The 128,595-nt window shown below is 48.0% G+C and overlaps 1 protein-coding gene and 1 pseudogene across 2 annotated transcripts in view; one reads left to right on the top strand and one right to left on the bottom strand.

Annotated features, from left to right (window-relative positions):
• The first annotated feature begins 7,725 nt into the window (after positions 1–7,725).
• LOC309543525 lies at positions 7,726–70,622 on the top strand (annotated as a pseudogene). Its single transcript has 2 exons — positions 7,726–8,560; positions 69,630–70,622. The product of its transcript is annotated as an uncharacterized misc_RNA (transcript).
• Positions 70,623–87,381: 16,759 nt separating this feature from the next.
• Positions 87,382–128,595, bottom strand: part of LOC309543524 (uncharacterized protein) — a 186,352-nt gene continuing 145,138 nt past the window's right edge. Inside the window, exons 3-4 of the mRNA XM_082275998.1 lie at positions 89,484–89,503; positions 87,382–89,208 (exon numbers count right to left, since the gene is read on the bottom strand). Of these exons, the coding sequence (XP_082132124.1) occupies positions 87,455–89,208; positions 89,484–89,503 (1,774 nt within the window). The 3' untranslated portion in view covers positions 87,382–87,454. The remainder of the gene's footprint in view (positions 89,209–89,483; positions 89,504–128,595) is intronic.

The following is a 128,595-nucleotide window of genomic DNA, read 5'->3' as shown; positions in this document are numbered from 1 at the left end:
GCACCGGAAGTGACGTACGGACGTATGGAATGCGGAAGTGAGTCCCGCAATTGATATACACCGCTAAGACCGGCAGTTTTAAATGTGAGTTATTATAAATTTTAAATAAATTGTGATTTTTGAGAAATACTACACTACAGTATATGGGCCCCTTATTTTGAGATCCGAGGGAGTATCCGCAGGCATCCCACTCGATCCAGATAAAGGTGAAGCACTCCAGTATCTCCCCAATATTTGTACCCTAAGAGGGAAAGGAGGAGGAGACACCAGATCCTATTTATATTTAGAGGCGCATTACTTGAAAGCTTGAGGTGAGCATTTAGCACCCCCATAGATGTGGAGCACCTAAGAGCACCCCATATTTCACATGGTGTAAAGGCGGAAGTTTGATTGAGACACCTGGAAGAGGAAGATCATTGTTTTCATTTTGCTTTTTCCTGATGCTTTGGGACACTTGAGCACATTTTTTTTTCAATATACTGTATTTTGGCACTTTAATTATGTTGTACACATACATATATATATATATATATAAATCATTTTTGATATTTTTTATACATATCTGCACTGAACACTTCATAAGCACTATTTTTGTAAATGAATATGAACACATTATCACCATAAGCACCTTATCCAATGTATATTCATTTATTTTTTTCACAATCACTGTAGTCATTTTATATCCTATTTATTTATTGATTGTCTAGTTGAATTTTTATTGATATATTGGTATGTTGATATGTATTTTGAAGACACAACAAGTATTTATTTTAATGAACACTTTGGCACAACACAATTTATTCATAATTTGCCACTATTATAGTTGATTTATTCAGAGAGTTTATCATACACATAGTTATCCCTGAAGCGCGATACTCCCCCCCCCCCCCCATCTTTCTTTGTCTTGTCTGTGAGGTTAACAGTAAATTAGTATCAGCAGCACTAAGGGTATTTCCACCTCCATCTCTCCAGACAGCGTGAGGTTCACACTCATACACTGACAAATTATTGCGCTCGCTCTGACGGTCACAACCATACCTCACGTGTGGTGCAATCATCATATACACGTGCATGCGGGGCTTGCGTATGCATCCGCATGTGCGCATAAGCACAGGGGAAAGGGCACTTTAAATTTAAACTATTTTACACTGTTTAATTTCTTTTTGTATTACCTTTATTGCTATCACAAGGGATTAAAACCATCCCTTGTGACTGCATGGGCCATGACAGGCCCTCCTTACGGACAGACCTGGGGTCTGTTAGACCCCCCAAATCTCCCCCAAATTACTCCCTAGCATAAGGAACAAACTATTCAGAGCAAGGGAATACAATAAGACACGTGGCCACTCAATAAAACTAGAGGGAAGGCGGTTTAACCTTAAAGTGCGTAAGGGGTTCTTCACTGTAAGAGCGGTAAGGATGTGGAATTCTCTTTCACAAGTAGTCGTATCAGCAGGGAGCATTGATAGTTTCAAAAAACTATTAGATGGGCACCTTAGAGACCACAACATACAGGGGTATACAATGTACAACGTACAGGGGTATACAATGTACAACATACAGGGGTATACAATGTACAACATACAGGGGGTATACGATGCACAACATACAGGGGTATACAATGTACAACTGTTACGAACCTCAGCGTAAAAAGGGTTAAAACCGTTTAGGAGATCTTCCCCTTCCAGAGCTACAGGCACAGCTACTTGCAGGACACCAAACTCCCAAACTGGATACAAAATAGCACTCCAACCTGGAACCTCACGAATAGCTGCTAGCAGAAGAACAGGAAAAGCATACATCAGCTTACACTCCTAGCAATCAGTCTCCAACAGCATACAGTGAATCCCCCCAAGAACGAGACAAAGCTCCGAGTTGAGGGTAAAACAGGAACAACATTTATTGGAAGAACACAGCACACTTTTATACAGAATTTGGAACATCCTGCCCCCAACAACCGCTTTCCCATTGGTCAATTGCACAGTACCTGCAGTTCCCAATAAGGTCCTCTCTAGCCATGCAAATGAGGAATTGAAAATGAGTCAGCAGTGATTGGTCAGATAGCTTGACCAGAAGGACTGCCATGCAAATGAGGACTTGAAAATGAGTCAACAGGGATTGGTCAGATACAGAACAATGGTTCCCTAACGAGCCCTCAATACACATTACTCTATACATCCCTTAGCAGACAACAGGTGAGGTCATTAGCACACCTGACAATAGGTGAATGGAGAGCCACCTCAGACAGCCCGTCTCCTCAGAACTTCCTGGAATGACCATATTAGGAGTTGACTTCCTGTACCTTACAGTTTACAGGAATAAGGTTTAGCTTCCAGGATAGAGGCAAGACTCCATTAGCCACATGGTTAAAGAAACACAAAAAGACACAAAAATGCATAACTCCCAGTCTACTGAACAGAACCCCCAAATTCAACCCATCCCCAGATAGCCTGGATCTGAGCGCTCAACATATCCAAACAGCGCTCAGATGCCACAAACAGTCAAATTGCCATGGGGTTTACGTTTAGCATGGGCTGATGAGAGGGTCCATAGTCACCTTGCAGGAGGCGAGCAACCAGGCTTCTCCAATGCCCAGTGGCGAGATTGGTCTTGTCACATTTGTCCCCTTTTCCAAACAGACTAACAGGGTATCTGACCTTCTGCTGGTCAGTGCCCTTGTTAGTCCAGCAGCCCACCCACAAAACAGAAACAGCAGTACAGCCCACCCAAAATAACTGGTTGCTACACCTGGGTAGAAGAGAAATTTGTCCATGTCCAGGTGTCTCACCTTGGCTGTGTGGGGGACTGGTAGACTGCCTTGGTGGGTTGCTGAGTGGGCAGAGACCAGCGGTACTCTGCCCTGTTGCAAGCGCTACCACGGAAGTAGCCTGGTTGGAGCCTGGTTGTTGGAGGGGGAGACCGACTGTCTCCCCTTTAGATAACCCACCATGCTGCTGTGGGGGAAGATCGACTGTCTCCCCTTTGGCTAAACAGCCCTGTTGCTGTGGGATGGAGACTGGGCTCCCAATTCCCAATGAAATATTCTGCCGCTGTGGGGTGGAGACTGGGCTCCCAATTCCCAATAAAATACTCTGCCGCTGTGGAATGGAGACTGGGCTCCCAATTCCCAATGAATCCATCTGCTGCTGGGGGACAGGACCAACTGTGTCTGCCCCCTGTAACTCAGCCTGCTGCTGGGGAATGGAGACTGGGCTCCCAATTCCCTGCACTTCACTCGGCTGCTGTGGGATGGAAACGGGGCTCCCAATTCCCAACAAATCAAACTGTCCATGGGGAGAGGGGGTAACAAGCTCCTCTCCCAAATATACTTCCAGCCTTTGCGGAGGGAGACCGACTGTCTCTCCTCCCAACACAGAGTTCTGCTGCTGGGGAAAGGAGACTGGGCTCTCTATTCCCTGTAGGATACTCTGCCGCTGGGGAATGTAGACTAGGCTCCCAATTCCCTGCTGTATCTCCCGCTGGGGAATGGAGACTGGGCTCCCAATTCCCGGCACATCACACTGCCGCTGGGGAATTGAGACTGGGCTCCCAATTCCCAAAAAATCACGCTGCCGCTGGGGAGGGAGGACACTGCTCTCCTCTCCCTGTACTTCACACTGCCTTCCCGGCATATAACTCTGCTGCGGGGGGGGGCAGGAACAACTACCTCTGCCCCCTGTAACTCAGCCTGCCGCTGGGGAGGGAGGACACTGCTCTCCTCTCCCTGCACTTTACACTGCCACTGGGGAATGGAGACTGAGCTCCCAATTCCCTGCAGGACCGGTGGAGAGACCTCGGTCCCATCTCCACTGGCCACCTGGGGTTCTTCCCAGTAAGGACCAGGTCTTGCTCAATTTCGTGAGCGTCGTCCCAGTCATACCTGCTCTCCCTCCACTCCAAGAGATCACTGAACCGGGCTTGTGTGGGGCTCCCAAATTCCAGCTCTGAAAAAGACTCCCATAACAAGCCAGGGCCATCAAACTCCTCTCCCTCTGGCTTGTCATGCTCGGCTGTCCAGGGCAGGTACTGTGCAACATACCACCACAGCGCCTGGTAGGCATCCTCCAGCCACATCTCCTGCCATACCCGGAGCTCCAATTCTTTTACCCATTCCTCCCGGGGCTGCTCCCCCAGGAAGGGCATCCGCAGGGCTACTCGCTTCTGCAACCGCTGGTCTTCCTTGGGGAGTCTCTCACCCTGCTGGTACTCCAAAATGCCCAGTGCCTGGTACCAGATGCCTTTACGGACTGCATCTCGGTCATCCATGGCACCCTCATCGAACTCCACTGCTGGTTCCATGCTGGTGCTGTCAGGGTCGCTGTACTGGGACATGCGTTGCCCTCAATTGTAAAATCCAGAGCAATGGTGTCTCCTGTAGCTGTCCTTCTGGCTGTAGGAACAATCCCGCCGCTTGCCACCAATTGTTACGAACCTCAGCGTAAAAAGGGTTAAAACCGTTTAGGAGATCTTCCCCTTCCAGAGCTACAGGCACAGCTACTTGCAGGACACCAAACTCCCAAACTGGATACAAAATAGCACTCCAACCTAGAACCTCATGAATAGCTGCTAGCAGACGAACAGGAAAAGCATACATCAGCTTACACTCCTAGCAATCAGTCTCCAACAGCATACAGTGAATCCCCCCAAGAACGAGACAAAGCTCCGAGTTGAGGGTAAAACAGGAACAACATCAACCTTTATTGGAAGAACACAGCACACTTTTATACAGAATTTGGAACATCCTTCCCCCAACAACCGCTTTCCCATTGGTCATTTGCACAGTACCTGCAGTTCCCAATATGGTCCTCTCTAACCATGCAAATGAGGAATTGAAAATGAGTCAGCAGTGATTGGTCAGATAGCTTGACCAGAAGGACTGCCATGCAAATGAGGACTTGAAAATGAGTCAACAGGGATTGGTCAGATACAGAACAATGGTTCCCTAACGAGCCCTCAATACACATTACTCTGAGTGTCAATACATCCCTTAGCAGACAACAGGTGAGGTCATTAGCACACCTGACAATAGGTGAATGGAGAGCCACCTCAGACAGCCCGTCTCCTCAGAACTTCCTGGAATGACCATATTAGGAGTGCACTTCCTGTACCTTACAATTTACAGGAATAAGGTTTAGCTTCCAGGATAGAGGCAAGACTCCATTAGCCACATGGTTAAAGAAACACAAAAAGACACAAAAATGCATAACTCCCAGTCTACTGAACAAAACCCCCACATTCAACCCATCCCCAGATAGCCTGGATCGGAGCGCTCAACATATCCAAACAGCGCTCAGATGCCACAAACAGTCAAATTGCCATGGGGTTTACGTTTAGCATGGGCTGATGAGAGGGTCCATAGTCACCTTGCAGGAGGCGAGCAACCAGGCTTCTCCAATGCCCAGTGGCGAGATTGGTCTCGTCACAACAACATACAGGGGTATACAATGTACAACATACAGGGGTATACAATGTACAACATACAGGGGTATACAATGTACAACATACAGGGGTATACAATGTACGGTTAAAAGCAAACACACACATCATAGGTTGAACTGGATGGACTGATGTCTTTTTTCAACCTCACTAACTATGTAACTATGTATCTCTCCTCTGGCCTCCAATGCAGTCGATCAGACACAGATTGGTCTGCTTGGCTGGCTGTGGCCAAGTAAACAGAGAGGCGGAACCAGAAGTCGCCTCCGGTTCCCAGAGTCACGGAGAGGGAGGAACAACATCAGTTCCTCTCTGTTCTGTGCAGCCATCTCCACCAGTCAGAGCACTCCTGGGCTGGGAGAGGCGGGGAGAGGGGGCGGTGGGAGGGGCCACATTCCGCCGCCCACAGAATAGCTCCAATAACTTCTGCATTAAAGGCAACTGCCGGCTAAAAATGTTATTACTGGAATGTCCTGTAGCTGCAAGTGGTAGAGAAGAGGAAGAAGTGGTAGCAAATAAGGAGGGTAAAGGTGGTGTAAATTTTAGGGTTTACCACCCAAAGTCATATTTGCCACAAATATGGTATTTCATCACCCACTTTGAAAAAAAAAAAAACAATACTTTTTACTTTCTGCTATAAAACATCTAATAAAAAAACGTAAAAAAAAAAAATCGAATTTCTTCATCAATTTCTCCCAATTTGTATTCTGCTCCATGTTTTTTATAAAGAAAATCCCAATAAGTGTATATTGATTGGTTTGCACAAAAGTTATCGCGTCTACAAACTATGGGATCAATTTATGGACTTTTTTTCGTTATTTTTTTTTTAGTAATGGCGGCGATCAGCGTTTTTTTAGCGGCACTGCGACGTTCCGGCGGACAAATTGGACACGAAGTCACACTTTTTGGGGACCAGTGACACCAATACAGTGATCAGTGCTAAAAATATGCACTGTCGCTGTACCAATGACACTGGCAGGGAAGGAGCTAACATGGGGGAGATCAAAGGGTTAAATGTGTTCCCCGAGAGTGCTTTCTTACTGTGGGGGAGGGGTTTAACTGAAGAAAGACAGAGATCCGTGTTTCTGCTTAGCAGAAACCCAAGATCTCTGTCTTCCTTACTAGCAGACCGCCGTTCTGCCTCTCTCGGAACAATCGTTGGGTTTCCGGCAGACCTGAAGTGCCCGCCCCGAAGCCAGTGGCGGCCCCTCCATTGGGGGCGCAGGGGATCCGCCCCCAATATCCATGCATCCGGCCCCCTAATCTGCATGCAGGGCGACGGACGCATGGATTCCAATGTTTTTTTTTTTTTTTTGAAGCATGTGATTAGAGCCAAAGGCTCTAATAGGCTTCAAAAAAAGGGTGGGCTTGGGGTGCAGAGCACTGCGCCCTGAGCCCCCCCAGTTGTGTGACAATAGTGAATGAATATTCACAATTGTCACACGGATTCTCCTCCTGGCCAATCAGGAAGCGGGTCCTAAAACTCATTTCCCGATTGGCCGAAGGGAGGAGACAGGCGGAAGCTGCCGCTGCTGCTGCCTGCCCTCCACATGTCCAGGGTGAGTGAGCCGGCGACTGGGGGGGTGGTATGGTGTGTGGCTGTTGTGGTCCGGGGGGGGGGTTATGGTGTGGTTCCATCTGCGCCCCCCCGGCCCATAGAGCACCAGCCGCCACTGCCTAGAGCATAAGAAAAAAAATTTCGTACAAGTACGTGATTTCGAGCTTAAGGGCCGCCCTGACGCAGTTTATGTCCGTGGGGCAGTCCTGAAGCGGGTAAAACGATAAGCAGCCATACCTAAACACCAACATGCCAATATTCATAAGACTAAACCACGTGTTTCTGATTAGTTTTCCTGCCCTGTGCTAGAAATTCAGCACGGTGCCTTGAATGATACCAAAGAATGAATTTCTCTTGCAGAAGATTGCAATAGGCAGCTAATGGGAATGAAATGATGTTCTCTTAGAAGATAGAATACAAACATGCATAGTACATTGTTTTCTATCTATAAAATAATAAAAGTTAAAACGTAAGAATCAACTTTACTTTGGTCATATATTTTATATAATTCTGGATTTTTTTCTCTCTGTACAGGTGGATTGGGTGATTGTTGGTCTTCATAAGCACAACTGAGTCACATTGGAGACGAGTCCTATGGGTGTTCTGAGAGACTGAAAGGCTTTATTACAGATCACCAGAGGATCCACACTGGGCACAAGTCCTATCCGTGTTCTTCATGTCATAAATGTTGTGAATACTCTTCAGTATAGATCCAGACTAAGGGGACAACGGGAGAGCAGTAATTCCTGGAAGTAATAGTGAAGTCAAACCCATACATACCCAAGAGACGTGTCACAGGACAGGAGATACGTCTCATCTTGAATGTAACAAAGGTTTTACAATGGAGGTAGAGCTTCTCAGACACCAGAAGGTTCTCACTGGAGATAGGCCGTATCAGTGCTCTGAATGTGATAAAGCTTTTAAGCTGAAGTCAGAGATGATCAGACACCAGAGGGTTCACACCGGAGAGAAGCCATATCAGTGCTCTGAATGTTATAAAGCATTTAGATTGAAGACACAGCTTAACGTACATGGGAGGGTTCACACTGGAGTGAATCCATATGAGTGTTCTGAATGTGATAAAACTTTTAGGCTGAAGTCAGGTCTTATCATACATGAGAGGGTTCACACTGGAGAGAAGCCATATGAGTGTTCTGAATGTGATAAAGCTTTTAGCGTGAAGACAGAGCTTACCATACACCAGAGGATTCACACTGGAGAGTTATTTCCATGCTCTGGATGTGGCAAAGCCTTTCAACAGAAGGCAGTTCTTCTCAAACACCAGAGGACTCACAGTGGAGAGAAGCCATATCGGTGTTCTGAATGTGGCAAAGCTTTTACACTGAAAGACAGACTTTCCAGACACAACAAAATCCACACCGGAGAGAAGCGGTATCCATGTTCTGAATGTAACAAAGCTTTTCAAAGGAAGGGAGATCTCATCATACACCAGAGGATTCACACTGGAGAGAAACCATATCAGTGTCCCGAATGTGATAAAACTTTTACAGTGAAGTCTGCTCTGACCACACACAAGAGGGTTCACACCGGAGAAAAGCCCTTTCGGTGTCCTGAATGTGAATTAACTTTTACAACGACTTCACATCTTCGCACACACCAGCTGAGACACACTGGAGAGAAGCCATATCCGTGTTCTGAGTGTCATAAAGCTTTCACACGGAAGTCACGGCTTATCATACACCAGAGGATTCACACTGGGGAGCAGAAACTCTGGGAGAAAGGAGACTGTTAAAAGTGATAGCAACTAATTAACGATGAAAGGGGTTTGTGGTGACCCAGTAGTTGTACGCCCAATTTCATGCCACAACCTAATGGAAAAGTGAAACTATGAAATGCTACTTTAAGAGATAAAGTAATTACAGTCTGTGAGCAAACCAGAAATGAAATGGATGGATGTACTGAGTTTAGTTCTTATGTCCATCAGGCAAACACCTAGAAAACCTTTGAATAGTTGACCTTTTGAGATACTTTTTGGACAAGCACCAATGACTCAACTATGTTTCCTCGTGATTCTCTTCTTTCTCTTGTTTATGGCTGGATATGTAATATTGTTGTGTCCTACACTAATTGACCTTAATTTCCAGATCCTGGGCTAATACATTAATAACTCTGCCTCAGTACCAGAGACTGGGTAGTAGTTGAGTGACATGGTGCCAAGTCTCCGCACCCAAGATCTCTCTAGGTTCTGCTGACTATTGCTACATTATTTGAGCTTGAGGGTTCAGGGTAAACCCATCTAGTCCATATCTCGTCCTATCTTAAGAAGGTTCCCTATCTCTTCTGTGACAAAAGCACTCCAGTCAGTTCTGAGATTGGAACACCTGCCAAGAACGAGTCACTGTTCAATGAGAAAGAGACTCCCTAATGCCCCGTACACACGTTCCGATAGTCGTACGACTAAAGTTTCGTAATTGTTGCATGTTACTAAAATCGAAAGCAACTCTGCATACAAACCATCCGACTTTCTTCATATGATTCACTGACCAAGTGTATTTTTCATAGCTACGTAACGGAAGTGATGTATATACGTCTGACCCCTGCGGATTATTTTACTGTTTCCGATTATGCGTGGTATTTGTCGATCGACTTTTAGGGTACGAATACTGTACTGACGAAAGATTATCGTTCGAGAAGATGTTTTCCTGTTTGTCCCTTCGGATTTTGTTGGACCAACTGTCCTGATCGGCTGTCGAAAGCTGTGTACTAACGATCAGATTATCGTGAGATCAGGTCGAAAGCAGGTTTTGTCGTACGATAATCGGAGCGTGTGTACGGGGCATAAGTTGGGTTAGGCCTTCAAAAGAGGGCTGCTTACAGTTTTCTGCTGTCTTATGTGCTGCTTTGACAATGTCATCTAGGCTCAGCTGGCCACTCCCACAAGTCTATACCTTCCCAGCTATTGTTCAGGCTCCATGGAGTTAAAACGCTTTGGTGTAAATCGTACCGTGCAACTGCAAAAGATCTGAACTTAGAGGCCCTGTCATCACGAACTTAAATACTTTGCAGAATTTTTCAGTGCTTGCATCATTTGCCTTTCCACGAATGACTTATTTGACTGGCAATTTTGACTTTCTAGCAAACTTTACTACTCCCGAAAGTGTCAATTCTATAGCACAGCCCCCTCCCATTCTCTCCAGTGCAGGTTGATGATTGTGGTATTTTTTGTACAAGTAAATGTTTCTTGTAAAATATTTATTTTCTCTTTAGTGTATATATGTGTTATGGGATGCAGTAGACAGAGGAGGTTCCAGGGGACAGTAATTCTCTGACACGTAATATCATTATTAACAGCACTGAAATTGGAGAATGTCAAAAATGTTTAACCACTTGCCGACCGCTGCAAGTACATATACTGCGGCGGTCAGCCCCGTGCAGGCAAAGTGACGTATGGGTACGTCACTCACCTGCGAGCCAATAGGGGGCAAGCGCGCGCTGCCGGAGGCACGCTCCTGCCCACGCTCGTTCCCTGACATCCCCGCGCGAGTGACCGGCGGCTCAGATGTCCGCCGGTCACTCGCGATCTCCCGCTGGAGAGGGAGAAAGGCAGGCCGCTGATGTAAACACAACCAACTGTCATTCTCCCTGGCGTAACTGCAGAGATCATACGATCCTGCTATGTAGGATGGTATGTCTCTGTGGTTACATCACTAGCCACACCCCTTTACAGTTAGAATCACGCCCCTGGGGACACTCTTAACCCCTTGCGCTCTAATAAAGTTAACCCCTTCCCTGCCAGTGTCATCTTTACAGTAACAGTGCATATGTATAGCACTGATTACTGTAGAAATGTCACTGGTAACCCCAAAAGTGTCAAAAATGTCAGTCAAGGGTCCGATCTGTCCGCCGCAATGTCGAAGTCCTGCAAAAAAAATCGCAGATCGCCGCCATTACCAGTTAAAAAAAAAATAAATAAAAATTACATAAATCTTTCCCGTAGTTAGTAATAACTTTTGCGCAAACCAATCAAAATACGCTTATTGCGATTTTTTTTTTTTTTCACCAAAAATATGTAGCAGAAAACAAATTGGCCTAAAATGTTAAAATTTTTTGATTTTTACATTTTTTTTGTGGGAAATTTCATATAAAAAAAATGTGAAAAATATTATTTTTTCAAAATTGTCGCTCCTTTTTTTGTTTATAGCGCATGATCAAAAAATCGCACAGGTGATCAAATACCACCAAAAGAAATCTCTGTTTGTGGGAAAAAACGTTTTTTCATTTGGGTACAACATCGCACGACCGCGCAATTGTCCGTTAAAGTCACACAGTGCCGAATCGCAAAATAGGCCCTGGTCATTGAGCAGCCGAATCCTCTGGGGCTTAAGTGGTTAAGAAGTCCTTATAACACATTCCTAACACTTAAAAAAAAAAAGTCCTTTTTAAATATAGAGTAAAAAAAAAGGGTAGAAAATAAATCTGACCATGTGTCGCTTTATGTTTTTAGACGACAACTTATGTATACCTTGATATAAAAAAATGATATGCTTTCTAAAGATAAAATTACAATATTAAGTGCTTATATGCTAATTTTAGGTTATTTTTGCTTAGGTTTGTTTACTAGAATGACTTTGTAGGAAGAAGTTATTGGAACAGATTGTTGTTCCCCAGGTCCTTGGAAAGTCTTGTTGTGGAGAGACTGTTAGGCTCCATGTTCTACACCGAGGTATTTACGAGTCTGGGTTGCTGTATGAGGTGTTCTGTAATAAGACTGCATTTCTCTAGCAAATAATAATGTGCTGCTTGTGCAAATTCTTAAATAAAAATGTATTTTCTAGTTAAGTAGTTATGTTTTGGGAGGTTCTACATGTCCACTGTCCAATATTGGAGCTTATAGGCCTCCCATTTTGACCAAGAGGTCAGGTTCTTGATATATTTGGCTTGTCTCTGAAGCAGAGGCGGCTCTAGGCTTTGTGAGGCCTTAGGCAAAATTTAGACACGAGGCCCCACTCATCCCCTTTGCAGGGGTTAAGGAAGAACCCCGAGGCCGAACATCTTATTACTTCTGTTGCTTGTGTGGGCGAGATGTGTACTGTGGCAATCACATGGGATGAATAGGAGAGGGATGGGACTGGGAACCATGGGGTAGGGGAGAAGGAGGGGTAAAAAGGGGAGAGTGGGTAAATGATGAGGGATGGGTAGAGGAGAACTGGAGGATCCTTGTTTGCATAGTAATAAAAAAAGGAGAAGGATTTGTGCTCGCATGAGGGAAAGAAAGGGGGGGGTAGCCAGAAAGAAAGAAAGAGGGGAGGGAGAAAGAGAAGGAGAAAGAAGGGAGGAAGAAAGAAAAAAGAAAGAAAGGAAGGGGGAGGGAGAAAGAAAGAGGGGAGGGAGAAAGAAAGAAAGAGGGGAGAAAGAAAGAAAGAGGGGAGAAAGAAAGAAGGGAGGGAGAAAGAGAAGGAGAAAGAAAGAAGGGAGGGAGAAAGAAGAAAGAAAGGAAGGGGGAGGGAGAAAGAAAGAGGGGAGGGAGAAAGAAAGAAAGAGGGGAGAAAGAAAGAAATAGGGGAGAAAGAAAGAAAGAGGGGAGAAAGAAAGAAAGAGGGGAGAAAGAAAGAAAGAGGGGAGAAAGAAAGAAAGAAAGAGGGGAGGGAGAAAGAGAAAAAGAAAGAAAGAAGGGAGGGAGAAAGAAAAAGAAAGAAGGGAGGGAGAAAGAGAAAGAAATAAGGGAGGGAGACAGAGAAAGAAGGGAGGGAGAAAGAAAGAAAGAAGGGAGGGAGGGAGAGAGAAAGTAAGAAAGATCTCGGGACTGTGCTTATGGCAGGGAGATCCCTGCTGCCAGCCTCAGAGGTGGCTCTTTAACTAGGCAAATTAGGCGGTCGTGAGGCCCCTGTGACCGTGAGGCCTTAGGCGAACGCCAAATTTGCCTAATTAAAGAGCCGCCTCTGCTCTAAAGATCTCTGTGACAGACTGCCTGTCACCCCGACTGGGTGCCTCTGCCAAAACGTTGCCTCTTACCCTCCAAGCCCCTCCAGCAGCCTGATGGCTAATACCAGCCCTGTACCCCAAGTATCATACACAGACAAGATGTTGAGGTAAAAACCAAAGGAATGATTATTTAAGAAAACTCAGACACATACTTTATACCCCCAGGAGGGCATTCCCCTTTTGGGGATATTAGCATAGATAAGATGTACAACCAGTAAAAACCAGCATTCAGAAAGAGCCAAGGCTGTCCAAATCTCATTAACAAGCTTCCTTTTCACATCCATCTTCTGAGTTTCTTTTCAGTAGTTTTTATTGAAGATTTTCAGGTATACAACAAATACGAACAAATCCTCACCACATCAGTGAGTTGAGCATACAATGAGTAGTCATACATACAGTCAAGCTTCAAGCCATATCTAACAGGGATACATGTGACAATCAATAATGAATACATAAGATATACAGGGCTAAGAAACAGCGCCGTGCAGGTCAGAGGGCGGCATCACCAGTCCCGGCACCCCTAAGGGAACACACTGTGCCCCCCTCACCCGGCACCATCTAGAAGCTCCAGCCTGGGAGCCACCGTATTCAGCATGTCAACTAATGCCCCGTACACACGCACCGATTGTTGGCCGACCGATCGGCCGTCTTTTGTCCAGTGTTGTTGTGTTGGTTGAAATGTGCTCTAGACTTGCACTGGACTTTTGTTGGCCGACAGAAACCAACTTCAGAAGTGATGTCATGTGCTGGTTTACTTTCCGTGTATTTTTTCCCCTCTGAGCATGCCCAGTCTTGCTCATCACATTTTTGTCTGCCGACATCTGTACTGACTGAGGAACAATCGGCCGTTCTGTTGACGGCCAAAAAACATTTTATAGCATGCACACCAGATTTGGTGTGCTTGCCATCATCCTACATGAATATTGTGACATAACCACACCATGCGATCATCCACATACATGAACTCCAAAAAACAAGGGAAAGAGATTGGTTACTGACCCAAACCACTGGATCCACAACCCACCAAAGCAGTTATAGAGGTGGGAATGCAGTACACAGATATATATATATATATATATATATATATATATATATATATATATATATATATATATATATATATATATAGAGATTCATTGTATTGTATTATATCAGCATTTACAATTATTATGTTCTGATCAAAGCCAATTGTGTGGCCACACCCACAAGGGAGTTATTCCCTCCCCTGATCCTAAGGGTCATGTGGAGGTTTTTTCCACTATATATACCAAGGGTTCAGTCATGGCCCTTAGGCTCTGAGGAAGAGGCACAGCCTCGAAACGCATTAGCCTTTTACTTTCATGAGATATTGGACTCTTACATCATGGAAGTTGCTCAATGGAGTTGATATGCTGGTTTACATCGCATTTTTGTGAGTAGCCATTTTTAAAAATATTTTAGAAATAAAAAGCCTACTGAGGATAATGCGCTAGGCTGGTGCGCCCTTCTTTTTGCTTTTGTCTACAGTGCTTTGTCGACCACCCCGGTCGTAGAGGGCAGCAAGGCTTAGCCATTAGTGGAAGCCAAGTGAGAGTCCCGAGATAGAGGCAGTCTAAGAACCTGATTCTGAGCGCAGGAGCAAGGTGCCAAGCATCACAAATATGTTGACATTGGCCTTGCTCATCTGTACTCGCGCCCTGAAATTCCGAAGGCACCTTCTCTGCCATATGTGAGTGAGATGGCTTTCAAATATGTCCACAATGTCAAAGATCTGTTACATCTCATGCTCTACTGAGTGAGCTAGCCGGTCCGTGACAGTAAAAGTATCCTGAAAATAGTTTGACGTCACCGGTCTTCCATAATCAGTGGGTAGAAGGCTAGCCCATAGGCCCCTCCAAAAGCCCCCGTCTTGGTAGGGTCTGTCCCATTTCTGCCCCCTAAAAGGTATACAAACACGTGTTAGTCGGGCAGCGTGAACCCACATAGTCGGTCCACATAATCTCTATTCTTGGCCACAGGGAAGAGTTATCATTGGTAGGTTTGGGGCAGAGGTTGTGGACCCTTCATCTGGCTGCCAGTGCTTCAGCTGGAAGATCTATATTGTCCTGGGGCTCAGTCTGCTGCTGGGGAGAGGGGGCCGACACCCTGGAGCCCTGAAGACACAGAAGGCGCTAGGAAGAGGCCAGCGATGCTCTGCCCTGTTGTCAGCACTTCAGCTGGGGACCCCACATCCTCAGCTCTTTCTGATTGTTGGGGAGAGAGGACGACTTTCTCTGTTCCCAGAGTATGGAACTGCTGATGGGGAGATGAGCCAGCTGCTCCATCTCCCATTCCCTCATGCCGCTGCTGGGACGACATTTCTCTGGTACTGTCTCCTAGGTGCATGGATCCTTGCTGGGGAGGCAAGATAGTTTCCTCTGCTCCTGAGCCATCGTACTGCCGGTCGGTGGATAAGTAATTTGCTTCATCTCCCAGATCCCCGTCCTGATGCTGGACAGACGCATTCCTCCATCCAAGCTTATCCTGTGCAGAAATAGGTTTGTCAAGGTGAGTCAACCCTTGCTGCATCCGCCATAGGAGCTTCACTTCCATAGCTGTGGGGGAGGTGGGCAAAGCACCCTGTTACTCTGCCCCATTGCTGACACTTCAGCCAGGATTTCAGAGCTGTCGGCTGGTACTTCCCCATACTTCCAGGCATAAGGTGCTCTGAACAGCTTCTGAGCAGACAGGCCCGGCCTTAGGTGTTCAGGCGCCCTGTGCGAGCAAATCCTGTGGCGCCCCCCCCCCCCTGCGCGCGCGCGCATTTTCTAGCACCTTTTTTGCACTTTATTTGACTTTTCTTTTTTATGATCACAAATAACTTAGCCCCCCTTACATCAGAGACCCCCCACACAAAGCCCCCCTTAATTTAGAGGCCACCTACATCAGAGAGCCCCCCACACACACAGAGCCCCCCTCACATCAGAGCCCCCCCACACAAAGCCCCCCTCACTTCAGAGACCCCTCCACACAAAGCCCCCCTCACATCAGAGACCCCCCCCCCCACACACACACACACATCAGAGACCCCCCACACACAAAGCCCCCCTACACACACAAAACCCCCCTCACATCAGAGACCCCACACACAGAGCCCCCCTCACATCAGAGACCCCACACACAGAGCCCCCTCACATCAGAGACCCCACACACAAAGCTCCCCTACACACACAAAGCCCCCCTCACATCAGAGACCCCCCACACAAAGCCCCCCTTACATCACAGACCCCCCCACATCAGAGAGCCCCCCCCACACAGAGCCCCCCACATCAGAGAGCCCCCTTACATCACAGACCCCCACACAAAGCCCCCTTACATCAGAGCCCCCCCCCACACACACAGAGCCCCCCACATCAGAGAGCCCCCCTTACATCACAGACCCCCACACAAAGCCCCCTTACATCAGAGCCCCCCCCCACACAGAGACCCCCACACAAAGCCTCCTTACATCAGACCCCCCCCCCAATGGAGCCCCCCCTTACATCACAGACCCCCCCCACACATCAGACCCCCCCATGGAGCCCCCCACTTTAGAGAACCCCCCTTACATCACAGACCCCCCCTCACACAGAGCTCCCTACAAAAAGCCCCCCCTTACATTTTTTAAAGGCGAGAGTCCTCACTTACCTTCCGCTCTTTGCAGCTTTTTTTTTCTTTAAACTTCCCGCCCACACATCCCCGGGAGTGTGGGCGGGGCGGGAGGAGAAGGGGCGGGGCGAGGAGGAGCTGACGATCTCTCCTCTGGCGTCAGTGCAGGGAGCGGGAGGTAAGCGGCGGACGCGGCCTGTGTTAACCCTGTCCAGGCCGCGGTCGCCGCTCACCTCCCGCTATGCGGCCTGAATCACCTGATCTTCTGCGAGCCGTGATGGCCGCACGGCGCCCTTGTTGCCCATGGCGCCCTGTGCGGCCGCACGGCTCGCACACCCCAAAGGCCGGCCCTGTGAGCAGATATCTTACTCATAAAACCTGGATATATGCAACTTAAATGGTTTAGAAGAAAATGTTACCAAAAGCTGTCAGACACAATGCAATATTACTATTGTGACCTGTAATGCACCATACACTATTCAAAATGACCTCCAGCCGGCCCCTGGTGTGAATGTCTCTGAACAAACAATCAGAAACCGACTTCATGAGGGAGGCCTGAGGGCCCCGACGTCCTCTAGTGGGCCCTGTGCAGAATTGGCAGTTTCGTCACTGGCACCCTGTGCTTTTCACAGATGAGAGCAGGGTCACCCAGAGCCCACGTGACAGATGTGAAAGAGTCTGGAGAAGCCATGGACAGTGCTATACAGGCTTTAACATCATTAAGCATGACTGGTTTGGTGGTGGATCAGTGATGGTCCAGGAAGGAATATCCATTGTCTACAGGCTAGACAATGGCACCCTGACTGCCATTAGGTATTGGGATGAAATCCTTGGACCCATTGTCAGACCCTACGCTGGTGCAGGGGGTCCTGGGTTCCTCCTGGTGCACAACAATGCCCGGCCTCATGTGGTGAGAGTATGCAGCCAGTTCCTGGAGGATGAAGGAATGGATACCATTGATTGGCCCCCACACTCACCTGACCTAAATCCAATAGAACTCCTCTGGGACATTCTGTTTCGGTTCATCCAACGCCGACAGGTTGCACCTCAGTCTTTTCAGGAGCTAAGGGATGCCCTGGCTCAGATCTGGGAGGAAATACCCCAGGACACCATCCGTCATCTCATTAGGAACATGCCCCGATGTTGTCAGGCATGCATACAGCACATGGGGGGGGGGGGCATACAAACTACTGAGGACCATTCTGAGGTCCTGCAATGACATTTCACCAAAATGGACTCGCCTGCTGCATCATTTTTTCACTTTGATTTTCGGGGTGTCTTTGAATTCAGCCCTCTGTAGGACGATAATTTTCATTTCCATCAAACGATGTGACATCCTTTCCTTCCTAACACCTTACCCAGTCCATACCAGTATAGATCCTAACACATTACCCAGTCCATACCAGTATAGATCCTAACACATTACCCAGTCCATACCAGTATAGATCCTAACACATTACCCAGTCCATACCAGTATATATCCTAACACATTACCCAGTCCATACCAGTATAGATCCTAACACATTACCCAGTCCATACCAGTATAGATCCTAACATATTCCCCAGTCCATACCAGTATAGATCCTAACACATTACCCAGTCCATACCAGCATAGATCCTAACACATTACCCAGTCCATACCAGTATAGATCCTAACACATTACCCAGTCCATACCAGTATATATCCTAACACATTACCCAGTCCATACCAGCATAGATCCTAACACATTACCCAGTCCATACCAGTATAGATCCTAACATATTCCCCAGGCCATACCAGTATAGATCCTAACACATTACCCAGAGTCTATACCAGTATAGATCCTAACACATTACCCAGAGTCTATACCAGTATAGATCCTAACCCATTACCCAGTCTATACCAGTATAGATCCTAACGCATTACCCAGTCCATACCAGTATAGATCTGAACACATTACCCAGTCCATACCAGAATAGATCCTGACGCATTACCCAGTCCACACCAGTATAGATCCTAACACATTACCCAGTCCATACCAGTATAGATCCTAACACAATACCCAGTCCATACCAGTAAAGATCTGAACACATTACCCAGTCCATACCAGTATAGATCCTAACACATTACCCAGAGTCCATACCAGTATAGATCCTAACACATTACCCAGTCCATACCAGTATAGATCTTAACACATTACCCAGTCCATACCAGTATAGATCTTAACACATTACCCAGTCCACACCAGTATAGATCTTAACACATTACCCAGTCCATACCAGTATAGATCTTAACACATTACCCAGTCCATACCAGAATAGATCCTGACGCATTACCCAGTCCACACCAGTATAGATCCTAACACATTACCCAGTCCATACCAGTATAGATCCTAACACATTACCCAGTCCATACCAGTATAGATCCTAACACATTACCCAGTCCATACCAGTATAGATCCTAACACATTACCCAGTCCATACCAGTATAGATCTAACACATTACCCAGTCCATACCAGTATAGATCCTAACACATTACCCAGTCCATCCCAGTATAGATCCTAACACATTACCCAGTCCATACCAGTATAGATCCTAACACATTACCCAGTCCATCCCAGTATAGATCCTAACACATTACCCAGTCCATCCCAGTATAGATCCTAACACATTACCCAGTCCATACCAGTATAGATCTTAACACATTACCCAGTCCATACCAGTATAGATCCTAACACATTACCCAGTCCATACCAGTATAGATCTTAACACATTACCCAGTCCATACCAGTATAGATCCTAACACATTATCCAGTCCATACCAGTATAGATCCTAACACATTACCCAGTCCATACCGGAATAGATCCTAACACATTACCCAGTCCATACCAGTATAGATCCTAACACATTACCCAGTCCATACCAGTATAGATCCTAACACATTACCCAGTCCATACCAGTATAGATCCTAACACATTACCCAGTCCATACCAGTATAGAGCCTAACACATTACCCAGTCCATACCAGTATAGATCCTAACACATTACCCAGTCCATACCAGTATAGATCTTAACACATTACCCAGTCCATACCAGTATAGATCCTAACACATTATCCAGTCCATACCAGTATAGATCCTAACACATTACCCAGTCCATACCAGTATAGATCCTAACACATTACCCAGTCCATACCAGTATAGATCCTAACACATTACCCAGTCCATCAGTGGCGGTTCTACATTAAATTGCTCCCTGGGCAAGACTCCCTCCCGGCGCCCCCCCCCCCCCAAAAAAAAAAAAAATAACATGACAACATGACAATAAATGCAGAGTGCCACAGCATTGCCCCCAATAAATACAGAGAGCCACAGCAATGCCCCCAATAAATGCAGAGTGCCACAGCATTGCCCCCAATAAATGCAGAGTGCCACAGCAATGCCCCCAATAAATGCAGAGTGCCACAGCATTGCCCCCAATAAATGCAGAGTGCCACAGCATTGCCCCCAATAAATACAGAGAGCCACAGAAATGCCCCCAATAAATGCCGAGTGCCACAGCAATGCCCCCAATAAATGCAGAGAGCCACAGCAATGCCCCCAATAAATGCAGAGTGCCACAGCAATGCCCCCAATAAATGCAGAGTGCCACAGCATTGCCCCCAATAAATGCAGAGTGCCACAGCAATGCCCCCAATAAATGCAGAGTGCCACAGCAATGCCCCCAATAAATGCAGAGTGCCACAGCATTGCCCCCAATAAATGCAGAGTGCCACAGCAATGCCCCCAATAAATGCAGAGTGCCACAGCAATGCCCCCAATAAATGCAGAGTGCCACAGCAATGCCCCCAATAAATGCAGAGTGCCACAGCATTGCCCCAATAAATGCAGAGTGCCACAGCAATGCCCCCAATTAATGCAGAGTGCCACAGCATTGCCCCCTTTTAATGTAGAGATGCCAGTGTGCCACCTTTCGAAGCAGAGTGCAAGCATTCCCCCCATGAGACCTGTCTGTGCACTTACCTCACTTCTCTTCAGTTCAGTCCCCGGATTCCCCGCGTCTCCTCAGTCCTCCCGCGGCGCCTCCTCCTCTGCCAATGGCGTGGGGTTTGGCTTTCGGCTATTCAGGAAGCGGGAGGACCCACTCCCTGATTGGCCAGGAGGAGGATTAGTGTGACAATAGCAAATTTTCATTCGCTATTATCACACAATGGGCGGGCTCGGGGGGGAGCAATGCTCTGCGCCTCGGCTTGGCTGTCACAGTGAAATTATTCAAAGTTCCTTGGGCGGCCCGGTACCATTTGATCCATGGACCGGTACCGGTCCACGGCCTGGGGGTTGGGGAACACTGTCATGCCGCCCCCCACGTGTCATGAAAAGATGCCGCTGCCCCGTTCGCCCATGCCTAAAACCAATCAAGCACAATGATCCCATGGTCATGTGACCAGGTATTGGTAGATTTGGCAGTGTGGGCGGTGCCAAGTCCTGCTGGAAAATGAAATCAGCATCTCCATAAAGCTGGTCAGCAGAGGGAAGCATGAAGTGCTCTAGAATTTCCTGCTAGAGGGGTGCACTGACTTTGGTGGACCGACACCAGCAGATGACTCCCCAAATCATCACTGACTGTGGAAATTTTTGCATTTCATTTGGAAATGAAGGTCCCGGAGTCTGGAGGAGGAGCGGAGAGGCACAGAATCCAAGTTACATGAGGTCCAGTGTGAAGTTTCCACAGTCAGTGATGATTTGGGGAGCCGTGTCATCTGCTGGTGTTGGTCCACTGTGTTTTATTAAGTCCAAAGTCAGCGCATCAATCACATAAATGCTGCATTGGGATAAATTACAGGAAAATACTTAATTTTTTTATTTATTTATTTTTTTTCTATGTATTCCCAATAAGAACCAAGGAAATAAAAATATTTCCAAATTTCCTACCAAATTAAATGAAATTAAATTAAAATAATTACTATTACAATTATATTATTTAAATATGAATAAATGAATTAAATAAAAAAAAAATATATATATATATATATACCATATATACTTGCGTATAAGCCGAGGCCCCTACTTTTACCACAAAAAAGATGGGAAAAATGATTGACTCGAGTATAAGCCTAGGGTGAGAATGCAGGGTGGCAGGCATGGTACAGGAGAATGCAGGGTGGCTGGCATGGTACAGGAGAATGCAGTGTGGCTGGCATGGTACAGGAGAATGCAGTGTGGCTGGCATGGTACAGGAGAATGCAGGGTGGCTGGCATGGTACAGGAGAATGCAGGGTGGCTGGCATGGTACAGGAGAATGCAGTGTGGCTAGCATGGTACAGGAGAATTCAGGGTGGCTGGCATGGTACAGGAGAATGCAGTGTGGCGGGCATGGTACAGGAGAATGCAGTATGGCTGGCATGGTACAGGAGAATGCAGTGGGCTGGCATGGTACAGGAGAATGCAGTTTGGCGGGCATGGTACAGGAGAATGCAGTTTGGCGGGCATGGTACAGGAGAATGCCGTATGGCTGGCATGGTACAGGAGAATGCAGGGTGGTGGGCATGGTAGAGGAGAATGCAGTGTGGCTGGCATGGTACAGGAGAATGCAGGGTGGCTGGCATGGTACAGGAGAATGCAGGGTGGCAGGCATGGTACAGGAGAATGCAGTGTGGCTGGCATGGTACAGGAGAATTCTGGGTGGCTGGCATGGTACAGGAGAATGCAGTGTGGCAGGCATGGTACAGGAGAATGCAGGGTGGCAGGCATGGTACAGGAGAATGCAGGGTGGCAGGCATGGTACAGGAGAATGCAGTGTGGCTGGCATGGTACAGGAGAATTCTGGGTGGCTGGCATGGTACAGGAGAATTCAGGGTGGTTGGAATGGTACAGGAGAATGCAGTGTGGCTGGCATGGTACAGGAGAATGCAGTGTGGCTGGCATGGTACAGGAGAATTCAGGGTGGCTGGCATGGTACAGGAGAATGCAGGGTGGCAGGCATGGTACAGGAGAATGCAGGGTGGCAGGCATGGTACAGGAGAATGCAGTGTGGCTGGCATGGTACAGGAGAATTCTGGGTGGCTGGCATGGTACAGGAGAATTCAGGGTGGTTGGAATGGTACAGGAGAATGCAGTGTGGCTGGCATGGTACAGGAGAATTCAGGGTGGCTGGCATGGTACAGGAGAATGCAGGGTGGCAGGCATGGTACAGGAGAATGCAGTGTGGCTGGCATGGTACAGGAGAATGCAGTGTGGCTGGCATGGTACAGGAGAATTCAGGGTGGCAATCATGGTACAAGAGGATGCGGGGTTGCGGGCATACTAGTGCGGCTGTGTTTCACTTACCTGTTCCAGAGGCGCCTTCATTTAAAAAATGGCGGCGCCCGGCGCCGACACGTCATTGCGCACGCGCCGCCGCTGCTCGGGAAAGCTGGTATACGTTCGGCTATTCCCGGCCTGTCCCGTGCGTGGGCGGCGCATGCGCAATAGAGACATGGGTTTGGAGACATGCTTGGCCAGTCCATCACCTTTACCCTCAGCTTCTTTAGCAAGGCAGTGGTCATCTTGGAGGTGTTTGGGGTCGTTATGTTGGAATATTGCCCTGCCCCCCAGTCTCTGAAGGGAGGGGATCATGCTCTGCTTCAGTATGTCACAGTACATGTTGGCATTCATGGTTCCCTCAATGATCTGTAGCTCCCCAGTGCTGGCAGCACTCATGCTGCCCCAGACCATGACACTCCCACCACCATGCCTGACTGTAGGAAGACACACTTGTCTTTGTACTCCTCACCTGGTTGCCCCCACACACGCTTGTCTTTTTAAAAAAATTATAAAGTGGAATAAATAACCACTACCTGGGCAAATTGGATGAGTATTAGAGCCGGTTCACACTGGGGCGACCTGTCAGGCGACCTGGTTGCCTGACAGGTCGCCGTAGGTCGCCTGCCATAGAGAAGCTGTGGACCCGTTCTAATAGGAGCGACACAGGTCTATCCGACTTAGAAAAAGGGTCCGGAGCTTCTTTGGGGCGACCCGGAGCGACCTGCATTGACTTCCACTATGTGAAGTCCGTGCCGGCCGCTCCGAGGTCGCGGTGCGAGCTGCGCGCCGTGACTTTACAGGTCGCCCTGGCAAAGTCGGTTCGCCCCAGTGTGAACGGGGTCTTACCAGGCTACAAATACAGCTGCTGGTTATAAAGACAAATGTCCAGAAATATACAATTCCAAAAGAAACCGATTGCCAACTGGTCCAATCGCTCCCTTGGCAAACCGCGCTTAAATCGAAAGTGAATAAAGTGCCATCAAATAACTATAAATGAACTATTATGTTGATGAATTCCTAAACTCATGAAAAATTCACACAAATGTGCATCTGAAGTGAATTACATGAACTGAGCAAATGAATAATACAATATATAAATAAATAATGAATAAAGTGCGATATAATGTGTTAAATAGACGAATAAATAAATAAATAAATAAATAAATGTTGTCCTTGGACCACCAACAGTTCCAGATTAATGCAAATAAATGTGCACTATGTAGAGCATATATTGTCCTTATTGTGCATGTGGTTCACACGTGAAGATTGTTGATCGCTCTTCAGAGGGACTTCCACAAATAATGTGATCAAATCCACCACCAATAGCAATACTCACTTACCAGAGGTAAGTCCAGGGATTTTTTTCAGCGGGAACGCGGGGGAACGCAGTTCCGGCACCTCTGGCCCTGAATGTATGCAATGGCAAGGAGTGCTGGGTTGTGCTACACTGTCTATTGATGCTGGCTGCTAAGGAACCTATTGTTGCTGGAGGGGATCTATTCCTGCAGGAGGATTTATTGCTGCTGGGAATATCTAATGTGGCTGCTGGGGGATCTATTGTCTCTGGAAGAGATCTGGTTCGGCAGGGGGGTCTATTGTTGCTGGGGGGGGTCTAATGTTGCTGAGGGGTCAGTTGTTGCTGGGATGGATCTACTGTTTAGGCAGCAGTCTATTGATGCTGGCTGCTGGGAGATCTGTTGTTGCTGCTGAGGGCCCATTGTTTCTGGCTGGATCTATTGTTGCTGGGGGATATATTGTTGTTGGCTGCATGGGATCTATTTTACTGCTTTTTTGTTATTGTTAACAAATTCCATACAAATTACTTAGTACCACAAATGTTACTTTGTTCTGTATTTTCTAAAAGGGATGGTACTGGGAGGTGGGTAGTGGGTGGAACCAAGGAACGGTTAACGGAGGTAGTTAGGGGCAGAGACAAGGGGTAAGTCCAAAAGAGGGAGTTCCTGCACCTATTTTCTGAGAAAAAAAGCCCTAGGTAAGTCTATGACTCACAAATTGAGATATGTCTCCATCATAGATGTACATCAGAGGGGATTTCCACTCTAGGGAGGAGGGTCTCATAGATCTCCATCACATTGCCTCACATCCAGGGAAAATAGAAGAGAAAAGCTTCCATAGTGTAATACCAATTTATTTATTGAATAATAAAGGATTAAAAACAACTTACAATTATAAAACAATTAAAGCTCTTCAGGATACGAGGGGACGCCGATTGCGGTGAAAAACCAAAACATTGCCATAAAAATGCTTTGGGATTCCGGGAGTTTAGGGATAGAAAGACTCGGGATGAAAGGGATTAATGATAGATTGTATCATTTACATTGCATCTCATTACATAGATGTAAAGTTACACTTTAGGTTGCAATGTTTCTAGGATCAAAGATCAGAAAAGTTTTCTTCACAAATGAAGTGAACCCAAAAAAAGAGATCTGTCCGCTCATCTGAGAGAGCCGTAATCGGAGGAATTTCAGTCCCTCGGGAGAATTTGTAGGAATATGGCCTCATACTCAGAACTTTGTCAGTTCAGATCTCTTGCAGTTGTCCTGTGTGATCAGTCTATGGACAGGAGTAATAGTTGGACAAAGAAAGAAGATAATAGACATCCAATGTTCATCTGATGAAATCCCTGAGACTTTCAGGAGAACGGGATGAAACACAAGTGGGCAGCTGGGTTTAGGTGACACCGACTGTGGAACAAATCCCATAAAACAGTAACAGCGTGCTGATGGAAGGCCTGAGTCAGCTTAGGAAGTTACTTTCTTACTGAACAGACACTTCTCCCTGGTTGGTGTTCCAACCACAGAGGCATTGATGATGGGAGGGGAGGTGGAACATGGAAAGGAGGCATTGATGATGGGAGGGGAGGTGGAACATGGAAAGGAGGCATTGATGATGGGAGGGGAGGTGGAACATGGAAAGGAAGGCTTGATGATGGGAGAGGAGTTGGAACATGGAAAGGAGGCATTGGTGATGGGAGGGGAGGTGGAACATGGAAAGGAGGCATTGATGATGGGATGGGAGGTGGAACATGGAAAGGAGGCATTGGTGATGGGAGGGGAGGTGGAACATGGAAAGGAGGCATTGATGATGGGAGGGGAGGTGGAACATGGAAAGGAGGCATTGATGATGGGAGGGGAGGTGGAACATGGAAAGGAAGCATTGATGATGGGAGGGGAGGTGGAACATGGAAAGGAGGTATTGATGATGGGAGGGGAGGTGGAACATGGAAAGGAGGCATTGATGATGGGAGGGGAGGTGGAACATGGAAAGGAGGCATTGATGATGGGAGGGGAGGTGGAACATGGAAAGGAGGCATTGATGATGGGAGGGGAGATGGAACATGGAAAGGAAGGCTTGATGATGGGAGAGGAGTTGGAACATGGAAAGGAGGCATTGGTGATGGGAGGGGAGGTGGAACATGGAAAGGAGGCATTGATGATGGGAGGGGAGGTGGAACATGGAAAGGAGGCATTGATGATGGGAGGGGAGGTGGAACATGGAAAGGAGGCATTGATGACGGGAGGGGAGGTGGAAAATGGAAAGGAGGCATTGATGATGGGAGGGGAGGTGGAACATGGAAAGGAGGCATTGATGATGGGAGGGGAGGTGGAACATGGAAAGGAGGCATTGATGATGGGAGGGGAGGTGGAACATGGAAAGGAGGCATTGATGACGGGAGGGGAGGTGGAACATGGAAAGGAGGCATTGATGATGGGAGGGGAGGTGGAACATGGAAAGGAAGGCTTGATGATGGGAGAGGAGTTGGAACATGGAAAGGAGGCATTGGTGATGGGAGGGGAGGTGGAACATGGAAAGGAGGCATTGATGATGGGATGGGAGGTGGAACATGGAAAGGAGGCATTGGTGATGGGAGGGGAGGTGGAACATGGAAAGGAGGCATTGATGATGGGAGGGGAGGTGGAACATGGAAAGGAGGCATTGATGATGGGAGGGGAGGTGGAACATGGAAAGGAAGCATTGATGATGGGAGGGGAGGTGGAACATGGAAAGGAGGTATTGATGATGGGAGGGGAGGTGGAACATGGAAAGGAGGCATTGATGATGGGAGGGGAGGTGGAACATGGAAAGGAGGCATTGATGATGGGAGGGGAGGTGGAACATGGAAAGGAGGCATTGATGATGGGAGGGGAGATGGAACATGGAAAGGAAGGCTTGATGATGGGAGAGGAGTTGGAACATGGAAAGGAGGCATTGGTGATGGGAGGGGAGGTGGAACATGGAAAGGAGGCATTGATGATGGGAGGGGAGGTGGAACATGGAAAGGAGGCATTGATGATGGGAGGGGAGGTGGAACATGGAAAGGAGGCATTGATGACGGGAGGGGAGGTGGAAAATGGAAAGGAGGCATTGATGATGGGAGGGGAGGTGGAACATGGAAAGGAGGCATTGATGATGGGAGGGGAGGTGGAACATGGAAAGGAGGCATTGATGATGGGAGGGGAGGTGGAACATGGAAAGGAGGCATTGATGACGGGAGGGGAGGTGGAACATGGAAAGGAGGCATTGATGATGGGAGGGGAGGTGGAACATGGAAAGGAAGGCTTGATGATGGGAGAGGAGTTGGAACATGGAAAGGAGGCATTGGTGATGGGAGGGGAGGTGGAACATGGAAAGGAGGCATTGATGATGGGATGGGAGGTGGAACATGGAAAGGAGGCATTGGTGATGGGAGGGGAGGTGGAACATGGAAAGGAGGCATTGATGATGGGAGGGGAGGTGGAACATGGAAAGGAGGCATTGATGATGGGAGGGGAGGTGGAACATGGAAAGGAGGCATTGATGACGGGAGGGGAGGTGGAACATGGAAAGGAGGCATTGATGATGGGAGGGGAGGTGGAACATGGAAAGGAGGCATTGATGATGGGAGGGGAGGTGGAACATGGAAAGGAAGCATTGATGATGGGAGGGGAGGTGGAACATGGAAAGGAGGTATTGATGATGGGAGGGAAGGTGGAACATGGAAAGGAAGGCTTGATGATGGGAGGGGAGGTGGAACATGGAAAGGAGGCATTGATGATGGGAGGGGAGGTGGAACATGGAAAGGAGGCATTGATGATGGGAGGGGAGGTGGAACATGGAAAGGAGGCATTGATGATGGGAGGGGAGATGGAACATGGAAAGGAAGGCTTGATGATGGGAGAGGAGTTGGAACATGGAAAGGAGGCATTGGTGATGGGAGGGGAGGTGGAACATGGAAAGGAGGCATTGATGATGGGAGGGGAGGTGGAACATGGAAAGGAGGCATTGATGATGGGAGGGGAGGTGGAACATGGAAAGGAAGGCTTGATGATGGGAGAGGAGTTGGAACATGGAAAGGAGGCATTGGTGATGGGAGGGGAGGTGGAACATGGAAAGGAGGCATTGATGATGGGATGGGAGGTGGAACATGGAAAGGAGGCATTGGTGATGGGAGGGGAGGTGGAACATGGAAAGGAGGCATTGATGATGGGAGGGGAGGTGGAACATGGAAAGGAGGCATTGATGATGGGAGGGGAGGTGGAACATGGAAAGGAGGCATTGATGACGGGAGGGGAGGTGGAACATGGAAAGGAGGCATTGATGATGGGAGGGGAGGTGGAACATGGAAAGGAGGCATTGATGATGGGAGGGGAGGTGGAACATGGAAAGGAAGCATTGATGATGGGAGGGGAGGTGGAACATGGAAAGGAGGTATTGATGATGGGAGGGGAGGTGGAACATGGAAAGGAGGCATTGATGATGGGAGGGGAGGTGGAACATGGAAAGGAGGCATTGATGATGGGAGGGGAGGTGGAACATGGAAAGGAGGCATTGATGATGGGAGGGGAGATGGAACATGGAAAGGAAGGCTTGATGATGGGAGAGGAGTTGGAACATGGAAAGGAGGCATTGGTGATGGGAGGGGAGGTGGAACATGGAAAGGAGGCATTGATGACGGGAGGGGAGGTGGAACATGGAAAGGAGGCATTGATGATGGGAGGGGAGGTGGAACATGGAAAGGAAGGCTTGATGATGGGAGAGGAGTTGGAACATGGAAAGGAGGCATTGGTGATGGGAGGGGAGGTGGAACATGGAAAGGAGGCATTGATGATGGGAGGGGAGGTGGAACATGGAAAGGAGGCATTGATGATGGGAGGGGAGGTGGAACATGGAAAGGAAGCATTGATGATGGGAGGGGAGGTGGAACATGGAAAGGAGGTATTGATGATGGGAGGGGAGGTGGAACATGGAAAGGAGGCATTGATGATGGGAGGGGAGGTGGAACATGGAAAGGAGGCATTGATGATGGGAGGGGAGGTGGAACATGGAAAGGAGGCATTGATGATGGGAGGGGAGATGGAACATGGAAAGGAAGGCTTGATGATGGGAGAGGAGTTGGAACATGGAAAGGAGGCATTGGTGATGGGAGGGGAGGTGGAACATGGAAAGGAGGCATTGATGATGGGAGGGGAGGTGGAACATGGAATGGAGGCATTGATGATGGGAGGGGAGGTGGAACATGGAAAGGAGGCATTGATGACGGGAGGGGAGGTGGAAAATGGAAAGGAGGCATTGATGATGGGAGGGGAGGTGGAACATGGAAAGGAGGCATTGATGATGGGAGGGGAGGTGGAACATGGAAAGGAGGCATTGATGATGGGAGGGGAGGTGGAACATGGAAAGGAGGCATTGATGACGGGAGGGGAGGTGGAACATGGAAAGGAGGCATTGATGATGGGAGGGGAGGTGGAACATGGAAAGGAAGGCTTGATGATGGGAGAGGAGTTGGAACATGGAAAGGAGGCATTGGTGATGGGAGGGGAGGTGGAACATGGAAAGGAGGCATTGATGATGGGATGGGAGGTGGAACATGGAAAGGAGGCATTGGTGATGGGAGGGGAGGTGGAACATGGAAAGGAGGCATTGATGATGGGAGGGGAGGTGGAACATGGAAAGGAGGCATTGATGATGGGAGGGGAGGTGGAACATGGAAAGGAAGCATTGATGATGGGAGGGGAGGTGGAACATGGAAAGGAGGTATTGATGATGGGAGGGGAGGTGGAACATGGAAAGGAGGCATTGATGATGGGAGGGGAGGTGGAACATGGAAAGGAGGCATTGATGATGGGAGGGGAGGTGGAACATGGAAAGGAGGCATTGATGATGGGAGGGGAGATGGAACATGGAAAGGAAGGCTTGATGATGGGAGAGGAGTTGGAACATGGAAAGGAGGCATTGGTGATGGGAGGGGAGGTGGAACATGGAAAGGAGGCATTGATGATGGGAGGGGAGGTGGAACATGGAAAGGAGGCATTGATGATGGGAGGGGAGGTGGAACATGGAAAGGAGGCATTGATGACGGGAGGGGAGGTGGAAAATGGAAAGGAGGCATTGATGATGGGAGGGGAGGTGGAACATGGAAAGGAGGCATTGATGATGGGAGGGGAGGTGGAACATGGAAAGGAGGCATTGATGATGGGAGGGGAGGTGGAACATGGAAAGGAGGCATTGATGACGGGAGGGGAGGTGGAACATGGAAAGGAGGCATTGATGATGGGAGGGGAGGTGGAACATGGAAAGGAAGGCTTGATGATGGGAGAGGAGTTGGAACATGGAAAGGAGGCATTGGTGATGGGAGGGGAGGTGGAACATGGAAAGGAGGCATTGATGATGGGATGGGAGGTGGAACATGGAAAGGAGGCATTGGTGATGGGAGGGGAGGTGGAACATGGAAAGGAGGCATTGATGATGGGAGGGGAGGTGGAACATGGAAAGGAGGCATTGATGATGGGAGGGGAGGTGGAACATTGAAAGGAGGCATTGATGACGGGAGGGGAGGTGGAACATGGAAAGGAGGCATTGATGATGGGAGGGGAGGTGGAACATGGAAAGGAGGCATTGATGATGGGAGGGGAGGTGGAACATGGAAAGGAAGCATTGATGATGGGAGGGGAGGTGGAACATGGAAAGGAGGTATTGATGATGGGAGGGAAGGTGGAACATGGAAAGGAAGGCTTGATGATGGGAGGGGAGGTGGAACATGGAAAGGAGGCATTGATGATGGGAGGGGAGGTGGAACATGGAAAGGAGGCATTGATGATGGGAGGGGAGGTGGAACATGGAAAGGAGGCATTGATGATGGGAGGGGAGATGGAACATGGAAAGGAAGGCTTGATGATGGGAGAGGAGTTGGAACATGGAAAGGAGGCATTGGTGATGGGAGGGGAGGTGGAACATGGAAAGGAGGCATTGATGATGGGAGGGGAGGTGGAACATGGAAAGGAGGCATTGATGATGGGAGGGGAGGTGGAACATGGAAAGGAAGGCTTGATGATGGGAGAGGAGTTGGAACATGGAAAGGAGGCATTGGTGATGGGAGGGGAGGTGGAACATGGAAAGGAGGCATTGATGATGGGATGGGAGGTGGAACATGGAAAGGAGGCATTGGTGATGGGAGGGGAGGTGGAACATGGAAAGGAGGCATTGATGATGGGAGGGGAGGTGGAACATGGAAAGGAGGCATTGATGATGGGAGGGGAGGTGGAACATGGAAAGGAGGCATTGATGACGGGAGGGGAGGTGGAACATGGAAAGGAGGCATTGATGATGGGAGGGGAGGTGGAACATGGAAAGGAGGCATTGATGATGGGAGGGGAGGTGGAACATGGAAAGGAAGCATTGATGATGGGAGGGGAGGTGGAACATGGAAAGGAGGTATTGATGATGGGAGGGGAGGTGGAACATGGAAAGGAGGCATTGATGATGGGAGGGGAGGTGGAACATGGAAAGGAGGCATTGATGATGGGAGGGGAGGTGGAACATGGAAAGGAGGCATTGATGATGGGAGGGGAGATGGAACATGGAAAGGAAGGCTTGATGATGGGAGAGGAGTTGGAACATGGAAAGGAGGCATTGGTGATGGGAGGGGAGGTGGAACATGGAAAGGAGGCATTGATGACGGGAGGGGAGGTGGAACATGGAAAGGAGGCATTGATGATGGGAGGGGAGGTGGAACATGGAAAGGAAGGCTTGATGATGGGAGAGGAGTTGGAACATGGAAAGGAGGCATTGGTGATGGGAGGGGAGGTGGAACATGGAAAGGAGGCATTGATGATGGGATGGGAGGTGGAACATGGAAAGGAGGCATTGGTGATGGGAGGGGAGGTGGAACATGGAAAGGAGGCATTGATGATGGGAGGGGAGGTGGAACATGGAAAGGAGGCATTGATGATGGGAGGGGAGGTGGAACATGGAAAGGAGGCATTGGTGATGGGAGGGGAGGTGGAACATGGAAAGGAGGCATTGATGATGGGAGGGGAGGTGGAACATGGAAAGGAGGCATTGATGATGGGAGGGGAGGTGGAACATGGAAAGGAGGCATTGATGACGGGAGGGGAGGTGGAACATGGAAAGGAGGCATTGATGATGGGAGGGGAGGTGGAACATGGAAAGGAGGCATTGATGATGGGAGGGGAGGTGGAACATGGAAAGGAAGCATTGATGATGGGAGGGGAGGTGGAACATGGAAAGGAGGTATTGATGATGGGAGGGGAGATGGAACATGGAAAGGAAGGCTTGATGATGGGAGAGGAGTTGGAACATGGAAAGGAGGCATTGGTGATGGGAGGGGAGGTGGAACATGGAAAGGAGGCATTGATGATGGGAGGGGAGGTGGAACATGGAAAGGAGGCATTGATGATGGGAGGGGAGGTGGAACATGGAAAGGAAGCATTGATGATGGGAGGGGAGGTGGAACATGGAAAGGAGGTATTGATGATGGGAGGGAAGGTGGAACATGGAAAGGAGGCATTGATGATGGGAGGGGAGGTGGAACATGGAAAGGAGGCATTGATGATGGGAGGGGAGGTGGAACATGGAAAGGAGGCATTGATGATGGGAGGGGAGATGGAACATGGAAAGGAAGGCTTGATGATGGGAGAGGAGTTGGAACATGGAAAGGAGGCATTGGTGATGGGAGGGGAGGTGGAACATGGAAAGGAGGCATTGATGATGGGAGGGGAGGTGGAACATGGAAAGGAGGCATTGATGATGGGAGGGGAGGTGGAACATGGAAAGGAGGCATTGATGACGGGAGGGGAGGTGGAAAATGGAAAGGAGGCATTGATGATGGGAGGGGAGGTGGAACATGGAAAGGAGGCATTGATGATGGGAGGGGAGGTGGAACATGGAAAGGAGGCATTGATGATGGGAGGGGAGGTGGAACATGGAAAGGAGGCATTGATGACGGGAGGGGAGGTGGAACATGGAAAGGAGGCATTGATGATGGGAGGGGAGGTGGAACATGGAAAGGAAGGCTTGATGATGGGAGAGGAGTTGGAACATGGAAAGGAGGCATTGGTGATGGGAGGGGAGGTGGAACATGGAAAGGAGGCATTGATGATGGGATGGGAGGTGGAACATGGAAAGGAGGCATTGGTGATGGGAGGGGAGGTGGAACATGGAAAGGAGGCATTGATGATGGGAGGGGAGGTGGAACATGGAAAGGAGGCATTGATGATGGGAGGGGAGGTGGAACATGGAAAGGAGGCATTGATGACGGGAGGGGAGGTGGAACATGGAAAGGAGGCATTGATGATGGGAGGGGAGGTGGAACATGGAAAGGAGGCATTGATGATGGGAGGGGAGGTGGAACATGGAAAGGAAGCATTGATGATGGGAGGGGAGGTGGAACATGGAAAGGAGGTATTGATGATGGGAGGGAAGGTGGAACATGGAAAGGAAGGCTTGATGATGGGAGGGGAGGTGGAACATGGAAAGGAGGCATTGATGATGGGAGGGGAGGTGGAACATGGAAAGGAGGCATTGATGATGGGAGGGGAGGTGGAACATGGAAAGGAGGCATTGATGATGGGAGGGGAGATGGAACATGGAAAGGAAGGCTTGATGATGGGAGAGGAGTTGGAACATGGAAAGGAGGCATTGGTGATGGGAGGGGAGGTGGAACATGGAAAGGAGGCATTGATGATGGGAGGGGAGGTGGAACATGGAAACGAGGCATTGATGATGGGAGGGGAGGTGGAACATGGAAAGGAAGGCTTGATGATGGGAGAGGAGTTGGAACATGGAAAGGAGGCATTGGTGATGGGAGGGGAGGTGGAACATGGAAAGGAGGCATTGATGATGGGATGGGAGGTGGAACATGGAAAGGAGGCATTGGTGATGGGAGGGGAGGTGGAACATGGAAAGGAGGCATTGATGATGGGAGGGGAGGTGGAACATGGAAAGGAGGCATTGATGATGGGAGGGGAGGTGGAACATGGAAAGGAGGCATTGATGACGGGAGGGGAGGTGGAACATGGAAAGGAGGCATTGATGATGGGAGGGGAGGTGGAACATGGAAAGGAGGCATTGATGATGGGAGGGGAGGTGGAACATGGAAAGGAAGCATTGATGATGGGAGGGGAGGTGGAACATGGAAAGGAGGTATTGATGATGGGAGGGGAGGTGGAACATGGAAAGGAGGCATTGATGATGGGAGGGGAGGTGGAACATGGAAAGGAGGCATTGATGATGGGAGGGGAGGTGGAACATGGAAAGGAGGCATTGATGATGGGAGGGGAGATGGAACATGGAAAGGAAGGCTTGATGATGGGAGAGGAGTTGGAACATGGAAAGGAGGCATTGGTGATGGGAGGGGAGGTGGAACATGGAAAGGAGGCATTGATGACGGGAGGGGAGGTGGAACATGGAAAGGAGGCATTGATGATGGGAGGGGAGGTGGAACATGGAAAGGAAGGCTTGATGATGGGAGAGGAGTTGGAACATGGAAAGGAGGCATTGGTGATGGGAGGGGAGGTGGAACATGGAAAGGAGGCATTGATGATGGGATGGGAGGTGGAACATGGAAAGGAGGCATTGGTGATGGGAGGGGAGGTGGAACATGGAAAGGAGGCATTGATGATGGGAGGGGAGGTGGAACATGGAAAGGAGGCATTGATGATGGGAGGGGAGGTGGAACATGGAAAGGAGGCATTGGTGATGGGAGGGGAGGTGGAACATGGAAAGGAGGCATTGATGATGGGAGGGGAGGTGGAACATGGAAAGGAGGCATTGATGATGGGAGGGGAGGTGGAACATGGAAAGGAGGCATTGATGACGGGAGGGGAGGTGGAACATGGAAAGGAGGCATTGATGATGGGAGGGGAGGTGGAACATGGAAAGGAGGCATTGATGATGGGAGGGGAGGTGGAACATGGAAAGGAAGCATTGATGATGGGAGGGGAGGTGGAACATGGAAAGGAGGTATTGATGATGGGAGGGGAGATGGAACATGGAAAGGAAGGCTTGATGATGGGAGAGGAGTTGGAACATGGAAAGGAGGCATTGGTGATGGGAGGGGAGGTGGAACATGGAAAGGAGGCATTGATGATGGGAGGGGAGGTGGAACATGGAAAGGAGGCATTGATGATGGGAGGGGAGGTGGAACATGGAAAGGAAGCATTGATGATGGGAGGGGAGGTGGAACATGGAAAGGAGGTATTGATGATGGGAGGGAAGGTGGAACATGGAAAGGAGGCATTGATGATGGGAGGGGAGGTGGAACATGGAAAGGAGGCATTGATGATGGGAGGGGAGGTGGAACATGGAAAGGAGGCATTGATGATGGGAGGGGAGATGGAACATGGAAAGGAAGGCTTGATGATGGGAGAGGAGTTGGAACATGGAAAGGAGGCATTGGTGATGGGAGGGGAGGTGGAACATGGAAAGGAGGCATTGATGATGGGAGGGGAGGTGGAACATGGAAAGGAGGCATTGATGATGGGAGGGGAGGTGGAACATGGAAAGGAGGCATTGATGACGGGAGGGGAGGTGGAAAATGGAAAGGAGGCATTGATGATGGGAGGGGAGGTGGAACATGGAAAGGAGGCATTGATGATGGGAGGGGAGGTGGAACATGGAAAGGAGGCATTGATGATGGGAGGGGAGGTGGAATATGGAAAGGAGGCATTGATGACGGGAGGGGAGGTGGAACATGGAAAGGAGGCATTGATGATGGGAGGGGAGGTGGAACATGGAAAGGAAGGCTTGATGATGGGAGAGGAGTTGGAACATGGAAAGGAGGCATTGGTGATGGGAGGGGAGGTGGAACATGGAAAGGAGGCATTGATGATGGGATGGGAGGTGGAACATGGAAAGGAGGCATTGGTGATGGGAGGGGAGGTGGAACATGGAAAGGAGGCATTGATGATGGGAGGGGAGGTGGAACATGGAAAGGAGGCATTGATGATGGGAGGGGAGGTGGAACATGGAAAGGAGGCATTGATGACGGGAGGGGAGGTGGAACATGGAAAGGAGGCATTGATGATGGGAGGGGAGGTGGAACATGGAAAGGAGGCATTGATGATGGGAGGGGAGGTGGAACATGGAAAGGAAGCATTGATGATGGGAGGGGAGGTGGAACATGGAAAGGAGGTATTGATGATGGGAGGGAAGGTGGAACATGGAAAGGAAGGCTTGATGATGGGAGGGGAGGTGGAACATGGAAAGGAGGCATTGATGATGGGAGGGGAGGTGGAACATGGAAAGGAGGCATTGATGATGGGAGGGGAGGTGGAACATGGAAAGGAGGCATTGATGATGGGAGGGGAGATGGAACATGGAAAGGAAGGCTTGATGATGGGAGAGGAGTTGGAACATGGAAAGGAGGCATTGGTGATGGGAGGGGAGGTGGAACATGGAAAGGAGGCATTGATGATGGGAGGGGAGGTGGAACATGGAAAGGAGGCATTGATGATGGGAGGGGAGGTGGAACATGGAAAGGAGGCATTGATGACGGGAGGGGAGGTGGAAAATGGAAAGGAGGCATTGATGATGGGAGGGGAGGTGGAACATGGAAAGGAGGCATTGATGATGGGAAGGGAGGTGGAACATGGAAAGGAGGCATTGATGATGGGAGGGGAGGTGGAACATGGAAAGGAGGCATTGATGATGGGAGGGGAGGTGGAACATGGAAAGGAGGCATTGATGATGGGAGGGGAGGTGGAACATGGAAAGGAGGCATTGATGATGGGAGAGGAGTTGGAACATGGAAAGGAGGCATTGATGACGGGAGGGGAGGTGGAACATGGAAAGGAGGCATTGATGATGGGAGGGGAGGTGGAACATGGAAAGGAGGCATTGATGATGGGAGGGGAGGTGGAACATGGAAAGGAAGCATTGATGATGGGAGGGGAGGTGGAAAATGGAAAGGAGGTATTGATGATGGGAGGGGAGGTGGAACATGGAAAGGAGGCATTGATGATGGGAGGGGAGGTGGAACATGGAAAGGAGGCATTGATGATGGGGGGGGAGGTGGAACATGGAAAGGAGGCATTGATGATGGTAGGGGAGGTGGAACATGGAAAGGAGGCATTGATGATGGGAGGGGAGGTGGAACATGGAAAGGAGGCATTGATGATGGGAGGGGAGGTGGAACATGGAAAGGAAGCATTGATGATGGGAGGGGAGGTGGAACATGGAAAGGAGGTATTGATGATGGGAGGGGAGGTGGAACATGGAAAGGAGGCATTGATGATGGGAGGGGAGGTGGAACATGGAAAGGAGGCATTGATGATGGGAGGGGAGGTGGAACATGGAAAGGAGGCATTGATGATGGGAGGGGAGGTGGAACATGGAAAGGAGGCATTGATGATGGGAGGGGAGGTGGAACATGGAAAGGAGGCATTGATGATGGGAGGGGAGGTGGAACATGGAAAGGAGGCATTGATGATGGGAGGGGAGGTGGAACATGGAAAGGAGGCATTGATGATGGGAGGGAAGGTGGAACATGGAAAGGAGGCATTGATGATGGGAGGGGAGGTGGAACATGGAAAGGAGGCATTGATGATGGGAGGGGAGGTGGAACATGGAAAGGAGGCATTGATGATGGGAGGGGAGGTGGAACATGGAAAGGAGGCATTGATGATGGGAGGGGAGGTGGAACATGGAAAGGAGGCATTGATTATGGGAGGGGAGGTGGAACATGGAAAGGAGGCATTGATGATGGGAGGGGAGGTGGAACATGGAAAGGAGGCATTGATGATGGGAGAGGAGGTGGAACATGGAAAGGAAGCATTGATGATGGGAGGGGAGGTGGAACATGGAAAGGAGGCATTGATGATGGGAGGGGAGGTGGAACATGGAAAGGAGGCATTGATGATGGGAGGGGAGGTGGAACATGGAAAGGAAGCATTGATGATGGGAGGGGAGGTGGAACATGGAAAGGAAGCATTGATGATGGGAGGGGAGGTGGAACATGGAAAGGAGGCATTGATGATGGGAGGGGAGGTGGAACATGGAAAGGAAGCATTGATGATGGGAGGGGAGGTGGAACATGGAAAGGAAACATTGATGTTCGGAGGGGAGGTGGAACATGGAAAGGAAGCATTGATGTTCGGAGGGGAGGTGAAACATGGAAAGGAGGCATTGATGACGGGAGGGGAGGTGGAACATGGAAAGGAGGCATTGATGACGGGAGGGGAGGTGGAACATGGAAAGGAGGCATTGATGATGGGATGGGAGGTGGAACATGGAAAGGAGGCATTGATGATGGGAGGGGAGGTGGAACATGGAAAGGAGGCATTGATGATGGGAGGGGAGGTGGAACATGGAAAGGAGGCATTGATGATGGGAGGGGAGGTGGAACATGGAAAGGAGGCATTGATGATGGGAGGGGAGGTGGAACATGGAAAGGAAGCATTGATGATGGGAGGGGAGGTGGAACATGGAAAGGAGGTATTGATGATGGGAGGGGAGGTGGAACATGGAAAGGAGGCATTGATGATGGGAGGGGAGGTGGAACATGGAAAGGAGGCATTGATGATGGGAGGGGAGGTGGAACATGGAAAGGAGGCATTGATGATGGGAGGGGAGATGGAACATGGAAAGGAAGGCTTGATGATGGGAGAGGAGTTGGAACATGGAAAGGAGGCATTGGTGATGGGAGGGGAGGTGGAACATGGAAAGGAGGCATTGATGATGGGAGGGGAGGTGGAACATGGAAAGGAGGCATTGATGATGGGAGGGGAGGTGGAACATGGAAAGGAGGCATTGATGACGGGAGGGGAGGTGGAAAATGGAAAGGAGGCATTGATGATGGGAGGGGAGGTGGAACATGGAAAGGAGGCATTGATGATGGGAGGGGAGGTGGAACATGGAAAGGAGGCATTGATGATGGGAGGGGAGGTGGAACATGGAAAGGAGGCATTGATGACGGGAGGGGAGGTGGAACATGGAAAGGAGGCATTGATGATGGGAGGGGAGGTGGAACATGGAAAGGAAGGCTTGATGATGGGAGAGGAGTTGGAACATGGAAAGGAGGCATTGGTGATGGGAGGGGAGGTGGAACATGGAAAGGAGGCATTGATGATGGGATGGGAGGTGGAACATGGAAAGGAGGCATTGGTGATGGGAGGGGAGGTGGAACATGGAAAGGAGGCATTGATGATGGGAGGGGAGGTGGAACATGGAAAGGAGGCATTGATGATGGGAGGGGAGGTGGAACATGGAAAGGAGGCATTGATGACGGGAGGGGAGGTGGAACATGGAAAGGAGGCATTGATGATGGGAGGGGAGGTGGAACATGGAAAGGAGGCATTGATGATGGGAGGGGAGGTGGAACATGGAAAGGAAGCATTGATGATGGGAGGGGAGGTGGAACATGGAAAGGAGGTATTGATGATGGGAGGGAAGGTGGAACATGGAAAGGAAGGCTTGATGATGGGAGGGGAGGTGGAACATGGAAAGGAGGCATTGATGATGGGAGGGGAGGTGGAACATGGAAAGGAGGCATTGATGATGGGAGGGGAGGTGGAACATGGAAAGGAGGCATTGATGATGGGAGGGGAGATGGAACATGGAAAGGAAGGCTTGATGATGGGAGAGGAGTTGGAACATGGAAAGGAGGCATTGGTGATGGGAGGGGAGGTGGAACATGGAAAGGAGGCATTGATGATGGGAGGGGAGGTGGAACATGGAAAGGAGGCATTGATGATGGGAGGGGAGGTGGAACATGGAAAGGAGGCATTGATGACGGGAGGGGAGGTGGAGAATGGAAAGGAGGCATTGATGATGGGAGGGGAGGTGGAACATGGAAAGGAGGCATTGATGATGGGAAGGGAGGTGGAACATGGAAAGGAGGCATTGATGATGGGAGGGGAGGTGGAACATGGAAAGGAGGCATTGATGATGGGAGGGGAGGTGGAACATGGAAAGGAGGCATTGATGATGGGAGGGGAGGTGGAACATGGAAAGGAGGCATTGATGATGGGAGAGGAGTTGGAACATGGAAAGGAGGCATTGATGACGGGAGGGGAGGTGGAACATGGAAAGGAGGCATTGATGACGGGAGGGGAGGTGGAACATGGAAAGGAGGCATTGATGATGGGAGGGGAGGTGGAACATGGAAAGGAAGCATTGATGATGGGAGGGGAGGTGGAAAATGGAAAGGAGGTATTGATGATGGGAGGGGAGGTGGAACATGGAAAGGAGGCATTGATGATGGGAGGGGAGGTGGAACATGGAAAGGAGGCATTGATGATGGGAGGGGAGGTGGAACATGGAAAGGAGGCATTGATGATGGTAGGGGAGGTCGAACATGGAAAGGAGGCATTGATGATGGGAGGGGAGGTGGAACATGGAAAGGAGGCATTGATGATGGGAGGGGAGGTGGAACATGGAAAGGAAGCATTGATGATGGGAGGGGAGGTGGAACATGGAAAGGAGGTATTGATGATGGGAGGGGAGGTGGAACATGGAAAGGAGGCATTGATGATGGGAGGGGAGGTGGAACATGGAAAGGAGGCATTGATGATGGGAGGGGAGGTGGAACGTGGAAAGGAGGCATTGATGATGGGAGGGGAGGTGGAACATGGAAAGGAGGCATTGATGATGGGAGGGGAGGTGGAACATGGAAAGGAGGCATTGATGATGGGAGGGGAGGTGGAACATGGAAAGGAGGCATTGATGATGGGAGGGGAGGTGGAACATGGAAAGGAGGCATTGATGATGGGAGGGGAGGTGGAACATGGAAAGGAGGCATTGATGATGGGAGGGAAGGTGGAACATGGAAAGGAGGCATTGATGACGGGAGGGGAGGTGGAACATGGAAAGGAGGCATTGATGATGGGAGGGGAGGTGGAACATGGAAAGGAGGCATTGATGATGGGAGGGGAGGTGGAACATGGAAAGGAGGCATTGATGATGGGAGGGGAGGTGGAACATGGAAAGGAGGCATTGATGATGGGAGGGGAGGTGGAACGTGGAAAGGAGGCATTGATGATTGGAGGGGAGGTGGAACATGGAAAGGAGGCATTGATGATGGGAGAGGAGGTGGAACATGGAAAGGAAGCATTGATGATGGGAGGGGAGGTGGAACATGGAAAGGAGGCATTGATGATGGGAGGGGAGGTGGAACATGGAAAGGAGGCATTGATGATGGGAGGGGAGGTGGAACATGGAAAGGAAGCATTGATGATGGGAGGGGAGGTGGAACATGGAAAGGAAGCATTGATGTTCGGAGGGGAGGTGGAACATGGAAAGGAAGCATTGATGATGGGAGGGGAGGTGGAACATGGAAAGGAGGCATTGATGATGGGAGGGGAGGTGGAACATGGAAAGGAAGCATTGATGATGGGAGGGGAGGTGGAACATGGAAAGGAAGCATTGATGTTCGGAGGGGAGGTGGAACATGGAAAGGAAGCATTGATGTTCGGAGGGGAGGTGAAACATGGAAAGGAGGCATTGATGACGGGAGGGGAGGTGGAACATGGAAAGGAGGCATTGATGACGGGAGGGGAGGTGGAACATGGAAAGGAGGCATTGATGATGGGATGGGAGGTGGAACATGGAAAGGAGGCATTGATGATGGGAGGGGAGCTGGAACATGGAAAGGAGGCATTGATGATGGGAGGGGAGGTGGAACATGGAAAGGAAGCATTGATGATGGGAGGGGAGGTGGAACATGGAAAGGAGGCATTGATGATGGGAGGGGAGGTGGAACATGGAAAGGAGGCATTGATGATGGGAGGGGAGGTGGAACATGGAAAGGAAGGCATTGATGATGGGAGGGGAGGTGGAACATGGAAAGGAAGGCATTGATGATGGGAGGGGAGGTGGAACATGGAAAGGAGGCATTGATGATGGGAGGGGAGGTGGAACATGGAAAGGAGACATTGATGATGGGAGGGGAGGTGGAACATGGAAAGGAAGCATTGATGATGGGAGGGGAGGTGGAACATGGAAAGGAGGCATTGATGATGGGAGGGGAGGAGGAACATGGAAAGGAAGCATTGATGATGGGAGAGGAGTTTGAACATGGAAAGGAGGCATTGATGATGGGAGAGGAGTTGGAACATGGAAAGGAGGCATTGATGATGGGAGGGGAGGTGGAACATGGAAAGGAGGCATTGATGATGGGAGGGGAGGTGGAACATGGAAAGGAAGGCTTGATGGTGGGAGAGGAGTTGGAACATGGAAATGAGGCATTGATGATGGGAGAGGAGTTGGAACATGGAAAGGAGGCATTGATGATGGGAGGGGAGGTGGAACATGGAAAGGAGGCATTGATGATGGGAGGAGAGGTGGAACATGGAAAGGAAGCATTGATGATGGGAGGGGAGGTGGAACATGGAAAGGAGGCATTGATGATGGGAGGGGAGGTGGAACATGGAAAGGAGGCATTGATGATGGGAGGGGAGGTGGAACATGGAAAGGAAGCATTGATGATGGGAGAGGAGGTGGAACATGGAAAGGAAGCATTGATGTTCGGAGGGGAGGTGAAACATGGAAAGGAGGCATTGATGATGGGAGGGGAGGTGGAACATGGAAAGGAGGCATTGATGACGGGAGGGGAGGTGGAACATGGAAAGGAGGCATTGATGATGGGATGGGAGGTGGAACATGGAAAGGAGGCATTGATGATGGGAGGGGAGGTGGAACATGGAAAGGAGGCATTGATGATGGGAGGGGAGGTGGAACATGGAAAGGAAGCATTGATGATGGGAGGGGAGGTGGAACATGGAAAGGAGGCATTGATGATGGGAGGGGAGGTGGAACATGGAAAGGAGGCATTGATGATGGGAGGGGAGGTGGAACATGGAAAGGAAGGCATTGATGATGGGAGGGGAGGTGGAACATGGAAAGGAAGGCATTGATGATGGGAGGGGAGGTGGAACATGGAAAGGAGGCATTGATGATGGGAGGGGAGGTGGAACATGGAAAGGAGACATTGATGATGGGAGGGGAGGTGGAACATGGAAAGGAAGCATTGATGATGGGAGGGGAGGTGGAACATGGAAAGGAGGCATTGATGATGGGAGGGGAGGAGGAACATGGAAAGGAAGCATTGATGATGGGAGAGGAGTTTGAACATGGAAAGGAGGCATTGATGATGGGAGAGGAGTTGGAACATGGAAAGGAGGCATTGATGATGGGAGGGGAGGTGGAACATGGAAAGGAGGCATTGATGATGGGAGGGGAGGTGGAACATGGAAAGGAAGGCTTGATGATGGGAGAGGAGTTGGAACATGGAAATGAGGCATTGATGATGGGAGAGGAGTTGGAACATGGAAAGGAGGCATTGATGATGGGAGGGGAGGTGGAACATGGAAAGGAGGCATTGATGATGGGAGGAGAGGTGGAACATGGAAAGGAAGGCATTGATGATGAGAGGGGAGGTGGAACATGGAAAGGAGGCATTGATGATGGGAGAGGAGGTGGATCATGGAAAGGAAGCATTGATGATGGGAGGGGAGGTGGAACATGGAAAGGAGGCATTGATGATGGGAGGGGAGGTGGAACATGGAAAGGAGGCATTGATGATGGGAGAGGAGGTGGAACATGGAAAGGAAGCATTGATGATGGGAGAGGAGGTGGAACATGGAAAGGAAGCATTGATGATGGGAGGGGAGGTGGAACATGGAAAGGAGGCATTGATGATGGGAGAGGAGGTGGAACATGGAAAGGAAGCATTGATGTTCGGAGGGGAGGTGGAACATGGAAAGGAAGCATTGATGATGGGAGGGGAGGTGGAACATGGAAAGGAGGCATTGATGATGGGAGGGGAGGTGGAACATGGAAAGGAAGGCTTGATGATGGGAGGGGAGGTGGAACATGGAAAGGAGGCATTGATGATGGGAGGGGAGGTGGAACATGGAAAGGAAGCATTGATGATGGGAGGGGAGGTGGAACATGGAAAGGAGGCATTGATGATGGGAGGGGAGGTGGAACATGGAAAGGAGGCATTGATGATGGGAGGGGAGGTGGAACATGGAAAGGAAGCATTGATGATGGGAGGGGAGGTGGAACATGGAAAGGAGGCATTGATGATGGGAGAGGAGGTGGAACATGGAAAGGAAGCATTGATGATGGGAGGGGAGGTGGAACATGGAAAGGAGGCATTGATGATGGGAGGGGAGGTGGAACATGGAAAGGAGGCATTGATGATGGGAGGGGAGGTGGAACATGGAAAGGAAGCATTGATGATGGGAGGGGAGGTGGAACATGGAAAGGAGGCATTGATGATGGGAGAGGAGGTGGAACATGGAAAGGAAGCATTGATGATGGGAGGGGAGGTGGAACATGGAAAGGAAGCATTGATGATGGGAGGGGAGGTGGAACATGAAAAGGAAGCATTGATGATGGGAGGGGAGGTGGAACATGGAAAGGAAGCATTGATGTTCGGAGGGGAGGTGGAACATGGAAAGGAGGCATTGATGATGGGAGGGGAGGTGGAACATGGAAAGGAGGCATTGATGATGGGAGGGGAGGTGGAACATGGAAAGGAAGCATTGATGTTCGGAGGGGAGGTGGAACATGGAAAGGAGGCATTGATGATGGGAGGGGAGGTGGAACATGGAAAGGAGGCATTGATGATGGGAGGGGAGGTGGAACATGGAAAGGAGGCATTGATGACGGGAGGGGAGGTGGAAAATGGAAAGGAGGCATTGATGATGGGAGGGGAGGTGGAACATGGAAAGGAGGCATTGATGATGGGAAGGGAGGTGGAACATGGAAAGGAGGCATTGATGATGGGAGGGGAGGTGGAACATGGAAAGGAGGCATTGATGATGGGAGGGGAGGTGGAACATGGAAAGGAGGCATTGATGATGGGAGGGGAGGTGGAACATGGAAAGGAGGCATTGATGATGGGAGAGGAGTTGGAACATGGAAAGGAGGCATTGATGACGGGAGGGGAGGTGGAACATGGAAAGGAGGCATTGATGATGGGAGGGGAGGTGGAACATGGAAAGGAGGCATTGATGATGGGAGGGGAGGTGGAACATGGAAAGGAAGCATTGATGATGGGAGGGGAGGTGGAAAATGGAAAGGAGGTATTGATGATGGGAGGGGAGGTGGAACATGGAAAGGAGGCATTGATGATGGGAGGGGAGGTGGAACATGGAAAGGAGGCATTGATGATGGGGGGGGAGGTGGAACATGGAAAGGAGGCATTGATGATGGTAGGGGAGGTGGAACATGGAAAGGAGGCATTGATGATGGGAGGGGAGGTGGAACATGGAAAGGAGGCATTGATGATGGGAGGGGAGGTGGAACATGGAAAGGAAGCATTGATGATGGGAGGGGAGGTGGAACATGGAAAGGAGGTATTGATGATGGGAGGGGAGGTGGAACATGGAAAGGAGGCATTGATGATGGGAGGGGAGGTGGAACATGGAAAGGAGGCATTGATGATGGGAGGGGAGGTGGAACATGGAAAGGAGGCATTGATGATGGGAGGGGAGGTGGAACATGGAAAGGAGGCATTGATGATGGGAGGGGAGGTGGAACATGGAAAGGAGGCATTGATGATGGGAGGGGAGGTGGAACATGGAAAGGAGGCATTGATGATGGGAGGGGAGGTGGAACATGGAAAGGAGGCATTGATGATGGGAGGGAAGGTGGAACATGGAAAGGAGGCATTGATGATGGGAGGGGAGGTGGAACATGGAAAGGAGGCATTGATGATGGGAGGGGAGGTGGAACATGGAAAGGAGGCATTGATGATGGGAGGGGAGGTGGAACATGGAAAGGAGGCATTGATGATGGGAGGGGAGGTGGAACATGGAAAGGAGGCATTGATTATGGGAGGGGAGGTGGAACATGGAAAGGAGGCATTGATGATGGGAGGGGAGGTGGAACATGGAAAGGAGGCATTGATGATGGGAGAGGAGGTGGAACATGGAAAGGAAGCATTGATGATGGGAGGGGAGGTGGAACATGGAAAGGAGGCATTGATGATGGGAGGGGAGGTGGAACATGGAAAGGAGGCATTGATGATGGGAGGGGAGGTGGAACATGGAAAGGAAGCATTGATGATGGGAGGGGAGGTGGAACATGGAAAGGAAGCATTGATGATGGGAGGGGAGGTGGAACATGGAAAGGAGGCATTGATGATGGGAGGGGAGGTGGAACATGGAAAGGAAGCATTGATGATGGGAGGGGAGGTGGAACATGGAAAGGAAACATTGATGTTCGGAGGGGAGGTGGAACATGGAAAGGAAGCATTGATGTTCGGAGGGGAGGTGAAACATGGAAAGGAGGCATTGATGACGGGAGGGGAGGTGGAACATGGAAAGGAGGCATTGATGACGGGAGGGGAGGTGGAACATGGAAAGGAGGCATTGATGATGGGATGGGAGGTGGAACATGGAAAGGAGGCATTGATGATGGGAGGGGAGGTGGAACATGGAAAGGAGGCATTGATGATGGGAGGGGAGGTGGAACATGGAAAGGAGGCATTGATGATGGGAGGGGAGGTGGAACATGGAAAGGAGGCATTGATGATGGGAGGGGAGGTGGAACATGGAAAGGAAGCATTGATGATGGGAGGGGAGGTGGAACATGGAAAGGAGGTATTGATGATGGGAGGGGAGGTGGAACATGGAAAGGAGGCATTGATGATGGGAGGGGAGGTGGAACATGGAAAGGAGGCATTGATGATGGGAGGGGAGGTGGAACATGGAAAGGAGGCATTGATGATGGGAGGGGAGATGGAACATGGAAAGGAAGGCTTGATGATGGGAGAGGAGTTGGAACATGGAAAGGAGGCATTGGTGATGGGAGGGGAGGTGGAACATGGAAAGGAGGCATTGATGATGGGAGGGGAGGTGGAACATGGAAAGGAGGCATTGATGATGGGAGGGGAGGTGGAACATGGAAAGGAGGCATTGATGACGGGAGGGGAGGTGGAAAATGGAAAGGAGGCATTGATGATGGGAGGGGAGGTGGAACATGGAAAGGAGGCATTGATGATGGGAGGGGAGGTGGAACATGGAAAGGAGGCATTGATGATGGGAGGGGAGGTGGAACATGGAAAGGAGGCATTGATGACGGGAGGGGAGGTGGAACATGGAAAGGAGGCATTGATGATGGGAGGGGAGGTGGAACATGGAAAGGAAGGCTTGATGATGGGAGAGGAGTTGGAACATGGAAAGGAGGCATTGGTGATGGGAGGGGAGGTGGAACATGGAAAGGAGGCATTGATGATGGGATGGGAGGTGGAACATGGAAAGGAGGCATTGGTGATGGGAGGGGAGGTGGAACATGGAAAGGAGGCATTGATGATGGGAGGGGAGGTGGAACATGGAAAGGAGGCATTGATGATGGGAGGGGAGGTGGAACATGGAAAGGAGGCATTGATGACGGGAGGGGAGGTGGAACATGGAAAGGAGGCATTGATGATGGGAGGGGAGGTGGAACATGGAAAGGAGGCATTGATGATGGGAGGGGAGGTGGAACATGGAAAGGAAGCATTGATGATGGGAGGGGAGGTGGAACATGGAAAGGAGGTATTGATGATGGGAGGGAAGGTGGAACATGGAAAGGAAGGCTTGATGATGGGAGGGGAGGTGGAACATGGAAAGGAGGCATTGATGATGGGAGGGGAGGTGGAACATGGAAAGGAGGCATTGATGATGGGAGGGGAGGTGGAACATGGAAAGGAGGCATTGATGATGGGAGGGGAGATGGAACATGGAAAGGAAGGCTTGATGATGGGAGAGGAGTTGGAACATGGAAAGGAGGCATTGGTGATGGGAGGGGAGGTGGAACATGGAAAGGAGGCATTGATGATGGGAGGGGAGGTGGAACATGGAAAGGAGGCATTGATGATGGGAGGGGAGGTGGAACATGGAAAGGAGGCATTGATGACGGGAGGGGAGGTGGAGAATGGAAAGGAGGCATTGATGATGGGAGGGGAGGTGGAACATGGAAAGGAGGCATTGATGATGGGAAGGGAGGTGGAACATGGAAAGGAGGCATTGATGATGGGAGGGGAGGTGGAACATGGAAAGGAGGCATTGATGATGGGAGGGGAGGTGGAACATGGAAAGGAGGCATTGATGATGGGAGGGGAGGTGGAACATGGAAAGGAGGCATTGATGATGGGAGAGGAGTTGGAACATGGAAAGGAGGCATTGATGACGGGAGGGGAGGTGGAACATGGAAAGGAGGCATTGATGACGGGAGGGGAGGTGGAACATGGAAAGGAGGCATTGATGATGGGAGGGGAGGTGGAACATGGAAAGGAAGCATTGATGATGGGAGGGGAGGTGGAAAATGGAAAGGAGGCATTGATGATGGGAGGGGAGGTGGAACATGGAAAGGAGGCATTGATGATGGGAGGGGAGGTGGAACATGGAAAGGAGGCATTGATGATGGGAGGGGAGGTGGAACATGGAAAGGAGGCATTGATGATGGGAGGGGAGGTGGAACATGGAAAGGAGGCATTGATGATGGGAGGGGAGGTGGAACATGGAAAGGAGGCATTGATGACGGGAGGGGAGGTGGAACATGGAAAGGAGGCATTGATGATGGGAGGGGAGGTGGAACATGGAAAGGAAGCATTGATGATGGGAGGGGAGGTGGAACATGGAAAGGAGGCATTGATGATGGGAGGGGAGGTGGAACATGGAAAGGAAGCATTGATGATGGGAGGGGAGGTGGAACATGGAAAGGAGGTATTGATGATGGGAGGGGAGGTGGAACATGGAAAGGAGGCATTGATGATGGGAGGGGAGGTGGAACATGGAAAGGAGGCATTGATGATGGGAGGGGAGGTGGAACGTGGAAAGGAGGCATTGATGATGGGAGGGGAGGTGGAACATGGAAAGGAGGCATTGATGATGGGAGGGGAGGTGGAACATGGAAAGGAGGCATTGATGATGGGAGGGGAGGTGGAACATGGAAAGGAGGCATTGATGATGGGAGGGGAGGTGGAACATGGAAAGGAGGCATTGATGATGGGAGGGGAGGTGGAACATGGAAAGGAGGCATTGATGATGGGAGGGAAGGTGGAACATGGAAAGGAGGCATTGATGACGGGAGGGGAGGTGGAACATGGAAAGGAGGCATTGATGATGGGAGGGGAGGTGGAACATGGAAAGGAGGCATTGATGATGGGAGGGGAGGTGGAACATGGAAAGGAGGCATTGATGATGGGAGGGGAGGTGGAACATGGAAAGGAGGCATTGATGATGGGAGGGGAGGTGGAACGTGGAAAGGAGGCATTGATGATTGGAGGGGAGGTGGAACATGGAAAGGAGGCATTGATGATGGGAGAGGAGGTGGAACATGGAAAGGAAGCATTGATGATGGGAGGGGAGGTGGAACATGGAAAGGAGGCATTGATGATGGGAGGGGAGGTGGAACATGGAAAGGAGGCATTGATGATGGGAGGGGAGGTGGAACATGGAAAGGAAGCATTGATGATGGGAGGGGAGGTGGAACATGGAAAGGAAGCATTGATGTTCGGAGGGGAGGTGGAACATGGAAAGGAAGCATTGATGATGGGAGGGGAGGTGGAACATGGAAAGGAGGCATTGATGATGGGAGGGGAGGTGGAACATGGAAAGGAAGCATTGATGATGGGAGGGGAGGTGGAACATGGAAAGGAAGCATTGATGTTCGGAGGGGAGGTGGAACATGGAAAGGAAGCATTGATGTTCGGAGGGGAGGTGAAACATGGAAAGGAGGCATTGATGACGGGAGGGGAGGTGGAACATGGAAAGGAGGCATTGATGACGGGAGGGGAGGTGGAACATGGAAAGGAGGCATTGATGATGGGATGGGAGGTGGAACATGGAAAGGAGGCATTGATGATGGGAGGGGAGCTGGAACATGGAAAGGAGGCATTGATGATGGGAGGGGAGGTGGAACATGGAAAGGAAGCATTGATGATGGGAGGGGAGGTGGAACATGGAAAGGAGGCATTGATGATGGGAGGGGAGGTGGAACATGGAAAGGAGGCATTGATGATGGGAGGGGAGGTGGAACATGGAAAGGAAGGCATTGATGATGGGAGGGGAGGTGGAACATGGAAAGGAAGGCATTGATGATGGGAGGGGAGGTGGAACATGGAAAGGAGGCATTGATGATGGGAGGGGAGGTGGAACATGGAAAGGAGACATTGATGATGGGAGGGGAGGTGGAACATGGAAAGGAAGCATTGATGATGGGAGGGGAGGTGGAACATGGAAAGGAGGCATTGATGATGGGAGGGGAGGAGGAACATGGAAAGGAAGCATTGATGATGGGAGAGGAGTTTGAACATGGAAAGGAGGCATTGATGATGGGAGAGGAGTTGGAACATGGAAAGGAGGCATTGATGATGGGAGGGGAGGTGGAACATGGAAAGGAGGCATTGATGATGGGAGGGGAGGTGGAACATGGAAAGGAAGGCTTGATGGTGGGAGAGGAGTTGGAACATGGAAATGAGGCATTGATGATGGGAGAGGAGTTGGAACATGGAAAGGAGGCATTGATGATGGGAGGGGAGGTGGAACATGGAAAGGAGGCATTGATGATGGGAGGAGAGGTGGAACATGGAAAGGAAGCATTGATGATGGGAGGGGAGGTGGAACATGGAAAGGAGGCATTGATGATGGGAGGGGAGGTGGAACATGGAAAGGAGGCATTGATGATGGGAGGGGAGGTGGAACATGGAAAGGAAGCATTGATGATGGGAGAGGAGGTGGAACATGGAAAGGAAGCATTGATGTTCGGAGGGGAGGTGAAACATGGAAAGGAGGCATTGATGATGGGAGGGGAGGTGGAACATGGAAAGGAGGCATTGATGACGGGAGGGGAGGTGGAACATGGAAAGGAGGCATTGATGATGGGATGGGAGGTGGAACATGGAAAGGAGGCATTGATGATGGGAGGGGAGGTGGAACATGGAAAGGAGGCATTGATGATGGGAGGGGAGGTGGAACATGGAAAGGAAGCATTGATGATGGGAGGGGAGGTGGAACATGGAAAGGAGGCATTGATGATGGGAGGGGAGGTGGAACATGGAAAGGAGGCATTGATGATGGGAGGGGAGGTGGAACATGGAAAGGAAGGCATTGATGATGGGAGGGGAGGTGGAACATGGAAAGGAAGGCATTGATGATGGGAGGGGAGGTGGAACATGGAAAGGAGGCATTGATGATGGGAGGGGAGGTGGAACATGGAAAGGAGACATTGATGATGGGAGGGGAGGTGGAACATGGAAAGGAAGCATTGATGATGGGAGGGGAGGTGGAACATGGAAAGGAGGCATTGATGATGGGAGGGGAGGAGGAACATGGAAAGGAAGCATTGATGATGGGAGAGGAGTTTGAACATGGAAAGGAGGCATTGATGATGGGAGAGGAGTTGGAACATGGAAAGGAGGCATTGATGATGGGAGGGGAGGTGGAACATGGAAAGGAGGCATTGATGATGGGAGGGGAGGTGGAACATGGAAAGGAAGGCTTGATGATGGGAGAGGAGTTGGAACATGGAAATGAGGCATTGATGATGGGAGAGGAGTTGGAACATGGAAAGGAGGCATTGATGATGGGAGGGGAGGTGGAACATGGAAAGGAGGCATTGATGATGGGAGGAGAGGTGGAACATGGAAAGGAAGGCATTGATGATGAGAGGGGAGGTGGAACATGGAAAGGAGGCATTGATGATGGGAGAGGAGGTGGATCATGGAAAGGAAGCATTGATGATGGGAGGGGAGGTGGAACATGGAAAGGAGGCATTGATGATGGGAGGGGAGGTGGAACATGGAAAGGAGGCATTGATGATGGGAGAGGAGGTGGAACATGGAAAGGAAGCATTGATGATGGGAGAGGAGGTGGAACATGGAAAGGAAGCATTGATGATGGGAGGGGAGGTGGAACATGGAAAGGAGGCATTGATGATGGGAGAGGAGGTGGAACATGGAAAGGAAGCATTGATGTTCGGAGGGGAGGTGGAACATGGAAAGGAAGCATTGATGATGGGAGGGGAGGTGGAACATGGAAAGGAGGCATTGATGATGGGAGGGGAGGTGGAACATGGAAAGGAAGGCTTGATGATGGGAGGGGAGGTGGAACATGGAAAGGAGGCATTGATGATGGGAGGGGAGGTGGAACATGGAAAGGAAGCATTGATGATGGGAGGGGAGGTGGAACATGGAAAGGAGGCATTGATGATGGGAGGGGAGGTGGAACATGGAAAGGAGGCATTGATGATGGGAGGGGAGGTGGAACATGGAAAGGAAGCATTGATGATGGGAGGGGAGGTGGAACATGGAAAGGAGGCATTGATGATGGGAGAGGAGGTGGAACATGGAAAGGAAGCATTGATGATGGGAGGGGAGGTGGAACATGGAAAGGAGGCATTGATGATGGGAGGGGAGGTGGAACATGGAAAGGAGGCATTGATGATGGGAGGGGAGGTGGAACATGGAAAGGAAGCATTGATGATGGGAGGGGAGGTGGAACATGGAAAGGAGGCATTGATGATGGGAGAGGAGGTGGAACATGGAAAGGAAGCATTGATGATGGGAGGGGAGGTGGAACATGGAAAGGAAGCATTGATGATGGGAGGGGAGGTGGAACATGAAAAGGAAGCATTGATGATGGGAGGGGAGGTGGAACATGGAAAGGAAGCATTGATGTTCGGAGGGGAGGTGGAACATGGAAAGGAGGCATTGATGATGGGAGGGGAGGTGGAACATGGAAAGGAGGCATTGATGATGGGAGGGGAGGTGGAACATGGAAAGGAAGCATTGATGTTCGGAGGGGAGGTGGAACATGGAAAGGAGGCATTGATGATGGGAGGGGAGGTGGAACATGGAAAGGAGGCATTGATGATGGGAGGGGAGGTGGAACATGGAAAGGAGGCATTGATGATGGGAGGGGAGGTGGAACATGGAAAGGAGGCATTGATGATGGGAGGGGAGGTGGAACATGGAAAGGAAGCATTGATGTTCGGAGGGGAGGTGGAACATGGAAAGGAGGCATTGATGATGGGAGGGGAGGTGGAACATGGAAAGGAGGCATTGATGATGGGAGGGGAGGTGGAACATGGAAAGGAAGGCTTGATGATGGGAGGGGAGGTGGAACATGGAAAGGAAGCATTGATGATGGGAGGGGAGGTGGAACATGGAAAGGAAGGTGTAACGGCTCCCCCTTATGGTGAGAGGGTATCAAGCGGTTGCAGACGTCCTTTTTCCCGGCAAGTCCCTGTATAGTAATGGAGTAGTATAATTCCAACCATAAGATCCAGCAGGAGAGTCAGGTTCAGCTGTTGAAGGACCGGGTAATAATGCAGTAAAATCCCCCTCCAGGATGAGATGAAGCTACATTTGAAGGGTCAAGAAAAACAACCCTTTATTGAAACAAGAATACAGGCTTTTATACACCTGGGGAGTATATCAGACACTACTTAAACAATGGCCCGACATCCACCCAGACAAATAGGTAAGGTCATTACCACACTTAACAAAAGCTGCCTCAGCCCAAATCAACATAATGTAGACAAAAGCGCATCGTTAATCAGCAGACATTCCGTCTCTAGGCTGGCCGTGCCTTGACTTCATGGAATGTCCATATAAGGAGTCACTTCCTGGGGCTCACAGTGCAAAGAGAGATATGATAGCAGGGAGTGTAAATAACCGAATGGTTGCTGGGAAATCCTTCACACACATGAACCACACAAATATTCTCTGTCAAAGGTAAGGTTCTGTTACAGGCAGAATCCATCAGATGGATAGGCAGAAGTTGTAAAGCCAACAGCTTTGACTAGCTTGCATTTAGACGCTGGGCATGTGGGTGGCAGTGATTGTATTTCTTTTCGCTGCAGCAGATGGGGGCAGAGAAATTTGCCGGCTATAGTCTACAGCTGGTGGTGTGCTACTGGTAGATGTGCTGCAAGGACCTGGGACACCCTGTGCTATACCATCATCCCTGTCAGTGGAGACTGCTGAGAGGTCATAAGGTATAGCGGGGGTAGACTGAAGTGAGGAAGGAGGAGGAACAGAATTGCGTCCCTTTTGTGTGGCTTTCAGGTGCTCTTGAGTGGTGGGAGGTTAAATGTCTTGTCAAGCATGTGGTACCCAAATGGCTGGTGTTTTTGCCACGCTTGATGAACTTGAGACAAAGTTTTCAAATTGAAACAGTGCGATCTGCTGCACAATTGCTAAAAAAGGCCCAAACAGTTGCGCTGCGGGAAGGGTGTTAGGAGATAACAGCTCCACAATGTGATAGAATAGGGTGGCTTCTCTCTACTCTCTCATGATGGCTGCCTCGTTGGGTTTGTGCCTCACCCTCACTTTCCTCCTCTGCTCTATCCGGCACCAAAGTCGCATCAGTGACGCTATCATCATCATCTCCTCCATCCAGATCATCATCTCCTCCATCCTGATCATCATCTCCTCCATCCTCATTACCACTGGAGACAACTTGGCAATATGCTGCAGCTGAGAGAACATGACTATCAATTTGTGTACCAGTGTTCTTGTCAGGGAAATGGCCATAGGAGAACTGGCAACACTGCCAGTAATAGCAATGGACGCTCCTGACACAGCCCTCTGCTGACCTGTCAGGGAAATGGCTTATAAAAGGTGGCCATAGGATCAGACTCATTGCTGGATTATCTCTCAGCTTCCTGTGTTCCTGCAGTTCCTGTTTGGATTTCCTGTTGTGACTCGGCTTGTTCCTGATTCCGTTTGATCTCCTGCTCCTGGTTTGACCCTTGGCTTCTCCCACTGACCTTGCTTCCGTCACCTACCGTGTATGACCCCGGCTTGCTTCAAGACCTTGGCTATTCTGGTTGTCTCCTGTGCATGACCTCGGCTTGTACCACGGTTCCCGCTGCCTGCTCCAGTCCCAGACCTCGGCCAGTTCCTGTCTCCGATACTAGAGACTATTCCTCGGCACAAGGTAGCCCGGCTGCTTCAGAGCCTTTGAAGACTCATACCCTGCTGTGATTCCAGCCTGTTCCAGTTCGCTCTTGGATTTATCCTGGTTCTACCTACCTGCCTGCAGCTGGTAACCCATGCCACTTGGGGCGCCACACCCTCTGTACCATCTCCAGGGGTGTGCCGCACTGAGCCGCAAGGGGAGCCCTCTCAGCACCTCAGCCTCGGATCAGGTAACCCTGACAGTTCTCCCCTCTCTGTAGGCTCATGTTCGTTCCTCAACCTCAGAACCAACATCTGAATCAGGTAATAACTGTGCATCATCAAGGAGCAAGTGGCTGACTCTGTGTTCAAATAAATAAGCTGACTCCTCCATGCCTGATGCTGGGGTTATGGCAGGAATATCTGTGGACAAGGAGGCAGAATAAGTCGCTCCGGCAGCTGAAGTGGACTGCGCACTAGTCTCTGCTTGGGTGACAAGGGATGAGGAGGATGAGGATGGTTTAGTAGGTCAGTCCACCACCTCCTCTGCATGCTGTGGCTGGATAGCACAGGCAACATCACTAAACAGAGGAAATGATGCCCTGCCTGAGGACGGACCATGTCCACCTTTGCCTGTGGACACATTTGCTGCTGATCCCCTCACAGTGTCATGGAAACGTCTGCCTCTCCTTGTTGTACTCCCAGACATGATGGGGGTGGGGGGTACCATTACCCACATTTCATAGAGACTGGGAAACGTGTAATTGGATGCACTTTATTCCATGACAAATGGTGTTTTTGGTGCACTTTAAATTGAGGACTGACGCTGACAGAAATGTCAAAACTATGAAAAAAATAAAAATAAAAAAAGGGGGAACACCACAGTCAGAAAAACCGAGGCTGAAAATTAAAAAAAAGGGGGGGGGGGGAAAGGACAAAAAAACCCAAAACAAAAAAAATCACAGCAACCAAAAAAAAAAGGGGGGTATACAGCACTAAATGTTATGGAAAGCTCACACTATATTGACACACTACACTGACACTACACTAAACTTACACTATACTGACACACTACACTATACTGACACTACACTGACACTACATTATAATCACACCACACTGACACTACACTTTACTCACATTACACTGACACTACACTTTACTCACACTACACTGACACTACACTTTACTCACACTACACTGACACTACACTATACTCACACTACACTGACACTACACTAAACTTACACTATACTGACACACTACACTATACTGACACTACACTGACACTACATTATAATCACACCACACTGACACACTACACTAAACTCACACTATACTGACACACTACACTATACTGACACACTACACTTTACTCACATTACACTGACACTACATTATACTCACACTACACTGACACTACACTATACTCACACTATACTGACACTACACTAAACCCACACTACACTGACACTACACTAAACCCACACTACACTGACACTACACAAAACTCACACTACACTGACACTACACTAAACCCACACTACACTGACACTACATTATACTCACACTACACTGACACTACACTATACTCACACTACACTGACACTACACTAAACCCACACTACACTGACACTACACAAAACTCACACTACACTGACACTACACTAAACCCACACTACACTGACACTACACAAAACTCACACTACACTGACACTACACAAAACCCACACTATACTGACACTACACTAAACCCACACTATACTGACACACTACACTTTACTCACATTACACTGACACTACACTAAACCCACACTACACTGACACTACACTAAACCCACACTACACTGACACTACACTATACTCACACTACACTAAACTCACACTACACTTACACACTACACTATACTCACACTACACTGACACACTACACTATACTCACACTACACTAAACTCACACTATACCGACACTACACTAAACTCACACTATACTGACACACTACACTAAACTCACACTACACTTACACACTACACTATACTCACCCTACACTGACACACTACACTATACTCACACTACACTAAACTCACACTATACCGACACTACACTAAACTCACACTATACCGACACTACACTAAACTCACACTATACTGACACACTACACTAAACTCACACTTCACTGACACACTACACTGACACTACACTATACTCACACTACACTGACACTACACTATACTCACACTACACTGACACTATACTATGCTCACACTACACTCACACTACACTATTCTCACACTACACTAACACTATACTATACTCACACTACACTGACACTACACTCACACTACACTATACTGACACTACACTGAGAGACTATACTCACACTACACTACACGGACACTACACTATACTCACACTACACTATACTGACACTACACTGAGAGACTATACTCACACTACACTATACTCACACTACACTATACTGACCGTGAAAAAACCATACCCGTGAAAATTCCCTACCCTCGTCACTTCCGGTGCACCTACGTCATTGAACAGCTGAGCAGCTTACTAGTGCGCATGCTCAGAGCTCCGGAGGGTAGGGAATTCTCATGGTTAGTGTTTTTAAATGTTACACCGAATCAGCTGTTGCTGCTGCAACATAAAATCATCTCCGCACCTACCCCTGTCACTTCCCTGATCTCCGCTCCTACCCCTGTCACTTCCCTGATCTCCGCTCCTACCCCTGTCACTTCCCTGATCTTGGCTACTAAATGTAAAAGCGGCGGCAGATCTATGAAAATATAAATCACGGAGCCGAGATCTCTGTGATTTAGATTTCATACACCCGCCGCCGCTTTTTAGTAGCCAAGATCAGGGAAGTGACCGAGGTAGGAGCGGAGATGACTCATATTGCAGCCGAGATGTTTTCATGTAACCTTTAATGTAACCGCCGCAACAGCTGATGCGGTGTAACGTTACACACACTACCGTGATAATTCCATACCCTCCGAGCATGCGCACTGCTACGCCGCTCAGCTGTTCCATTACGTATATGACAGGAAGTGACGTGGGTATGGAATTTTCACGAGGTATGCTTTTCTAAATTACACCGTTTCCTCCCCAAGTTTCTCTTTCAGTCTCTCCTCTGTCTCTGGCTGCAGCTCCATGTAGGGAGGAGGAGGAGGAGGAGGGGGTTTCCTCCATTGTCTTGTAGCTCAGGAAGGGGGAGGGGTTTCCTCCATTTTCTTGTAGATCAGGAAGGGGGAGGGGTGTCCTCCATGTTCTTGTAGCTCAGGAAGGGGGAGGGGGTGTCCTCCATTTTCTTGTAGCTCAGGAAGGAGGAGGGGCGTCCTCCATGTTGTTGTAGCTCAGGAAGGGGGAGGGGGATCCTCCATGTTCTTGTAGCTCAGTAAGGAGGAGGATTGTCCTCCATGTTCTTGTAGCTCAGGAAGGGGGAGGGGAGGGGATCAGTCTCCATGTGATGATACAATGTTTCATAGTTTGGAAGAAATGTCTCCATTGTTTCCTCTTTCTCCTCTCTGTGGAGTGGCTCCATCTAGTGTCTTCTCTCCATACTGCACCCTCTGTATTTTTAATTTTTATTGGAATTTTAATTTAACAATTTCTATCAGTCCTCGTCCTGATGGGAGAAATCCCGGACGGAGCGATGTGTGATGTCACTTCCTGTCCATGGAAGACGTTTCCTCTTCTCACACATTATAGATCCCATTCTCCGTCTCCATAGGATCTCCTCCAGGTCACCCCACACAGGTAAGTCCGGGGGTGTCCTATTCATGGTACATTCCTGTCCCTGCTATAGTTACATAGTAGGTGAGGTTGAGTACAGACAATAGTCCATCCAGTCCCCTGTGTGCTGTAATCATCTCACATTTTATTTTTTTATTGGATGTTTTATAGCAGAAAGTTTACAAAAATATTTACACAGCTATAAAAAAGAAAATTACATAGTTACATAGTAGGTGAGGTTGAATAAAGACAATAGTCCATCCAGTTCCCCCTGTGTAGGTGTGTGTGACTGTAATCATCTAACATAGCCCTCAATCTCCTGATCCTTGAGATGTATGTCTAAGAGTCTTTTGAAAGTCACCATACTACCCGCAGAAACCACCTCTTGTGGTAGACAATTCCACAATCTTGTAGCCCTAACAGTAAAGAACCCCCCACGTTGCCTGAGGTTAAAACGCTTCTCCTCTAATCGCATTGTATGTCCTCGAGTCCTCATGCAATTCCTTCGAATGAACAGCTTTTCTTCTAAGCTGAGATCCCCATTAAGATATTTATAAATTGCTATCATGTCCCCTCTCAGACGTCTTTTCTCCAGGGAAAATAAATCGAGCGATTGCAGCCGCTCTTCATAGGTAAGGTCCTCCAACCCCCTAATCAGTTTAGTTGCCCTTCTCTGGACTTTCTCCAGCTCCAACACATCCCTCCTGAGGACTGGCGACCAGAACTGGACAGAATACTCCAGATGCGGTCGGACCAGAGTTTTATAAAGTGGAAGGATTATAGTCTTATCTCTGGAATACATCCCTTTCTTTATGCATGCTAATATTCTGTTGGCTTTGGAAGCTGCCGCTTGACATTGCATGCTGTTGCCTAATCTATCATCAACTAAGACTCCCAGATCCTTCTCCATTTTTGATTCCCCCAAGGGTTCCCCTCCTAACGTGTATTGTGTTTTTATGTTTTTGGTCCCCAAGTGCAAAACCTTACACTTCTCCACATTAAACCTCATTTGCCATGTCGTTGCCCACTCGGTAATTTTGTCCAGGTCATTCTGTAGGATATCTGCTTCATGCTGTGCAGTTATTGCCCTGGCCAATTTTGTGTCATCTGCAAAAACTGATAACGAACTACTGATCCCGTCCTCAATGCTGTTTATGAATAAATTGAACAAGGTTGGTCCCAGGACTGAGCCTTGGGGGACCCCGCTTACCACCTCAGACCAGTCTGAGTATGCGCTGTTTATTACTACCCTTTGGACACGGCCTTTTAGCCAATTCCGTATCCAAGAGCAAACCCTGCTGTCGATACCTGCAGACCTTATTTTATAAATTAAGCGCTTGCGGGGAACTGTATCAAACGCCTTAGCGAAATCCAAGTACACCACATCCACTGGTCTCCCCCTATCTAGCTCACAGCTCACTTCCTCGTAGAATGCTAAGAGATTGGTTTGACAAGAACGCCCATTTGTAAACCCGTGCTGGTTACTACTGATGATGTTTTTGTCTTTAGCATACTCTACGATATAGTCCCTTATCATCCCCTCCAGAAGTTTACATACTACTGATGTCAAACTGACAGGCCTATAATTTCCCGGGATATGTCTCTGGCCCTTTTTGAAAATGAAAGGAAAACTTTTAAAACACTTCGGCTCTGAATGGGACTACATCTCACGCCGGAAATCTATACTGGTATGGACTGGGTAATGTGTTAGGATCTATACTGGTATGGACTGGGTAATGTGTTAGGATCTATACTGGTATGGACTGGGTACTGTGTTAGGATCCATACTGGTATGGACTGGGTAATGTGTTAGTATCTATACTGGTATGGACTGGGTAATGTGTTAGGATCTATACTGGTATGGACTGGGTAATGTGTTAGGATCTATACTGGGATGGACTGGGTAATGTGTTAGGATCTATACTGGTATGGACTGCGGAATGTGTTAGGATCTATACTGGTATGGACTGGGTAATATGTTAGGATCTATACTGGTATAGACTGGGTAATGTGTTAGAATCTATACTGGTATGGACTGGGTAATGTGTTAGAATCTATACTGGTATGGACTGGGTAATATGTTAGGATCTATACTGGTATAGACTGGGTAATGTGTTAGAATCTATACTGGTATAGACTGGGTAATGTGTTAGGGTCTATACTGGTATGGACTGGGTAATGTGTTAGAATCTATACTGGTATGGACTGGGTAATGTGTTAGAATCTATACTGGTATGGACTGGGTAATGTGTTAGAATCTATACTGGTATGGGCTGGGGAATGGGTTAGGATCTATACTGGTTTGGACTGGGTAATGTGTTAGGATCTATACTGGTATGGACTGGGTAATGTGTTAGGATCTATACTGGTATGGGCTGGGGAATGGGTTAGGATCTATACTGGTTTGGACTGGGTAATGTGTTAGGATCTATACTGGTATGGACTGGGTAATATGTTAGGATCTATACTGGTATGGACTTGGTAATGTGTTAGGATCTATACTGGTATGGACTGGGTAATATGTTAGGATCTATACTGGTATGGACTGAGTAATGTGTTAGGATCTATACTGGTATGGACTGGGTAATGTGTTAGGATCTATACTGGTATGGACTGGGTAATGTGTTAGGATCTATACTGGTATGGACTGCGGAATGTGTTAGGATCTATACTGGTATGGACTGGGTAATATGTTAGGATCTATACTGGTATAGACTGGGTAATGTGTTAGAATCTATACTGGTATGGACTGGGTAATGTGTTAGAATCTATACTGGTATAGACTGGGTAATGTGTTAGGGTCTATACTGGTATGGACTGGGTAATGTGTTAGAATCTATACTGGTATGGACTGGGTAATGTGTTAGAATCTATACTGGTATGGACTGGGTAATGTGTTAGAATCTATACTGGTATGGGCTGGGGAATGGGTTAGGATCTATACTGGTTTGGACTGGGTAATGTGTTAGGATCTATACTGGTATGGACTGGGTAATGTGTTAGGATCTATACTGGTATGGGCTGGGGAATGGGTTAGGATCTATACTGGTTTGGACTGGGTAATGTGTTAGGATCTATACTGGTATGGACTGGGTAATATGTTAGGATCTATACTGGTATGGACTTGGTAATGTGTTAGAATCTATACTGGTATGGACTGGGTAATGTGTTAGGATCTATACTGGTATGGACTGGGTAATGTGTTAGGAAGGAAAGGATGCCACATTGTTTGATGGAAATGAAAATTATCACCCTACAGAGGGCTGAATTGAAAGACACCCCGAAAATCAAAGTGAAAAAATGATGCAGCAGGTGAGTCCATTTTGGTGAAATGTCATTGCTGGACTTCAGAATGGTCCTCAGTACTGTGTGTGCCCCCCCCCCCCCCATGTGCTTGTATGCATGCCTGACAATGTCGGGGCATGCTCCTAATGAGATGACGGATGGTGTCCTGGGGTATTTCTTCCCAGATCTGGACCAGGGCATCACTGAGCTCCTGAACAGACTGAGGTGCAACCTGGTGGCGTTGGATGGACGGAAACAGAATCTCCCAGAGGAGTTCTATTGGATTTAGGTCAGGAGAGTGTGGGGACCATTCAGTGGTATCAATTCCTTCATCCTCCAGGAACTGGCTGCATACTCTCACCACATGAGGCCGGGCATTGTCATACACCAGGAGGAACCCAGGACCCACTGCACCAGAGTAGGGTCTGACAATGGGTCCTAAGATTTCATCCCGATACCTAATGGCAGTCAGGGTGCCATTGTCTGGCCTGTAGAGGTCTGTGTGTCCCTCCATGGATATTCCTCCCCAGACCATCACTGACCACCACCCAACCGGTCATGCTGAACGATGTTACAGGCAGCATAACGTTCTCCACGGCTTCTCCAGACCCTTTCATGTCTGTCACATGTGCTCAGGGTGAACTCTGCTCTCATCTGTGAAAAGCACAGGGCGCCAGTGGTGGAGCTGCCAATTCCGGTGTTCAATGGCAAATGCCAACTGAGCTCCACGGTGCCGGGCAGTGAGCACAGGGCCCAGTAAAGGACGTCAGGCCCTCAGATAGTAATGGAAAATATTACGCCAATTCATTTTCAGTAATTTTTCTGATGATTTGTGGAATTCATTGTGGATCAGTGCAATCTTTATGCCAGCTAATCCATTGCCAGTAATCTGAATTCATCCCTTGCCCGTTCATTTACCTGGAAACCATTTTTTAGGTTTTTATTTTTATATATTTTTTTGCAGACTTGTACGGATTATGGAACTGAGAGAAAAAGGAAGTCCACACCTTCTTATCTACCCACCCCATACATCACATGCCAGTCTATTCTTCTAATATGCCCAGAACACGCCATGACATGATCATGGGGTTTCTACACTCCAATGATAATTCCCTGTGCCTTGCTTATGACAAGCTGTTCAAAACTTGGCCACTTATCAATTTCTTTTTCCCAATATCTTTTCAGAAATGTTTACTCCCAAAAAAATATTTTTGTTGATGAGTCCCTCGTCCATTTCCCCGGAAGGCTGGGCGAACACTACAGTATATCCCAGTAAACGGGCCAAATATGGGGCGAATTTATAGAAGTTTTACGTCAGGGCAGTCGGATTCACACATAACTTTTGACAGAGAAAATTGGGAGAGACAGGTGGGGCTTTGCGGGCCACTGGGAGGAGAAGGATCACAACCACAACTTAGGTATGACTAAATAATATTTTATTTATACATATTAAAATTGAACATAGCTGCCCATATCTAGCATAAAATAAACAATACATGTCTCACATAGTAGAAATATTTCCCAACAAGGGAGAGCTGATAGCCTGTATGAAGAGATGACGTAATGGTCTCAGATGTAGCACGGTCTAAGGGTCCCCTGCAAGGCGACGCGTTTCGTAGGAGGCTTCCTCAGGGCCAAAGAGACCAAGACAGACCGGTATTTCCAAATGACTCAGGTGATGGCAGGCAGGGTGCGAAAAAAAGGAGGTGTCCAGACATACAAAAATGGGTATAATAATTATATTATATATTAAAAAAGAATAGCGCAACCATGCAAAAGAAATGACTATCAAATATGGAGACAATCCATAAATAAAAATGGGGATTTTGTCCCACCATATGGCCATATCGTGCTCAAGCCCACCACTACGTCAAAGTACCCCATTGTCGGTGGGTCCTACACTATCCATAAAAAAGGGGTGAATCCAGCCTCTCTAACCCTTGGAGACAACACTCCTTGCTGGGAGAGATGTGCTAATGCACTACAAGGGACTCCTCCTATATCTACTTGATAGTGGACACTGATAGAGTACAGGTGTGTATTATAGCCCCCAATGTCAGCAGTGGTATTGAAGATTCATTAATACAGCATATAAGCATATACGTCCATCTCCAAGGTCTGGGCAGTTACTTTACAATCTGTCCAAATGATATATAGCCAAAACATATAGGAGTATCCCAACAGAAGGATATCCCATATACTAAAGGCTCTATGTGGCCTATAGTTGATATGGGGCAGATACCACTTCAATCTATCATATTTAAGAAGGGAGAAACGGAAGGAAGGAGAAGTAGAGGTTTTGAATCCAAAACCCCCCCAGAAAAGACCTATATATATATATATAGCATGTAATAGACATTGGGTAGGTGGTTATCCAATAATCACAATCAGATATCAATTATCCGAGATAGAGGTTCCATATGGACGCCAGGCAATCATAAGCCTTTCGCACGTCCCGCACCAGTGTACCTGCCTTTAGAGTTTAAGGGAAAAGGACAGCTGGCTGGCGCCCCCTGGATGCCCAACCTGTATGGGGAGTGAAGAAAAACGTGTGGGGACTTATAGCACCACTATTCCAGAAGGGGTACCCTCTGTGTGGATCGTTTTTACACTAGTCTTCTCTTATTCCAGCATCTTCTCCTCAAACTGTGGCCTGTGGGGCAGTTTGACCAAACCTCAAGGAATTCCCTCAAAGATTGTTTTGCACAAAACTGAAAAGGAGGGAGTCGGCCAGTTTGCAGAATGATGAGATAGTAGCCCTAAAGTGGAGAGATAAGAGATGTCTATGTCCTTTCCTCCATCCATGATAAAACCTCGGTGGACCTTCAAGGAAGACACGGTCCTGTCCAAAAAAATTGCATACACGACTAGAACCGGTTCATGGGGGGGTTGTGGATTTTATTGATCAAATATTACAGCCCTACAGACAATCAATTCATTGGTATAAAATAGTATCTCCATATACAGCATTGACAGGACAAGGTCATCTAGAGCCCAAGGTGAACATGCCAAATTGTGTCCCCCCCCAAGATGTATGATTATGTGTCAGCCAACCCCCCCCCAAAAAAAATAAAAAATAAGCACTAATCTGCATGCTTACCCCCTAAGCATAAATCCACCTTCCATTACAAATCAACCCCCCTGCTGATATCCCCTCTCCTGGCACAAATCCCCCCCCACTAAAAAAAACCTGTCTCCCTCCTAGCTCAAATTCTCTTTTTCCCCTATATCCTCATATTCCCCCTTTTGAACACAAATCCTTCCCTCCTAGCATAAATTGTAACGGAACTGCGACCCACAATGTGTTTGGTAATGGGGACAAGGGCCTCATTGCTACAACCCTGGTCGGTGGTTGCGGGGGTCTGTAAGCAGGGGGCTTATTGGAATCTGGAAGCCCCCCTTTAACCCCTTCCTAACAGCCCGCCACAGTTTTACCTCAGTACTTTGACATTAAATACCAGTGTTATGGCAGCAGATAGCAGATAGCTGCCATAACCCTGGTATTTTCTTACTCAGCTGACGCTCCTCTTTCACATAAAAATGGTTCCAGCAGTGGATTCATGGCGGGATCACTTTTATGGGCGTTGGGAGAGGTGCCCCCCCTCCCGCATCGCGGTCATTTTCCCTGCTTACCGGAGCCGTCGGTAGCAAGGAAAATGATCCGGTTCGTCCATTTCCCAAGCAGGAAGTCGAGTGAGGGCAAGATTGCCCCCACTCCACTCTATGACCTTGGAGGACCGGAGTGACGTAATACGTCGCTTCCTCCCAACGGCCTTGAAGGGCCCATTTTTATTTTTTACTTGCTTTAAAGGGTAGATGTGAGATGTGAGGTCTTTTTGACCCCAGATCTCACATTAAAGAGGATCTGTCCTTCTATTACAAGGAATCTTTACATTCCTCGTAATAGGAATAAAAGTGACCACATTTGTAAAAAGGATAATGTAAAAATAAAAGGTAAAATAAATAAGAAAAAAATGTAAAGTGCCCCGTCCCTCCGAGCTCGTGCGTAGAAGTGAGCGCGTACACAAGTTGTGTCCCCATATGTAAATGGTGTTCAAACCACATTTGTGAGGTATCGCTGCGATCGTTAGAGCGAGCGAAATAATTCCATCCCCCGACCTCCTCTGTAACTCTAAGCTGGTAAACTGTAGAATTTTTTAAAATATCACCTATGGAGATTTTTAAGTAATGTTTGTCGCCATTCCATGAGTGTGCGCAATTTTGAAGCAGGACATGTTGGGTATCTATTTACTCGCTGTAACATTATCTTTCACATTATAAAAATAAATGGGCTAACTTTCGTTTTCTTCGTTTAAAAAAGAGTATTTTTAAAATAAAAAAAATGCGTTTGTAAGACCGCTGTGCAAATACATGTGTGACATAAAGTATTGCAATGATCTCCATTTTATTCTCTACGGTCTCTGCTAAAAAAAAAAAAATATATATATATGTATAATGTTTGGGGGTTCTAAGTAATTTTCTAGCAAAAAAATACTGATATTAACTTGTAAACAAGTGTCAGAAATAGGCCTGGTCCTTAAATGGTTTACAAGGGAGCTCCCAGATCCCGCCCCCCCCCCCATGTGAATGAGTATGGGGTACATAGTATCCTTTCACCAAAAAAGTGACAGTTTTTGACAATAGATTTATGTAAAAAAAAATAGTGTCCCCTGATGTAAATCCATCGCCAATCAAGCCGCGCCTGAAAATAAAAAACAAAAACGCTCCCACTGTCTATGAAGGCTGAAACGCCTACTGCAGGCTCCACCGTTCTCCACCATTTGACCATTCTTATATAGGTAAGGGGTGGGGCCATCTGACTACTTCACCTGGTGACACCACCCATTTCCGACGTCCGACTCCTATTCAAAACTAAGAGGTGGGTGAAGGGATAGAGACAGAAGTAAGAGGGGGAGGAGAGATGGGAAACCGGCGAGGGAGAGAGGAGGGGGGCTGAGATTGAAAGGGGATGAGAGAGGGGAGGGTGAGAGAGAGAGAGAGGGGGGTGAGAGAGAGATGGGGCAAGAGAGAGAGAGAGAGGGGGGCGAGAGAGAGAGGGGGGTGAGAGAGCGAGGGGGGCGAGAGAGAGGGGAGGGTGAGAGAGAGAAGGAGGGGGGTGAGAGAGAGGGGAGGGTGTGAGAGAGAGAGAGAGGGGGGTGAGAGACAGAGGGGAGGGTGAGAGAGAGAGGGGGTGAGAGAGAGGGGAGGGTGAGAGAGAGAGAGGGGGCAAGAGAGAGGGGAGGGTGAGAGAGAGAGGGGGCGTGAGAGAGGGGAGGGTGAGAGAGAGAGAGGGGAGGGTGAGAGAGAGAAGGAGGGGGGTGAGAGAGAGGGGAGGGTGTGAGAGAGAGCGAGGGGGGTGAGAGAGCGAGGGGGGCGAGAGAGAGGGGAGGGTGAGAGAGAGAGAGGGGAGGGTGAGAGAGAGAGAGAGGGGGCGAGAGAGAGGGGAGGGTGAGAGAGAGAGAGGGGGGCGAGAGAGAGGGGGGGTGAGAGAGCGAGGGGGGCGAGAGAGAGGGGAGGGTGAGAGAGAGGGGAGGGTGAGAGAGAGAGAGAAGGAGGGGGGTGAGAGAGAGGGGAGGGTGTGAGAGAGAGCGAGGGGGGTGAGAGAGCGAGGGGGGCGAGAGAGAGGGGAGGGTGAGAGAGAGAGAGAGGGTGCGAGAGAGAGGGGAGGGTGAGAGAGAGAGGGGGCGAGAGAGAGAGAGACAGAGAAGGGGGCGAGAGAGAGAGGGGGGGTGAGAGAAATGAGGGGTGAAGGGACAAAAGAGAGGGTTGATATAAGAAGGGGGGAGAGAGTGAGGGGAGAAGAAGGGATGGGGGGGGTGTTTAGTATGTCTGCTACTCACAACTATAGCCCCAGGTTGCTCTCCCCTAGGCACAGGCAGCCAGGATCTAGAGCTGTTGTGGTAAATCTGCCCCTTTCACAGCAGTGTGTTCACCGTACCCTGGTCCGATATTCTTTTATGGAATTGATTTGCTTTTAGAACAGAAGATCATCCTCCATCCACACATCATATCTGGATCATCCCACCCAGGGACACAACACAAAGGGAGATTAGGGCTGTCAAGCCAGGGCAGTGACCTCAATAACTGGGCTGTTGAGCGGGGGCTGGGCTTGTCATACATGGCTTTCCCCGAGGGGGTGTTCCCTGTTCTGTGGCCGAACAACGGGCTCTAAGCTGTGTCTGCTCTCAGCTGTCTCCATTTAGTCCTCAGGTTAGGGGGTCTGTGTGTGTGTGAGGACACTGATGGTAGCACAATGCTCTGAGACCAAAGACGAGATTGTCCTGCATAACATTGTAATAGGCGCTTTACCATACCAGGTAATGGGAATAATATGGTGTCCTCAATACAATACAAACATAACCCTGTATATAGTACTGTAGAGCCCCCATGGTATTCTAAATGTAGGATAACGCCTACAGAGGCAGGGAGCAAGCTAGCATTTACCCAACGGCTGAGTCCATGGCTACAATAGGAAGTTTTGAACAGAAATTGGGTGCCAGTCACTTTTGTTCTTATCAATGTTCTAATATTGAACTGAAAAGGGGGTAGAAGGAAAGAGGGTTAGGGTCTCGGATACCAGAGCAGATCACTTACAGACCCCTTGGATCCAGAACAAAGTACAGCCTCACATTGTCAGAACCTTTAAGCCGTCACCAAAAAACTGTAAGCACATCTTTTTATTCTGGTGTGTCCTCCAAGCAAGTCCCCAGGCCCTTTTGGGAGACCAGCCTTCATCCTGGCTTTCTCAAGCAAGTGTCCTCCCCTGGATCTTCTCAGCTTGGCTCGGCTTCCTCCACAGCCTCAGGACCACCTCAGCATACATAGACCCCCAAATAGGCTTGGCCTCAATACAGAGCTTCCTTCAGCAGCACCCCCTTAGCCCTCAGCCTGAGGAAAGAGGGCCAGCACATGGACTGTCCCAAATATATATCCTTCCCTAGTATGCACCAGTAGCCAAGAACCTCCTACTAGGCTGGCTGTAGGAAAAAATAAATATTCATACCTCAACCCATTTGGGAAATCTTATAATATGGCCTGTGGTATCAGTGACACCTACTGGTGGCAACTGTGAGAAATACACAACCCAACTGAGCTTAGGGAAAGCCCAAATACAAACTATGCAATCAGGCTTAGCTGCCTACAGCCCACCCAAAAACTAAAATTACATAATAGCCCCAGTTTAGGACCAGGGAGCTACAGTACATAGTCTATGTATTCATTCAAAACTAGTATTGAGGCACCCACAGGTCTTGCAGAGGAGGTAGATTAAAGCAGAAGCTATTTTTATTGTCAATGATTCTATGAAGCTAAATCCCTCTTTTCTTAAGACCGATAGTGAATGTATTAAATATATTCAGTAATGGAAGTTACTTTAATTTAGTCATAGTGATCTAGTTCTGCCTTTTTCATTTTATTTATGTTTATCTCTGTACAGGTGGATTGACGAGTGATTGTTGGCCTTCATAAGCCCAACTGGAGAGAAGCTGTTCTTGGAAGTGACCATTGCTTTACAGTAAAGTCAAGCCCATACATACCCAAGAGACATCAGACAGGAGAGCATTGGATTGTAACAAAGTTTACAATGGAAGCAAATCTTATGGGGCACCAGGAGGTTCACACCGAAGAAAATCCATATCAGTGCTCTGAATGTGACAAATCTTTTAGCTTGAAGTCACGTCTTATGAGGCACGAGAGGAGTCACGCTGGAGTGAAGCCATATTGGTGTTCTGAATGTGACAAATCTTTTAGCGTAAAGGCTAATCTTCTTATACACAAGAGGGTCCACACTGGGGAGAAGCCATTCCAGTGCTCTGAATGTGATAAATCTTTTAGCGTGAAGTCACAGCTTATAAGACACCAGATGATCCACACCGGAGAGAAACCATTTCAGTGTGGCGAGTGTAACAAAACCTTTCAAAGGAAGGATGTGCTGATCATTCACCAGAGGATTCACACAGGACAGAAGCCGTATCAGTGCTCCGAATGTGACAAATCTTTTACAGAGAAGTCACAGCTTCTCTCACACCAGAAGGTTCACACTGAAGAGAAGCCGTATCAGTGTTGCGAGTGTGATAAAGCTTTTGCAAGGAAGGAACATCTTATAAAACACCAGAAAAGTCACTCTGCAAAGAAACCATATCCATGTTCTGAATGTGACAAAGTTTTTAAACTGAAGAAAAGCCTCATCGCACACCAGATAGTCCACACTGGGGAGAAGCCTTACGCTTGTTCTGAATGTGATAAAGGTTTCTCAGCAAAGTCCGATCTTACCGTACACCAGAGGTTTCACACGGGAGAGAAGCCGTATCCATGTCCTGACTGTGACAAAGCTTTTGCAGTGAAGTCACATCTTATCACACACCAGAGGTTTCACACGGGAGAGAGGCCGTATCCGTGTCCCGACTGTGACAAAGCTTTTACAAGGAAGTCACATCTTCTCAAACACCAGAGGGGTCACACCGGAGAGATGCCACATGAGTGTTATGAATGTGAAAAATCTTTTAGACTGAAGTCAGAGCTTATCACACACCAAAGGATTCACAGTCTTACTTTTTGGCTACAAAGTGGAAACTCTGGGGGGAAAGTAAAGCAGATAAACCAGTTGCACGCCCCATGTCACGCATCAAGCTAATGGGAAAGTGAAACCACATTATCCTACTTTAAGAAACAAATGCACTACAATCGGTGAGCAAACTGGAAGAAAATGGATGGATGCATGGAGTTTACCATTTATGTCCACCAGACTCAAACCTGGAAAGCCTTAGAATACTTTACCTATATTTTGATCGAGCAACAAAGACTGAACTATGGTCTCATCCTTTGTTTAAGGCTGAATACCTGTTATACACTACATATGTTACCTTACCCCATATATATATATATATATATACTAGGGATGCACCGATCTGGCTTTTTTGGAGCCGATACCGATATCTGGCGAGGTGAAATCGCTGATACCGATACAGAATCGATCCGGAGCTACACACAAAGCAAGCGGCTGCAAAGCCGCTGCTTCATGTGTGTGGCTCCTCCATTCACAGGCGGAGTGCATCTGATATCACTCCGCCTGTGAGCCGGACCTATACAGGAAGTAGCGGCTCCCATCCCATACTAGTACTGCACCTAGTAAGGGATGGCTGAGCCGTTACTCAGCAAAAACCGGATCGGCCCGTGGGACGGCTGAACTTTACCGATCTCCGATCCAGCTATTTTGTCCGGATCGGGGCCGATTTCCGATCCGAATATCGGATCGGTGCATCCCTAATATATACTAATGTAAACCATTACATGGAAACTGGAAAAATAACATTAGCAGCGCTGTTAAATGTCCTTGTTCATAAAAAAGCTTTTTTAAGAAACAAATTTGGCAAAGAAACATATAGTCCTATAATGTCCTTTCTTTCACCGGTGTTCTGGTGTATCGAGGCTCACACCATGCACCTTCAACACACCTCTCGTGCTCCCCTTTGAGGTAATAGACACTCACCAGAAAGACGGTACACTGCGCCTTTAATTTAAGCAACTCAATTAGGTTTCAGCCTCCACTCCTTCATGAACCTCCAGAGCGAACTTTAAATCCTCTGTTCTATGATCCCCTTAATCACTTTTAATTTGCCACTCCAAGTTTTGGGTTCTATATTCCTTCCACAAACGAGGCTCCCATGAGATGGTTAGAAAAGAAAGGGGACTGATAGTGTAATATTGTTAAAAGACATTTTTTGTATATAAAATGGTGCCCCTTCTTCTCCCCTCATAAAATGCGCTTACATGAATAAAGCAACCTCCAAGCACAAAAGGTACATGAGATCCCAGTATAGCCCTCAAATCAGACTCAGACTGGTACAGCTCTCACCGCTCTCACCTCACGTCCTACTCAACTGAAGTTGATGGAAGACGCGGTGATTCTCAGGTGGCGTGTACAGTGTCCAGTCATCTAGGTAACCCGCGTGCTGACACTCTGACTTGTCCTACTCAATTGAAGTCGATGGAAGACGCGGTGATTCCCGGGTGGTGTGTACAGTGTCCAGTCATCTAGGTCAGTGGTCCTCAGCTCCGGTCCTCGGGCCCACTAACAGGCCAGGTTTGCAAGATAACTAAATTACATCACAGGTGATCTAATTTGCTGCTCAGTGATTGCAGTACTCTAGTCTGCATCTCCCCAAGGTAATACTTAAAATCTGGCCTGTTAGTGGGCCCTGAGGACCGGAGTTGAGGACCACTGATCTAGGTAACCGCGTGCTCACACTCTGACTTGTCCTACTCAACTGAACTCGATGGAACACGTGGTGATTCTCGGGTGGCGTGTACAGCGTCCAGTCATCTAGGTAACAGTGTGCTCACCCTCTGATGCGTTTCGTCATCACGACTTCTACTGAGGGAGCGGTCACGTGGCACAGTCACCTATTTATCCTCCTCTTACCGAAACACTTAACCCCCTCAGCTGTCAGTACAACTGATGGTTGGCCAGAGATCAGATGTTATCACACACTACAGCTTTACCAGAGATGTTTGGAAATAAAATCAACATCCTCCATTGGAATATGAATATTATTTATAATGTTGATTTTATTTTTATATCAGGGCGTGAGCAATGTTATTCTTCCAGTTTCCATATAATGGTTTACATTCATATATATATGGGGTAAGGTAACATGTAGTATATGATATTTCATTTATTTATAGCAGCAGCTATTGTCAAAACCTTTTTTGCATAATATTTTTTTTGGGAGAGGAACCGATTGAGATTCCTTTTTGTGGGAGCGCTGGGTGAGGGGTTGCTATGTAATCGCACATTAATTGCTAGGTTTTCCTGAATATGTATTATATTTGCATCATACACTAATTGACCTGCATCCCCAAGTGTTTCCTTCATTGTCAGATCCTGCCTAAGTACCGGAGAGTGAGTAATAGTCAAGTTGTCTATTGCCAAGTCTCCATAGCCTTGTTGGAAGAGATCTTCCCAGGTTCTGATGACCATTGGTGGAAGACATCGCTCCAGGTTCTGATGACCATTGTTGGAAGACATCGCTCCAGGTTCTGATGACCATTGTTGGAAGACATCGCTCCAGGTTCTGATGACCATTGTTGGAAGACATCGCTCCAGGTTCTGATGACCATTGTTGGAAGACCTCTTCCCAGGTTCTGATGACCATTGTTGGAAGACATCGCTCCAGGTTCTGATGACAATTGTTGGAAGAGATCTTCCCAGGTTCTGATGACAATTGTTGGAAGACATCTCTCCAGGTTCTGATGACCATTGTTGGAAGACATCTCTCCAGGTTCTGATGACAATTGTTGGAAGACATCTCTCCAGGTTCTGATGACCATTGTTGGAAGACATCTCTCCAGGTTCTGATGACTATTGTTGGAAGACATCTCTCCAGGTTCTGATGACAATTGTTGGAAGACATCGCTCCAGGTTCTGATGACAATTGCTACATCATTGGCGCTTGAGTGTTCCATGTAAACCCATCAAAGTCCACATCTCCTAGTTTGGTTCCTCCCTCCTTTGTTTTATGTGTTGATTTAGACCAGGTTAGAACCAGGTACTGGATTCAAAATATTTCAATGGAAAAATATTGAACTGATCTGATATCATTGTGAAAAATAACTTATTCTCTTCTATTCGAATTTCGGAAGACCACTATATTCTTATAATATTATTTGATTCTATTCTTTTTTTTTTTTTCTATTCTGTTTCTTTCTGTTCTTTTATTTTCTTTTCTTTTTTTTACTCTGTTATTTTCTTTTCTGTTCAAATTTCAGCACAGGGATTCTATTTTATTCTATTTCACATTTTTTAATTCCAATTTTGAAAGACTGCTATATTCTCCTTTTTTTATTTATTTATTTATTCATAATTCAAATGTTGAAAATTGGGAAGACGGCTGTTTTCTATTCTTGTATGTTCTATTCAATTCTATCATATTCCATTATTTTCTATTGTATTTTTTTTTACTATTCTTTAAATACTTTTTTTAAATTTTATATTCTATTCTGTTTTATTCTATTCTTTTCAAAATTTGAATTTCGAAATTTGAAGATAGCTATATTCTTTCTCTTTTATTCTATTCCATTTTTTTTTATGCATTTATTTTCTATTCCAGGGCTTCCCAAACTTTTTTGGGCCGAGACCCACTTCTGAATACAGTTATTTTTTGGGACCCACTTGCTTGTAATTGAATATTTGTAAAGCGCTACAGAATTTGTTGGCGTTATATAAATGCAAATAATAATAATAATGCATATTTTATAGGGAGGGGGATGTTAAATTAAAAATATCAATTTACTATTTTTCAATTTATTATTGAATAAACTTGCCAGATGTTCTAAGTGAGGGGTCAGAAACCTGTGGCATATAAGCAGAGTTGTAAGTAATCAGCACCCTCATAGACAGTATAAGGCAGGCAGAGGACAGCAATCAACCACCCCAGGACAGTGATCAGCAGGCTATATGGCACTCACCCTCCTTCCTCTCCCAGCTGTCCACAGTGAAGGTGAAGCCCCTGTTTGCCCTCTCTAGGGCCCAGCACACCTCACCCAGAGTCTCCATGATGAGGAGCTCTATGCTGGTCTTGGTGTCCTGGCTCTTCTCCTTCAGATTCTATACTGGGGTCACAGAAGCTGCCATGAACTCCTGACACCGCTGGGCCACCTGGTCCTCCTATGACACCGCGGCTGCCGTCTCTGCCCACTATAGCTGAGAGAATCCCACCGCCAGTCTAGCCACCACTGCTGCTGCCAGCAGGACTGAGGAGCTGGCTCTGCACCCCATGAACATATCCTACAAAACAGCCCACATACCTACTCACTGATGCAAGTATCCTCCTCGTGGGAAATGCAGACCAGTTTCCGTAAACTGCGTGGGCGAGGTCCTGAATCCATCACGATTTGACTGCTCTGGCTCTCTGTAATTTGCACGGGCTCGCACAGCATAATTTAGGCAGGCCCGCTCTCAGTGATTTCCGGCGACCCATAGTTTGAGAACTCTTGATCTAGTCACGTGTCCAATATCTCACTTAAAGTCCCAACCCCCTCCTTTCATTATAAAATTAGGGATGGAGGTGCATGACTGCGTCATGCGCTTCATTTAAAGCGCCACAACCCTCTTTTATGTAGCTTGTCCAATTCCCTATCATCACCCCCTCCCATCTCTCCCCCGGTAATGGCACCTCACCCTCCGTGCATGCCCCCGCTATGTTTTCCGGCTCTGCTTGCCCACCGCAGGCCCAGGACTGACATAGCGGGTGCCGCTAGCTAGAGGGAAGGGAGCAGAGCAGACACGTCTGCTCTCCTCCCCTCCTTGTTTCTGACCCAGAAAATAACATGTTTGATGTCACTTCTTGGTTCACCTCTCAGTGTCCCCGGCCAGTGTACCTGCAATGTGCACTACATTCAGTGAAGCACGGGGGAGACATTAGGGGGGTCTTTTAGACCCTAGATGTCTCATTAAAGGGAACCTGTCACCAAAAAAATCATCACACGCCTACATGTGAATACGCTTATTGCGATACAGGTTACATATCGCCCCACATGCCAGAATAAGAGCCATAATTCTAGCACCAGACCACCTCCCTAACACTTAATTGATGACCTATAGGGGGCCTTTAAAGTGTCGCCTATGGAAAATATAGGTGTAGCGGAACCGCGACCCACAATGTGCTTGTGTGCTTGCGTCAATATACTGCTTCCTTCAGTCTTGAACATAGATATCAGGTATTCTAGCTGCCCCCATACAAAACTAGCCAAGAATAGCTTTTATGAGATCTCAATCATTTATTGAACAAACTCACACCGAATATATACCCCACCAGCTCAGGTGCCTGATTACATTATCATATGCAGATGAAATTGTGTACAGAAATATAATTAACATATCTAAGGAACAAACAACACAAACAGTATTCTACTTTCCCACTAGCAACTAATAGATGACAGTGATTTAATTAACTTGAGCTTATTATCTAGCAGACTTGCTGTCATTGAGCTCCTGAAGTACAATACACATTATAAGTGTAAGCACATAACCACAGTAATCAATAGGTGAGTTAAACAGCACAATAAACAGTGTGTGGAAGACAGGTGGCTGAGCTGATGACATTGGCATCTGCCATGAGTCTGACTGTGCGGAGCAGTCCCCTATTGGCAATAGGCAGCTAGGCCTTTAACATGGATCCTAGGCCTAGAGTCTCAGAGTCTGTGTGTCTTGGGGAGATGTGGACTTGAATCCAAAGTAACATTACTCCAAGGGTCCCCCCAGCATACACCCCACAAAGAGCAGTGTTCCCTCACAAGCCAGGGCCCACAGTCAGTAGGCAAGAGGCTAACCTGCAGTCCCTTCCAAAAGCCCCTGTCCTGAGTGAGTTTGTCACAATAGGGTACTGAAGTGTGTCGCCATTTCATTGGCACACACAAATTTAAGGTTTCACAAGGTTTGTTGGGTATGTATTTATCCGGCGCCACCTCATGTTTTATATTTTACCAAAAATGTGGGTAATTTATTATGTTTGTGTGCCTTAAAATGTTTTAGTGTATTATTTTACTAAAAGTTTTGTGTTTCCTAGACCTTTGCACTAATATTGTGTGACAAAAAAATTGGAACTGCCACTATTTTATCCTCTAGGATGTCTGCTTTCCAATCCAAGTGCCTGCATCATCCTGTTTTTAGCCCTGATGAAGGGGGAGTGCAGAGCCCCCGAAACACATTGGCTTTTCCAAAATAAAAACAGTTTGTACAAGCTGGTGTGGCACTCCCATCCTTTCAAAACTTCAATGAACCCCCCCCCCCCCTCTGGGGTTCCATCAAGACCCCACAGTTGCTGGTGAGCAGCCTCGAGGACTACAAACCACCTCTCCCATCTAAACACATCTGCATAAGGTTCAGCGCTCCTACATCACAAAGATTGCTTTCAGAAAAAATATTGTTTTTGGGGGTTTTATGGAATCTTCAGGCCTCAAAAGATTTATTTATTTTTTTTTAGGTATGTGCAAAAAACAAAAAAAAAGTCAAAAGTCTTAAAGGAAACCTTTGCAATAAAATTAGGAGATGGTCAAAAACGCTTTAAGAATGATTTTACCATATTTCTGGCACTTTATAAACTATATAATAACCCATAAAAGGGATAGAAATTCTATCTATCTAACCAGGTGGCTCTTTATGCCGTACCACTTACACTTTATAAAGAACAATAATTATTGTTTTACTATTGATTAAATGATAATATTAAGAGCTAATATGCTAATCGTAAGTTTGTTTTTCTTTCTTGCTGGAATGATTTTGCCCCCCCATTCCTCCATTCCTCCATTCCTCCAGTAATTGATGATGTGCTGCTTGTGCAAAAATTTAAAGAAATATTTTAATGTTTGAAAATAGCTATGTTTGGTGGGTTCCATGTGGCCACTGTCCAAAGTTGGAGCTTGGCCTCCCGTTTCGGCCAAGAGGTCAGGTCTTTGGGCTATTTAACCTGCTTCTGAAGATCTCTAAATGCGTTACCTTTTCTGCTTCTTAACATTTTACTTTGTAACTTTTATCTTCTAAATAAGCTTTCAAAATCTTCACCATGAGCAGAAGTTGAAGCTTTCAGTACCAGTTGGTGGAGAATTGGGGACCATTCAAAACCTCAGCCTCTTCTCTGTCCTGTAAGCCACTGCCCATTGATTGATACTCAGCAGCTGTAGGTAGTGCTTACCGGTCTCTACTATCCTCCTGATCTGCCAGGCTTGTAGTGGGAAGATTTGCTGACATTGATGCTGTGATGTCTCTCGTGGTGCATTTTCTTCTTCATTCTCCTTGACCTTGTTGTTTACTTTGGTTGCTAAGAGTGAGGTCCAGCCAATCTCTCACCATTGTGGTTGCCTTGGACAAGCAGTAACATGGCCTATAGCTGTGTTTGGGTAAGTGGTCCCCAAAGTCTGGGATACTTTGAACACCACAGCCATGTACTAGACCAGTGGTTCTCAATTCCGGTCCTCGGGACCCACTAACAGGCCAGATTTTAAATATTACCTTGGGGGATGCAGACTAGAATACTGCAATCACTGAGCAGCAAATGAGATCACCTGTGATGTAATTTAGTTATCTTGCAAACCTGGCCTGTTGGTGGGTCCCGAGGACCGGAGTTGAGAACCACTGTACTAGACTAACCTTTGCCCTGTATATTAATGCACTGTAGTTAATACCCTAGTCAAATAACCGAGAGGAGGATGAAGCTGCAATTTTGACAGATCATTACTCCACAACTTGGAAATCATTTGGATCTTATGATTACTTGCTCAGGTATTAGTTTGTAGGCACACTGGCATGAATGGGAAATGAAAGTTGTGGAACTCCCGTATGTGATGGGTTTAATAGAGTGCAGCAGCTACATTAGATTACACTCAAGATGAAGGAGGGGTATATAGACTGTACCTAGCCTTATAAACATTGGACAGTTATACTGAAGAGAGAGTACAGCCTAGTGATGGAACCCCCTAACGTTAGTGCAAGGCAGCCGACAAGAATGTTAAAGCTGAGAGAGCGAATAGGGGAGGTACCCTAAAGTGGGGCACAGGGTTGATGGAAAGACCTTGTTTTGGCCATAATGACTGGTTCTGCTGGCCAGAGTGGAAAGCTGAGGTAAAGAAATACTGAACAATATGTCCATTTGCCTGTAACTGGTCTTGAGTTGCGTTTTCTGAAAGCTGTGGACCTGTGTGCAAGATTATAAGTTCGGCCCCTTGAACTCTACTTCTCTTACTATTGACCTCGGGCCTCTACTTCACTTACTACTGACCCCGGACCTCTACTTCACTTACTACTGACCCCGGACCTCTACTTCACTTACTACTGACCCCGGACCTCTACTTCACTTACTACTGACCCGGACCTCTACTTCACTTACTACTGACCCCGGACCTCTACTTCACTTACTACTGACCCCGGACCTCTACTTCACTTACTACTGACCCGGACCTCTACTTCACTTACTATTGACCCTGGACCTCTACTTCACTTACTACTGACCCCGGACCTCTACTTCACTTACTATTGACCCCAGACCTCTACTTCACTTACTACTGACCCCGGACCTCTACTTCACTTACTACTGACCCCGGACCTCTACTTCACTTACTACTGACCCCGGACCTCTACTTCACTTACTATTGACCCCGGACCTCTACTTCACTTACTACTGACCCCGGACCTCTACTTCACTTACTACTGACCCCGGACCTCTACTTCACTTACTATTGACCCCGGACCTCTACTTCACTTACTACTGTCCCCGGACCTCTACTTCGCTTACTACTGACTAGGGATGATCGAACTTTTGAAAAGTTCGGTTCGACCAGAACACCCAAACTTCCCGAAAGTTTGGCCCGGATTTCAGAACCCCATTGAAATCAATGGGAACCGAACTTTGGTAATCAAAAAACACAATTTTGAAGCCCTAAAACCCAATAAATGCCCCTAAAAAGTGCCTAGGGTTCTGGGTCATGCCCCAGGGACTATTAATCACACAAAAAAAAGTTCTTAAAAATTGTCATTTTTGATAGAGAGCCAATTATTGAAAAAATTATTGGAAAAAAAAAAAGAGATTTCTTTGGATTTAGTGTCTGGGGGGTCTAAAAATTGTACCTGTGAAGTGTCACCTCTGTAGCATGTCCAGAACCAGAAAAAAAAGATTGTTTGTATTAGAATTGCAGTAGAACAGGGATATGGCTCCGCTATTTTCACACCCGGCTTTTTGTTGCAGGCATTTATTGGGCTGTTTTGTGGGCGTCTTTGGAGGCAGGCATGACATCTGAACTTCTGTGTAGGGGTATATATACACACACACACATGTATGTATATATACACATACACATATATAGGTGTGAAAGTAGCAGAACCCTATGCCTGCGCTAATGAAATAATTGACAGGCATATGGCTTCGCTCCTATCACACCTATATGTGTGTATGTATATATACCCCTATACAGAAGTTCAGATGTTATGCCTGCCTCCAAAGACACCCAAAAAATGCCCAAAAAAAACGCTTGCAACAACACACCTGGGCGTTTTTCTTGCAGGCGTTTTTTTGGGCATTTTTTGGGTGTCTTTGGAGGCAGGCATAACATCTGAACTTCTGTATAGGGATATGTATATATATATATATATATATATATATATATATACACACACACACGTATATGTATTTATACACCTACACACATATAGGTGTGATAGGAGCGAAGCCATATGCCTGTCAATTATTTCATTAGCGCAGGCATAGGGTTCTGCTACTTTCACACCTATATATGTGTATGTGTATATATACATACATGTGTGTGTGTATATATATACCCCTACACAGAAGTTCAGATGTTATGCCTGCCTCCAAAGACGCCCAAAAAATGCCCAAAAAAACACCTGCAAGAAAAACGCCCAGGTGTGTTGTTGCAGGCGTTTTTTTGGGCGTCTTTGGAGGCAGGAATAACATCTGAACTTCTGTATAGGGGTATATATACACACACACCTATATGTATTTATACACATACACACATATAGGTGTGATAGGAGCGAAGCCATATGCCTGTCAATTATTTCATTAGCGCAGGCATAGGGTTCTGCTACTTTCACACCTATATATGTGTATGTGTATATATATAGGTGTGTGTGTGTATATATAACCCCACACAGAAGTTCAGATGTCATGCCTGCCTCCAAAGACGTCCACAAAAAAGCCCAATAAACGCCTGCAACAAAAAGCCAGGTGTGAAAGGAGCGGAGCCATATGCCTGTTCTACTGCAATTCTAATAGAAATGATCTTTTTTCTATGGCGGTCACCCTGACATGGAAGGGTTTGGTCACCCTGACATAGCAGTCAGAGTCAGTTAACCCTACCCTACACTACACTACGGTCACCCTGACACTTAACACTTTCCCTACAGAAACTAGATTATTGAATCTAACTATAGTGGAAAATAGTACCCTAACTACACTAGATATCCCTTTCCTCACACTAATAATTGCTAAATGACACTTTTAAAGCAGGAGTAACAGAACTGCTTCCACTCTCTTACAAAAAATCCTGGCGCTGTGGTGCCGGTAATCAGAAGGCGGGGATGGAACAGTAAGGTCGGACAATGCCCAAAGAGGTCCACCATTGGTTACATGTCCATGTCCGGGCTGCAGCCTACCCAAACCCAGATCCCAACTGAGAAGAAAAGTAGCGACAAAAACGGGTATATTGGCGCTCCCGGACAAAATGGCACAAGGACAAAATGGATGCTGCTCGGTATTTTAACTTATTTTAATAAACAAGTTTTAATGTTTCAAGATACCGAGCAGCATCCATTTTGTCCTTGTGCCATTTTGTCCGGGAGCGCCAATATACCCATTTTTGTCGCTTCCACTCTCTTACACATCCCAGTATTACAATGCTAGAGATTTGGCGGGGCTATCTTATATACTGGGGGGGCGTATTCACTACTGATTGGACTCTGGACCCCCTAGTCACTCCAATCACGTTCTTAGCACCCTTCTGCCCCCTCAATTGGTTTTTACTGATGGTTCTGGTCCAATCACGGGCTTTTAAAGCCCAGTTCCTGTTCCATTGCATTTTGGTCGGTTCTGGTTGCCGAATTCCAAACTTTTTCCGCAAAAAGTTCGGAATTCGGCCGAATTTCGAACAGTCAATGTTCGGGTCGAACCGATGGTCGACCCGACCGTTAGATTATCCCTACTACCTACCCCGGACCTCTACTTCACTTACTACTGAGCCAGGAACTCTACTTCTCTTACTATTGACACTGGAACTCTACCTCAATTACTATTGACCCCGGACCTCTACTTAACTTACTATTGACCCCAGAACTCTACTTCTCTTACTATTGACCCTGGACCTCTACTTCACTTGCTACTTAACCCTGAACTCTGGGTCACCTACTACTGACCCCAGAGCTCTTCCTAACTTACTACTGGCCCCAAACTCTTCCTCACCTATTAGTGATCTGTAGTGACTAGAGTCACATTTTACAGAGTTCAGAGGTCAGTAGTAAGTAATCCTCTGTCTCACAGTACAGGTAAAGATCCCTCCCCCGCACAGATCCCATCTGTTCCTTCTCCCTGGACCCATCATGTTTCATTCTTCAGCTCTGACTCTCTTCCTCCTCTCCCTAGGTTCAGTGGGTAGAGCTAAAATTGGGCAACCAATTTCAGCCCTACTCTAATTGGGAAAGGCTGGGACTGCCTACTGCAAGCACTCTTGTTTGTCATACACGAGGTACCTCAGGTCTCCACAGCGATTTCATCCATTCAGCTGATATATGGACAGAGACCCCAGGGGTTGTTTAAACTAGAGAGAGTCCACCTCTCTAGAATATGTCTCCCAGATCAAGAGCCGACCACAACTGTGATACCACTGGTCAGGAAACTTATGCAATATTCCTCAAAGGCACAGCTCAAGATTTCAGGTGGGGAATTGAGTAGCAGTACTGATACCCAGGGTGCAAAGCAAGCTCTTGGCCAGGTGGCAAGGCCCATTTGAAATTGCAGCTAAAGTTAGGGATTTGAATAACAGGGATCATGAACCAGAAAGCCCTATCATGTCTACTACATACATTTTGTTTTGTTCTCAGAGTTCAGGGCTCAGTAGTAAGAGAGGTAAAGTTCTGATGTTATTAGTAATGCAAAATTCAGGGGTCCCTAATACATGAGGTAGAATGCAGAGGACAGTAGGAAGTGACACTGAGTTCGGGGATCAGTAGTAAGTTTTGCAGAGCTCAGGGGTTAGTTGTAAGTGAGGCAGAACTCAGGGACCAGTAGTATGTGATAAAGAGCTGAGGGGTCATTAAGCAGAACAGAGGTCAATAATAAGTGATGCAGAATTCATGGGTCAGTAGTAAGTGATGCACAGTTCTGGGGTCAGTGGTAAGTGAGTCCAGGGTCAGTAGCAAATTCTGCAGAGGTTCAGTGATGCAGAGTTCAGGGGTCAGTAATAAGTGAAACAGAGTTTAGAGGTCAATGGTGATGTAGAGTTCAGAGTTCAGTAGTAAGTGTTGCAGAGGTCAAGGTTTTATAGTGTTACAGAGGTCAGTAGTGACACAGAGTTCAGGGGTCAGTAGTAAGTGAAGCAGAGTTTAGAGGTCAATGATGATGTAGAGTTCAGGGCTCAGTAGTAAGTGATGCAGAGTTTAGGGGTCAGTAGTAAGTGATGCAGAGTTCAGGGGTCAGTAGTAAGTGATGCAGAGTTCAGGGGTCAGTAGTAAGTGATGCAGAGCTCAGGGTTCAGTAGTAAGTGATGCAGAGTTCAGGGGTCAGTAATAAGTAATGCAGAGTTTAGTGGTCAGTAGTAAGTGATGCAGAGCTCAGGGGTCAGTAGTAAGTGATGCAGAGCTCAGGGGTCAGTAGTAAGTGATGCAGAGTTCAGGGGTCAGTAGTAAGTGATGCAGAGCTCAGGGGTCAGTAGTAAGTGATGCAGAGCTCAGGGGTCAGTAGTAAGTGATGCAGAATTCAGGGGTCAGTAGTAAGTGATGCAGAGTCCAGGGGTCAGTAGTAAGTAATGCAGAGTCCAGGGGTCAGTAGTAAGTGATGCAGAGCTCAGGGGTCAGTAGTAAGTGATGCAGAGTTCAGGGTTCAGTAGTAAGTGATGCAGAGTTCAGGGGTCAGTAGTAAGTGATGCAGAGTTCAGGGGTCAGTAGTAAGTGATGCAGAGTTCAGGGGTCAGTAATAAGTGAAACAGTTTTTAGAGGCCAATGATGATGTAGAGTTCAGGGCTCAGTAGTAAGTGATGCAGAGTTCAGGGGTCAGTAATAAGTAATGCAGAGTTCCGGGTTCAGTAGTAAGTGATGCAGAGTTCAGGGGTCAGTAATAAGTAATGCAGAGTTCCGGGTTCAGTAGTAAGTGATGCAGAGTTCAGGGGTCAGTAGTAAGTGATGCAGAGTTCAGGGGTTAGTAGTAAGTGATGCAGAGTTCAGGGTTCAGTAGTAAGTGATGCAGAGTTTAGGGGTCAGTAGTAAGTGATGCAGAGTTCAGGGGTCAGTAGTAAGTGATGCAGAGTTCAGGGGTCAGTAGTAAGTGATGCAGAGTTCAGGGTTCAGTAGTAAGTGATGCAGAGTTTAGGGGTCAGTAGTAAGTGATGCAGAGTTTCGGGTTCAGTAGTAAGTGAGGCAGAGGTCAAGGTTTTATAGTGTCACAGAGGTCAGTAGTGACACAGAGTTCAGGGGTCAGTAGTGGGTCAGTAGTAGGTGAAGCAGTGTTCCGGGTGTTCAGTAGGGAGGTAGAGTTCAGGGGGCCCAATTTATATTTTTGCACATAGGCCCACTGCTTTAAAAAATACTCCTGGTGACACCAAAGCAATTACCTTAAGATATACAGAATTTCTTTACCTCAGCTATCACCCTTGGCCAGTAGAACGGTCGGTGATACACGCCTCGGTTTTCTCAGTTCCCAGGTGTCCTTCCCAATGCATCATTATGGCCCAAAACAAGGACCTTCCATCTATACAGTTTGGGTGCCAACAATTGCTCAAAAACATCTTCCAGAATTTTTTAAACCCTATAGAGATGGTCATTGTTGGTCACAAAATAAGTACATCTCTCCTGTTCCTCAGGCTTTTGGATCAGGAAAGGGCGGACTTGTGGTAATTTCCTCTTCAAACATTAGCGATAATCTGAGATATCTCTCCCACCACCAGAGGGCAGCTTGCTGTCAGGATTATGCTTCTGGTACCGGTGAACTTCTCATTTTGAACTGAGTAAACAGACTCATGATCATACCCAACGTTACACAAATCAATTTCATCATCGGCATATATTGAACAAAGTCCTCTCGGGGTCAGAGGTCTGTTTTACCTATTTGGTGAGATCCTTTTGGTGAGAGCCTGGTTCGCACCTTACCAACCAGGGCATCCAGTATCAGGGTTACAATGTTGCCCAAGTCCAGGAGGAAAGTGACTAGTACTTGTCTGATAACCGCACTGAATTCAAAAGGTTCTCCCACCGGAAAGGGGATGGGCAGTACAGACTTCTTGTGCAAAAAGAGAACACCTGTATAGATTGGAAAAAAGCCAACGTGGTACCAATATTTAAAAAAGGGCCAAGATATATCCCGGGTAACTATAGGCCAGTCAGCCTAACATCTGTAGTCTGCAAGATTTTGGAGGGGATGTTAAGGGACCACATACAAGACTTTAGTAATGAAAACAGTATTATTAGTAGTAATCAGCATGGATTCATGAAAAATCGTTCTTGCCAAACCAATCTATTAACCTTCTACGATGAAGTGAGCTGCCACCTAGATAAAGGTAAGCCTGTGGATGTGGTGTATCTGGACTTTGCAAAGGCCTTTGACACCGTTCCCCACAAACGCTTACTGTACAAACTAAGGAAGGTAGGTATAGACCATAAGGTGATTACCTGGATAGAGAACTGGCTCCAGGGGAGAGTACAGAGGGAGGTGATTAATGGGGAGTACTCAGATTGGGCGGGTGTGGAAAGTGGGGTCCCCTAGGGTTCTGTCCTGGGCCTAATCCTGTTTAATTCATTCATAAATGATCTAGAGGAGGGGATATCGAGCAAAATCTCAGTATTTGCGGATGATACTAAACTAAGCATGCCAATATCTTCTATGCAGGATGTGGAAACCTTACAAGTTGACCTGAACAAAATAACGGGGTGGGCAACTACATGGCAGATGAGGTTTAATGTTGAAAAATGTAAAGTAATGCACCTGGGTGCCAGAAACCAGAAAGCAAGCTACTCACTAGGGGGGGGGGGAACCTCTGGGGGAGTCTAGGATGGAAAAGGACTTGGGGGTACTGGTAGACAACAGGCTTGGCAGTGGCATGCAATGCCAAGCCACTGCAAGCAAAGCCAACAAAATACTGGGATGTATAAAAAAGGGGATTCACTCCAGAAATAAAGAGATTATTCTCCCTCTCTACAAGACTCTGGTCTGGCCTCATCTGGAGTATGCTGTCCAGTTCTGGGCACCGGTCCTCAGGAAGGATGTGCTGGAACTGGAGAGAGTCCAGAGAAGGACAACATAAATAATTAGGGGAATGGAGGACATCAGCTATGAGGAAAGACTACAAGCACTGAACTTATTCTCTCTGGAGAAGAGACGATTGAGGGGGGATATGATATCAATGTATTACTGGTGTACTGGTGACCTGAGCATAAAGAACACACTTTTCAGAGAAAGGAAATACAATAAGACACATGGCCACTCACTAAAACTTGAGGAAAAACGGTTTAAGCTAAAAATACGTAGGGGGTTCTTCACTGTCAGAGCAGTGGGGATGTGGAATTCTCTTCCACAAGCAGTGGTATCAGCAGGGAGCATAATATAAATTATATATGCAAAATAAAAATTATACAAAAATATACCATAGTTTGGTTTGTGCAAACGTTATACCATCTACAAATCAATATACGCTTATTGGGATATTTTTTTTTTTTTACAAAAAACATGTAGCAGAAAACATATTGGCCTAAATTGATGAAGAAATTAGATTTTTTAAATTTTTTATTGGATGTTTTATAACAAAAACTAAAAAAGTATTGTTTTATTTTTCAAAATGGTCATATACTTGTACAAAATGACTACAATCATCAACCTGCATAGAAGTGATGGGAGGGGGCGGTGCTACGGAATTGACACTTCCCGGGAGTAGTAAAATTTGCTAGAAAGTTAAAAATTGCTAGTCTATAAAAAAAAGTCATCAATGGAAAGGAAAAATAGTGCAAGAAACCACTGAAAATACTGAAAGATTCTGAGCTTTTACCTGCCATGTTTTAGGTTTGTGATGAGAGGGTCCCTACGTTTGGATCTTTTGCAGTTGCACGGTGTGATTTACACCAAAGCACATTTACTCCATGGAGCCTGAGCAATAGCTGGAAAGGTATAGACTTGTGGCTGTGGCCAGCTGGGCTTAGATGGCATGGTCAAAAGCAGCAAACCATAAGCAGCAGCATTTTTGAAGGCCTAAACCAACCTTGGGAGTCTCTTTCTCATAATAGTGACTCCTCCATGACCATTGTCCCAGTCTTAGAACTGCCCAGAGTGCTTTTGTCACAGAGATGAAGAACCTTATGAATATAGGTGAAGTGGACTAGATGGGTTTACCTGGAACATTTGAGCTCTACTGATGTAGCAATATTGAGCAGAACCTGGGAAGATCTTGGCTGCAGAGACTTGGCAGCAGGCCACTGGACTACTACCCAGTCTCTGGTACGGAGGCAGAGTTATTGACGTATTAACTCAGGATCTGGCAATGAAGGTTAATTAGTATATGATACAAACAGAATACGTATCCAGCCATAAACAAGAGAAAGAGGAGAATCATTAGTGCTTTTCCAAAAAGTATCTCAAAAGGTAAAATATTCAAAGGTTTTCTAGGTTTTTGCCTGAAGGTCATAAGAACTAAACTCAGTGCATCCGTCTATTTCATTCTCATTTGCTCACAGATTGTAGTCTCTTAAAGTAGCATTATATTGTTTCACTTTTTCATTAGCTTGGGGCATGACATGGGGTGTGCAACTGCTGAGTCACCCGAAACCCTTTCAGAGTTGTCCATCTGCAACCCCTTTGAATACCCTTTCTCCCAGAGTTTTAGCTCCCTGGTGTGAACCCTCTGGTGTAGGATAAGATATGATTTCCTTGTAAAAGCTTTACCACATTCAGAACACCGATATGGCTTCTCTCCAGTGTGAATCCTCTGGTGTACAATAAGGTGTGACTTCTGTGTAAAAGTTGTATCACATCCAGAACACGGATACGGCCTCTCTCCAGTGTGACTCCTCTGGTGTATGGTAAGAGAAGACTTCGCTATAAAAGTTTTATCACATTCAGAACACTGAAATGGCTTCTCTCCGGTGTGTATCCTCTGGTGTATGGTAAGAGAAGACTTCACTGTAAAAGCTTTGTCACATTCAGAACACTGATATGACTTCTCCCCAGTGTGATTGTTTTGGTGTCTGTAAAGATGTGACTTCTGTGTAAAAGCTTTATCACATTTAGAACACTTATATGGTTTCTCTGCAGTATGAATCCAATGGTGTATGATAAGATCTTCCTTCTCTTTAAAAGCTTGGTCACATTCAGAACATGGATACCGCTTCTCTCCGGTGTGGATTTTCTGGTGCCTGATAAGTCTTTCCTTCAGTTTAAAAGCTTTGTCACATTCAGAACACAGATATGGCTTCTCTCCTATGTGACTCCTCCGGTGTTTTTTAAGAGCCTCTTTCCATTTAAAAGCTGTGTCACATTCAGAACACCGATACGGCTTCTCTTCAGTGTGAATTCTCCCATGCTGGATAAGCTGTGACTTGACTCTAAAAGCTTTATCACATTCAGAACACTGATATGGCTTCTCTCCAGTGTGAACCCTCTCATGTACAACCAGCTCTGACTTTACTCTAAAAGCTTTATCACATTCAGAACACTGAAACGGCTTCTCTCCAGTGTGACTCCTCTGGTGTATGGTAAGAGAAGACTTCTCTGTAAAAGCTTTGTCACATTCAGAACACTTATATGACTTCTCCCCAGTGTGATTGTTTTGGTGTCTGTAAAGATGAGACTTCTGTGTAAAAGCTTTATCACATTCAGAACACTTATATGGCTTCACTCCAGTGTGAATCCAACTGTGTGCAAAAAGCTCTTCCTTCTCTTTAAAAGCTTTGTCACATTCAGAACACGGATACTGCTTCTCTCCAGTGTGGATTTTCAGGTGTCTGATAAGTCCTTCCTTCAGTGCAAAAGCTTTGTCACATTCAGAACACAGATATGGCTTCTCTCCATTGTGAATCCTCTGGTGTCTGTTAAGAGCTGCTTTTCTTTTAAAAGCTTTGTCACATTCAGAACACTGATATGGCTTCTCTCCATTGTGAACCCTCTTATGTATAATTAGCTCTGACCTCGCTCTAAAAGCTTTGTTACATTCAGAACATGGATATGGCTTCTCTCCAGTGTGAACCCTCTCATGTATGATCAGCTCTGACCTCGTTCTAAAAGCTTTGTCACATTCAGAACATGGATATGGCTTCTCTCCATTGTGAACCCTCTCATGTTTGATCAGCTCTGACCTCACTTTAAAAGCTTTGTCACATTCAGAACATGGATATGGCTTCTCTCCAGTGTGAACCCTCTCATGTATAATCAGCTCTGACCTTGCTCTAAAAGCTTTGTCACATTCAGAACATGGATATGGCTTCTCTCCAGCATGTCTAATAAGCTCTGCTTCCATTGTAAAACCTTAGTCACATTCACTCTTGTGTGATGTCTCTTGGGTATGTATGGGTTGGACTTTACTGTAAAGCCATTGTCACTTCCAGAAATGACTTCTTTCCTGTTGTCCTCCAAGATTGGATCAATGTTGAAGAGTATTAAAAATAGTCATGACATTTTGAACACGGATCTGACTTGTGTCCAGTGTGGATCCTCCGGTGATCTGTAGTAGAAAGCCTTGTAGTCTCTCAGAACACCCATAGGACTCGTCTCCAATGTGACTCAGTTTTGCTTATAAAGACCAACAAACCTGTCAATCCACCTGTACAGAGAGAAAAAAATAAATCCAGAAATGATATAAATATTTGACTAAATTAAAAATGCTTCTTATGTTTAACTTTCATTATTGAATATATTTATCACATATAAAGACTATGTACTATACATGCATAAAATGTTTGTATTGTATCTTACAGAGCAGGGGTCCCCAACCCCCGGGCTGTGGACTGGTGCCGGTCCGTGGCCTGTTCCTGACCGGGCCACACAGCAGGATATGAATGATGACCGCGGTCCGCACAGGGCTATCACAGACCTTGGTCACCGCTCATCTCCTGCTGTGCAGCCATGCCCATGTGTCCTCTCCCAACTCCTGCAGCTGCCCAGCTAACAATGTCATCCAATCAGAAGGCCAGTGGGTGGGAGGAGCTACAGATTGGAATCGAGACCTCCTTCTGCCCTCTGCCCTGCTGATAGGATGACATCGTTGGCCAGGCTGGTGGGCGGAGGAGCTGGGAGAGGAAACACAGACTGTTAACAGCCTCTGCCCTGCAGGAAGGATTCCTGTGCAGGGTAGGCAGATATTGATGTTAGGGAGGAAAGGAGGGGAGGGGACAGACTGTGGGGGGCACTGTAATATAAAAGGGAGGCTGCACTGTAAAGGGACACTGTTACAATGCAGTCCCCTTTACACCACAGCCCCCTTTTACAGAGCAGTCCCTGGTTACATTATTGTAAGGGGGACAGCACTGTACTGGGGCACTGTAATGTAAAGGTGTAATGTTCTGGTACCTTTGGGTACCCTAATTACTCTTTCATAAGTGTATGCGCCCCACCATTCTCTTTTGGTAAGGTGCGCATACACCTTTAAGACTGATGCTGTCATCACTGAGCGCCGGACTGGATGGCTATTTAGATCACCGGCTCTCACTCACATGTGTTCGTTCAAACTGCTTTGTGCCTTGATGCTAACCTGTCTTGAAGCTCTCATGCTTGCAAGCATACCTCGCTGTCGGAACCATGCTGCGCTGATCCCTGTATCCCGCTACCGGATCATCCGCTCTTGCCGAACCTCTCCTCTGCTACATTGCTATTAGTGATAAGTACCCCACAGGGGAAACCTCTATAACTTCCATACTAAAGCTTACACTATCTAGCTCTGCATACTAAGGACTATTACTACATCTGCATTATCTAAGATTGCTAGCTCTTGAGCCTACTACCACCTGTTCTTGCCCTGGGTTGATCTCTCTTGTATGTCCACCTGCTACTCTGTCATCTGCTATCATACATGATTGCTAAACCTATCTGCATCCCATCTGCTACTATCTTACTTTCAAGAACATTTCCTTTCAAGTGTCTGTCATCTACCATCTCTACCCAACCTGTCTCTTCAGCCTATCATCACTGTGTTACTATATACATAAGTCACTCTAGGAAACATCTTATTGAGTGTGTGTATTTACTTGCTGAATTGAGATCATCCACACATGATGAGTCATTGAGAGTTGGGATTGGTGTCTCAGCGTTTCTCTACATGACTACTGAAGTGGAATATTTCTGCAGCTGAAAATCCACATCATACATAAAACGCAGGAGCGTTACAAAAGGAGGGCTGTGATGTGGAGGGGAACTGAAGACACTGTGGGACTGCTTTAAAAAGGAGGGACTGAAGATACGGATATAAATAGGGGACTCTGCTGTAAAGGGGGGGTTGTCGTGTGAAGGGGGCTGAGCACAGACTTTGTGAATATCTCATCCCCCAACCCATCCACCACAATCACCATCATCCTCCTCCCAGACTGGCTCTGATGGGGGGGACACAGAGGTGCCGAAAGGCTCTGATGGAGACACAGAGGAGCCGAAAGGCTCTGATGGAGACACAGAGGAGCCGAAAGGCTCTGATGGAGACACAGAGGTGCGGAAAGGCTCTGATGGGGGACACAGAGCTACGGAAAGGCTCTGATGGGGGACACAGAGCTGTGGAAAGGCTCTGATGGGGGACACAGAGGAGCCAAAAGGCTCTGATGGGGGACACAGAGCTACGGAAAGGCTCTGATGGGGGACACAGAGCTGCGGAAAGGCTCTGATGGGGGACACAGAGGAGCCGAAAGGCTCTGATGGGGGACACAGAGGAGCCGAAAGGCTCTGATGGGGGATACAGAGCTGCAGAAAGGCTCTGATGGGGGACACAGAGCTGCGGAAAGGCTCTGATGGGGGACACAGAGGTGCCGAAAGGCTCTGATGGAGGACACAGAGGAGCTGAAAGGCTCTGATGGGGGACACAGAGGTGCCGAAAGGCTCTGATGGAGACACAGAGGAGCAGAAAGGCTCTGATGGAGACACAGAGGTGCCAAAAGGCTCTGATGGGGGACACAGAGGTGACAAAAGGCTCTGATGGGGCACACAGAGCTGCGGAAAGGCTCTGATGGGGGACACAGAGCTGCAGAAAGGCTCTGATGGGGGACACAGAGCTGCGGAAAGGCTCTGATGGGGGACACAGAGCTGCGGAAAGGCTCTGATGGGGGACACAGAGCTGCGGAAAGGCTCTGATGGGGGACACAGAGGAGCCGAAAGGCTCTCATGGGGGACACAGAGGAGCCAAAAGGCTCTGATAGGGGACACAGAGCTGCGGAAAGGCTCTAATGGGGACACCGAGCTGCGGAAAGGCTCTGATGGGGGACACAGAGGTGCAGAAAGGCTTTGATGGGGGACACAGAGCTGCGGAAAGGCTCTGATGGGGGACACAGAGCTGCGGAATGGCTCTGATGGGGACACCGAGCTGCGGAAAGGCTCTGATGGGGGACACAGAGCTGCGGAATGGCTCTGATGGGGGACACAGAGCTGCGGAAAGGCTCTGATGGGGGACACAGAGGCGCGGAAAGGCTTTGATGGGGGACACAGAGGTGCGGAAAGGCTCTGATGGGGGACACAGAGGCGCAGAAAGGCTCTGATGGGGGACACAGAGGTGCAGAAAGGCTCTGATGGGGGACACAGAGGTGCGGAAAGGCTCTGATGGGGATACAGATGTAAGGGGAAATCCAAGGGAGACACAGATATAAAAGGGGATCTTAAAGAGGACACGAACATAAGGCGGGACTATGATGGGTACTCTGACATAAGAGAGGACTCTATTAGGGACTTGAATGTAAGAAGGGACTCTGATGGTAACACGGACATAAGGGGGAACGCTAAGGGAGACTCTGATTTGGATTCTGATATAAGGGTAAACTTTCAAATCTCTGACATGCCAGTCAGTATTCTGTTGGCTTAGCTTGCAGCAGGTTGGCAGTGAATGCCATTGCTGAGCTTATCTTCTGCTAGGACCCCCAGGTCCTTTTCCATCCTAGATTCCTCCAGAGGCTCCCCCTAGTGAGTAATTTGTATTTTTGGTACCCAAATGTATTACTTTACATCTTTCAACATTAATCCTCATTTGCCATGTAGATGCCCCCCCCCCCCATTATTTTGTTCAGGTTTTCTTGTAAGACCTTCCTTTATCCAGATACACCACATCCACAGACCTTCCTTTATCCAGATACACCCCATCCACAGACCTTCCTTTATCCAGATACACCCCATCCACAGACCTTCCTTTATCCAGATACACCACATCCACAGACCTTCCTTTATCCAGATACACCACATCCACAGACCTTCCTTCATCCAGATACACCACATCCACAGGCCTTCCTTTATCCAGATACACCACATCCACAGACCTTCCTTTATCCAGATACACCACATCCACAGACCTTCCTTTATCCAGATACACCACATCCACAGGCCTTCCTTTATCCAGATACACCACATCCACAGACCTTCCTTTATCCAGATACACCACATCCACAGACCTTCCTTTATCCAGATACACCACATCCACAGGCCTTCCTTTATCCAGATACACCACATCCACAGACCTTCCTTTATCCAGATACACCGCATCCACAGGCCTTCCTTTATCCAGATACACCGCATCCACAGACCTTTCTTTATCCAGATACACCACATCCACAGATCTTCCTTTATCCAGATACACCACATCCACAGTCCTTCCTTTATCCAGATACACCACATCCACAGACCTTCCTTTATCCAGATACACCGCATCCACAGTCCTTCCTTTATCCAGATACACCGCATCCACAGACCTTTCTTTATCCAGATACACCACATCCACAGATCTTCCTTTATCCAGATACACCACATCCACAGTCCTTCCTTTATCCAGATACACCACATCCACAGGCCTTCCTTTATCCAGATACACCACATCCACAGACCTTTCTTTATCCAGATACACCACATCCACAGGTCTTCCTTTATCCAGATACACCACATCCACAGACCTTCCTTTATCCAGATACACCACATCCACAGACCTTTCTTTATCCAGATACACCACATCCACAGACCTTCCTTTATCCAGATACACCACATCCACCGGCCTTCCTTTATCCAGATACACCACATCCACAGGCCTTCCTTTATCCAGATACACCACATCCACAGACCTTCCTTTATCCAGATACACCACATCCACAGACCTTCCTTTATCCAGATACACCACATCCACAGGCCTTCCTTTATCCAGATACACCACATCCACAGCCCTTCCTTTATCCAGATACACCACATCCACAGATCTTCCTTTATCCAGATACACCACATCCACAGGCCTTTCTTTATCCAGATACACCACATCCACAGATCTTCCTTTATCCAGATACACCACATCCACAGACCTTCCTTTATCCAGATACACTGCATCCACAGACCTTTCTTTATCCAGATACACCACATCCACAGGCCTTTCTTTATCCAGATACACCACATCCACAGATCTTCCTTTATCCAGATACACCACATCCATAGACCTTCCTTTATCCAGATACACCACATCCACAGACCTTCCTTTATCCAGATACACCACATCCACAGGCCTTCCTTTATCCAGATACACCACATCCACAGCCCTTCCTTTATCCAGATACACCACATCCACAGACCTTCCTTTATCCAGATACACCACATCCACAGACCTTCCTTTATCCAGATACACCACATCCACAGGCCTTCCTTTATCCAGATACACCACATCCACAGCCCTTCCTTTATCCAGATACACCACATCCACAGATCTTCCTTTATCCAGATACACCACATCCACAGGCCTTTCTTTATCCAGATACACCACATCCACAGATCTTCCTTTATCCAGATACACCACATCCACAGGTCTTCCTTTATCCAGATACACCACATCCATAGACCTTCCTTTATCCAGATACACCACATCCACAGACCTTTCTTTATCCAGATACACCACATCCACAGACCTTCCTTTATCCAGATACACCACATCCACCGGCCTTCCTTTATCCAGATACACCACATCCACAGGCCTTCCTTTATCCAGATACACCACATCCACAGACCTTCCTTTATCCAGATACACCACATCCACAGACCTTCCTTTATCCAGATACACCACATCCACAGACCTTCCTCTATCCAGATACACCACATCCACAGACCTTCCTTTATCCAGATACACCACATCCTCAGGCTTACCTTTATCCAGATACACCACATCCACAGGCCTTCCTTTATCCAGATACACCACATCCACAGACCTTCCTTTATCCAGATACACCACATCCACAGGCCTTCCTTTATCCAGATACATCACATTCACAGACCTTCCTTTATCCAGATACACCACATCCACAGGCCTTCCTTTATCCAGATACACCACATTCACCGCCCTTCCTTTATCCAGATACACCACATCCACAGGCCTTCCTTTATCCAGATACACCACATCCACAGGCCTTCCTTTATCCAGATACACCACATCCACAGACCTTCCTTTATCTAGATACACCACATCCACAGGACTTCCATTATCCAGATACACCACATCCACAGACCTTCCTTTATCCAGATACACCACATCCACCGACCCTCCTTTATCCAGATATACCACATCCACAGGACTTCCATTATCCAGATACACCACATCCACAGACCTTCCTTTATCCAGATACACCACATCCACCGACCTTCCTTTATCCAGATACACCACATCCACAGACCTTCCTTTATTCAGATACACCACATCCACAGGCCTTCCTCTATCCAGATACACCACATCCACAGACCTTCCTTTATCCAGATACACCACATCCACAGACCTTCCTTTTATTCAGATACACCACATCCACAGACCTTCCTTTATCCAGATACACCACATCCACAGACCTTCCTTTATCCAGATACACCACATCCACAGACCTTCCTTTATCCAGATACACCACATCCACAGGCCTTCCTTTATCCAGATACACCACATCCACAGACCTTTCTTTATTCAGATACACCACATCCACAGGCCTTCCTTTATCCAGATACACCACATCCACAGGCCTTCCTTTATCCAGATACACCACATCCACAGGCCTTCCTTTATCCAGATACACCACATCCACAGACCTTCCTTTATCTAGATACACCACATCCACAGGACTTCCATTATCCAGATACACCACATCCACAGACCTTCCTTTATCCAGATACACCACATCCACCGACCCTCCTTTATCCAGATACACCACATCCACAGGACTTCCATTATCCAGATACACCACATCCACAGACCTTCCTTTATCCAGATACACCACATCCACCGACCTTCCTTTATCCAGATACACCACATTCACAGGCCTTCCTTTATTCAGATACACCACATCCACAGACCTTCCTTTATCCAGATACACCACATCCACAGACCTTCCTTTATCCAGATACACCACATCCACAGGCCTTCCTCTATCCAGATACACCACATCCACAGACCTTCCTTTATCCAGATACACCACATCCACAGACCTTCCTTTATTCAGATACACCACATCCACAGGCCTTCCTTTATCCAGATACACCACATCCACAGACCTTTCTTTATTCAGATACACCACATCCACAGGCCTTCCTTTATCCAGATACACCACATCCACAGGCTTTCCTTTATCCAGATACACCACATCCACAGGCCTTCCTTTATCCAGATACACCACATCCACAGACCTTCCTTTATCCAGATACACCACGCCCACGGGCCTTCCTTTATCCAGATACACCACATCCACAGACCTTCCTTTATCCAGATACACCACATTCACAGGCCTTCCTTTATTCAGATACACCACATCCACAGACCTTCCTTTATCCAGATACACCACATCCACAGACCTTCCTTTATCCAGATACACCACATCCACAGGCCTTCCTCTATCCAGATACACCACATCCACAGACCTTCCTTTATCCAGATACACCACATCCACAGACCTTCCTTTATTCAGATACACCACATCCACAGGCCTTCCTTTATCCAGATACACCACATCCACAGGCCTTCCTTTATCCAGATACACCACATCCACAGACCTTTCTTTATTCAGATACACCACATCCACAGGCCTTCCTTTATCCAGATACACCACATCCACAGACCTTCCTTTATCCAGATACACCACATCCACAGACCTTCCTTTATTCAGATACACCACATCCACAGGCCTTCCTTTATCCAGATACACCACATCCACAGGCCTTCCTTTATCCAGATACACCACATCCACAGACCTTTCTTTATTCAGATACACCACATCCACAGACCTTCCTTTATTCAGATACACCACATCCACAGGCCTTCCTTTATCCAGATACACCACATCCACAGGCCTTCCTCTATCCAGATACACCACATCCACAGACCTTCCTTTATCCAGATACACCACATCCACAGGCCTTCCTTTATCCAGATACACCACATCCACAGACCTTCCTTTATCCAGATACACCCCATCCACAGGTCTTCCTTTATCCAGATACACCACATCCACAGATCTTCCTTTATCCAGATACACCACATCCACAGACCTTTCTTTATCCAGATACACCACATCCACAGATCTTCCTTTATCCAGATACACCACATCCACAGTCCTTCCTTTATCCAGATACACCACATCCACAGACCTTCCTTTATCCAGATACACCGCATCCACAGTCCTTCCTTTATCCAGATACACCGCATCCACAGACCTTTCTTTATCCAGATACACCACATCCACAGATCTTCCTTTATCCAGATACACCACATCCACAGTCCTTCCTTTATCCAGATACACCACATCCACAGGCCTTCCTTTATCCAGATACACCACATCCACAGACCTTTCTTTATCCAGATACACCACATCCACAGGTCTTCCTTTATCCAGATACACCACATCCACAGACCTTCCTTTATCCAGATACACCACATCCACAGACCTTTCTTTATCCAGATACACCACATCCACAGACCTTCCTTTATCCAGATACACCACATCCACCGGCCTTCCTTTATCCAGATACACCACATCCACAGGCCTTCCTTTATCCAGATACACCACATCCACAGACCTTCCTTTATCCAGATACACCACATCCACAGACCTTCCTTTATCCAGATACACCACATCCACAGGCCTTCCTTTATCCAGATACACCACATCCACAGCCCTTCCTTTATCCAGATACACCACATCCACAGATCTTCCTTTATCCAGATACACCACATCCACAGGCCTTTCTTTATCCAGATACACCACATCCACAGATCTTCCTTTATCCAGATACACCACATCCACAGACCTTCCTTTATCCAGATACACTGCATCCACAGACCTTTCTTTATCCAGATACACCACATCCACAGGCCTTTCTTTATCCAGATACACCACATCCACAGATCTTCCTTTATCCAGATACACCACATCCATAGACCTTCCTTTATCCAGATACACCACATCCACAGACCTTCCTTTATCCAGATACACCACATCCACAGGCCTTCCTTTATCCAGATACACCACATCCACAGCCCTTCCTTTATCCAGATACACCACATCCACAGACCTTCCTTTATCCAGATACACCACATCCACAGACCTTCCTTTATCCAGATACACCACATCCACAGGCCTTCCTTTATCCAGATACACCACATCCACAGCCCTTCCTTTATCCAGATACACCACATCCACAGATCTTCCTTTATCCAGATACACCACATCCACAGGCCTTTCTTTATCCAGATACACCACATCCACAGATCTTCCTTTATCCAGATACACCACATCCACAGGTCTTCCTTTATCCAGATACACCACATCCATAGACCTTCCTTTATCCAGATACACCACATCCACAGACCTTTCTTTATCCAGATACACCACATCCACAGACCTTCCTTTATCCAGATACACCACATCCACCGGCCTTCCTTCTTTCCAGATACACCACATCCACAGGCCTTCCTTTATCCAGATACACCACATCCACAGACCTTCCTTTATCCAGATACACCACATCCACAGACCTTCCTTTATCCAGATACACCACATCCACAGACCTTCCTCTATCCAGATACACCACATCCACAGACCTTCCTTTATCCAGATACACCACATCCTCAGGCTTACCTTTATCCAGATACACCACATCCACAGGCCTTCCTTTATCCAGATACACCACATCCACAGACCTTCCTTTATCCAGATACACCACATCCACAGGCCTTCCTTTATCCAGATACATCACATTCACAGACCTTCCTTTATCCAGATACACCACATCCACAGGCCTTCCTTTATCCAGATACACCACATTCACCGCCCTTCCTTTATCCAGATACACCACATCCACAGGCCTTCCTTTATCCAGATACACCACATCCACAGGCCTTCCTTTATCCAGATACACCACATCCACAGACCTTCCTTTATCTAGATACACCACATCCACAGGACTTCCATTATCCAGATACACCACATCCACAGACCTTCCTTTATCCAGATACACCACATCCACCGACCCTCCTTTATCCAGATATACCACATCCACAGGACTTCCATTATCCAGATACACCACATCCACAGACCTTCCTTTATCCAGATACACCACATCCACCGACCTTCCTTTATCCAGATACACCACATCCACAGACCTTCCTTTATTCAGATACACCACATCCACAGGCCTTCCTCTATCCAGATACACCACATCCACAGACCTTCCTTTATCCAGATACACCACATCCACAGACCTTCCTTTTATTCAGATACACCACATCCACAGACCTTCCTTTATCCAGATACACCACATCCACAGACCTTCCTTTATCCAGATACACCACATCCACAGACCTTCCTTTATCCAGATACACCACATCCACAGGCCTTCCTTTATCCAGATACACCACATCCACAGACCTTTCTTTATTCAGATACACCACATCCACAGGCCTTCCTTTATCCAGATACACCACATCCACAGGCCTTCCTTTATCCAGATACACCACATCCACAGGCCTTCCTTTATCCAGATACACCACATCCACAGACCTTCCTTTATCTAGATACACCACATCCACAGGACTTCCATTATCCAGATACACCACATCCACAGACCTTCCTTTATCCAGATACACCACATCCACCGACCCTCCTTTATCCAGATACACCACATCCACAGGACTTCCATTATCCAGATACACCACATCCACAGACCTTCCTTTATCCAGATACACCACATCCACCGACCTTCCTTTATCCAGATACACCACATTCACAGGCCTTCCTTTATTCAGATACACCACATCCACAGACCTTCCTTTATCCAGATACACCACATCCACAGACCTTCCTTTATCCAGATACACCACATCCACAGGCCTTCCTCTATCCAGATACACCACATCCACAGACCTTCCTTTATCCAGATACACCACATTCACAGGCCTTCCTTTATTCAGATACACCACATCCACAGACCTTCCTTTATCCAGATACACCACATCCACAGACCTTCCTTTATCCAGATACACCACATCCACAGGCCTTCCTCTATCCAGATACACCACATCCACAGACCTTCCTTTATCCAGATACACCACATCCACAGACCTTCCTTTATTCAGATACACCACATCCACAGGCCTTCCTTTATCCAGATACACCACATCCACAGACCTTTCTTTATTCAGATACACCACATCCACAGGCCTTCCTTTATCCAGATACACCACATCCACAGGCTTTCCTTTATCCAGATACACCACATCCACAGGCCTTCCTTTATCCAGATACACCACATCCACAGACCTTCCTTTATCCAGATACACCACGCCCACGGGCCTTCCTTTATCCAGATACACCACATCCACAGACCTTCCTTTATCCAGATACACCACATTCACAGGCCTTCCTTTATTCAGATACACCACATCCACAGACCTTCCTTTATCCAGATACACCACATCCACAGACCTTCCTTTATCCAGATACACCACATCCACAGGCCTTCCTCTATCCAGATACACCACATCCACAGACCTTCCTTTATCCAGATACACCACATCCACAGACCTTCCTTTATTCAGATACACCACATCCACAGGCCTTCCTTTATCCAGATACACCACATCCACAGGCCTTCCTTTATCCAGATACACCACATCCACAGACCTTTCTTTATTCAGATACACCACATCCACAGGCCTTCCTTTATCCAGATACACCACATCCACAGACCTTTCTTTATTCAGATACACCACATCCACAGACCTTCCTTTATTCAGATACACCACATCCACAGGCCTTCCTTTATCCAGATACACCACATCCACAGGCCTTCCTCTATCCAGATACACCACATCCACAGACCTTCCTTTATCCAGATACACCACATCCACAGGCCTTCCTTTATCCAGATACACCACATCCACAGGCTTTCCTTTATCCAGATACACCACATCCACAGGCCTTCTCCCTTGCCGGGGGAGCGCAGCGATCTCTGGGGCGCATCGTCCCTGGGACACGGAGCGACTCCAATCTCAGTAAAGAAGGAAATGCCATTTATCGGCTCTCCTTGCTTAACACAGAGTGGAGGAGAGAAGAGCCAATCAGCAGCATCTCCTTACAGGGGAAACTTGTACAGGTAAATCGGGGCACTCATCATCGGTGCAGCCCCAAAAGTGTCCATCTGTGACGTCACTCGGTGCTGTCTTTCAGTGCTCCCTCATCAGTGCTGCATATTAGTGCCTCATCATCAGTGCTGCATACTAGTGCCTCCTCATCAGTGCTCCGTTATTAGTGCTGCATATCAGTGCCTCTTCAATGAAGGAGAAAAATTACTTATTTACAAAATTCTTACAAAGTAAGAAAATTGTGTTATTTTTCCTTTTTTAAACTTTTCTGTCTTTTTTTGCTTTTTTTTTTTTTTTTTTTTTTAGCAAAAAATGACCCCCCCCCCCCCCACAGTGGTGATTAAATACCACCAAAATAAAGCTCTATTTGTGGGAAGAAAATGGGTACAGCGTTTCATGACCAGGCAATTGTCATTTATTGTATGAAAACTTTAGAGTTGAAAGCTGAAAATTGTCCTGAGCAGGAAGGGGGGGGAGTGTCCTGTATTGAAGGGGGGGCAGGAAGGGGGGTGTCCTGTAGGAGAGAGGTTAAGGACCCTCGGGTGTAAGCCAACTGGTCCTAATGACATATTTATGTAAGTATCTATTTCTGATCCTGTCCTCTGTTAGCCATGAGGGGGCGTTCTGTGACATGTTATTAACATTGCATTCCTGGTTATCATCTCCCCCCCCCCCGTGTCCTTCGTGAAAACTGAGGAGAAGAATGCATTCAAAACCTTCACCTTCTCCTTGTCTTTAGTATCCAAATTCCCTTCATCGTCCTTTATGGGGCCAATATGTTCCAGTCTCACTTTCTTATTGGTAATTTATTGAAAAAACATCTTTTTGTTTTTACTCTCCTCCTCCTCTCTGTGCCTTTCATGTTCCATCTCAGCCACACTGATTGCGCTCTTCCATTTCTTATTGCATTCTTTGTGCTTTTGGAATGCTGACAATGACCCCTCAGCCTTATATTTATTGAAGATCCTCCATACATTGTATGAGAATTGGGGGGAGGGGGAGAATATCCTCCATACATTGTATGAGTATAGGGGGGAGGGGGAGAATATCCTCCATACATTGTATGAGTATAGGGGGAGGAGATCCTCCATACATTGTATGAGTATTGGGGGAGGAGATCCTCCATACATTGTATGAGTATAGGGGGAGGGGGAGGGGATCCTCCATACATTGTATGACTATAGGCGGAGGGGGAGGAGATCCTCCACACAATGCAGTCACCGGCTGTAGATGGAGAGAATTTCTCACAACACGGAATGTTGGTGGAAAGATTCCGTTTAGTTTCAGGATTTGATTTTGGAATGAATGGAATTTTGGAATTTATTGAAACAATCCCCCTCCCCCCACATCACCAACCACCCCCCCCCCCCAATCACTCATCATGATTGATGAGATGGAGGAAGATCCGGTCACAGATGATTGATGAGACGGAGGAAGATCCGGTCAGATGATTGATGAGACGGAGGAGGAGCCGGTCACAGATGATTGATGAGACGGAGGAAGATCCGGTCACAGATGATTGATGAGACGGAGGAAGATCCGGTCACAGATGATTGATGAGAAGGAGGAAGATCCGGTCACAGATGAATGATGAGACGGAGGAAGATCCGGTCACAGATGAATGATGAGACGGAGGAGGAGCCGGTCACAGATGATTGATGAGACGGAGGAAGATCCGGTCACAGATGATTGATGAGAAAGAGGAAGATCCGGTCACAGATGATTGATGAGACGGAGGAAGATCCGGTCACAGATGATTGATGAGACGGAGGAAGATCCGGTCACAGATGATTGATGAGACGGAGGAGGAGCCGGTCACAGATGAATGATGAGACGGAGGAGGAGCCGGTCACAGATGATTGATGAGACGGAGGAAGATCCGGTCACAGATGAATGATGAGACGGAGGAAGATCCGGTCACAGATGAATGATGAGATGGAGGAAGAGTCGGTCACAGATGATTGATGAGACGGAGGAAGATCCTCCATACATTGTATGAGTATTGGGGGATGGGGAGGAGATCCTCCATACATTGTATGAGTATAGGGGGAGGGGGAGGGGATCCTCCATACATTGTATGAGTATTGGGGGAGGGGGAGAAGATCCTCCATACATTGTATGAGTATTAGGGGATGGGGAGGAGATCCGGTCACAGATGATTGATGAGACGGAGGAAGATCCGGTCACAGATGATTGATGAGACGGAGGAAGATCCGGTCACAGATGATTGATGAGACGGAGGAGGAGCCGGTCACAGATGATTGATGAGACGGAGGAAGAGCCGGTCACAGATGATTGATGAGACGGAGGAAGATCCGGTCACAGATGATTGATGAGATGGAGGAAGATCCGGTCACAGATGATTGATGAGACGGAGGAAGATCCGGTCACAGATGATTGATGAGACGGAGGAAGAGCCGGTCACAGATGATTGATGAGACGGAGGAAGATCCGGTCACAGATGATTGATGAGACGGAAGATCCGGTCACAGATGATTGATGAGACGGAGGAAGAGCCGGTCACAGATGATCGATGAGAAGGAGGAAGATCCGGTCACAGATGATTGATGAGAAAGAGGAAGATCCGGTCATAGATGATTGATGAGAAAGAGGAAGATCCGGTCACAGATGATTGATGAGACGGAGGAAGATCCGGTCACAGATGATTGATGAGACGGAGGAAGATCCGGTCACAGATGATTGATGAGATGGAGGAAGAGTCGGTCACAGATGATTGATGAGACGGAAGATCCGGTCACAGATGATTGCAACCATCAATCCCTCCCCCCATGCCCGGGTACTCGGTGTAATCCTGGACTCTGACCGTCCTTTCAGCCCCAAATCCAATCATTATCAAAAACTTGTAGACTTCACCTCCGCAACATCTCTAAAATTCCCCCCTTTCTAACAATGAAACCACCGAGCTCCTCATTCACTCCCTTCTTATTTCTCACCTCGACTACTGCAACTCCCTTCTCATAGGCCAACAACTTCATAGGCTCCTCCCCTCTTCAGTCCATCATGAATGCTGCTGCCAGGATTATCCACCTTACCAACCGCTCAGCGTCTGCCTCCCCTCTCTGCCAATCCCTACACTGGCTCCTCCCCTCTCTGCCAATCCCTACACTGACTCCTCCCCTCTCTGCCAATCCCTACACTGGCTCCTCCCCTCTCTGCCAATCCCTACACTGACTCCTCCCCTCTCTGCCAATCCCTACACTGGCTCCTCCCCTCTCTGCCAATCCCTACACTGGCTCCTCCCCTCTCTGCCAATCCCTACACTGACTCCTCCCCTCTGTGCCAATCCATACACTGACTCCTCCCCTCTCTGCCAATCCCTACACTGACTCCTCCCCTCTCTGCCAATCCCTACACTGGCTCCTCCCCTCTCTGCCAATCCCTACACTGGCTCCTCCCCTCTCTGCCAATCCATACACTGACTCCTCCCCTCTCTGCCAATCCATACACCGGCTCCTGATTGCCCAGTGAATTAAATTCAAAATACTAACCACAACATACAAAGCCATTCACATCTCTGCCCCGAGCTACAAATATCACCCAAACCGTCCTCTCCGCTCCTCTCAAGACCTCCTAGGCTCCTCCTCCCATGCTCGTCTCCTCCTCTCCCTTGTCTCCTCCTCTCATGCTCGTCTCCAGGATTTCTCCAGGGCCTCTCCCATCCTCTGTAACTCTCTACCTCAACCTGTACGGCTATCTCCTATTCTAGCTGCTTTCAGGTGATCCCTGAAAACTCATCTCTTCAGGGAAGCCGATCTCACCGCCAACTAATCTTCCATCAGCTCATTCCCTACTCTTACCTCTTGTACCACCTGCCCCACCCCATTAGATTGTAAGCTCTTCTGAGCAGGACCCTCTAAATCCTCTTGTGTTTTATTGTATTATAACTGTATTTTCTCCCTCTAATATTGTAAAGCACTGCGTAAACTGCTGGCGCTATAGAAATCCTTAATAATAATTGATGAGATGGAGGAAGAGCCGGTCACAGATGATTGATGAGACGGAGGAAGATCCGGTCACAGATGATTGATGAGACGGAGGAAGATCCGGTCACAGATGATTGATGAGACGGAGGAAGATCCGGTCACAGATGATTGATGAGACGGAGGAAGATCCGGTCACAGATGATTGATGAGACGGAGGAAGAGTCGGTCACAGATGATTGATGAGACGGAGGAAGATCCGGTCACAGATGATTGATATGTATATACAGGGATTTTTTTTCAGCAGGAACGTGGGGGAACGCAGTTCCGGCACCTCCAGTCTGAAGGTATGCAACGGCAGAGGAATGCTGGGGTCAGTGGGGTGAGGTGAATGGCCCATTGATGCCGGCTGCTTGGGGATTTATTGTTGCTGGGGTGAATCTATTGTTGCTGGAGGGCATTTTGTTGTGGGGGGGGGGGGGCTACTGTTGCAGTGCAGGATTTATTGTTGCTTGTGGGAACTATTGTTGTTGGGGGTCTATTGTTGCAGGGGAGGATTTATTGTTGCTGGGGAAGATTTATTGGTGGGGGCGGAGATTGTTGCAGGGGAAGATTTATTGTTGCAGGGGAGGATTTATTGGTGGGGGCGGAGATTGTTGCAGGGGAAGATTTATTGTTGCAGGGGAAGATTTATTGTTGCTGGGGGTCTATTGTTGCAGGGGAGGATTTATTGTTGCAGGGGAGGATTTATTGGTGGGGGCGGAGATTGTTGCAGGGGAAGATTTATTGTTGCTGGGGGTCTATTGTTGCAGGGGAGGATTTATTGTTGCAGGGGAGGATTTATTGGTGGAGGAGGAGATTGTTGCAGGGGAGGATTTATTGGTGGGGGAGGAGATTGTTGCAGGGGAGGATTTATTGGTGGGGGAGGAGATTGTTGCAGGGGAGGATTTATTGTTGCAGGGGAAGATTTATTGGTGGGGGCGGAGATTGTTGCAGGGGAAAATTTATTGGTGGGGGAGGAGATTGTTGCTGGGGGTCTATTGTTGCAGGGGAAGATTTATTGTTGCTGGGGGTCTATTGTTGCAGGGGAGGATTTATTGGTGGGGGAGGAGATTGTTGCAGGGGAGGATTTATTGTTGCAGGGGAGGATTTATTGGTGGAGGAGGAGATTGTTGCAGGGGAGGATTTATTGGTGGGGGAGGAGATTGTTGCAGGGGAGGATTTATTGTTGCAGGGGAAGATTTATTGGTGGGGGCGGAGATTGTTGCAGGGGAAAATTTATTGGTGGGGGAGGAGATTGTTGCTGGGGGTCTATTGTTGCAGGGGAAGATTTATTGTTGCTGGGGGTCTATTGTTGCAGGGGAAGATTTATTGGGGGGGGGAGGCGATTGTTGCAGGGGAAGATTTATTGGGGGGGGGAGGCGATTGTTGCAGGGGAGGATTTATTGTTGTTGGGGGTCTATTGTTGCTGTTTACAGGGGATCTATTTTACTATTTTTTCTATTGTTGCAGGGGGATCTATTGTTGGGGGGGGGGGGCTTTTCTAGTTATCATTAACAAACTCTTTACAAATTACCTAGAACCACAACATAATACCTGGTTCTGTATTCTCTAAAAGAGGGGGGGGGGGGGGGTTACTGGGATGTGGGTAGTGGGTGAACCAAATGACAGCGCTCGGAGGTGGGTAGGGGGTGGAGACAAGGGGGCAACTCAGAAGAGGGGAGTACCTGCACCTATTACCGGAGAAAAAAAGCCCTGTGTATATAGCAGGGACAGGAATGTACCATGAATAGGACACCCCCGGACTCACCTGTGTGGTGTAACATGGAGGAGATCCTATGGAGACGGAGAATGGGATCTATAATGTGTGAGAAGAGGAAACGTCTTCCATGGACAGGAAGTGACATCACACATCGCTCCGTCCGGGATTTCTCCCATCAGGAGGAGGACTGAGAATACAGTAATCCCCCGCTACATCGCGGTTCAGTTTTTGCGGTCCCGGTAATTCGCGTTTTTTTTTGTAATGTTATTTTACTATATAAATCATTAAAAATGAAAGATTTTTGTGTTTTTCATAGCTCTTGCTATGTCTCTAAGTATCTTTTATGTGTTTAAATGAGTTTCTATTGTTTTAAAAGTGTGTTTAAAGACCTTAAAATGCTTCTACACGTACAGTGACAGTAAAAAATCATGCCTACAATGCATTTTAATAGGGTTTTTCTATTTCGCGGAATTTCACTTTTCGCGGCTGGGTCCGGAACGTAACCCCCGCAATGGAGGGGGGTTTACTGTACAGAGGGTGCAGTATGGAGAGAAGACAGTAGATGGCGCCACTCCACAGAGAGGAGAAAGAGGAAACAATGGAGACATTTCTTCCAAACTATGAAACATTGTATCATCACATGCAGACTGATCCCCTCCCCTCCCCCTTCCTGAGCTACAAGAACATGGAGGACACCCCTCCCCCTTCCTGAGCTACCAGAACATGGAGGACACCCCTCCCCCTTCCTGAGCTACAAGAACATGGAGGACACCCCTCCCCCTTCCTGAGCTACAAGAACATGGGGTGACACTGTTAGTATAAATAGGATACATTTAGATTTAAATGAGATAATAGCAGCAAATCACTGGGCGCACAGATCAAGAGTCCCCCGATTTCCACCCCAAAAGGATCCCGGTGCCAACAACTGCACTCTAGACAACATCCCCTTTTTACCACAATGAACAGAATTGGAGAAAGACAAATAAAAAACTACCAACCTTAGCAAAACTTCAGGTATTTTCTAGCAGCCCAGCGGGAGCCCGGAAGAATTTTGCAGTGAGAGTTTTTCGGCTGTATGTTGTATATACTGCATTAGACATCAGAGACTGATAACAATCTGAAACCGTCCGTCCGTCCGTCTGTCTGCTAGAGACATGAAAAAAGGAAGTTGAAGACAGGAAGAATACATTAACCCTTACAGCTACCATAAGGAGAAGGCTAAGTATCCAGAAGAAAAAGCCCAATGTGCTGGGAGACTGTAATATACCTGGGAGCAGCAGATTCTGTTGGATTTGGATACCAGACTTTGCCACCAAGGCTAAGCCCCTCTATGAATCCACAAAGGGGGGAGAGAGAAGTTTGTATAGGAAGAACAATATCAGTGGAGTCCTGACACAGTACCTGGGATCATGGCGACCCCCCGTGACTCATAAAACTACTGGATACTGTAGCACGGGGTTGGCCACCTTGCTTGTGGGCTATCGCAGCCACAGCCCTCTTGATAACAGAAGCTGACAAGTTATCACTAGTAAAAAATACAAAGTAATAACCGCGCTAATGGAAACGGAATACAGCAGCAACTTCAAGTGTGACCACACCCTAAACAGAATCTATATAATAAGTCGCGCTAACTTGAATGATGGAAAATAAAGTCCATAAAAGTCCATATATGATAGGATCACGAAATTCAGATAGGCTCCCTATGGACATACGCTTACCAGAAATGGTAAATAAAAGGACAGGTTCTCTTATGGTGAATCTCCTCCCCTTGATAGCAGACTGGAACCAATAATCTCGTGTTGATTCAGCGGTCGTTGGATCAAAAAAATGAATAAAAAACGCAATAGCGTAAAACCCAACACAAATGGTAACGTGACTTAAACACCAATGTGCGTGATATAAATCTGGATTAAAAATGTGTAGAAAACCTCCACCAATGTGAAAGCTCAAAAGCAAACAATCAAAGAAAAAGAAGGTGGGACACCTATAGGTACCCCTTACCAAAAATATGTGAAAACAAGTGCAAATATGTGAAGGTGAGGTGCGATCCTAAATCAGCTGGTGTCGCCTCTTACCAAACGGAGGAAAGAAAAACGCCAAAGTGAATGGAAAAGTCTTAGATAACAATATCCTCTGTGTAGAAAACTTCCACCAGTAGAACTCGCCTCTTACCAGAGATTAGTATAGATAAGCCAAGTTGCAAAAAATCATATGTGTCAAGCAGGATGAGGTGCCAGCCTTCACCAGTAAGATTTGCCTCTTACCCAATGGGAATGATCAAATCGCCTGTACAGATGATGGACCTCAAAGGGACCTATGGCAGAGTCCTACCCGAATGGCTCCAAAGAAAGCCAGGAAGATCACCACCGAATAAAAGAAATGACTTCCATAGTGTAAAACCGTATTAAATTTATTAAAAGAATATAGAATAACACTTACAATACACGAGGAAGTGTGGAGCATGGGAAATGCAGGCCGCCAGCCGGACGGCTCCGCTCGTCCGCACTCCCAAGTCGCGATCAGATGACGTCAGTACGCCATGTCCTTACGACGTTTCGTCACAGGTGATGTTTTCAACTAGGTCAGGAAACCTATGTCCGAGTCCCACACCAGGTACAGGCACTGATGGATTACAAAGGAAATCATTGGCTCACTAACAGCCGAATGGTTAAATACCAGGCCATGCTGTGTGAAAATCCTGGAATCCATTTAGAGACTGCTAATACTCTGAACCCAGCCACTCTGCTTCCTACCTCACCAGAACCTCTGGCACATGTCTGCCTTCAGGTCATGGATGAAGTCTATGCAAGCCGGCCCGACCTGAAAGACAGCCCCTTGGAAAAGCCAGATGTTGAATACTTCACTGATGGCGGCAGTTTTGTATAAGATGGGATCCGCTGTGCCTGGCTATGCAGTGGTTGCACAGGAGACAGTGATAGAGGCGGGAGCCTTACCACAGGGAACCTCTGCACAGAAAGCGGAATTAATTGCACTAACCAGGGCATTACAACTTGCTGCCGGACTAAGACTGAATGTTTATGTGGACTCTAAATATGCCTTCCTGACTCTCCATGCTCACGGATCCCTGTATAAGGAAAAAGGGCTCATTACATCTGGAGGGAAGAGCATCAAGTATGGGACAGAAATACTGGAGCTCTTGGAAGCAGTATGGCCCCCCTCTGAAGTTGCAGTGATCCACTGTAGAGGCCATCAAAAGGGAGACTCCCAGATTGCTAGGGGCAACAGGACTGCGGACCAATCGGCAGGGGATGCCGCATTCCAGCGGCCATCACGACAGATAATGGCCCCCTTGTTCCCAGTACCACTCTCTGAATGGGATCCAATCTACACAAAGCCAGAACAAGAGTGGATAGAGACTGAACCTGGAAAGTACTGGGAAGACCAGTGGTACCAGTTGCAGAATGGAAGAATTGTCATCGCAGCTGCAGTGGCAACTGAGTTAGTGAAAGAATTCCACAGGGGAACACATATATAGGCAAGACCACCATGTAAAAGGCCCTAGAAAGAGATTTTTATGTTCCGCAGCTACCTACACTGACCAAGGCCAGCAGATGCATAGAATGCACCCGAAACAACCCCAGACAAGGGCCTGTACAAATTCCTTGAATACAAGCAGTAGGAGCCTCACCGATAGAGGAATTGCTAGTTGACTTCACTGTGATGCCCCCCTCAGGAGGATACAAGTATTTGCTGGTGGCCATCTGCACCTATTCGGGCTGGGTAGAGGCTTGGCCCACACGAACTGAGACTAAGAAAGAAGTAGTCAAATGCCTTCTCCATTAAATCATTCCCAGATATGGAATCCCCTCATCCATAGGATCAGACAACGGCCCAGCCTTGGTTCACAAGGGCCTCCAGGAATCAGCAACAGCACTCAGGATCACTGCACACCGCATATAGACCTCAGAGCTCGGGAAAAGTGGAAAGGATGAGTCACACCATAAAGTTGCAACTGGCCAAACTTTGTCAGGAGACCCAAATGAAGTGGACTTTGATGCTGCCCATTGCTCTGCTGAGGATTCGGAGTACTCCAACAAAGAGGACAAAACTGTCCCCTTTTGAAGTACTGTATGGTAGGCCGCCACCCATTATAAAAGACATCAAGGGAGACCTACACCAGATAGGGGGGGGTGGTGAACCGTGAACTGTTACAGAAATTAGGGGAGAATATGCAGGACATAGAGAAATGGGTCCAAGAGAAACTCCCCAAAAGTCTGACAAACCCAGTCCACCACTTTAAGCCAGGAGATGCAGCGAGGGTGAAAGAGTGGAACACAACCACCCTAGGGCAAAAATGGAGAGGTCCTTATACTGTCCTACTTTCAACCCCCACAGCCATTAAGGTGGCCGAGGTGACCCCCTTGGATACACCACTCTAGGGTAAAGAGAGCTGCTGACCATACAGACTCCTGGCTGAGCACAGTAGACCCTCAAGACCCTTTGAGGCTAAAACTGACCAGAGAAATCAGAGGGAAGAACTCCAGCCCTGCTCCTGACACCCACCTGGAAGCTGTCAGGTCAACGCACGGCGGAAGAATTGGACATATGGCCAGGCGGAGCCTGGGGTTGTGGGAGGGGGAGGAGCCGCCTATTTAAGGTCAGGCTCCCCGCCTCTTCTGGGCTGCTGCAGGGTTTCGTTTTGTCACGCCCATTATCCAGGAGTCTGACGCTACGCTTCATTATCAGCAGCAGCACCAGGAGGACGCTTCCAGGTCGGCCAGCAGGCACCCGGCTTCCCGTGAGTGCGGGCGGACGGGGGGTGGCTGCTGGGCCCCCCCCTCGTTCCCCCACCACCAGCCTCCCTGCTCCCTCTCTCACTCATGCGGTGTGGACCGCGGCTTTCCTCCCCACTTGTCACGGCTGCCGCATGCACAGAGGGGGGGGGGGGGAGTCAGTCCTGGGGCTGAGGGGGGGGGGGGGGGTTACCAAGCACCATCTTTCATGCAATTGTTTTTTTTTTTTTTCATATTTTTCATTTAATTTACTGTTTTCTTCATCGCCATGTTGTTACATGATCATTTGTTTGTTCTCACGTGTCTTGTTTTGACGTTTCCGCAGGTATCGCATCTCAAAAAAAAAAAGTGTTTTTTTTTTTCCCTCAGTCGCAACTCTAGGGGGCAGTTCAGCCACAGCCGCCTTTTTGGTCACTTACCTCATGCGGGGGGCCCAAACTCCCGCCCCACTCGCCTGGGTTCCTGCCTATCGCCTGGGGGGCCTTGGCACGCAAGGACACGCTCCGACCTCGTTCCTGGTCCACATCCTGGTGAATACGTACTTTCGGGGGGGGGTGCGCCTAGTCCGACTTTCTCCTTTCGCTCCTGCATCCTCATCTGGATTCTTGCCTGTCGCCCGAGGGGCCTTACATAGTTACATAGTCGCATGGTAGTTGAGGGTGAATAAAGACAATAGTCCATCCAGTTCCCCCTGTGTAGCTGTGTGTGGCTGTAATCATCTCACATACCCCTGAATGTTCTGATCCTTGAGATGTAAGTCTAAGAGTCTTTTGAAAGCCACCATACTTCCCGCAGAAACCACCTCTTGTGGTAGAGAATTCCACAATCTTGTAGCCCTAACAGTAAAGAACCCCCCACGTTGCCTGAGGTAAAAACGCTTCTCCTCTAATCGCATTGTATGCCCTCGAGTCCTCATGCAATCCCTTCGACTGAACAGCTTTTTTTTCTATGCCGAGATCACCATTGAGATATTTATAAATTGCTATCATGTCCCCTCTCAGGCGTCACTTCACCAGGGAGAATAAATTAAGCGATTGCAGACGCTCTTCATAATTAAGGTCCTCCAATCCCCTAATTAGTTTAGTTTCCCTTCTCTGGACTCTCTCCAGCTCCAACACATCCCTCCTGAGGACTGGTGACCAGAACTGGACAGAATACTCCAGATGCGGTCGGACCAGAGTTTTATAAAGTGGAAGGATTATAGTCTTATCTCTGGAATACATCCCTTTCTTTATGCCTTGACACGCAGGACACGCTCCAGCCACAATCCTTGTTTCACGTGCTGGCGACGGGGGGGGGGGGGGCATGATACCTGGCGCCGTGCTGACAGCAGGTGGAAGAATCATGGGAGTAGAGCTGGTAATCCTCCTGTGAGCTTTTCTGGGTTCATAAAATGGCAATACATCTTTGAAGATTTGCAGCACCAAAAGCAAGACATTCCTTGTTACACAGAGGTCATCAAGGGGCGGATCGGCCACAGAAGCCTGTCACTTACCTTAGCAGGGGACCACGCTCTCACCCCCTCATTGGGCCTGCGCCTGTCTCCCGGGGCCTTGACACACGCAGGACACGCTTCAACCACATACCTGGCTCATGTCCTGGAGAAATACGTACTTTCGGGGGGGGGGGGCTTGTCCATCTCCCTGTCCTTCCCTCAGTCGTAGGTTCTGGTGGGCTCTCACACACAGCCCCGCTCGACACACTTAGGGTTGGTGTCCACAGGCCATGTCAGCGGTTGAGTCAGGTGCTTATGTCATCTCACTTCAAGGCGCCAACCACTCGTTCACCCATACAGGCGGCACGCACGAACATCATTGGACGTTCAGCCAAGCCTTTCAGACCCCTCACAGGTTATCACAGGCATGCTGTCTCACTTGGTCATACTCCTTCCAAAATCACCTGGCTTTGGGGGGGATGTAGTTAGGTAGGTCACTTTCACAGCTAGCCCGAGACCAACACCCATCCTCACGCAGAGGTACTACGCCCGTCGGCCCAAATCATAGCTAGCGTCTCGGTTACCCCGCTAGTGTAGAGAGGGCATCACTTTCCAGAGGCCTACACCCCGCCATTTCATTACTTGGCACAGCTCAGGGCCAAATCATAGACAGCGCCTCTACCTGTGGTGGGTTAGTCAGGGCCTCATGTCCCACTCTCCAGTACCAGGTCTCCTCCGGGAAAAAAAAAAAAAAATGTTTTCGACTGCTTATGTCCCATGACCTTTTTCCTTCATGTTTTCCAGGATATCTCACGTACTCAGACATAGGGATAGTTCCTCCCCAAGTATTGACGAGCCCTAGCCCGTCAAGGTCACGGTCTGTCCCAAAGATCGCCGCCGAATTGAGATGGAGAGGAAGTCCATTTCCGGCCACCGCCGGGAAGGCTGTACCTTTGTCAGGGCTTACCTTTGTTGGGAGTCATTCAGGCAGAGATTTATGCTCACCCTTGCAAACAAACACAGACCAGGGTGACCAGGTAAGAAGCCACCTGGCCTGTGAGTTTGTGCACGGGGGCTGTTCAGGATAACCAGGTCCAAATACAGGCAAGGACTAGAGCAGGAGAACCGTCAGGTGAAGCCAGGGGTCAGATGCCGGAAACAAACAGGAATGCAGGAACTCAAACAACAGGAACCAAACCAGGAAACCAGAATCAATGAACTGAAACTGCCCTTAGGGAGGGGCAGTGTCTTATACCTTGTTAATTAGGTATCAAATACAGCTGGAGAGTTACTGACAGGTCTGAGCCTCTGGTGAAATCCAGCCCCCTAGTGCTGCAGGCAATACAGGAATAAACAGGAGTTCTCCAAAGTCCTGAAGTGGCTCAGAGGCTAGTTTGCAGACTGGGAAACCAGAAGGACACAGGTTCAATACCTCTGAAAGGCACCAGTGGGGTGGCCACGCCTAGCCGTCTGGCGGGTACGACTAGAACCCTGACAGTACCCCCCCTTTAGGGACGCCCGCCGGGCGTGAACATTTTCCTCAGCAGGAGTGGAGCGTCTGGCACGCAATGCCTCCTCAAATAAACGCAAGTCTTTTTTGCAGACTACAGTACCATCAGAAGCATAGGTACAGTCTGGTGGTATATCTTCTTCGAGCAGGCTTGAAGTAGTGTTGGTACTAATAAGAACTGCATCTTCAGGAGACAGCGTTGCCTCTTCTGGGGTTTTAGACAGAAGTGTCACAGAGGTCACGTTATCAGGTACCTGAAGGACATTGGTGGTTTCAATCACAGTGGTCTGAGTACCTTTGGCCATAGACGAACATGAACTTGTGTGACAACAATGTTGGCAATTCACAGACAGAGGTGTATTGCTGACTGGGTATAACTGAACAGCACCCAAATGGAGAGCCCGAGGTCTAGGAGGGCGCGTAGGGCACAGAGAGATAAAGTGCCCTCTTTCTCCACAGTAAAAGCAGAGACCACGGCCTCTTCTCCGGTCTCTTTCATCAGGTGTCAATTTGGTCTTTATCTTTATGAGACCTATCTCCATGGGTTCTTCAGAGTCGGCAGGAACACGGGAAACCTCTGGAGTTTCTCTATGAACAGGTTCACAAGATGGCAACATTGACGTGTGGTGTTGGTATTCCCTGTCTCTGGGTATCTTGGATTCTCTGAAACCTGACCTTGGAGTAGACGGTTTTCTAGAGGTCTTACACTGCGAGTCCAATGCAGTCAAGAAGGACACCCAGCTGTCAAGGACAGGATTCTGAGCAAGCAACATCTGGTGTGCCCATGTCTTGATCCATCCAGACAGCAGATTGATAGCTGCACGGACCTTGATAAAGTCACTGGCATATGTCCGAGGCTTTAAGGCAAATAAAATTTCGCAGTCCACCTTAAAGCACTGGAAAGAAGCACGACTACCATTGAATCTCTCAGGCATGACAACAAACGGCTCTGAATATGCAGGTTCCAAGACTGGGCGTACTGTGCCTTTAAGTAACAGAATTTCACGCTGCAGCTCTGAAACAGTCTGGGCCAGGCTGGACACTTGCAGGGTTAGCATCTTGCACATCTCTGCTGACTCCATGTTTGGTCAGTTCATTCTGTCAAGGCTTACCTTTGTTGGGAGTCATTCAGGCAGAGATTTATGCTCACCCTTGCAAACAAACTCACAGGCCAGGTGGCTTCTTACCTGGTCACCCTGGTCTGTGTTTGTTTGCAAGGGTGAGCATAAATCTCTGCCTGAATGACTCCCAACAAAGGTAAGCCTTGACAACCTTTAAGGATATTGACGTCCAGTCCAGTTCCGCAGTTGGGGTCCGGCTCGCGGGGCAACGTGCGCAATGCCTTAGCCCTGGACCGGGTATCGTGCACATCACGCGGCATGGCATCCACCTCGGCATCCATCTCGTCTTCCATCATCAATTGCTCAATCAAGGATAGAGTAATTAGAAACTCTGGCTCCTGCCCCCTTGGCATCCCTGGGTTCCCTCCCTCCCAAGTTGTCAGCCCTTGCTGTCTCCCAGTGTGTCGTTGCAGGCACTCTTGCCTCCCCGGCCTCCATGGCTCACATTATCACACCAACACACATGGTCCTTCTCAGCGTCAAGAAAGACATCCTGGAGGGCAGGGACGTTAATCTCATGACCCTGTTGCTTGCATCCCAGGACGTCGTAGGAAGTTAGACCTGTAACCGCGGCGACCTCTGCGTGGTAATCAAGGCCATTGACCCCGAGTTCGTGTTGTCTTTTGGACCATACAGGGATGCTTTTGAATTTCTTTTCTCAAGCCTCAGGGAGGAATTTGCATTCGTACTTGTACAAGGTGGTTGATTTGGGGCACTAGTACGGGGGCCCGGCTTTCCACGATTACCATCGTTTTTCGGCCAAGGCGGCCGCCACCTTAGCCCAGTTCAACGCCTGGGCAGACTGGGGTTGTTCTGCCGCTACTTCGCCGGGCTCGCTCCACCGGCCTGCGCTAACTGTGCTCCCTTTTTTCCACCCCACTGGAGTGGCATATACTTGTTCATTCCGCCATTCACAGACCACTCTCCAGTGTTCATGGACTGACGCGGCGGGGCATGCCGTGTTCGCGGTTTCTGGGGCAACAGGTGGCTCAAGGGTAGGTGACCGCCAGTAACCTCAAATCTGCCATCTTTCAACTCCACCTCGGGCCCCTTTTTTGAGATTTCCCCCATTGTGGCAGCTGCTAGGGAAAGGGGGGGGGGGGGGCGCCTTTGGTCGGGCCAAACCGTAAGTGCTTCACCCACAATATGACCACAGGCATCACCTTTAGAGGGATGTTTCTCCTCCCTCACCTTCATGAGTGGTGTCAGGAGGTTCTCTTGGCTGGCCTCCACTTTGCACTTCCACTTGGCTGCGAACACGTGCCAGGCTTTCTTAACACTTTGGCCTTTCTCGTTCCAATTTATAGGTCTTCTTCCAGGCACATCCCACGGCAGAGGAAGTCCAGGACGATCTACCACCGTTCCAGGAACTCATCCTGGTTTCGCTGTTCTCATGGCCCACCAGCACAGGCTAGCCCAGTTGGCACTTTCGTCAACGCCAGACGCTCTTTCGCGTGAGTCTGACCATCTTCGTCAGGTTCATCACGGAGGTCATTACCTTTTTTTGGATCCATCGTCTTTTAAACATCATCGTGGCATTTTCTTCTTTTGCCATTTAAATCTTAAATCTGGCGCACAGTACTATTAAACTCTACCTCTCTGGAGTACAGTTTCATATCATCAACACGTACCTCTGGTCACGGTACATTCATGGGGCCAAGTCTCATCAAGAACTTTTGCAAGGCATCCTTCGGTTGGAAGGCCGCAAGCCCACGTTTCATCAACCTATCGACGGCAGCAGGTTCCGGGCTTTATCCAACGTGGCGGTCACTAAACTGTTAGAGGCAGGGACCAACGTTACCATCAAGACAGTCATTTATCCACCCTTCCACGCGTTCCTGCAGCCAAACGAGTTCACCGGGAGGAACGCGCTCGGTACCGCCTTATTATTATTTTATTATTATACAGGATTTATATAGCGCCAACAGTTTGCGCAGCGCTTAACAAAATGAGGGCAGACATTACAGTTACACTACAATTTGGAACAAAAGGAATCAGAGGGCCCTGCTCGTTAGAGCTTACAATCTAAAAGGGAGGGTCAATTGATACAAAAGGCAATAGCTGTGGGGGATGCGCTGATGGAGCAAGAGAAACAGCGTTATTAGTTAGTAGCCGGTAGGCTTCTTTAAAGAGAAGGGTTTTCAGGGATCGTCTAAAGATGGATAGATTAGGGGACAGTCGGACAGATTGGGGTAGAGAGTTCCAAAGAATGGGAGAAGCTCTGGAGAAATCCTGGAGGCGAGCATGGGAAGAGGTGACAAGGGAGCTAGAGAGCAGGAGGTCTTGGGAGGACCGAAGAGAGCGGCTAGGTTGATATTTTGAGATCAGGTTAGTGATGTAGCTGGGGGCAGAGTTGTGGATGGCTTTGTAAACTGTTGTTAGCACTTTGAATTTTATTCGTTGGGTGAGTGGAAGCCAATGAAGGGATTGGCAGAGAGGGTTGGAGGACACTGAACGGTTGGTAAGGTGGATAAGTCTTGCAGCTGCATTCATTATGGATTGAAGGGGGGATAATCTATGTAAGGGTAATCCAATGAGGAGGGAGTTGCAATAGTCGAGGCGAGAGATAACCAGGGCGTGAATTAAGAGCTTGGTGGTGTCATTGGTTAAAAAGGGCCGTATTCTAGCGATGTTGCGGAGGTTAAGGCGGCATGATTTGGACAGGGATTGGATGTGAGTCTGAAAGGACAGTGCAGAGTCCAGGGTTACCCCTAGCACCCTGGCATGTGTGGAAGGACTAATAGTTATTCCATCGATCTTGACAGAGAATTCCGGGGAAGGGGCATGTAGAGGAGGAAATATTATGAGCTCGGTTTTAGATAGATTCAGTTTGAGGAAGTGGTGAGACATCCAGGCTGATATGTCTGTTAGTAGATCAGTGATGCGGGAGGAGACTGATGGGGTGAGCTGAGGGGTAGAGAGGTAGATTTGGGTGTCATCAGCATAGAAATGGTAGTGGAAGCCATGGGAGGCTATTAGCTGACCCAGGGAGGAGGTATAGATTGAGAATAGTAGTGGTCCAAGGACAGAACCTTGGGGGACCCCAACAGTAAGAGGAGTTGCAGAGGAGTAAGTGGAATTGTAAGTGACACTGAAGGTGCGGTGAGATAGGTAAGATTCGAACCAGTGGAGAGCACAGTCACGGAGACCGAGCAAACTGAGTTTTTTGAGAAGGAGGGGGTGGTCAACAGTATCAAAGGCAGCCGAGAGGTCCAAGAGTAAGAGTATTGAGTAGTGCCCATTGGTTTTTGCTGTTAGTAAGTCATTTGTAAGTTTTAGGAGAGAAATTTCTGTGGAGTGTTGCCGGCGAAATCCAGACTGAAGGGGATCAAGGAGGTTATTCTCAATGAGGTGCTTGCTCAGGCGGTTGTAGACTAAACGTTCAAGAAGCTTGGAAGCAAAAGGGAGTAAGGAGATGGGTCTTAAGTTATTAAGATTGGAGGGGTCTAGTGAGGCTTTCTTTGGTATGGGAGTTACTAGCGCATGTTTTAGAGAGCTGGGGAAGATCCCAGTGGAGAGGGAGAGGTTGAAGATATGAGTTAAAGAGTGTAGGATAGAGTCAAAGGGTGACCGTAGTATTTGAGAAGGAACAGGGTCCAGGGGGCAGGAAATTAGGTGGGCATTAGAAAAAATTTTAGTAACTTCCTCTACAGTAGTTGGGTTAAACAAGGGAAGTATTGATTGTGCAGGAGGACAAGGTGTGTAAGGTGAGGGAGATATCTTTAGTGTAAAAATCTCTTCACGAATTGTATCGATCTTATTTTTGAAGTGATTGGCAATCTCTTGGGCAGTGAGTAAGTTAGTGGGTGGAGGCAATGGAGGACGAAGTAGAGCGTTGAAGGTAGAAAAGAGTTGACGGGGACTGTGTGAGAGGGTGTTAATGAGAGTGATAAAGTAGGTCTGTTTGGCAGTGTGGAGGCAGGAACTGTATTTTTGGAGGGCAGATTTATATTGACAGTAATCTTGCTGTGACTTAGTCTTACGCCACAGACGCTCAAGAGCACGACTACGTTTTTTGAGGCTTCTGGTATTGTCTGTCTGCCAGGGTTGAAGTGGTCGGGGCCTGATTCTGTGTGTAGTGAGGGGGGCCAAAGCATCCAGGGTAGATGACAGTGAACTGTTGTAGACAGAAGTGGCCATGTTGGGGCAGGAGAGGGATGAGGGATGAGACCATCTGTAGCAGAAAAAAGAAGTGAAGGGTTCAGATGGCGAAGGTTTCTACAGGTTTCTACAGGTTGTTCGGTAGTTGGAAGGTAAGGAGGAGGACAAGGAGAGACTGAAACTAATGAGGTGGTGATCAGAGAGAGGGAATGGAATGTTGGAGAGGTTGTGAGGGGTGCATAGGTAGGAGAACATGAGGTCAAGGCTGTTGCCATTAGAGTGAGTAGAAGCATGTGTCCATTGTTTTAGGTCGAAAGAGGAGGTTAAGCTCAAAAGTTTAGAAGTAGCAGGAGTGTTAAGATTAACAGGGATGTTGAAGTCTCCAAGAATGATTGTGGGAATTTCAGAAGAGAGAAAGTAGGGTAGCCAGGCAGAGAAGTCATCAAGGAAGCCTGATACCGGTCCAGGAGGCCGATAGATCACAGCAATTCTCAACGAAACTGGAGAAAATAGACGAATACAGTGAGCTTCAAATGAGGAGAGAGACAGAGAAGGCGGTGGATGAAGAACCTGAAAAGTGCTTTGAGGGGAAAGCAGAATTCCAACCCCACCTCCTTTCCGTCCACTAGGCCTGGGAGAGTGAGTCCACAGGAGACCACCATGGGAGAGGGCAGCAGGAGAAGGAGAGTCAGAGTCTTGAAGCCAGGTCTCAGTAATTGCAAGCAGGTTGAAGGAGTTTGTGATAAATAGGTAATGGACAGAGGTGAGTTTGTTGCAAACAGAGCGGGCATTCCAGAGGGCGCAGGAGAAGGGGAGGTTGGCTCGAGGCAGAAGAGGAATAGAAACCAGATTGTGTGGATTTCGGCTGGTGTCAGAGGATAAGGGGTGATGGGTATGTCTGCCAAAGGTAAATGATGGGGGTCCAGGATTTGGGGAAATATCTCCAGAGGTTAGGAGAAGCAAAAGGGTGAGGGAGGTGATATGGGAGTATGATTTATGAGGGGGGACACATCTCAGTGTCCTGCAGGTTTTATTGGTGTGTGGGTTCAGAATCAGCAGGAGTTGATGAGTGCAGTATAAAGGTGAAGATAGGAGTGAGGGTGATATATACAAGCTGTGGGGCGGAGAAGAGGGGTGAAGGAGAGAAAGTTTTAGGAGAGAGGATGCAAACATGAGAAGGAGAATTAGGGATTGCATAATACAGGGTGGTGAGATTGAGAAGTAGACTGAATGTGAGATGGAAAAGCAGTATAGAGTCTCAGCTCACCTGTAGTCTGTCTGTTGGCTTGCAGTTGTATGCTTTGTGCATTCGCTGAAGTGCTGAGCAGAAGTGTAATACTTAATCCAATATTAATACTTTATCCAATATGATAGTTGCCAATGCAATCCCCGCCTGTGCAAACCCCTGCCTGTGCTTTCCCTAGAAAGGGCTTACATTTATACAGAGTTGGGTGGAGGTATTGCCAATTAATCAATTAGGATTGCATAGGAGGGACACATGGCTGACAGCATAAACTTCTCACACCCAAAACAGACTACAAGGAATAGCAAGAGGGCAGAATGGCAGAGTAATAAAGATAAGGACAGCTCATAATTTGGGTAGAGACAAGAGAAAGCAAAACAAACATCAGTGTTCAATGGACAGAGGTAAAAGATTTTGAAAGCAGCATATGATTACCATTAAGCAAATTAGAGAAATGATTCTGTTTCAGTTAAAGGTGGATTTGGAAAGCAGCATAAGAAAGCAGCATATGTTTACCTGTGGAGGGATAGAGAAGAGCTTTTTAGAAAGTGCTGAGCAGAAGTGTAATACTTAATCCAATATTAATACTTTATCCAAGATGATAGTTGCCAATGCAATCCCAGCCTGTGCAACCCCCTGCCTTATGTCAAGGAGGGCAGACCTAGTCAAGGTGAACGATCATTTTTGTCCTGACAGTCCAAGACCACTCAACCTGGGGCCACCAGTCAACATACCATGATGTCCCTCTCACCACGAATGGTGCTCAGTCCAGTTGCTGGGCCGTCCTTATCCAGCTTTTGGCAGGGTAGGTCAGGGTCGCTCCCCTGCTGAGCCTTCACTGCAGGCCTCTCACCACGCCCAGGTTCATCAAGTACTTGAGAACCCCGCTGGGCAAGTTGGGGCGCAATCTCTCCTTCACCAGTCATTCTTTTTCCGCTTAGGGGCAGCATTGATGGCCTTCAGCCATAGCATTCCAGTGCACTTCATCAAGAGGCTGGGACGGTGGAAATTCTCCGCTTACAGCTGTTTCATACCCCAAGCAGACAGCGAGCTCAGACAGACGTTCAGAGTTTAGCCACATAACTTTCCGTTGCGTCTCCTTTCCCTTGGGATACGATGCACTTGTATACGATGTACTTGTATTCAAGGTTACTTGCACGCTCTCTCTTTTTGCCCTCTTTATTTTGCAGGCCTGCCCGAACGACGGTTTTGGCACGCTACAACCGTAGGTTATGTTAATTATGTCATGTTCTCCATCTTGGCTCCATTCCCTGACCACAACTGAGATCTACAGCTCTGCTCCAGTCACACCCGGAAGCTGACTGGTCAATGCACAGCGGAAGCTGGGAACATACACTGAAAAGATGTTTTTTAGAAATGCCTTAATTAGCTTTCTGGTAACCATAGTGATAGTACTGGCCAGGCCCATGGGGGGGAAGGGCACATCATGTGACCCATGTATCAAAACTACTAAGGTAGGTGCCATAACCACCAAAATGTTGTTGTGGCATTCGTATTACAAATGTGAATGTAGTAACTGGCACCTGCATGCATAATGAAACCACCTATTCTTTATTTTGCACCCTCTAACACGTGGTTAGCCGTTCAGAGCTTTGGCTCCACAGGCAAGCTGTTAAACCGTACCCTGATAACTAATCCCAATACAGCAGCGAGCTTGGTTTTTGATGTGTGTTTTGCCATTAACCTCAATAGCTTCCCCCGGGGAGGTTGCGGGGGATTAAAAATGGGAAAAAGAGTACCTGGTGAATGACAGATATATCTGTTCAGGGCAGTTGGGAGCAAGTTGCAATAACAAGGACTGGAACTATTGCCCCCAGTGGGGGTGTGTTGGTTGGGGAACATGGGGAAAGAAGACCTCGGACGCTATCTTGCAGTCCTTGCCTGGTCTGTCTACCTGTTCAGTAGGGAGTTGCACCTATGTAAATTTCACCATGTACAACCCCGCAAAATTCTTAACACAATGGGGTAATAACTTCGGAGTCAACATGTATGGGAAGGGATCAGACCCTGGGACAATTGTACATATATCCATGGAAACAGAAACTACCAAGAGTGCCACTCACCAAGTATTCCATTCCCTCTATGAAGAGCTTGGCACAGGCATAGAGATACCCCCTAGCACAGAGAATTTGTTCATAAAGTTGTCAGAGAAAGTAGCTGATAACTTAAATTTATCAAATTGCTATGTGTGTGGGGAAACTAACATGGGAGACCAATGGCCATGTGGAAGTATCAACCATTAGCTCCCCGGGATGAACTAGAACTACCATAACTCCTTCCTGCACCCCAGGGTTTTACCCTCTGAATTTAGTGCTCCTCAATGATGCTATATGATACTATGTCTCCACTTAAAACTTTCGCTCTGACAGTATCAAAGGGGGGAATGTGGCATCAGCTGGAGCCTTCTAACATGGCGGATGGTTGTTCTGACAACTTTGTAGAACTACAGAAGCCAGCCACCGGTGCTGTGCACTTTTGTCCCCCTCACTCTCGTCCCCTCCAACTTCCTCTTTTAGTAATGAATACAGACATGTGAGACAAAACCGCAGGTCTGAAATAGCAATTTACAGGAAAAGAGATGCAGAAAGAGAAGTATGTCTTGTTAAAGCTGAAAGAAAGGTTTATTTTTTTGTATATGCACTTGTGACGTAACTATGCATATGTAAGTGATGTACACTCTTAGCAAGCAGCCATTAGCCGGGCTGAGACAACTTTCACTAGCGAATGAATAAAAGCTTGTTTTCCTGCATAGCTTGAGTCCAAGGAGTCCATTCAGGTCCCGTTCATCTCATTTGCCGCTACATTTCCACACCCACAGATCACCTACTGCCTCTCGGAGTAAGTGCAATATCTCAATGTTGAAATGCACATTGTGGTGCTGTAGTGGTGATCATCTACAATGTCCGTGCGGCCAGTCCATGTCTCTGATCACCACCACACCAGTCACAGCGTCTCCAATCACCACCACACCAGTCCTAGTGTCTCCAATCACCACCACACCAGTCACAGTGTCTCCAATCACCTCCACACCAGTCACAGTGTCTCCAATCACAGCATCCCCAATAACAGCCACACCAGTCACAGTGTCTCCAATCACCACCACACCAGTCACAGTGTCTCCAATCACCTCCACACCAGTCACAGTGTCTCCAATCACAGCATCCCCAATAACAGCCACACCAATCACAGCGTCTCCAATCACCACCACACCAGTCACAGCGTCTCCAATCCCCACCACACCAGTCACAGTGTCTCCAATCACCACCACACCAGTCACAGTGTCTCCAATCACCTCCACACCAGTCACAGTGTCTCCAATCACCACCACACCAGTCACAGTGTCTCCAATCAATGCCACACCAGTCACAGCGTCTCCAATCACCACCACACCAGTCACAGTGTCTCCAATCACAGCCACACCAGTCACAGTGTCTCCAATCACCACCACACCAGTCCCAGTGTCTCCAATCACAGCATCCCCAATCACCACCACACCAATCACAGCATCTCCAATCACCACCACACCAGTCAAAGCGTTTCTATTCACCGCCCTACCAGTCACAGTGTCTCCAATCTCCTCCACACCAGTCACAGTGTCTCCAATCACCACCACACCAGTCACAGTGTCTCCAATCACCACCACACCAGTCACAGTGTCTCCATTCACCGTCACACCAGTCACAGTGTCTCCAATCACCACCACACCAGTCACAGTGTCTCCATTCACCGTCACACCAGTCACAGTGCCTCCAATCACCGCCACATCAGTCACGGTGTTCCTAATCACTGCCACACCAGTCACAGTGTCTCCAATCAATGCCACACCAGTCACAGTGTCTCCAATCACCTCCACACCAGTCACAGTGTCTCCAATCACCACCACACCAGTCACAGTGTCTCCATTCACCGTCACACCAGTCACAGTGCCTCCAATCACCGCCACATCAGTCACGGTGTTCCTAATCACTGCCACACCAGTCACAGTGTCTCCAATCAATGCCACACCAGTCACAGTGTCTCCAATCACCACCATACCATTCACAGTGTCTCCAATCACCGTCACACCAGTCACAGTGTCTCCAATCACCACCATACCAGTCACAGTGTCTCCAATCACCGTCACACCAGTCACAGTGTCTCCAATCACCACCATACCAGTCACAGTGTCTCCATTCACCGTCACACCAGTCACAGTGCCTCCAATCACCGCCACATCAGTCACGGTGTTCCTAATCACTGCCACACCAGTCACAGTGTCTCCAATCAATGCCACACCAGTCACAGTGTCTCCAATCACCTCCACACCAGTCACAGTGTCTCCAATCACCACCACACCAGTCACAGTGTCTCCAATCACCACCACACCAGTCACAGTGTCTCCATTCACCGTCACACCAGTCACAGTGTCTCCAATCACTGCCACACCAGTCACAGTGTCTCCAATCACCTCCACACCAGTCACAGTGTCTCCATTCACCGTCACACCAGTCACAGCGTCTCCAATCACCACCACACCAGTCACAGTGTCTCCATTCACCGTCACACCAGTCACAGTGCCTCCAATCACCGCCACATCAGTCACGGTGTTCCTAATCACTGCCACACCAGTCACAGTGTCTCCAATCAATGCCACACCAGTCACAGTGTCTCCAATCACCACCACACCAGTCACAGTGTCTCCAATCACCTCCACACCAGTCACAGTGTCTCCAATCACAGCATCCCCAATAACAGCCACACCAGTCACAGTGTCTCCAATCAATGCCACACCAGTCACAGTGTCTCCAATCACCTCCACACCAGTCACAGTGTCTCCAATCACCACCACACCAGTCACAGTGTCTCCAATCACCACCACACCAGTCACAGTGTCTCCAATCACCTCCACACCAGTCACAGCGTCTCCAATCACTGCCACACCAGTCACAGCGTCTCCAATCACTGCCACACCAGTCACAGTGTCTCCAATCACTGCCACACCAGTCACAGTGTCTACAATCACCTCCACACCAGTCACAGTGTCTCCAATCACGATCACATCAGTCACAGTGTCTCCAATCACCACCACACCAGTCACAGTGTCTCCAATCACCACCCCACCAGTCACAGTGTCTCCAATCAAGATCACATCAGTCACAGTGTCTCCAATCACTGCCACACCAGTCACAGTGTCTCCAATCACCACCACACCAGTCACAGTGTCTCCAATCACTGCCACACCAGTCACAGTGTCTCCAATCACCACCACACCAGTCACAGTGTCTCCAATCACCACCACACCAGTCACAGTGTCTCCAATCACCACCACACCAGTCACAGTGTCTCCATTCACCGTCACACCAGTCACAGTGCCTCCAATCACCGCCACATCAGTCACGGTGTTCCTAATCACTGCCACACCAGTCACAGTGTCTCCAATCAATGCCACACCAGTCACAGTGTCTCCAATCACTGCCACACCAGTCACAGTGTCTCCAATCACCTCCACACCAGTCACAGTGTCTCCAATCACCTCCACACCAGTCACAGTGTCTCCAATCACCACCACACCAGTCACAGTGTCTCCAATCACCACCACACCAGTCACAGTGTCTCCAATCACCTCCACACCAGTCACAGTGTCTCCAATCACCACCACACCAGTCACAGTGTCTCCAATCACCACCACACCAGTCACAGTGTCTCCAATCACCACCACACCAGTCACAGTGTCTCCAATCACCACCACACCAGTCACAGTGTCTCCAATCACAGCATCCCCAATAACAGCCACACCAATCACAGCGTCTCCAATCACCACCACACCAGTCACAGTGTCTCCAATCACCACCACACCAGTCACAGTGTCTCCAATCAATGCCACACCAGTCACAGCGTCTCCAATCACCACCACACCAGTCACAGTGTCTCCAATCACAGCCACACCAGTCACAGTGTCTCCAATCACCACCACACCAGTCCCAGTGTCTCCAATCACAGCATCCCCAATCACCACCACACCAATCACAGCATCTCCAATCACCACCACACCAGTCAAAGCGTTTCTATTCACCGCCCTACCAGTCACAGTGTCTCCAATCACCACCACACCAGTCACAGTGTCTCCAATCACCACCACACCGGTCACAGTGTCTCCATTCACCGTCACACCAGTCACAGTGTCTCCAATCACCACCACACCAGTCACAGTGTCTCCATTCACCGTCACACCAGTCACAGTGCCTCCAATCACCGCCACATCAGTCACGGTGTTCCTAATCACTGCCATACCAGTCACAGTGTCTCCAATCAATGCCACACCAGTCACAGTGTCTCCAATCACCTCCACACCAGTCACAGTGTCTCCAATCACCACCACACCAGTCACAGTGTCTCCATTCACCGTCACACCAGTCACAGTGCCTCCAATCACTGCCACATCAGTCACGGTGTTCCTAATCACTGCCACACCAGTCACAGTGTCTCCAATCAATGCCACACCAGTCACAGTGTCTCCAATCACCACCATACCAGTCACAGTGTCTCCAATCACCGTCACACCAGTCACAGTGTCTCCAATCACCACCATACCAGTCACAGTGTCTCCAATCACCGTCACACCAGTCACAGTGTCTCCAATCACCACCATACCAGTCACAGTGTCTCCATTCACCGTCACACCAGTCACAGTGCCTCCAATCACCGCCACATCAGTCACGGTGTTCCTAATCACTGCCACACCAGTCACAGTGTCTCCAATCAATGCCACACCAGTCACAGTGTCTCCAATCACCTCCACACCAGTCACAGTGTCTCCAATCACCACCACACCAGTCACAGTGTCTCCAATCACCACCACACCAGTCACAGTGTCTCCATTCACCATCACACCAGTCACAGTGTCTCCAATCACTGCCACACCAGTCACAGTGTCTCCAATCACCTCCACACCAGTCACAGTGTCTCCATTCACCGTCACACCAGTCACAGCGTCTCCAATCACCACCACACCAGTCACAGTGTCTCCATTCACCGTCACACCAGTCACAGTGCCTCCAATCACCGCCACATCAGTCACGGTGTTCCTAATCACTGCCACACCAGTCACAGTGTCTCCAATCAATGCCACACCAGTCACAGTGTCTCCAATCACCACCACACCAGTCACAGTGTCTCCAATCACCTCCACACCAGTCACAGTGTCTCCAATCACAGCATCCCCAATAACAGC

This window comes from Pelophylax lessonae (genome assembly GCF_965119305.1).
Source record: "Pelophylax lessonae genome assembly, contig: HAP1_SCAFFOLD_161, whole genome shotgun sequence".
In the NCBI taxonomy this organism is placed as follows: domain Eukaryota; kingdom Metazoa; phylum Chordata; class Amphibia; order Anura; family Ranidae; genus Pelophylax; species Pelophylax lessonae.
Note: the sequence above shows the minus strand (reverse complement) of the source record. Positions and strands in the feature narration are given on the sequence as shown.